The sequence below is a fragment of the Drosophila mojavensis genome, unplaced genomic scaffold (genome assembly GCF_018153725.1).
Source record: "Drosophila mojavensis isolate 15081-1352.22 unplaced genomic scaffold, ASM1815372v1 contig_19, whole genome shotgun sequence".
Classification (NCBI taxonomy): Eukaryota; Metazoa; Arthropoda; class Insecta; order Diptera; family Drosophilidae; genus Drosophila; species Drosophila mojavensis.
In genome coordinates, this window is record NW_025318726.1 from 4,074,735 (window position 1) to 4,218,913 (window position 144,179).

At 40.3% G+C, this 144,179-nt stretch overlaps 16 protein-coding genes across 18 annotated transcripts in view; 9 read left to right on the forward strand and 7 right to left on the reverse strand.

Annotated features, from left to right (window-relative positions):
* The first annotated feature begins 17,883 nt into the window (after positions 1–17,883).
* On the forward strand, positions 17,884–71,391 carry LOC6572135 (putative uncharacterized protein DDB_G0271606). Of its 3 annotated transcripts, XM_032733521.2 has the most exons (5): positions 17,900–18,778; positions 18,853–18,984; positions 64,271–64,921; positions 68,675–68,809; positions 69,422–71,391. In XM_032733521.2, the coding sequence occupies exons 1-5, from the start codon at positions 18,208–18,210 to the stop codon at positions 70,834–70,836; spliced, it is 2,904 nt and encodes a 967-aa protein (XP_032589412.1). In that variant the 5' UTR covers positions 17,900–18,207; the 3' UTR covers positions 70,837–71,391. The 3 variants fall into 3 exon arrangements, with proteins under 3 accessions (XP_001998287.3, XP_032589412.1, XP_032589413.1); XM_001998251.4 differs by having other exon boundaries at positions 17,884–18,778; positions 68,675–71,391; XM_032733522.2 differs by lacking the exons at positions 17,900–18,778; positions 18,853–18,984 and adding an exon at positions 56,262–56,868 and having other exon boundaries at positions 68,675–71,391.
* Positions 71,392–95,462: 24,071 nt separating this feature from the next.
* Positions 95,463–97,037, forward strand: LOC6572134. Its single transcript, XM_001998250.4, has 2 exons — positions 95,463–96,822; positions 96,910–97,037. The coding sequence occupies exons 1-2, from the start codon at positions 95,632–95,634 to the stop codon at positions 97,009–97,011; spliced, it is 1,293 nt and encodes a 430-aa protein (XP_001998286.2). The 5' UTR covers positions 95,463–95,631; the 3' UTR covers positions 97,012–97,037.
* A 6,265-nt stretch (positions 97,038–103,302) lies between these two features.
* Positions 103,303–104,121, forward strand: LOC6572133. Its single transcript, XM_001998249.4, has one exon. It carries the CDS (start codon positions 103,507–103,509, stop codon positions 104,119–104,121), a length of 615 nt encoding a protein of 204 aa, XP_001998285.1. The 5' UTR covers positions 103,303–103,506.
* Positions 104,122–104,264: 143 nt separating this feature from the next.
* LOC6572132 lies at positions 104,265–104,876 on the forward strand. Its single transcript, XM_001998248.3, has one exon. It carries the CDS (start codon positions 104,265–104,267, stop codon positions 104,874–104,876), a length of 612 nt encoding a protein of 203 aa, XP_001998284.3.
* A 3,204-nt stretch (positions 104,877–108,080) lies between these two features.
* Positions 108,081–110,486, reverse strand: LOC26527690 (protein TAPT1 homolog). The gene is made up of 3 exons (XM_015166226.3): positions 110,227–110,486; positions 109,567–110,171; positions 108,081–109,500 (listed from the first exon to the last, which is right to left on the reverse strand). Exons 1-3 carry the CDS (start codon positions 110,414–110,416, stop codon positions 108,313–108,315), a joined length of 1,983 nt encoding a protein of 660 aa, XP_015021712.1. The 5' UTR covers positions 110,417–110,486; the 3' UTR covers positions 108,081–108,312.
* A 434-nt stretch (positions 110,487–110,920) lies between these two features.
* LOC6572131 (nuclear cap-binding protein subunit 2) lies at positions 110,921–111,592 on the forward strand. Its single transcript, XM_001998247.4, has 3 exons — positions 110,921–110,979; positions 111,041–111,258; positions 111,331–111,592. Exons 1-3 carry the CDS (start codon positions 110,932–110,934, stop codon positions 111,527–111,529), a joined length of 465 nt encoding a protein of 154 aa, XP_001998283.1. The 5' UTR covers positions 110,921–110,931; the 3' UTR covers positions 111,530–111,592.
* Positions 111,575–112,530, reverse strand: LOC6572130 (peroxiredoxin-5, mitochondrial). The gene is made up of 3 exons (XM_001998246.3): positions 112,406–112,530; positions 112,076–112,210; positions 111,575–112,010 (listed from the first exon to the last, which is right to left on the reverse strand). Exons 1-3 carry the CDS (start codon positions 112,493–112,495, stop codon positions 111,681–111,683), a joined length of 555 nt encoding a protein of 184 aa, XP_001998282.2. The 5' UTR covers positions 112,496–112,530; the 3' UTR covers positions 111,575–111,680.
* A 100-nt stretch (positions 112,531–112,630) lies between these two features.
* On the reverse strand, positions 112,631–113,239 carry LOC6572129 (ubiquitin-like protein 4A). Its single transcript, XM_001998245.4, has 2 exons — positions 113,081–113,239; positions 112,631–113,019 (listed from the first exon to the last, which is right to left on the reverse strand). Exons 1-2 carry the CDS (start codon positions 113,126–113,128, stop codon positions 112,690–112,692), a joined length of 378 nt encoding a protein of 125 aa, XP_001998281.1. The 5' UTR covers positions 113,129–113,239; the 3' UTR covers positions 112,631–112,689.
* A 531-nt stretch (positions 113,240–113,770) lies between these two features.
* LOC122756892 (serine-rich adhesin for platelets-like) lies at positions 113,771–118,038 on the forward strand (the record flags this gene model as incomplete). The annotated part of the gene is made up of 4 exons (XM_044007709.1): positions 113,771–114,213; positions 115,165–115,643; positions 116,467–116,644; positions 117,818–118,038. Coding segments are annotated over exons 2-4 (684 nt in total), but the record flags the coding sequence as incomplete, so codon positions are not given.
* LOC6572127 (serine/threonine-protein phosphatase 2A 56 kDa regulatory subunit gamma isoform) lies at positions 118,037–123,111 on the forward strand. The gene is given in 10 exon segments (XM_032728151.2): positions 118,037–118,103; positions 118,105–118,167; positions 118,170–118,977; positions 119,084–119,545; positions 119,731–119,927; positions 119,983–120,317; positions 120,409–120,639; positions 120,711–121,103; positions 121,189–121,444; positions 122,559–123,111. Coding segments are annotated over 10 exon segments (2,955 nt in total). The 5' UTR covers positions 118,037–118,040; the 3' UTR covers positions 122,706–123,111.
* Positions 123,112–124,989: 1,878 nt separating this feature from the next.
* LOC6572126 (importin-13) lies at positions 124,990–128,996 on the reverse strand. Its single transcript, XM_001998242.4, has 9 exons — positions 128,676–128,996; positions 128,434–128,601; positions 128,047–128,375; positions 127,301–127,979; positions 126,642–127,241; positions 126,375–126,572; positions 126,182–126,319; positions 125,561–126,120; positions 124,990–125,496 (listed from the first exon to the last, which is right to left on the reverse strand). Exons 1-9 carry the CDS (start codon positions 128,838–128,840, stop codon positions 125,403–125,405), a joined length of 2,931 nt encoding a protein of 976 aa, XP_001998278.1. The 5' UTR covers positions 128,841–128,996; the 3' UTR covers positions 124,990–125,402.
* Positions 128,997–130,222: 1,226 nt separating this feature from the next.
* LOC6572125 (actin-related protein 5) lies at positions 130,223–132,335 on the forward strand. Its single transcript, XM_001998241.4, has one exon. It carries the CDS (start codon positions 130,315–130,317, stop codon positions 132,286–132,288), a length of 1,974 nt encoding a protein of 657 aa, XP_001998277.1. The 5' UTR covers positions 130,223–130,314; the 3' UTR covers positions 132,289–132,335.
* On the reverse strand, positions 132,263–133,171 carry LOC6572124 (proteasome assembly chaperone 2). Its single transcript, XM_001998240.4, has one exon. The coding sequence runs from the start codon at positions 133,107–133,109 to the stop codon at positions 132,330–132,332; it is 780 nt and encodes a 259-aa protein (XP_001998276.2). The 5' UTR covers positions 133,110–133,171; the 3' UTR covers positions 132,263–132,329.
* Positions 133,172–133,221: 50 nt separating this feature from the next.
* On the forward strand, positions 133,222–135,538 carry LOC6572123 (mediator of RNA polymerase II transcription subunit 17). Its single transcript, XM_001998239.4, has 4 exons — positions 133,222–133,376; positions 133,436–134,174; positions 134,230–135,261; positions 135,315–135,538. The coding sequence occupies exons 1-4, from the start codon at positions 133,288–133,290 to the stop codon at positions 135,396–135,398; spliced, it is 1,944 nt and encodes a 647-aa protein (XP_001998275.1). The 5' UTR covers positions 133,222–133,287; the 3' UTR covers positions 135,399–135,538.
* Positions 135,512–138,813, reverse strand: LOC6572122. Its single transcript, XM_044007710.1, has 3 exons — positions 138,795–138,813; positions 135,709–136,049; positions 135,512–135,655 (listed from the first exon to the last, which is right to left on the reverse strand). The coding sequence occupies exons 1-3, from the start codon at positions 138,811–138,813 to the stop codon at positions 135,512–135,514; spliced, it is 504 nt and encodes a 167-aa protein (XP_043863645.1).
* An 842-nt stretch (positions 138,814–139,655) lies between these two features.
* LOC6572121 (single-stranded DNA-binding protein 3) overlaps positions 139,656–144,179 on the reverse strand; it is a 6,673-nt gene continuing 2,149 nt past the window's right edge. Inside the window, exon 2 of the mRNA XM_001998237.4 lies at positions 139,656–143,650. Coding sequence (XP_001998273.3) covers positions 141,669–143,021 — 1,353 coding nt within the window. The 5' untranslated portion in view covers positions 143,022–143,650 and the 3' untranslated portion in view covers positions 139,656–141,668. The remainder of the gene's footprint in view (positions 143,651–144,179) is intronic.

The window sequence follows — 144,179 nt, forward strand, 5'->3', positions numbered from 1 at the left end:
CTGTGCTTTGGGCCCAGTTCGCTCTCTCGCATTGGCAATGGCAGCTCGCGCCGTGACCTCAGCAGCTCCGCTCACTTGGCCAGTTCATTTTGCAAGGCATAAATTATTTGATTTGATTGAGTCGGAAAATGAGCTCGCAAAGTGCCCAAAGCTAACTTTGCTTGAGTGCCAACCACTTGGCCACGTACCCACTCCAGGGTTGGGCAAGGCAAGGCTAGCTCTGACTCAATGCAGCGCTCATACATGTATGGAGAATGTGAAATTGACAGCGCTGAACTCTAGCTGCCAGTGCAAATTAGCAGTAAACCAAGCTGATGTAGCCAACGATAGCAATTAAGCTGAACAAATTTTAAATGTTGCTTGGATAGATATATATGCGATTTAAATCAAAATATCGATAAAAATAGATTTGAGCAAACTTTAAACATTTTCAAATATATATATATATATCTAATATAAAACTTTTGCTTTATATCTATTAATGATACACATATTATTCTGATTACCAAGCACTAGATAATCTACCCCCTCCTTTCTGAAGATTTGTGAAACACTGATGTGACAGGGCTACTCTAATTTATGAAAACAGTGAGTCAAATGAAGATATGATGATCACACTACTTTGAACAATTGAATCATCAGAATATATATAGTCCATTAGATTTAAATATTATTATAGCTTAAGGTATAAAAGCACTGTCAATAAAGAACAGCTTAAACTATTTTTAAATACAGTAGAATACGATTATAACGACTCTGCTTATAGCGTCTGTCTCTTATAGCGACGAAAATTCTGGTCCCCAGACAAACTTTTATGAGCAAACTTATACGGTTATAGCGCCTTCCGGGTAGAACGACGGTCCTTTGAGTGGCGTTATAACCGGATGCTGTTGTATATGCAACATTAAAAATATAGATAAGAGAACAAAACAGTTAAGATTTAAAATACAAATTCAATGAATTTGAATGTATATTAATTCACTAATTAAGGAGCTTTTTGAATATTGAAAACTTTTTTCTTTCAGAATGATAACATATTGATTATAAAACTCCCTTTTTAAAATAATCGTATACATCATGTATTCTTTTAATTAAAAATTACAGAAAAAGATGAAAAATATGCAATAAAACACCTTTCACTTTCAATTACAATAATATCGATCAATTTTTCACATAAATAATAAATAATAAGGTTAAGCTTGATTAATGTCTGATAGATATTTTGATTGTCACAGCTTATATCGTAAGCTACGCAATTTACACAATATATCCACATAATCCTTTGTGCTAGGTTATGCATAGCAACTTTTCGTGCAGCCCTCGCACGCAGTATGTGGTTGTTCGCCTGTTGATTTTCCAGCGAGCACATGTGGAGGAAATTAAGCAATTTTTGAAATGTGTGCAAACGCAAAATGATTTACATATTTTCCAAAATACAACACACACACACACACACACGCACATACACAAATAAGCACCGACTCCTGTTGCTTTCGTTTTCGATTACGCGACACTCTGGCCAAGTTTTATTGGCCGCACTGACAAGTCAACACAAAGTCAGGCAGGGAACTAATTTGTGGCCGAGAGATTAAAATGCAAATGCGAAACGGTTCAAGCAGTCGCCCGACTGCCCGACGACAGTTTGAAGTGGACAAAAATTTAGAAATAATGGACTATTAATTTATGGCCAGCAAGCAGCAGCAGCAGCAGCAGCAGCCGAAGTGAGTGAGAGACCCGTTGCCATTTGGGCATTTGGCCATTTGGGCACTTGGCCAAGGCACGCAAGAAGGCGAGAGGAGGAGACCTTTTCAGTTATCGATAAATGTTAGTCGCATATTTATGGCCTTTTCATTAATTGACTAATTGCAGCCAGCCAGAACGGGGAGCTGCCTAAACTGCGCCACGCCACTTAAGGCACCCAACTAACAATAACAAGCGACGCCTCACCTCACCCGACTCTGCTCTGCCTAATTTCTCTATTAATTTTATTTAACATGAACAAAAGGTCGCCAATTCGTCATGGGCTCCGAAATCTGTAACGAATTTCGAGGTGAAATTCGAGCGAGCTTCCCAGCTCCGAGCTCCCAATTCGTTCAGAGCCATAACTATGTGGATTTGCGGATGATGCCAACAGAAAACTGAAGTCAAATTAAATTAATTCATTTTGCATAATGAAATTAAACACAGATCGGCTCAGAGCAGCGCCTTAAGTGGTGCGCGCTGTTCGATAAATTCGATCGCTCTGGTTCATAAATAGTGCGATAAGACGCTGCGGCCCGTTTGATATTCTTTTTTCATTTCAACTGTATGGTACGAATAAAAATAGGAAACAATAAAAGCAAATATCATTAGTGAGCGATAATACAGTAGTAAAAACTAGGGATATTAAATAACTAAACGGCTAAATAAACTAAATATTTATGAAAGTCAACAATTGCTGAAGAACGGAACTTTTAGATTATTTAAACATGGGTCAGGACAAACCTAAATGAATCGAATTTAGAGACTCCCTTACCAACAATTTAATTAGAAAAAGCACAATTAACCATCGCTGGGATTGCACCCTCTGAATGCTGTATACCCTAGACAAGTATTAATGTAATACTTACCTAATTTGCTGATTAGCCTATAAGATAAGTGAAGAATGCTAAAAGAACATTTTGCCATAAAGTTTTTATTTGTTTTGCACATGTATATTCGTATTTGTAGTTTAAAAATCTTTTGCTCTTTTAATTATTATTTCTTTCACTGTTTAAGATTTTAAAATAATTTTTCTCCTTACTTCTCACTTTTTTTTTATTATTTGATCATAATTACTATTTAGATACCTTGCAAAATTATTTATTTTTTATTTTACCTACCCATATTATATATCTTGTCAACTATACGGCTTCTAGTAACTGTTTGGCGGCACCCGTATTTAAATAACTCTATAAACTATATTAAATAAAATAAAAATATTAATTATTAGTAAAGTCAGTATATAAGTATATCGGAATGTAAATTAAAAGTGATAGATTTTGTTTTTGTTTTCTCAAGCAGTTCTAAATCAATTTTATGTAACATATTCGACGATGATGATCCCAGGCAATAGTTGCACAGCTCCCACAAGTATATGGAGTGAATGAAGTATTCATTCATGAGAACAGGGCATCAAAGTGTGAACATTTCTTGTTGCTTGTCTCTTAAACTCAACTGTGGCCGAGCTGGGCAACTGGGCAGGTGGTCCTCGCCGTTTGATTTGCATGGCCGAGAGCAACAGCAACAACGGAAAAACATCAACACGCAAGTGTCAACAAATCTTTACGAGCCAACAAAATGCCTGGCCTTAACTTGTTAGCCGGCTACAGCTGAGGTTGGAGCCGAGGTAGGGGCTGTGGCTGGGTCTAAACGTTGACAAATCGTTTGGAAACTCAATACTTTTGTAATGCAAAAAAGAAAAGCCCATTTTGGTCTACGCACAAGAAAAACAACGCAGCGCAACACAAAAAGCGACAATGTAACACACAAAAGACTTACAAGATAAATGCTTACAATTTTATTGCCAAACAAGTTGACGTCTTGTCGCCAGTTGTCGAATGTCGAATGCCGAATGCCGAATGTCGAATGTCGAATGTCGAGTGTTGCTATTTCTCTACTTATATTTTTTATTTTTGTTTTTCTGTTTCTTGGTTGCTTTGAGTCTGGCCGGCAGGCATGCAGCCATTTGTTTAAAAAACTTCATCCCTGTCGGCAAATTGAGCATTGATTAATGCCAAACGATTTCGAGTCCGAAAAATTGCAAAAACTTAATTACCATAAGATTGTCACAGCTGGCGCCGCTGGAGAGCGACTCGAGTCGCAGTCTTTCGAAAATCGCGTGACATTTCATAAGCTCCGAGTGATTTAATAATGTGCCCGCGCCTCGCCATGTCACCACGTCAATTTCGGTCCACAAACGATCGGCTGCTTTATGAAGTGCTATCAATTGCCTATCAAATGGCCGCGATTCCTTGGCCGTTCTGGCCGCTCTAGCCGCTCAAGCCGCTCATTTGTAAGTGCCATCAAAATGCTAATTGAAATGGCTGCACAGCCTTTCATCTTCCGCCGCCGCTGCACCAGAAAAACCAAACAAGCTGCTGATAATTCCACAAGTTGTAAGTAATTTAGTAGCCGTAACCATAGCCGGAGCCACTGCTGCTGCTGCTGCTGCTGCTGCCTGAGCTGAGCCGGCGGCAACTCTTCAAAGCTATCGCCCAACTGTAAACTGTCAAATCTAATAACTGCATTTAACAAAGGAATAGTAGTGCTTAAATTGAATTCTTACTCGACGGCTGCTGCCGGCAACTTAACGATGCAAAGCACTCCAGATCAAGATTTGCATTTAAATTGCTCGGCTACTGCTGCGGCAAGCGCTGAAGATCTTTAGGTTTGACAAAAGATCGATCCACTTTTACCCACTATTTCATCCAATTAATTAAAAGACCGTGGCTGGGTTATTAAAAACCAATTTCTATCACACACACACACACACACACATGCTCGTGTATATGTGTGCAACTGATCAGCAGCCTCGCAATAGCTAATGAAGATATCAGCGCAGGTGCTGACAAACAAAAGACTTAGGTGACGAACTTGCTTTGCATCATAATAGAGACGACGAGCAGAAACGTAGGCGCCTTTCCAGTCAATCAAATCAAAGTAATTCCCAACAATTTTGAATAGTGCTTCTGCCATTATCTTTAACAAAGTCGCCAGACAAAGGCCAAACTCAAATGTTAATGGCTCTGCCATGCAGCATTTATGGCCAACACTTTCTGAAAAACAAAACAGAACAGAACCAAGTAAGGTGTTTTATAGCTAACAGCACTTACGTTAAAATGCTGAGAGAATAGTCTATATAGTATACCATATATAGTAAATGAATACGATAAGCAGCACTGGCAGCACTCTTTCGTTCCTAATTGATATATTCAATAACATATAATCTCAAACATTCACATCAATAGATAATAACTAAGCTTTGCGCATCACACATATTTCTATATAAGCAATATGCTTTGGTAACCATCACCATAAACTGCTGATAATACATAACTATTTTTGTTTTCGATTTCAAATAGTGATCATCTGTATAAGCTTCAAAAGTTAACATCTCTCTGCATGTGAACTCAATTAGACTCTTAAAGTGCAGATCTTAGCAACGTATTTTCCAATTGAAAAGTCTACATGGAAATCTCATTGGCTTGTCTTATTAGTCCTACAAATCCTATGAATCGACTATGTCGAAGTGTTTTATTAAGAGATCAAGCTAAGTCTTATCACTTTAAATTTGCGTTGCGTTTCTCGTTTATGCCTTCCATTATAGCTGCGCGTATCAACGAGTTCCCGGTGTTGCTTAATTATTTTGAGCTTTTTCTTACTCAATTGTCTTTGACCAAGTCCCCTTTTTCTTCTCCTCTGAAAACATCTAGTTCTGATCGCCTATTCTTGTTCATCGAAAGAATAGCGACTCTATGCGAAAGACATAAATAGCCGTCTCGCTCTCACTCAGCGACACCCGGGACCACGTTCAGCAACCGCTATAGTTGTCTCTCTCTTAGTGATCAATCGATTAGTTTGAGCTGCCAGTCTTTCTCAACACTACTGCATCAGGAAATCCCATTGCAACTTTAACAACAGCGTAATATCGCACCGATACGACACGACCATACTGACGCTTACACGTCCCTGTGTAATTAGTTTATCATAATATCATTTCGACACATATATATTTTTCATATTTAATATTTCTTTAAATTATTCATATTTGCTATGTGAGTCATCTAGATATAAAGATATAGCCAGATGGGTTTATGGAATATGGACAACCTTGTATTTGAAATTATTATTTTTATTATAGTTATTAATATCTATTACTTTTACCCCAGCCGATCTCCATCTTAATGGTCTTATTTAGTCTAGGTCTAAGTCTCTATTGTCTTATTAGCGATTCATAGATCTTTGGGTATGCAAATCTTTCCTCATCTCATAATGCCCATTGACTGTCTGTGAGTGAGGTGAGGTGACGAACGTGGTCAAATACGCAATGAAAATCTGATCTGTCAAGCTCTGGTAACTTGAGCTCCGTCCCAAACTCAAGCGCATCTTCCACAACAGCCAGAGCCGTACGAAACGCAGCTCGAACGAAAGAGTGCAACATTTTATAGCTTTGAGGCACGTGCATGCAATTTTCATTCATACATTATTCATTCATAATGTGCTTTGGGTTAAGAGGAGTTCTGCAACCTAGACAACTGCCACAACTGCTGCAACGACTGCAACAACTGCAACGACAACAACAACAACAACGACAACCACTCGAATGGCATATGAGAGACAGCCAGAGCCATTCACATGTGGACTGTCTGCTTGGATGTTTCTTTGCCTTTGACTTGAGCTCTCTCTGGCTGAAATAGAAAAGCAGAAAAATAATTGCCAATTTCAAGTCAATTGCCTATTTACCCTGCTTATAGTTAATAGAGAAATCGCTGAAGCAATCACACGGAGCCTCTCTCTCTCTCTCTCTCTCTCTCTCTCTCTCTCTCTCTCTCTCTATGGGACTGTGTGTAAACTATGGATATATGATGGGGTTTTCATTTGCATAGACCCTGGCAATTGAGTTAATGCTGAAATTTTCCTAAATTGGCCCTTGGCTTGGGTTCTCTGATGCTGTTTGCATCTCCTCCTATATGACACCAAAATCATGCAACTGCTGAAAAACAGATTCAGAGCCAGTCTTAAGGTGGTAACTCAATTTATTTATTCAAATTGCTGTACAAAAACAAAATATTTAACTCAACAAGGCAATCGCAATGGGCAGAGCTCAACTAGTAGATACTCTGTTTATTATATAACATTTTTCAAAAATTCGAATCTAGAAATCACTGGAGATAATTTTGGCAATTTAGTTAGATAATTAGCTACATGATCAGCTTAGTAAAAACTTTAAAAACAAAATTTCAGAATTTCTTACTTGAGCTCTGATCACGGTGTTAAATGATTTTCTTTATCTCTGTCAGTGTACAGCTTTATAATCTTAGAGCTTAAAAGTCTAATGTGGTGACATCCTCTGATAGCGAATTAAATTTCAAAATAATTAATTAATAAATATTTTATACAAAACTTTATTGATATTAGAAATTAAAGTTAATAATGAAATCTAAGAAACATTCTACGGTCATATAACGAGTCCTAGATTCAAACTCACGGCCTCTAACTTCAAAGAGAAATATCACTTTCTATGTACTCAAAAGCTGTATTATAATAATTATATAACTTTGTGCAGCCGTTATCCCATTTTAACTTACTATCTTTTAAATAACATGACTGAAATCCATTTGCTATTAAAAATGTATTAAAAATATAAACTTATGTAAAATACTAACTAGTTACATTTGAAGAGAAGCTGAGGCTGAAGAGTTGATCAAGCGTAATTCTTAAACTGACCATTCAAAATCTGCTTTAAAACATATTAAACACTCCATTGTCTTCTTCAGTAGCACCTGAAAGCGCAGTGATTTGAGCCAAAACATGTAATACATATTTACTTATTTGCCACATTCATACGGACAAGCTACAGATAAGAGAAAATTTCTAATTTCGTTTATGCAAACCGACCGACAGACGGAAGCCAAATTCTCTTTTCAGTTTGTGAACGGGATCAGCACAAAAGCCTTAATTCATTTGTAGTTTTTTTTTTTTATTTTTTTTTTGCAAGATATGCAGACTTCACTCTATTTAACACGCCTCAAAAGGCGGTCTATTTATATCATATAAAATATATATGTATGTTCATCACACATCTATAGATGAAATCATGTAAGACCAGATTATTTACTTTCGCAAATCAGATTATGGTTATGGAAGAGAATAAGTAATGCTTCAATAATAGAGGTTAAACCATATACGACACATATTTTCTATAGCTGGAAGAAGATTCTACTTATGAAGATTCTACTTATAACGCCATCGTTAGCGCAAACCTCGATAATTCATGACTTACATATAATATCATATTCATTACAAATCATGATCATAAAATCTGTAAACTCCATTTGCACATCCAAAATCTCACAGGAAGTGCGCAACTTGACGCCAGAGTCTTTGCATTCGCATAACAGAGACATTTACAAAGCGACAGAACTCGAAGGTAAATGCTGCTCCGAGCTGGTCTGACGTAGCCTGGTCTGGCCTGGTCTGATGAGGCCCGGCTGCAGGTCCATGATTTATTTGACATAGTTTTGTTGTACTCGGGGCGTTGCATTAATTGAAATTGCAAATGCAGTCTGACAGAAGGGAAATAAATTGATAGAAGTATTATGCAGCTCTCGCATTTTGGGTGGAAATATTTCGCTTGGCCCATAAAACAAATTTATGGCCAAGAAAAGGGCTGGGCTCTCAAAATGCACGCATGTCAAAACAAAAGGGAGGCGCGTCGCCGAGCGGCGTTTATTAATTGAGGAATTATAAAATGTTCAAGCGGTGGCATATGAACAATGCCATAAAGATCTCCAAGATCAAAGCGATACACGATAATCGGGAGTAACCGAATATATTCGACTTGTGTGGCTGTCATATCAAAGGCCCATAAAACACCATAAAGAAAGGCCAGCCCTAAGAAAGTGCTCAATAAAGATATGTCCGAGTCGTATACGAAATGCGACTTGCCGGCCTCAAGAACTAATTTGAATAAAATCAATGAAACTTTGTCTGATAAAATGTGCAGAGATCTTTTATGGAGCGCGTTATCATAAATCAGCCGAGTACGCCAAATAAACTCCATATGGCATAAGGTATTTAGTGCCTAGGCACAGGTATGTAAATATCCACCAGATGCCGATATTCGATGATGATGCATGCGCCCTCAAAAGCTGCTGGCCAATACAAGTCTCGAAAATTTATGGCATCTTTAACGCATGGCATATCTGTCTGTCCAGGTGGGGGTCGGGTCACTCTAAGCTGGGCGGGAGAGAGCTGCTGCTTGTCTAGCTTGCCTAGGGCACTGCCCCTCGCAAGGCCCACATTAAATGCCGCTCAATTAAAAACGCAAAGAGTTTGTTAACAAGGCCAAGACTGACAAACTAAATATAGCCAAGGCATCCTGGACAACAAGTCTGCTAAACAACAACAACAACAGTCAAGAGCAATGCCAATGAGTGCCTGTTGAATGAATGAATGGGTTGAGTGACTAAATGTGAGTGAGTGACAGGCAAATGGCAGCCACAGGAGCTGATTTACATCAGTTGTAGCTACCTCTCTCTCTTTCTCTCTATCTCTCTCCTCTCAACATTAGCTTAATACTCTGTTCCCAACTCTTCTTTTATGAAATTGTACGTAAGAGACCGATTAAGACGTACCCGAAGCCATATAGCATATATATATTTCTGATGAAAGTAGCCCGGTGTAAAAGGCACCGTAAGCTCGTAAGCCTCAATATTCTTATATTAGACCTTTCAAGTCCATCGATGATACTACTGAAACTATTGATTTGCGATAGATCGTTGGATTTTGTTTGATCTTATATTCGATCAGATTGCATAGCATATCTAATATTAACAAGGAATTGTGTCTAAGTTTATAATACCTATTAATACATATTATCCTCTTACTATGTTGCCCATTGTGGGCGCTTATAACTAAAATAGCTAAGACGACTTTCTCTTAGTCATAGAATACGCCAAGCATCCCATAAATCATTTATATAATGCCTGAGTATTACCTATTTGTATGTTTATACAAAAAGACATTATTTGTGTTAGCAATTGTTATTGTTGTAGCTGTGCTTTGTGTGAATGAGCAATTACAGTTAATGCCAAAGTACAAATGGCAAATCGATGTGTTTGCTGCCGTGGGTGTAAAGTGTAATTAATTTGCTTGAGTGTGCCAAGAGCTTTCGTTTCGCGCAGTGTATGGTGAGGAGGGGAGGAGACGGGCACTTGAACTAATTTACAAGTTTCCTTATATAAGCATTTTGTGAATGAAGTCAAGTCTGTGTAGAGAACAATTCGAACAATAGAATATCTGTATGCGTGTGTCTGAATATATGTATGTATGTGTGAGTGTATTTATGCATATGATTAAAATCCAATTGGTGTGTGAGAAAATTGCCATTTCTTGTGGGCGTTAGCAGCTGCCTTTGTCAGAGGGAGACGGCAACGGAATTCATTCACAAAAGCCTAGTCAAGCGTCTAATGCTGGGCATGATCCACACCCACACACACACACGACAGGCAGCCATGGCGTTGTTTAAAGTGGAGCGCAGCCTGCCCTCATTCTCTCTCACTCACTCTCTCTCTCTCTCGCACGATGTGTTTTTTATTCAGATTTTCCTGCGCACAGCTGCAACATTTTGCAATTCAATTTGCAGTTAATCTTGGCCCAGCTGCATATGCAGCAGCGGCGGCAGCAGCCGCAGCCGCAGCAGCAGCAGAACTCGCCGTAACAGAGCCACACAACAAATTTATCAATGAAGCCACCCACATGGGCAGCGCTGCCTGCGCAGACGCCAGCTGCGACGTCTGCTTGGCGCGTAGGTGAGGACGCCTTGGCTGGTGGGCGGTCGCAGAGCAGCCAAGCAAACGAAAGCTTTTCAAAAGTTGTATCAGCTTAAAAAGCTTTCGGCTGCTTGCAAAGCTTTCGTTGGGTGTTATTTTTAGCTGCAGTGCTTTGCATGTGTGTATTTGTGTTTGACTAGAAAGCTCACAAGGATACTTCGCAGCAGCCTTTGACGAAAGTTTTTATGAATGCAGCAAGTGACGCAAGTTCAGCAGAGGCAGAGGCAGAGCCGGCAGCAGAAGCAGTGCACTGGCTGAAAGTCTGAGATCAGCTGCTATTTCTGTGCACTAATGTGCGTGTGTGTGTGTGTGTGTGGGCTGCGACGCCATGACTAAAAGCCTACTTAGAAATAGAAAGACCAACACACACGCAAACTTGGCACGAGCTGCAGTTGATTGCAAGCTGCAACTATCGTGCTAACCCTTGAGTGTGTGTGTGTGTGCATATGTGTGTGTCTAGCTAGAAGCTCAGTCTTTTTAGACTTGGGCAGGCAGAGAAAAGCATTTGAAAACAAACAAAATCACATTGCGGGGGTTGCTGTAGCCAATGTGTGAAACAGAGACAGCTAGCTGATCGCAGGCATATTCTCTCCTTATATACACGTGTGTGTGTGTGTGTGTGTGTGTGTACAATTGCCCACACAGTCAACACTTGGGCGACAGTCAACTGTCTAAGTAAGGCGATGATCGGCCCACGATGCGCCGTTGGCGTCGCCGTCGCAGCTGCGAGTGCTGCGGCTGTGACTGCGGCTGCGGCGGCTGCTGCTGCTGCTGCTGATCAAAAATTACTGAAACTGCGGCAAACAGTTTTTCAGTCACAGTTGAAACGCAAAAACGCAACCGGAAGGAAATTATCGGCTAAATAGTTAAAAATCTCATTTCGCGCTCTCTCGATTTACGCGCCAAGCACATGAGATCGTTAAGCAGCGTTCTCCATCCGAATTGCGTGTTTCAAATCAAAATTGCATCATCTCGCAACAGCAACAACAAAAGCAACAACAACAACAACAACAACAACAGCAGCTGCTGCTGCTGCCGCATCTTTAGCTGCTTATCGCTATCTCGCGTTTGCCTCGTCGCGTAATCGCAGTAGCCGGCGCGCATCCTTTGACTAGCTGCCCGGCCCGCCTTATCGCTGCCTGGCCATCTCTTGTAGTAGTCAACTACGTGAAGACCAAGTCGGAGCGGAGATCGAGTCGTCGTCTCAGTCGGAGTTGGAGTCGCGCGCCTCGTAATTAATTACAAACGCAGTCGCAAGATCGCTCGCAACTTTTTCCTTTGCAACTAGCGGCGCTCTCTGCCTCTCTCGCTCTCTATCTCGCTCTCACTCCGGTTTGCCGCTGAAAACTTCTTATTTACGCGCTATATCTTGATTCCAGCCACAGCCCGAGACTCGATTCTGTTGTGCCTCGCGTGCACCATCGACGACATCTGATTGCCTTTTTATGGCGGGTAAGTAGCTTGGCCCAGCACACTTCTCTCGCAGGGGTCTGCTATTGCCCAGGCTTAGCTGACATCCAAACAAGTCTATTAATGGGACAATAGTCACAGCCACACAGACAGGCAGACAGACTGATAGCCATGTGGAAGTCTTCCTTTGTGACTCTTTATGCCAATTTCATTTGGCGGATTATATATGATCTATGCGGCATTTTAATGGTAATACTTATGGGGTGATTCGATGAGGCTAATGCACAAACTATTCACATAATACTCTTAATATAATGATAAAAAATAATTCGAAATAAAACAGAAAATAACTGCTCAATAAAATATAAATTAAATAAGAAATAAGTGAACAATTTTATATATGTATATTATATATATTTGAATATGCATTTATATTTATTTGCATGTTAAATAAAAGTATAGTGGGATAATTTTTAATAAGAGAAGGACTCTACATTCTGTTAATTATATATTTGTAGTAATTTAAGAATATTTCTCTTATAAATACAACTATTTAATTGATTGTTTATGTTTAAAAACTCTTAGATTCGCATAGAGAAGCAGCTCAGTTAAGATGTTAAGGGAAGATGCGAAGTAGAATATGGATCTCAAACAATCTCTAGCATTCACTTTAATCACTTCACAAGAGAGATACAAAATCATCTTCGGCTTACTCACTAATATTTACATAAGTGGGAATATCAGATACTCGCACATCACGCCGTTATTTTTGTTAGCTTATTTCACTGTGAGTGCTTGAGTTATCCAAGTAGCAGCAAATGGAAGTAATTCCACATTTTAAGCAAAGGCTGACCACGAATATGCATACCCTATATGCCAGCTGCTTAATATGTCTGTTAAGCCAATAGCAGAGCTAAATATTTTGCAATTACAGCTGCCGCATTTAACAAGTAGTTATAAAGTGTAGCTCATTAAATATAATCGTATGACGGTGTAACAAATTAATTAGCTTGGCAAAACTTCGCACGCGTGTTTCTGTGCGAGTGCGCGAGCGTGCGTGTGTGTGGGTATGTATGTATGTAAGGCCCCCGCAATTGGCGCAGACAGAGATTGGCCAAATGCCAAATGTCGAGCTTGGCTCGTAGCATATGTGGTGCGTGGAGTTAAAGGTCAAAACTGCAATAGCACGAGGAGCACGAGGAGCACGAGGAGCACGAGGAGCAGGCGTTGAAAAGTGAGGCTAATTAAAACATATATTTTCGCTTCGGCTGACAATTATGTCAAGCATTAGCTAAACTCTGTTTGCAGCCAGCTGCAGCGGACCATTCAGAGTAGAAGTAGAAAAAATATATATAAATACGTATGTCTGTGTGTGTGTGTGTTTAAATGCTTCGACAAATATCAAAGTTGAGGCACGCGGCGAAAGCACGCTCCCTGCTCAATGAAGCAGCTGCCTGAAGTTGAAAGTTTAAGCAACTTTCCGTGTGACGTCACGCGAGCTTTTGTTCATTGATGACTGCATTTCATTCATCCCAGACACTTGTTCGATTCATGGCATTATTTGCCGCCATTTTGGGGCAACACTAGTTGCGCATCTGCCGCCTCCTGCTCAAGCTCCAGCTCCAGCTCCTGCTCCTGCTCCTGCTCTAGCTCTGGGTTCGGCTCGCTCTCCCAGTCAGCTCAAGCAGTGGCTGTCATAGCAACACATGCTCACACATACACTCACATACACACACAGCAGCAGGACCAACCCACACACGTGCCAGGCAGGCAGCAACCGCAAAGGGCAAAGTGCTATCCACAAGTACAGCATCATATATATATGTGTGTGTGTGTGCGTGTGGGCCTGCAAATTCTATCGCAGCTTTTCGTTGGCTCAAAAGCCAAGCAGAATGCGTGCATGCCTCTGTTTTGCTGTGTCTACAAATACATTAAATTAATTCGGCTTATAACAATAAATACAAATGTGGACTTAAATCAAATAGAAGAGAGCAATCTAGCTACAAGAATCCGCTCAGTTTGGAAAATTAGCTAGAGTTAGTTTCTCTTTCTATACTGATAAAAGATAATTTGCAAGTCTTCAGAAACATTCCATAAATATTCACATTTTTTTACTAAATCAATCCATAAAATGTAGATTATCAACTGCATATCACAGGGCATCAACTAGTCCATCACTCAACTAAAACTACATCTCATTTGCGGCGGGCCATCGGAACGTTTCCATGCCAATGCTGCAGCGGGGCTTTAAGTAGCTTTAAGCGCGGACTCTGGCGGGTTGGCGGCAGCTCCGCGACATTCCGGCTTGAGCTACTCATAGACTGGCATAGCCTATTAATAACGCATGCTGTAGAACTTTCCAGGGTATTCGTCGTACATTTATCTCTTCTGGAACATTGTTCTCTGGGAGTACGCTCTCAATTATCGTGAAAGTGTGGGCGTTTAATCGCATCTATTAGCAGCATGGGCAGGCACAGTTTTGCTATGCCCGCCCACTCGCCCACTCGTTGGCTTCAAGGAGTTCGACTGAAATTCCTTTGAAAAGGAAAACAAAATATTTGGCCACGCCCACAGTAACATTTAGCTAGTTAGTCAGTCCGTCTGTCCGTCAGTCAGTCAATCTGGCAGTCATGAATTAACATGTTCAAATTCCAGCGCAATATTTATTTCTGCTGTTATCCATAATGCTTGGACAATATTCCGCTGCTTTGTCCCTGCTTCACCCTCCCCCTCTTCTGATTGTTGCGATATGATATGTTGTAGTTGTTGTTGTTGCTGTTGTTGTTGCTGTAGCTACTTGTCGTTGTTTTCGTTTTGGGCGCCTCATATCTCATTCTCGTTTCCATTCGCATTCTCGCCGCGTTTTGATTGATGCTCAACTTTGACCTTTAAATGTCAAATAGGATGTGGGTTCTTTTTATTTCTTCTACTCCCTTTTATTCTTTTTTGGCATTGCCTGCAACTCTAATTGCTTGTTGCTGCTGCCGTTGCTATAGTTGTTGCTATCTCTCTCACCCACTCTCTCTTACTCTCTCTGGCTTTAGTTGTGGGTGGGAGAGTTTGCTTTAGTTCACATTTTAAGCGCTTGCCTTTCGCGGAATTACGGACTTAGCTAAAGGGCAGCTGCTAAATGTCAAAATATTCGACAAAATATAAAAGGTGGGCAGCTCTCATGCATAGCATTTGTTTGGCATTTGATTCAGGTGTAGCAAAACGATAATCAAACATGTTTCATTCACTTCGTTTCGAAATTTACAATTTTTCAGCCCATTTATTATATTTTATTTTTAATGACTCAAACAATAAACGGAGTTCATAATTCATCCGTTACTGCACGAGGACACCAACCAGTTGCTTATTTGCGTACAGCTAATTTGAAATATTAGTCATACGCCCCATGGGCCGATAAGACAAATGCTACACAAATACGTCATGCATTGGCATAATTGGCAACTATCAGTTAATGTTTCAAGTAGCTGGAAAAGTGAAAGCAATTGTCAATAGTTAAACTAGTTAAACAAATGACGCGATTTGTATATATTTTTCGTAATATATGTGTTGCCTAATCTATAGTAGTATCAGAAAGAGAGAGAGAGAGGGAGAGAGAGAGAGCGAGAGAGAGAGAGCCTATCGCTAGCTCAATTAATTAGCTCCGAGTCCAATGCGTTGACAATTTGTGTTGGGCCTCTTTATATTCTGCTACTCTCTCCCTCCCTCTCTCTTTCTCTCTCTCTCTCTCTCTCTCTCTCTCACTCTCGCTCGCCCACACGGCTGCTAGCAAGACAGGAGCTGCCGCCGCGTTGCCTATTGCAACAACAAATAGGAAATGCCGGTTTCTCACTCACATCGCAAACTTTTCCTCCTACACACACACACACACAGAGAGAGAGAGAGAGAGAGCGAGCAGAAGGAGAGCTGCTCGATTCGCCATTGAGCATTAAAGAAAATACAAAGCTTTATATGTGATAATATGACGATACAAAGCAACAATTACACTGATACAAATTTTACTCATATTTTGCTGCTGCTGTTGTTGTTGTTGTTGTTGTTGTTGTACTGCTCTCGTTGATGACGAGACGCAAACACTTTTCGGGCATTTCGTTTCGTTTGCCGATGTTGGCGCCGACGCAGCCGATTTGCCGCTTCTGCAGCTGTTGTTGTTGCTGCTGCTGATACGACTTTTCACCGTTGTCGACTTTTCCATTTTCATTTTCAATTTCCACTGCTCGCGCGCGTCAGTAGCGCATTGACGGCTCAGCAGCTCGTCTCGGCTGCTTTCCATTTCACTTTGCCACCCGCGACGCGCCGTCAACGAACGAGAAAATTCAAATTCAAATTGCCTACGCAAAAAATCACAGATTTGCATATCGCATATAACAAACAATATATAATATATTAAACAAACTTCAGTGCCGAAAATTTTGTGCGTTTACTTAAATAAGAAAAAAGAGCAAGGAAAAAGAAAAACAAAATCATAATGTAACTTCCGTCGGCACTTCCAGAAATCGAGAGACAGTTTTTAGACGAAATATTTATCATCGGTTTTTTTACAACATTTTGATGACCAATTTTATAGAGTTTATGAAATATTTATGTAAATTTAGTGAAACTATTATTGCGGCTCAATTAAAATTTTTGACCTCTTTTATGTACAACATGAATAGAGAAATTTAAATTAGTGCAAAAACACGAAATCATGCTGCAGATCAGACTTTGACAAGTTTCAAGAGGAAGGTAACTATAAATTACAGATGATGTTCCTATAATATGTAGAATAAAACAATCGGAAAAGCCGAACAGGTGGCATGAAAAATAATCGTGTTTTCTTGTGACTGGATATGAAAATATATGCATCAGGATTAAAGATCTTAAAAGACTTAACTATACGGAATACGAGAAACATATATAGAATGCATTTTGCGTAATATATATACATATATATACCTCTTAATATATATTCACAATATTCACGAATATTTGTAAAAAGAATGAAAAATAAGTAAATAAATATATATTATTTTGAAAAACCTGCCTTGAATAATTTTAAATTTTTATTGGGGTATATTAATAATGTTACTATATTTTGGTAATCAATTATATAGGTCATTTGGAATATTGGATGTAGTTATTCCGACTCAATACAGCTTATTGATCTCTTTTATCCACTGCATAATAAAGAAATATAACTTTAAATTATGCTAAGAATTATACTGTTATAAATTGCAAGAAAATATATATATTAAATGAATTTGGCATTTTCTCTCAAATATAATTGAATTGCTAATATTGAAAAATACTATAATATGATTATTACAATTGTATCTCTTCTCTAGTGGATCAGTTCAAATTTTTGAAATGGTGTTAGAGATTAAGTTTTGAGAAAAACTTGTAATGTATATAAGTCATACAATATTTAATAGATATTCAATAGAGCATGTAAGGAAAAAGCCATGTAATGCATGGATATAAAAAATATACGCATGAAAACATATACTATGGAAAAGGAGCTATAGATGATATATATTCCGCACATATGCATATAATATACATTTAACAATTATTATGTATATAATTGTGTGTTATTTAATTGATTATGAGTGTAATGAAGTGAGTCTTGAGAATATAATGATTAAACTTAAACAATTTTCACACACACCGACGACTTCAACTTTTTTAATCACCTATGGTTACTTCTTTACTCTCCCAGTGTTCTTCTTCTTGAACTGGTGTTGCCACCCTGTTGAGATTGTGTAACCAGGGTGTGACACCGACAAAGCTTCTCATGAAACTTTACATGCATATAACATATGTTTAATAATATAGTATATAAATATTATAAATATATTATGTAAATATCATTTTTGAATAATTTTATATTTTATTTGCCATTTCAGATCTCAGCAAAAGCTAATCAATTATTTAAAGAAATTCCTTTTGGGAAAATATCTAACTAAAGACTGATTTGACAACAAAAAAATCAATTCAATCAAGTGGAAAACAAGTGTGAAAACCCTATAGAAAAATCTAAATCAAAGTGTGAATATTAGTTGAGCTGGAATTAAAAATTAAAAGTGAATGTTTAGTAAACAAATGGAGTCAGCTGTGCTCTTGGTGCATTTTATTTTTTGTTTTCCGTTCGGTTTTCGTTTCGTCCTCGATCCACCTTCAGTTTCATTCATCTCGTTTCGCTCCTCGCTCGTTGCAAACGCGCTCGCTCCCGAAAATGTTGCTGACAATGAGGCGACAGAATGAAGTGATAAGCAGCCAGCAGCATTCCACGACGACAGCCCCAGCCACGCCCTCGCCGCCCACGGCCAGTCAATCAGCCACGCCCGGCTTGAGCCTGGTGCCCACTAGTCCAGCCGCGACGCAGGACTCCCTGAACACGCCCACCACGCCCCTCAGCCGCAATCCGCTGCAGTCCTTTGCTGCACCACCCGCACCGCCGCCCATTGCAGTGCCCGCCTCGGCGCCCGCCTTCGGCTACTACAATAGCACCACCAGCTCAGCTGCGACCAGCTCGCCCGCGCCCACTTACCTGCACCACGCGCCGACTCCTGCTGGCAAGGACTCCGCCGGCCATTCCGTGGAGCTTGACGAGTACGTGGATATTCTGCAAGTGCAACAGTTGCTGCTTGACTCTTCCGCGGCTGCGGCAGCGGCTGCCCTCCCGCCCCCCGACAACCAGCAGCAGCAGCAGCAGCAATTGCACCAGCAGGAGCAGCAGCTCGCTAAGCCGCGACCGCGCATCAATTTGCAGAAGGCATCGGAATATGCCGCTCAATTAGCGCAGGGTAAGTGAAACCACTCAGTGGCCGGTGGAGCATAGGCACTGATGCCCCTCCCGCTCTTCTTCTTTCTTGCGCAGCTGAGACATCCTCGCCTGCCTCGCGCCGCGTTCTCCTCGACTATCCGAGCCCCTACTTATACGGCAATCACTATCACCACACGCCGCCAAGCGAGGACCTCGTGGCCCTTTGGTTTGGTAGCAATGGAACAGGTGAGTCCTCCACCAATCCCCTCCTTAACGAATAACTAAGCCTGCAGTCATATTTGAAGCTGATCAGATGCAGCGAGGGGAGTTTAAGTCGAATTGTTCTATACTCTAGCAAATGTGAAATGTGTAAAGAATTCCATTCAGTAAGCGAAGAGAAAGAATTGCAGAAATTGTATATATGTACAATAAATATAAATACATATGTATATATTCATTTAACCTACAATCTATATTTGTGTTTGAAAGCGTTCCAAAATGTGCTCCAACTTTAATAACCCAAGCCCATACAAAAAGAGAATAAAGGGTATAAAAATGTTATGAAAATCTATTCATCAGTCAGAAGTGGGCGTGGCATAGTCTATGAAGTATTCGTATACATATGTACATGGATTAAAGTATTTCAAATGTGCAAACCTAGCTCTTATTCAGATATAACTATTTTTTGTAGAGTATATTCAGAAGAGTATGTTTATCCCGTCTCTCTCTCTCGCTCTCTCTTTGTCGCTCCTTCAATGATGCATTCGCCTGTATTATTGCATAATTTGCTGTCGCTCTGGCAAGCCGCTCGCTCATGTCCCTCAAAACTATCGCAGCGAGCTATAAATCGCCAAAAAAAAAAAAATAAAATAAAATAATCTATGAACGAGCTGACAGCTAAAGCTGTTCCCCTCTCACACTGGAGACTCAATCCCCATCCTCCTCCTCCACTGTCTCTGTCTCTGTCTCTGTGTAATAGCTCAATAAATATACATTTTTGGCGCACTTTGATGCAGTTCGCTCGCAATTTGTGGGGACGGCGCTTGGCCTAAGGCGCCACGCGACGTTTGCGTCTCATAGAGTCGACAACTCTTTTGAAACGTTGCCAAAAACTTGAAATTGAATTTGGCCAAATGATGCAGCGCCCTTTCGGCTTGTTTTTCTTTTCCCCCAATTATTGCTCAGGGAATAAAGAGAGTGTATTAATTTCCTGCAGCTTTACTCTAATCGCACCTTCTTGTAAATTTTCATTTTAAGATCGTTTCCAAACAAATTGAAATTATATGTTGCCCGCGGATATACTCTCTGCTGATCAAATTTGGACAGCGAACGGGCATTGTGCAGTCTGTTACGCCCAATTGCAACATTGCTACTCTGTTTGCCTTCTACCATGGCAATGGGCAACAGGTGTTGACTTGGTTGCGGACATGGCCCGCTCCCTGCCCCCGACATCCAAGCGAATTGCGAATGCATGCGACGTCGCCATCGTCACACGTTCCATCGATTATTCGTCTGGCTTGGGTTCGCTCTGCCAAAACATAGCCCCAGCGCCAAGACCACCCAAAGTGTGTCAATGTTTGGCACCGACATTGCGCGCTTCTTATCGTGGAAAGATCCACAAAAAGATCTTTACATAGAGCAGTAGAAGCACGGCTAATTCGAATAAGACTATTCATACTATAAATTGGCATTCATTTCATTGAAACTACATGAGACTACAATGACAATGAAATTCAAGAAGTGTGGTATAAAATGAGATGATACAAAAGATGCGAATATAGACTGGTGTGAGTTATCTGGTGGAGTGAAAGTGTTAAGAGACCTAAGACTGTGGACGAGTGGAAGGATTTCACGACGAAAGTATAGAAGTTGGGTGGTTTGTGTTCTCTTTTATCAAGGCGAGTCTTGGATTACGGATCATTTAGTTTTAAGTCTACTATAATGTATTCATTCTTGGCAATAGGAAAACCAAAGAAACGTCTTATAATGTGAGTTAAGGAGATGCTGTTTAACAAAAAGAAGACTCAAATATCGATTTAAGTTATTTGACTACATCCAATCTTTGAAAGAATTTTAATATATATCAAAGCAAATTCTCTTTAAATTGTAAATCTAAATATCAAATATTAAGCAATATATAAATTAATTAAAAATATGTGAACATGTGCTCGTCCAATTGCAAATCTTGAAAATTTAGTAACATTGATACTCTGTCTCTATATTCGTATATGTCTTGGAGCTAATGACATTGGTTAACAGAGCAAAATTTCTCCATGCAGCAAGACTTAAGTTTCAATTTGCTGCTCCAAAAAAAAAAAACAATTCATATCAAGATTGTGATTAAACTGATACTGCGTCTGGTTAGAATTGTGATTGCGATTTCAATGAAGCCGAACCCCCTTTGAGAACGACCAAGCGAACGAGCAGCAGACCAAACGCAGTTTCAAGTACTCGGATTCCCAAGATGCACGCAAATTGTCTTAATTAATTAATATCGTAAATAAGCGACGGCGTTTAAGTGCCGAAGCATAGCAAAAAAAAAAGGAAAAACAAGAAAAAATCATAACAATAAAAATATCAAATAAAATCTCTCTCATGGCAAAGTTAATTAGCCAGGAAATGACCCCGGCTGACCGATCAGCAAGAACAGCAGCAGCAGCAATTGCAACTACAGTAGCCACACAGCTGAGTGACCCTAATCGACAGGAAGCTGACTCAATCTGAGCGACAGACAGAGAGACCTACGGACAGACAGACAGCAGCACTGAGAGACAGGCCATGGCCACAGTGTTTGCACATTCAGCTGCACTTCACTTGCAATCAATATTCATAAATCTCTCTCTCTCTCTCGCTCTCTCGCTCTCTATCTATCTCTACAAAGGTATACCAATTAATAACGTGACCCGTTTTGTATATGCTGTGCACTCCATATACATATATATGGACTGTGTGTATATATATTTACATATATTTATATGAAAATCAAGCTGGGTGATCGTTTCCAATGAAAATCACACACAAAGCCTTTCAGCGTTTGTCAACGACGTTGGCACCGCGGCAACAACAGCAACAACAGCAGCAACAGCGACTGGCAGCAACACGATGCTGCAGTCAAGAAAACTGCAAGAAAACGCGAGTGCCTCAGGCAGCTGGGAGCGACTACAAAATACCCTGTAAACCGAAGTTAAAAGTAGAGCTTTATTTTAAGAAGGCCAAATTCTTAAAAAAAAAATATTTTTGACACTATGACTGAAGAAGCAGACAATTTATAAAATAATTTTAAAATGTAAAACTTTTCAGGTATACGAACTAATTCAAGGTTTTACTTTGATTAATTACTAAAGGATAAGCTGAATTAATTAATTACACAAATTAAGTTATGAATTTATGTATAGTACTATTTTTTTTTTTTTTTTTTTTTTTTTTTTTTTTTGACTATCATAAATGGATGCCTCTGATTTATTCTCGATTTATATCGAAAATGTAAAGACATCGATCGATAACTTTTCGTGATTTTCGAGCATTCATACTACCCTCGCTTAGCCCCCTTGATATATACGGTATAATTAAGGCGACAATCGAGACTGTGGCAACCTTTGCGCCTTGTGCAACGGAAATCGCTGACATGGACCACACCATGGGCACAGCTCCCAGCTTCGACGACTGCCAGCTCGCTGCCTCCCGGCCAGTGAGGCTTGCCTAATGTTTAATTAAGGTGATTGCAGTGCGGTCACCTGGACCTTGTTGCTGGTGGTGGTGGTGGTGCTGGTGTTGGTGGTGCTGCTGCAGTTGTTTGCTGACAACAACAGCTCACGAATGATCACCAAATTGGTTTGTAAGGATTTCTAAGCGTGCTGCGCCTCGCCATGTCAAACACTTTGGGCCAAAGGACACGCTGCCACGCCCCACTCAGCTGCCGCGCTGATTGCCGTCGCTTTAATGAAGATTAATTGCAATCAGTGCGCCAGTTGAGCGGCGATTAATTGCAGAGCGCGAACGCGACTTGCCAAATGGAAATGAGCTAAGGAAACTGCGCAGACTTCCTTTCAGCATGCTTGATGATGTGTATTGGCCATGGCTTTGCCTTTGGCTGTGTCTGCGACTGCGACTGTGGCTGGCACTGTGCCTGTGATTGAGGCCTGAGCTGTGGTTCACAAGTTCACGATTTGCGGGCAACTTAATTGCCATTTGAATGGGCAAATGTGCCATTCAGCATTCAGTACTTTGTTGGTGGCACAATCCAGCTGATGAATTGCAGGCGCAGAGACAGAGACAGAACAGAGATAGAGATAGAGACAGACTGAAGGAACCGCACAACTGCCACAGTTCGTCATAGCGAGAACCACCACAAAGCAGCAGCTGCACCACCACCACCAACAGCTACTTTAATGAACCTGAAGAGCTTATCAATTTGATCAGCTATGCGAAGTGAATCGAACGAGATTAACATCATTCTTAATGGGATCGAAAAGTGTGCCATGAATGGATTTAATAGACGAATTCAAAAAATATTATATTTATGATATCAAACATGACTTAAGAGAATTAATGGATATAATATGCGAGCTCAAATCTAATATAATTTATGTAAAATATAATCTAAATGAAGTACTCTCTATCCAATGTTGCCAACGTCAGGGGTATGAGTGAAAACAGGCAACGCTAACACAAAAACCAGCTCTTAAACAGAAAATTACCATACCTATTTGCCATATTCCGATCAATTTTTGTCCTTTCGAACATCGATAAATACTTATCGTGGTTCCGGGTTTTTAACTATGGAACAACTTTGGAATTATAAAATAGTATAGACTATGATTTTAATATTATAAAAAAATATCCTAATATTATTTCATTTCAATTGACCTATTTTTCTTATATTAAATATTTTATCAGTTTTATTTAATTTCAATTTTTTTATTTTATTCAATTTTTCGTTTTCATATTCTTCCAAATGTTATATACATTGTCGATCTGGACAAAGAGTTGAGTCAAACTGGATCAAAGCAAAGTCGCCATGTACCGTAGAGCATATCCTACAGGCAAAACGATATGACATGCATTTAAATTTAATATTCGTCTATAATCGACGAGCTTATCTTTTCCCGATAGTTCATTTGACTTTCATGTTATCGATAAAAATCGACAATTTGATTTTCTACTTTAAGCATTGTTCGAATGTAACAATAAATGAAAGCACTTTATTTAAACTGAAGATTCCTCTGATAAATACGTGAATATTTGGTATATTGACACCTCACTAAAATTCGAGGTAAAACCTGTTTCAAATACTAGACCTTTGGGTGATACAGATAAGATTCCATAGTACTGCTCAGAAAATTCTATTACAAAAGTCAATTTAAAGGAAACGGCTTTCCACAATTCATATCCCATAGTACACCCCATAAACGTGCCTCTCTGTGGGTATTGAGTATATATTGTACATTGCTTGTTTATGTACGCTTTAAAGTAGTGAAAGTGAAGCACTCATATTTCTTATATTTAGATATACTTTGTATTTAATTTTAGATTGACAAAAATTGCATTCACATCTTCACACACATGTGCACAAAATATTTAGTAGTTTCTTATGCGTATTATATCTTGTATTTCTGTATATTGTCACCTGTTTGCATAACATTTAAATTGGCGCCAGCCTCGAAGCCAGACTCCGTCTGCGGTTCAGTCCAATTGAATAAAATCAAAAACTTGGATCAAAAACCGCAACACGTGGGCAGCTTTTTTCTGTGGTTTAACTTAAGTTATAATTTGTGGCTCGCTTTAACGGCTTTCAAAGTGAATGCGTCGTCGGCATCATGCAGCTAAAAATAGAGGCACAGCTCAGGTGCCCAAAAGCTGCCATGAAATAGAGCCGTAATACGAGTAGCCATCGATCTACGCACATATTCCTATACATACATATATACATAAATGTACATATATGTATGTCCGTGGGTGTAGATATGAACCTTGTCATATTCGGACACAATTTGACTAACTTTAGAGGAGAAACTCTCTCGCTTAAAGGAAGATTATAATTTTGAACGAGAGCTGAGAAAAGATTACATGAGAAAAACATATATACATATATGATATATATACATATATAATTGATAGACTAGATAAATGATATAGTTCACCCAGGAGAAATGAACAACTATTTAGTAATATATCTGGTTTCAAAGCATCCTATAATAAGATCTATAGCTCTAAGCCTTACATCTATATCGCATATAGTATATATAGTGCCTAACCGTTTCACTTTTTTTGTTGAATGGTTCGAGTTTGAATGGAAGACATCTATGAATGGTTGCAGCTCTTGCTTTTTAGCTACTTGCGATTAAGATCAGCTCAGAGTTTTGCCCACGCTTTAGCTATAACCTGTTGGCGCCGCCGTTTGTTAGAAGTCGACAGCGACCCACGCAGCAGATAAATAAAATTTATATACAATATATTTATTAAGCAAAACAAACTGAGGAACAAATCTGAAAACCACAAAACAATCATTAAAGCCATGCAGCGCATAAACTACATTTGAAATCTTTTGGATTCCCAACCGCAAATCTATTATGCTAGCTGAGATCGGAACATGGAAGCACAGATACAGATATGGGTCCATAGCCGCAGCCTCGCTTCTATCTGTATCTATATTTATATCTGTATCTGCATCTGTATCTGTACCGGAGTTGATTTCATTCATGACTCGCAGCTCCATTCATAAGCTGCGCATTTCTAGTTTAAGGTAAGCCACCGAGCAACACCTACCTCCAGCTCCAGCTGCCAACTGCCAACTGCAACTGCAACTGCATATTATTTATACATATATGCATGTACACATATATGTGCACAGACTTGCATTTATTTTTTGGGGTCACATGTTGGCGTGTGTTGCAAATTAAATTTGCAAATTATAGGCTGTCCGCAGCGGGTTTCCGGTACAACAACATCCAATAAAAAACAAAAACAGAAACAGAAACGCAATCCAGTGCAGAGACATTGCTCTTTCTCTCATTCAGGACGCTTCAAATGTGTGGCAAGGCAAACAAACCAAAACTTAAGCTGGGCCTAGAGTCGAGCTTCGAGCTACACTTTATCACTCGCTTGGACAAGCTCAATGGATATTCATACAGAGCAAAGCTCATATATATGTATATATGCGCCATATATATACTGAACTATTTGAACTGTCATGCCACCAAACGGAGCTGTTGCTCCGTTCGCAGTTGGACTCGTTGCCACAATCAACTCTCGTCTCGCCTGACATTTGAGTTTTGAGGCGAAATGTCAGTCAGCGCTCAAAAAGTTTGTTCGCTTCACTCTTCCAGTGCTTCACTGTAGAGCGCTCGACCAACTCAACTTCGTGGCCTGCTGAGCTCTTTTGCCACTAAGATGCTGTACAAAGTATGACAAATGTGATATTTAGCAACTGTTGGGGGAATCGTCGTATACCCTAGAAAAGCGCTAAACTTGAGAGGATAAAATGCCTTTGACAGATTCCCAAACATTAGCTTAAACAATCAATTTCTCCCGTATCTCCCATGTGATCACATACCTATTATCAACATATCTTTCGATCGATCTATCCATCTAACCTGAATGTATCTCTATTAATATGATCGACAATATATCAAATATGATTGCTAAACATATAAACAAACTAAATATGGAATTTTTTCCTTTATAGTTAAAAAAAAAACAAAATTTGTGGAAACCTTTACAAATCAAGTTAGAGATGAATGAGACCACATAGATACTATATAGAGACTATATGAATAGTGACAATATAGTTAAAATTAAAATATAATCAAGTTATAAATATTTTTCAATCAATTCAGAAAATATTTCAAATAATAATAGTTGATGAATGAATATAAATATAAATTAATATATATATATAGAAATATAAATATTTACTTACCATAGAATTTTAATAGCACTTCTCTGACAGTTACAAACCAAATGCGGTTGCTCATGGGACCCTAGACCTCATCAAGAGTATATGAAAGAGGGGCAGTCAGCCAGTTCACTAGATTTCCAACTAAATTTGGTAGTCAAATAATTTACATCAACTTTATGCGGTTTATTGTTTTCCTTGTTGTTGTTGTTGCGTGATTCGAAGTTTTTTTTGTCGAATTTTTTTGTTTTTGTTTTTGTTTTTTTTTTTTTTTTTTTGAGTTCGAGTTAGTTTTGTGGGTGGGCGTAACGCGCGCGCAGCTTTCGACCCACTCAGTTGGCGTTTGCCTTGTTTGGTGCCGCTTTGGAGGAATCGCCGCCGAGGCAGTTGCTCAAATTTGATTGGTGGTCAAATCAGTTGGCCCGAGTTTCAAGTGCGTTTCCCTCGGCTGGCCACTTGACATATTTCAATGAAGCAGTCGCAGCAGCAGCCAATACGAAAATAGAGACAAATGAACAAGTGTGCGCGGCTAGGGAGTGCCCGACTGCTAGATGCCCAGCACCGATCGCTGGCATTTCAACTAGAAATACAAGCACCGAATAGAATCTACACTGCATTCGCATTTGAGGGGGACTAGAGCTAATATGCTAAATGCAAACCAATCGAATCTCACTTGATTTGCATCTCCTAGAGGGTAACATGAGTATATAGAGACGGCGTTAGGGACTCATAAAGAGAGTCCAACAAATTACACGCATATTTTCTAATGAGCCGCGCAGATCGCCATGGTTCGCAGCGACTCGGCTCATTCGGAACGGACCAAAGATTTCCACTGCGGCCAACAGCAAGAACATTCATTTCCATCTGTCTATCTGTCTAAGATTTATGCTTGGTTTCCCTTGAAGCATCTTGACAGAAAAATCGCTATATGCATATGGCCACATGAAGGGAGGGGGCACTCGGCCGATTTTGGAGCAAGTGCCAATGGCGTTTGCCAAGTTTTTCTTTCTGCTTTAGATATCGTTAGCACAAAGTCAAACAATGTGTTTTCTTTCCTTCTCGTTTTCTTTGCTGTCAATTTTGAAAGATGCGACGATTTGTGACTAAGGCGCACAGAAAGCAGCCTAATTAGCGCGGCTAATGGGATAAGTGCTCTCAAGTCATATGAATACAAAGAATCGGAAGAGCTTATCAGTTTCACTGAAATTTGTCTTTTCGCAACTCAAACTTTGCCGTTCAGCTCTAACCTGAAACACACCTGGAAATATTGAACACTTGCCAATATATGAGAAAATAAATTGTTATAGTTCATAAATACATTAATAGATTCGCACACAGATATTGTAGAAGTTAGAAGTATGTATTTACATTTCGAATGTGTTGACAGAACTTACCTGAGGGTTCCACGTTCAATTCTAACCTCAATTATATTGAACGGAATACAAACCCTAAATAAAAGAAAATTGTTAAGAAATATTTATTAGTAAAAATCATTTTTAACAATACCTGATCAAGTAAAAAGCCGCACACACACATTCACATCCATTATCCAGTCTTGTTGTGCTCCACCACACAAATACATTCGCAAGATATGCATCAAAATTAATAAAAGGAGAAAAACGAAACGCGGCCTTCTCCACTTCACAGCGATTCACTTTACACACTTTTTAATCAATTTAGCACAATGTTTAACACTATTTTATGACTTTTTCAATAATTCTTTTTTCGCACTCGACAAATTGATGCTTCACCGACTGACTGAGCATATTTAATGATTTGACAAAAAGGCTTTATTAGAGCTTGCCAGATCTCTGATGGCGTTGCCAGCCTTCAGGATATTTTATAACTCTTCGTTAAGAATTTATGGTCACACCATATGTGATTATTTTTTAACGATGCAAGAATATACATATGATATAGAAACTCATCAAGCGGAATATACAGTTATTCAAAGCATTGCAATAGTAACAAATACCTTGACTAATTGCAGTAGATTAGGGTGACCATATTGGCGGCGACAAGAGCTGCCAAATGAATTACAGATATCATCTCAGGCGCTGCCAGCTCATATTTTCGCAGCTGTCCATTGTGAATTATGCGTATAGTAACTGAAATTAGTCTAAAGTAAATTTATTTATTTTATTATATAATATTTATATTAATATAAATAAATTGTAGTTAATTAAAGAAGACAATTAGGCAAATCAGCAATAGCTAAATAAAAGCTATACTTTTAACTCGAATTGAGTAATTCCAATTGGAAAGTGCCAATTGGCAGTTAAGTGCAGTGTGAGCATATCTAAGCAACAAGACTTTGTCATTTAACGACTGGGCGGGAGCCTTTCCATTCAGTGAAAAGAAATGAAGAAAAGCTCAAGGAAAAGTCGCTGTGTTTACTGGCTAAGTGCATAAAGAAAAATCGCTGCTCCATTGCCTAAATGTGCTGCACGCAATCAAAATGCATTTATTAAGCATTCGTTAAGCAAACAATCGCATTCGGCTGTGCATTAACAAAAGCCGTTTGCCACATCCACAAACACACACATACACATGCACATGCACATGCACATGCACGCAGCACATCCTCTAAGCACACACACATGCACATGGCCAACATCAACAATTGCAATCAGGCCACTAAATCGCAACGACTTCCAACTTGAAAACTCTCCCAGTCGTACGACGACGACAGCAGACAACAAAACTACACAAAGCTACTTTACTTTGGCAGCGGCCCCCGCAAAGTTGATACAGGAAAGAAAAACACAAAAAAATAAAACTAAAAAATAAAAAATAAAAAAAGAGCCGAAAAAAGAGCAGTTGCTACAACTGTGAGGTTTTCTAAGCCGACACGCGTTGACTTTGGCTACACGACGCGAACCACGCCAAGCCCCCTCCCCCCTCTCCAACTGCTGCGCTTGTTGCTCTGCCGTAGAAGCTGCTGCGACTTCCTCGGACCTCTCGCTCGCACTTGGCGACACTGCATTTGAACAGTGGAACAAATTTGCAGCTGATTTATGTAAATCTCCGTTGTTTTCTTTACTTTTTCGGTTCCAATCAACGCGCCGTTGTATTTGTTGTTTCGTGCTGCTCCTGCAGCTCCTTGTGCGCTGTTCAGCTTCTACGCTGGCGGCGGGTGGGGGGCGTAGCACATTGTCCCGTTATTTGGCCCATAAGCCAGCGCCTTAAGCGCTACAAAACTGCAATTCATTCAGTGCTACGAAATTTTCGTTATGAATGAAGCTGCCCACGCGCAAGTTCCGAAAAAAAAAAAAAAACAGACGCTGCAGTCGACGCTGGCTGTGACAGCAGCAGCAGCAGCGGATGTTGTTGCAGCGACAGCAGTTGCTGCTGTTGTTGTTCTTGTTGTTGCCTTGTTTCTTTTTGCTGCTGCTGCTGCTGCTGCTGCTGCTGCAACCCATTCATTAAACGCTTTTCGTTTTGTACAAAGCGCAGGCGCAGCGCTTGCTGCAATTTTGTCACTTTTCATGCCAAAAATCGAGCAGAGACGCTGACGTCGACGTCTGCGTCCACCCGACGTCAGCATCGATGTTAGCGTCGCGTCGTGACAAGCGAGAGGCACGCAGAAACAAGTTAATGCGAGCTACTCGTGAGTGCGCCACTAAATACCCTGTAATTCTAGCACGTAGATTTGTAGTCAAATGGTGGAATATAATTATATTATTATTCTAATATTTATAGTTATCCAACAAAGTCAGATGTCATATTCACCAAGCCAAACGTGAAGAACCAATTATCGATACTGATCAGATAGGAAACTTATCGAAACCTATCAGATTTCTCCTTTCTCTTTGTCTTCTTTTCTGTCCTTATTTTTTACTCAGCTCTATTCCTTGCTTCTCCATCTCGCACTCATCTGTTCACTTCGTGGCCTCCTTCTCTCCACACCAATCAGTATGCCCAGCCTAATCTCGCTTTCCATGTGTACAGGGTATGTAGGAAAATAAAGTCAGTTATGGTTTTCTGCTGTTGGCCAATATTCAAATGCAATTTATGTCATCGTCGCGGCTTTTATATGCACATATGACGTCAGCCTGACCATGGCTGTGGTTCAGTGGTGCAGTGGTTGAGTGGCTGCAATCGTTATTCGCTGTTTACCAGCTATAAACTTGTAATGCCCGCCAGCTGTGTGAGAATTCGGCTCAAGCCAGCGCCTTGACAGCCGCCTGAAAGCCAAGCCGAATGCCAACAACAAACAGCCAAAGACATTGTCGGAATCAACTTAACAACAATCAATGTACGTGTAAAGCATTCCATAATTAAGTTGGCACTCAAATGTTTACGTGCAGATAGATATGTGTGGGTCGTAAGAACTCTCCTCAGAGCTCAATACACTATTCATTTTAGACATGGGCAAGAACTGAGCAAGACTAAGAGATACAAGCAAATGGGTATCAAAAAACGTTTATTTTTTCGGCTTTTATTTGAATGAAACTAAGTTATGAAATAGGTGGGGGGGGGGTAAGTGGCGTGTCAGCCGCATAGCTTTTTCAGAGTCGATAATACGAAATGAACCGCCAAACCAACTGCAGCTTTGTTAACCTATTTTTTAAACACTGAACCCATTTTCAATTGATTTATTATATGTATGTAACAGGCAGAGAGAGGATGTCAATATGGATACATAATTCCTTTCGCAACAAAATCATTAAAGATTCAATGATTGTTTTCTCGTTAACGAACTCTTCGTTCGACATTTTTTGCCTTAAATTCATATACACTATTATGTTTTAGCTTCAAGAAATCCCTTTTGAATTGTTCAAATAATTTCCCCGTAAATAGAGTAGTAGGTCTCGATCAATGTGATTTTCTAAGCTATAAACACACAATGTGAATAGTCCAAATACTTGATCACCCTCTATAGCCAGTTAAGATTCTCATGCTCTGAAATTCCCAAAGAGATCAAAAGGTAAACGGAAAGACATAATATTTAAGTTTTAATGCGTTCGATCGTACAATTTAACGAGCTGAAAAATATTAGAACTCTTTCACTGGCGAACAATGACAGCCGTTGACAATCTCTGAAATATGATATTGAGCCGTGGAAAGGCCGAGGGAAGTAAACAAATGTTGCCTGGCTAGATTGCTGATTGCCTGCTGGTCTTTGTCCGCACAGTGCCATTGGCCCAATGCAGCTTTCGACTGGCTAAACAAAAGCTGGGCGAGCGGGAGATAACCAAAAATTCATTCATGACGAAGATTTCGAAATGTTTTCGTTGAATGCATCAAACGACGTCGAGGCATTTGACAGTTAATTTGTTAGCATTCACTGAAAGTGTGGCGTTCCGGTTTTCCAGCATCTTCCTCCTCGACATCGAGCGGAGATGCTAATGCGGTTCCGGTGTGCGTGGCTAATGGAGACGAGCATCTTAGCCATGGCCATCAATTTGCATTTGCTGCCCACGTTCGCATCGCGTGTGCCCTTTTGGCACCTGGCACCAGGTGATCTCTGCTCCACTCGACTCGACTAGACTCGATTCAGTCATTGATTCACTCATTCATTCATGATTTCATCATGCGGCGCGCAGCGTGGGCGAATTTACTATTTCATTCATGAAAACTTATCAGACCAGCGCGTGCCCTGCCGTGCCCTGCCCTGCCCTGCCCAGCAGCTGTAATCGAATACCCTCAGCCCGATCGTTGATTTTATTAGCTACAGCTACAGCAGTAAGAGTGACGAGACGATATGCCAATCGTTCGATCTTCTAGGTGGATAAATCAAATCAAATCAGAAGAGCCAGTGAGCGCATGGGCAGCGAAGAAAGTGGAAGAAGATCACCAGGAATGCGTTTGCTAGCCATGTCAATGGGCAAGACCAGCTGCTTCCCATTGCGACAGCAGATCGCTGATTCGCTCAACTTTTTTTTTAAATTTTCTTGCGGCTTCTGCTCTGCGCATCGCTTAATTTTAGCAACATTTAACCCAATTCTCTTTTTTTCCGCTTTTTTTGGTTTGCTAATGAAGTGTCAACAACAAATTGAATGTCTAACATTTGTTGCATGTCGCCAACAGTAACAACAACAAGTGCAGCAACAGCAACTGTTGCAGCGGCGACAACAACATTTGTGTCTGTGTCTTTGTTTAATGCTTTAAATAAATAAATGCAAATGCAAAATGCAAAAGTCAACAACGAAAGTTGGCCAAAACAAAACCAAATCAAAAGTAAATGAGCTCTAGTCGGGGAGTGTTCGACTTGAAGATACCCTAAGCACGGCGACGAGCTGCTATTGGCATTTAAATTTAGCGAAATTTGAAATATTCCAAATATACGTATTCATAATGGGAATATGCGTATGAAATTTAGCAACATTCAGCTATTATAGAATTCCAACCCCACATGGATGTTTGTATTTTTATCGGTGGTGTTTTAGAGGGAAATACATTTAAAATTTTGTTTCTCCAGCTTTTGTAGTTTGCTACAGCCAGTTTCCCAGATCAAGAGCACACGCATCTTTTTGCCTCTGAGTAGAAAGTAGAGTCGGAAATTATGAACCGTAAATACCTACGCAGCAGAATGAGACAGGCTTAGGTTTAGGCCCTTATCTATATTGACTGTTGAATTTAATTTAATTCAACATGAATTTAAGAACTGAATTTTTTAATTTTTTTGAAGAAATAAAACTAAGCTTTCAATAAACTAATCCAATCTCAACTATACAATTCTCCATGCTTCATTTCATGAATCTACAGAGTCAAATTAAGTTTTAGGATTCGACCTAATCAAAAGAAGGAAGATACAGTTTTATAAATATATATAAACATATGTGTAACAATTATTATGCGTGTTTGTTATTATTAATAGGATATTAATATAGGAAAAATAATTTTATTATAATGAGTATTTAAAATATAATGATTCAACTTAAACTAGCTTAAAGCACTGTCACTGCTTTAAACCCTCAGCGTATATTTCTTCACTCTATCAATGCTCTTCGTAAAACTGTCTTCCTCGTGAACTGGCGTTGCCATAATGTTGTTCAGCATGTCAGGCAATTTTACATACATAATGATATATATGATATATAAACTATATGCCATAATATTTATAAACTATATATGTTTATATTTATACAGTTTATACAAACTTTAGCTATATACTACTTGAGTCATTAGAAACATACGGAATGGAGCGAATTACTGAATTTTCTTGCGTCACATATATTTTGGAATAATTTCACAATTTGTAGTGCTATTTTTTTTTTTCAATTCTGCAAATTAGATCGGATATACCTTCAGCTTATCCGTCCGGTTTATATATATATATATGTATATATATATATGTTTGTTTTATCGTTTATGTCTATGTCTTATCTGATTGATCTTATCTATACTATATACTAAATATGTATATCTAATAAGTATTTGCTTATGCCTGATCTAAATGTCACTACGATATGCTGCAGAGTGTACGATAATTAAATATATGCCATTAAGTAGACGACACGTAGGCCCAGTCAACTGCCCCGCTACTGTCCCTGCCCCTGGGCAGAGTTTCATTCATTGGCGGCAGCTCAGTTGCGGTTATTGTTGTTGTTGTTATTGTTGTTGCTGTTGTTGCTGTTGCAATCGCTGAACATCGCTCGCCAAGTGTGTCGCACGGCGCAGTTTTGAAAGCTGGCGGTCAATTTGCATAAAACGGCCGCCGTTTTGTGAATGAAAATGGTTTTTTTTTTTTTTTTGTATTTATTTATTTTTATTTTGGCCAAGCAACAACAACAGCAACAACAAGAACAACAAATTAAAGCGGCAACTGCAATAAATTGTTGAATTTTATTATGCTGCCGCGTAGATATAGATACAGGGTGCTGTCGCTGCTGCTGCGCCGCGCTGCGCTGCTTTGGCTGCTGCTTCGGCTAACAACTACCTACGCACTGACCGCAGCCCACACGCCACGTATCTGAGAGATACGCAGCTCGGCAGCAGAGTCTGTCCAAACAGCTTGTTGCGGCTAATTCGATTTCTGCATTGCCAAACGCTTTGCCAGCTCCAAAGCTGCCGATTGTCTTCTGCCACGCCAACACTCTGCAGATACAAAGATACACAGATACATTTGGAGTCAGCTTCGCTCCACTCCACTCCGCTCTACTCTGCTGCTGCTTGCTGTTTTCCATTGATGATTTCTGCTCTGGCTGCCGCCTCTCTGACATTTGCCTTGTCCGTGTCAGCTGCCTGTTCCGTTGATTCATTCATTCATTTGAGTTTTTATTCCTACCTCTTCCCCCTCCCCCTCCCCTGCCTCGTCCCCCTCTTCTACCCATTCACTATTCACTATTCATATTAATTGCTTGACTCTGCCAAGCCGTGAATGTGATAATAAATTATTACAGCAAAAGACGTTTACCAGGTGGGCGTCCATTACATAAAACACAAATAAAAAGAAAATTAAAAGAGAAACAAAAATTAGATACTTCGATTTATAGCCCGAGATCGTAGCTTAACTGCTCGGCCGCCTTATGACCCGGTCAAGTACTCGTTTCTCTGATTGGCTGTCTGTCCAACGTCTTGTTATTCCATTTCCTGTCTCCATAGCTCCATTGAAACTGCGTCTCGAATCAGCCATCTAAAGCAACCGAACGACCTGCCCACTAGATTGGCTAACTCATAAATAGACAAAAGCCATTCATCATCACTGTATTAAGTCAGCGATTAGCATTGAATTCATAATTGCAATTACTTATTTATGTTAAGCTGGCAAATTAGCTTTTACTAAAAGCTTTGTACGAAAGAATATCAGATGCAAAACCTATGAATGGAGTAAATAATACGACTCTATGCTAGTATTGGAAATAAATTTCTTATATTTCATATTTAAAACAAGTAAGAAGACTCTAGTCGAGACTGCTCGACTAGGAGATACCCTGAACCCTCTAATCTGATATTCTAATCACTCTGCGCTTCTTTTCGGCACACATACATACACACACAAGTATTAGAATGCGCTCTGCTAACTGCGCAGTAAGCAGCGACTGCGCTTGTGCTGCGCTGCAGTGTGGGCAACATTATAAGGATTTATTTGTTGAATATTTAAATTTCTAGACGTACAATCTTAATGAAACTTTCAGAACATAATCATAATATTCAAATGTATGTACATTCCAAAGCACAAGTCTCTAGTACTTGAAATACGCCTTTTACAAAGGTGAGGGTGAGGGGGTGGATATAGGAGTGGGGGGTAAATTACAACAAAAATCGAAATTATATAAAATATATATAAGTCTACATATAAAATTTGGAAGCTCTAGCTCTAAAGGTGTAGGAGGCATAATTAAATAACTAGCTTTCGATAAGGTTTTTGATCGATAATAAATTATCGGGAGTAGTTATCGATATAAAAAGAAAAACTTGATATGCGCGTGATATACACGGACCTAGGAAAAAAAATTTCAAGCCTCTAGCTCTTATATCTTCTGAAATCGACGCGTTCATACATACGGACGGACGGACGGACGGACGGACGGACGGACAGACAGACGGACAGGGCCAAATCGACTTAGCTCGTCGCCCTGATCAAGAATACATATACTTTGTGGGGTCTGCCACGCCTCCTTCTGCCTGTTACATACTTTTAACAAAACCATTATACCCTGATTTCCCATTTTCAATGGGTTCAGGGTATAAAAATTGAATATATCGACCCGTTGGTCGGTGGATATATGACGATGTTTGCCGATGTTGAGGTCTAGCTTAGACTATGAGCTCAATAAAAATTATATGTATATAATATCATTTATACAGACTATAATATTTATAATCGAGAAAATAAATTATGTTTATTTATTTTATTTTTATTTTTATTTCCAGATTTTTGTAGATAGTTATGTATATTTAACTAGAAATATAAATCGTGAAATAAAAGATGAAATGAACAGCAAACAAATATATTTTTTCATATGAGAAAAAAAATAATCAATAAAAATAATAATAAATAAAGAAATTTAAAGTGTGCATGGAAATATATGGGAAATGAGTATTGATCTTTTACATTCGTAAATACGTTAGTTAAAATATCTTGTACTAATTTATAACTTCAAGATAAAGAACAAATTTTCGGTACCATTTATGCATTGAGCTTTTGATATTTTTATTACTGTAGACTAACTTTTAGTGCTCACGTTGCAGTGATAGAGATAGAGATAGGTATACCACGAAATGTTGTGCAGTCTTTAGAGAAAAGTCATAACGCAGGGTATTAATATAGTAATAAAGCTGGTATTATATGATATTTATGGGCTCTGCAGCTCGAATCTAGATCACACAGAGGCAGATATGAATCGTTAGCTCATTTATTGACCCGATCGAGACTGAACACATTGTTGCCTATGGAATTATGAACATGTTTTGGCTCTAGAGAGGCGAGCGACATAGTTTATGGCCCCGTCGAGCCTCAAATGCACAGCGAAAACTGAAAACTGAAAAGCAAAAACCAAAAAGCGAAAAGATTCCACCCGAAAAACAACAACAAACAACAAAATTATGACAACCAGAATGAAAATTTATATGGGAAGCCATAAAGAAGGCGACGCATAAATAACGTGCAACCGCGCAGCCACTGGGGCATGCAACCTGCAGATCGTCGCACGCGCAACTAATTAAATTAAAGGCGATCGTCGCGTTTTCGTATACGTATTTTCTGGGTCCGTTATTTAATTGAGGTGGGCGTACCCGTTGTATGTGCCAGTGCGTCTTAGTGTGTGTGTATGTGTGTGAAATTTATGAGCAATAATTCAGAATACATTTCAAGTGCGAACTGTTCCCACACTTAATGCGGCTAGACTAATCAAATGATCGACACTAAACTGAACGAAACGATACTGAACGAAACATCTGTATATCTATATATCGATATGCATACATTTATTCGAGAAATCGATAGTTTTGACACTATGCTAGGAAACGTACCACTAAAAACCTTTAAAACAAATAAGAAAATTTGACTTATTAAAATTCTGCTATAATATAGACAACAAACAATGAAGAAGCCAATCAAATTTATAGATTTTGGTTTTAGATAAATACTTGACTTTATTTATGTTTATCTATCCCATTGTCCTCTGCTGCTAAAGATAGGAAATTCAGATTCGATTGTTGATCTCAAGTGAAGCTCACTCCCAACAAAATCCACATTATCAATTAGCTTTTTTTCAAGTTATGTCATTAAGCATATATTTCTTTTCTCCAAAAATGTCTTTTTACTATTTTTATTCCGGCACTAACTTAGTGTTAACCACTTGCTTAGTGTCAAGTGCAGCCCACTTGAGTAACCGATTTGGCAAACGTGGTCGCGTGGATGCTTCGACGAGCAACGCCTCCATTCCCAGTGATCTACACTGAGAGATCAAGAGATCGCTCTCGGATCTGTTTTTATGGAGCGTGAGTGGGGCTCGGCTTTAGTTGAGTGACCCCACCTGACCATGTGTAGGACAAAGTGGCACGCGACCGGCTCGCATCGGCGGCAGCACCATCCTCTGCCACCTACACTCACACACACACGCACGCACACCCATACTCATGTAGTGTTTGAGAAATTCTTCTCTGCTTTGCATCGACAAGTGTAGGGGACGCTTTTGTTGACGTCGCGTCGTCGCGTCTGGTCGCGAATATTGCGGGGGATGTTTGTTGTGCTTGCGTTTATTTTGCTTGCTTTTTTCTCACATATGCCCACACGCACACACAGACACACACACACACGCTGCCAGAAGGCCCGCCGGCCGGCATGTTCTCCACCCACCTATGCCGCCAAAATGTCGGTCAACTGCCTGAACGTAAGTTCAAGGGCAGCGCAAACCTTTTCACAAACATTTCAGAATGTTTTGTTTTTTTTTTCGCTCTGGCTGGGCGTTTGCTGGCACGCGCCTTGTTGCCGCATTGGCCCACGTATTAGCCATATTTATACCTCTCTCTCTCTCCCTTGCTCTGCTCTGCCAAGCGTAACTTGCACTTTTCTGCGTGTCATTTGTCGCCCATCGCACTGGACGTGGTCGTACTTTGGTCGTGTGCCGGCTCAAATAAATCAAGAACAGGCTCCATGCTCCATGCTCCATGCTCCATGCTGCTGATGCACGCCTATCGCATCCGGTTCGCCCCAGCTCAATTCTTATTTTTCATACTCGATCACGAAGTGCGTCACACCTCCCCCTCGCTCTACCTCTCTTGTTAGGCCGTGAACAAGTATTATGCAGTCGGCATCATTCTCACTCACTTACTATATCTATATAATATTTTTTTTTGGCTTAGGCATGGACTCAATCAAGCCATTTTATAGGCCTTTTATGCTTCTTTTTTTTACTTTTCATTTAATTTTTTTTTTATTTTTTTTTTTTTTTTTTTTTTTTTTTTTTTTTTTTTTTTTTTTTTTTGTGCTGTGCAAATCGACGCATGGCGCATTGTTGGGGCCCCATGTCAAAGAAGCCTGGCCAACAACATGGCAGTCAACAAATTTACGACATAATAATTTACATTTATCTGCTGCAACGAGGCAGCCACAATGCAACAACAGCAGCAACAACAACAACAACATGTAAAAACTGTATCGCAATATTTGTGCGTATAATTTTTTTTAGTTTTATGCCACACATAAAAAAAATCATATTTATTCTAGTCGAATATTCTGTGCACTTTACGAATAAAATATTGCATTAATTATAAAAAAAAAAAATACAAATATTGATAATATATAATATAATATTAATAAATTTTCATATTTTAATAATAAATATAAGATATAAGAAATAAATATTAATTTAAAATATTATAATTAGACATAATAATAATAGTTTATTTTGTTATTATACAAATTAAATTTATACTATACATTTTTAATTATATTTAATTAATATTAATTATTATAAAATATAATTATATATGTTATATAAATATGAGTAAAATATTTTATTAATAATTTGTATAAAATATCTCTAATGACGTTTTATATAATAAAATAATAAAAACATAATAATACATATATAATATCCTTATAATTATATAAAGCATAATAATATATATAATATACATATAATTATATAAATACAATATTTATTTAATTTTCTCATATTAAATTTCGTAGTTTTCAGCAATTTTTTGTGTTGGTTGTTATATATTGATTTTAATATTTATAACATTATTTAATGTTCCATTACCATTTTCTTAAAATATTTATAGCTTAATTTTATGATAATCTGAAAATGTTGTTTTTATTATTGCAGTCTACAAAATTGTGAACTTAGGTTTCACTATATTTCATATTGAATACTGGCTATAACAACAGTAAGAATCTGTATTCTAATTCAACAAAGCATTTAGAGCTAAGCCACTTCCCATCATAACCATATATATATTTTCATCTAATGCAAATCAAAGTTTTACGATTTGACAGAAGATCAACCAATTGACTGCCATATATAGGAAAGTTTTTATTGCCAACATTTTAGAGGCAGCTTTTCGAGATCTCTGTTGCAAATCAGCAATATATATTCAATAAGCTTAGTATTGAGAACGAAGTTGGTCTAGCCAGTTGCTCAGCTACATTTCGAATATGTATATATGTATATATATACTCATTAAAGTTATTGATACTAGTTAATAAAAAGAGGAAATACTGTGATTAGAGCTAGTGAACTTGGTCAATTCTTGTCGGTCAACTGCATCACATAGCGAGAGTACACTGTGGCATATGCACTTCATTAAGACTCAGCGCCATGTTGTTTAATAAGTTACCTTTGCGATATGTCGCCGTCAGACGGCGCAGACGTCGCCTCTTTATCAGTTTATTACTTGGCAAACTTTTCATTTTAATATCATTTCGCATTTGCGCAATACAATCGCCTTAATGCCGTTGTTGTTGTTGCTGCATTTGCTGTTTTTTTGTTGTTGTTGTTGTTGTTGTTGTTGTTGTTGTTGTTGTTGTTGCTGCAGTTGAGCGACTTTTAATTTTGAACGCCTTCGTGGCGAGACCTGAACAAATCGGGTTGGTTGGCTGCTTGACTGACTGCTGCGATGATAAATGTGCACCGGTTTTGAAGGCGTCACAGCAATGCGACAAGCGAACCGAAGTCCCATTGCAGCAAGTCAAAGTCAAGGGGAAAGAGAGATGCAAGTGCGAGAGAGAGAGAGAGAGAGAGAGCGAGAGAGCTCACAGTCAAGGCAAAGTTAAAAGGGAGACAAATCAAACAAAGAGACCGGGAGAGTGAGAGAGAGAGAGAGAGAGCTCCTAGGCAACTTTCACTCGCTCTTTCGCTATTATTGTGTTGAGTAGCAAAAATCGATGGAGCTAAAAATTGCCGGTTGCTGGGCTGATGTCTAACGCTGCTTGCGTAAACTTCCCGGTAAATTTTTATGAATGAATGCAAAAATCATAGCATACTTAAGAGCGCGCCTGCGTTGCCACCCCGGCTGCGGGCACTCGTCTATGTGTGTGTGAGTGTGTTGTTGTGTGTGTGTGTGTGTGCTGTGACGAAAGCGAAGCGTCCTTGACTGCGACAACAGGTGTAATTTTTTCTAATAGCTGCTTTTTGTTGTCTGTGACGCAGGCAAAGCCATGAAAATGATGCCCATAAATTTTCATTAGCTTCATGCAAGCCGATATTTGTAGTAACTAGGTAACTAAAAATAAAACCAGCTACAAATGTAACAATTGCCCATAGAATTGCGAACAGCACGATGTTATTCATAGCCACACAATATATTTCTCAGAACCTTACGCAAGAAGCTGAGCTAACAGAGCCTCGACAAATTGAATGAATGAAATCTATTATTGGTCTTGAATCAACTGGCTTGAAGACTAGTTAAGGTATGGTAATAAAATAAATAATAACGAAAAATAAAACAAAAATTGCACATAATAAAAACTAACTCTTTGCCTAAAATAAGCATTCGAGAAAAATAATCCACATGAATCGTTTCATATTGCCGGAATTACAAGTCAAAGCCACTTAAATCATAAAAATTATTTAAAATACTTTCATTTATTTTTTTATTTCCTAACTTAATGTACTTGCAAACTTTTTTTCCAATAAAAAATTAAGGTACAAAATAATGTAATTGATTTTAATTTAATGATATTTACATTAACCAAATAAAAAAAATGAATAAATAAATAAATAAAAACAATTAATAAAAATAAAAATGACTGACTATATAAAACATAAATATTTAATAAATATATTATTAAGAATATATAAATTATCTTTTAAAATATATACAAAAAATAATGAAATAAATAAGTAAAACCTATTTGTAAATCGGACATTTTAATATAAATATTTACATAATGTGATGATGATATAATGAGAATGCTAAAAATTAAAAAAACAGTAAAAATAAATTATTACTATTTGTTTATGTATTGCTCAAATATACAAGTAATATTAAACGTATTGATTATAATAAAAAAAAAAATATAAATTAATAATATATGTATTATAATATTATATATATATATATATATATTGATCCAGATTCTTGGCAATTCTTGTTTTCGAGTACAGTTTTCTTTTTTATATACATACATACATATGTACATGTGTGTACGAAAAGAGTTCGTAACTGAGATCCCCCGCCAGACATTTGCATGGCGAATTCAGTTATAAATAGTCAGCGACACGTTGCTGGTGATGATTACGCAGTCCCATGAAATCGTTAACTTGTTTTTGTTTTTGTTTTGTTTTGTGGCTGGGCAGCAAATGTTGCCATTTTTGGTGCGGCCAAGCGACCCAAGCGAAACTGCAATTAAGCACAAATCACAAAGTTTATCCAAAATTGGTTAAGACTTGAGTAACGAACAAGAGAATAGCAACAACAACAACAACAACTGCCACAATGACTGTCAAAAGGGAGAAACAAGAGAAACAGCATTGATGTGCCCCAAAATTTGTGATGCCTACTTTTGACCAAATATGGCTGAACGATCGTCGGTCGCATCGGTCGATTTTTTGGTTTCTCGAAGTTTTTTGGGTATTGTATAATATAATACTTGTATAGCTGGTCCCCATGCTCATTCAGAAAAAAGCTTTTTGTCTCTTGACCCGTTTTTCTTCTTCTTAATATTTGCTTCTCTTCTTTTGTTGTTGCCATTAAGCCACACGAATTTATTGTTTTTATATTTACTCGCTCGCTGCCAAAGCAAATAAAATGATTCGATTTTTATGGATTTAAGCACTTGACATTTCATTTCATTTCGTGACATGTGACTAACTTAACTTAAGCATTAAGATCGAGCTAAAATAAGAATAAATTCCCATTTCTAAAAATCAAAAAAATAAAATTATTTACAATTTATTTTAGGTCAAATTATTAAAAATAATTTCTTCTTTTTTTTAGACATTATTAAAACAAAGTATTATTGTATTGAACAGGAATTATATTCAATATCAATTTTAAATTTATTTCTAATAAACTTATTAGGAAGGAATGGATTATTAAATAATAATATGTGTGTAACTTAAATTTATTATTTATTTAAAAAAAATTTATTTATTTATTTATTTTATTTTATTTTATTTTATTTATTTTATTTTTTATTTTTTATTTATTTATTTTTTTTTTTTTTTTTAATTCTCTTAGCTTCACTTCTCGTTGGCTAATTTTAGCACAAATACTATCTGAAAGACTTCAGAAAAAGATTTTCGCTTAATATCAAATGCATTAAAGTTGATTAATTTGATCGCATTATAAAACTGTTCTCCAACGTGTTCAACATTAATTTGCCGTGCGTCTCGGACAACATTTTGAAGTGCCAAAATGTCTGGAATGGGAAATGCAAAAGAAAATTCGTGTTTTTACTAACGAAAATTACAAAAAAAATGTACTTAAAGAAATATTTTGCTTATTTTCTTTTTGCAGCAACCAAAACTATTTGAAGTTATTTTTGCCACTTGGCCTGACAGGCGTCTGTGTCATTGTTCCATGTGTGGCTTGTTGATGTTGTAGTGGCTGTTGCTGTTGGTGTTGTTGTTGTTGTTGTTGCTGTTGGTTTTGTTGAAGTGTGGCTGAAAAGTGTTCGCCTGTCGCTTGCATTATGCATCCAGCGAACAATGTAGGCGTATTTTGATTATGATAAACTGGCGAATTATGTTGTCACTTTGCATTTTTCATATAGAATGAAATTATATTTTATATGCAATGCAATGTGACTTTATATTCCTCCTGCTGCTGCTGCTGCTGCTTCTTCTTGTTATACAAGTTGTTGTTGTTGTTGCTGGTGTTGTTGGTGTGATTGTCGCGTCGACTCTTGAAAATATTTACATGTCGCGGCATTTGAAGGGATTTAAGTCGCCCCCAAAAAACCCACCCGACTCCCTGTCAGTCCGCAACTTGTGCTATGAAAAATGACAGCAACTAGTGAATCGGAGAACTGTATTAGCCGAAGGCGAAGGGGGCGAGTGTGAAGGAAACGGCTCGAACACCCGAAAAAAAGAATCGAGTTGACTTTTTGCGCTGCCATTTGTTTGGCTTAGCCACGTCAACGGGTAAAAAACAAAAATAAAACAGAAAGCCCGAAAAAACAAAAAACAAATAATAGACACAAGATATTTTGTGTATCTGAGCAAAAATCTGTGCGCGCCTGACTAAATTTAAAACATGCCGAGCTATTTATAATGTTTCACGTAACGAATATTAGCTCTTGATTATAAACAAAATGTTTTTTTCCAAAAACGAGAAAACAAAAAACAGAAAACAACAAATAAATAATCGGAAAATATTTAACGCCCGCTGACGCCTCAAGTTCAGCTGAAAGATTCGCAAATACGCAAACAACAACAATGACGTAGTAGTAGTCGCTGCTGTTCTTAGAGACACGAAAACCCCGCCCACACACGGCGAGAGAAAACAAATAAACACATTCTAACTATAGTGCTCAGTCTGGAGCGTCTAAAATTAGACCAGGGGGTGTATATAGTATTCGCAATTATCGGGGCACGTCATGGATTTTTAGCTGAATTCAGTTTTTCTTTTATTCAGTCTTCAGGCTCTATAAATAGCGCTCAGCCAAATGGGCCACTAAATCAATAAAAACAGAACAGAAATCAAAAGTCTAACAGCGCGTGACACACTTAGGATCGGCCGAAGATGCAGCTAGATACAGATACAGATACAGATACAGATACAGATATAGATTTAGATATACATAGATATCATGATAGAGATGGAGATACATTTATTGCCGCGCAAGCATTGCTGCGAACATAAAAATTACAAGCTATATCAGACTGCAGATAGTTCGACGTGGCACATACCAACAAATTAATGGCAACAACGCGGCGCAAACACGACACAGATTTGTTTTCGGCTGCTGGCCTGGCCTATTGTCAAATGAAAAGCATTAGCCAGCCAGCCAGCCATATGGAACACGGAAAATTAATGATGTAACTTGGCGCAGCGGAAGTGTGTCATGGATCTTAAGTAGAAGAAGATGCCTTCAAATGTTTCGGAGCGCTCATTAGCCGGGCCTTTCGCGTTGTCTTTAATCAAATGATATACACACATAGCCGAATATCTATAGGTATTATGCATATACATAGACATACTTATGTATATATACATTTGACTATATTTAGCCTGTCACACACACACACATGCACACGAGCGTATGGTAAACCGATTGACGCACAATGTGATTGTGTGTGACGCTAACATGCTTATCAATAACCCCCCTCCCCCTGACTGCACTGTTCCAACTCCCTACTTCACAACCAACCTGTGACGCGCTTTGCCAACTGTTGAGCGATAAGAACTAACATGCAGATAGCCCCCTGAATGAAATTGCCAAATCATTGTCAAAAATCGAACATCAAATGTCACAGCAGCCATCCGCAAGGCTGATCAGCCATGGAAATAGATTATTGATTCATCAAATATAATGAAAGCACATTAAGGCCAACGATTTCCTAAACGAGAATCCGCATTCTATATGCAAGTAGTTGAAGTAGTATTCGTAGCAGTATTTGCAGTAGTATTTGTTGAACGAAAAAGTTGCGCTTTCATTTCATTTGTCACAATTTCTAATTATATCAGATGAAGTACAGAGAGAGAAATCTTGAATAAAGGAGATTAAATACACTTGCCATAAATATATGGAACCGCTTATAAAATTGAAAACCTCAATTGAAATCATAAATCTGTATGGTTAGATAATAATAAATAGATAAATCCCCATATATGAATAATTTGTATCAAATTGATATATTGACATATATATAAAAGTAATATATACATATGATATATATAAAGTAATTTTAAAATAATAAATATAATTTAAATATACATATGATTACATGATATCTTCCAGTAAGTAATAAACAATGAATATTATTTTCATTACTATTTATAAATCCATATATGTATAATTATTATCAAATACATTGCGCATATTTCAGCATGAACTTTAAATAATCGCAATAATTTATATTAAATGCAGAAGGAGTACCGACGGTTCCTTGTTATCTTCAAACTACATTCAAGTTCTCACCCCAAAACTGTTAAATTATTTCATAGCTTGCACAAGTTTAGTGCTAATCTATTAGCACACTAGATCAAAGTTCTGATGCTGCGTGCCTAGGGGGAGAGAAGAAAAACACAGATTCGCTCACACGGACAAGATTTTCGGTGCTATAAACTATAAACGGCATTTAGTGGGATTAACTTTTTGTGGCCGTCGTTGTCATATAAATATCTACACATTTCTGTGTGCGCCTCGTAAATAAAGTCATTAAAGTGGAATCCAAAGCATGCCAGGAAATCGAGAGACGAATTCAAAGAGCAGAAGCTGAGAAATGCATCTATATTTGCAGTCGGGCATCAACAGCGCCTGTCACTCTGCAACTCGCGCACAAATGCTTGCTCAGCTCTTGCCCAATCATCATTGGCATCCGCTATTTATAGTAGAGCGGGCACCGCAAGGCTTTGCACGTCATCCATTAAGAGTGCCCAAAAATTACCTTGACCGAGGCGCAAGGCGATGCCCAAATAGAACACTAAACTCTATAAATAGCTGGCCCAATCAGCACACACACACACACGCAATCACACACACACACATGTTAATCCGTCCGTCCGCTCGTCTATCCGCCATACGTGAGCATCTAAAGCGAGACGAGCTGATTAAGCGCCCATAGAATTTATGTACTTGACGTGAAAAATTCTATTTGTAATTATTTTGCCATTTGCACGAGGCGCTTTTCACGTCACAACCTGCCCAACTATAAACAGATGGATCCTAAACAAAGAATCACTAATTGTTTACTAAATCTCTGAGAGAGTGAGAGGGACTGAAAGAGAGAGAGCTCTACAGGCAGCGAGAGAGACAAAAAGCGCGTGGGTCAGCGTAATTCCAATTTAGGCATGATGCCGCCCTCAGATTTTAGCCAGGTTCTACATTGGCACACGCTCTCAAAAACGCACTGACCAGCTGATTAGCGGTCAGAAATAGCAGCTAACCTAGAGCAACATTAATTCTTAATGCCTTTCGATACGTTATTCTTTTATGAATAGTATTAATATACTAAAATCATACTAAAAAATGTATCTAATTTTGTATTTAGTTCTGAAAGTTTACCTTAATATGATTTTTATTATAAGAATTAAAGTAATAATAATAATCACTTTACTGTCGTGAAAGAGGATTAAAATATGAATTTCAATATCTAATAAGAGATAGAGGTAAAGGACTCTTCCATAATCAAATAGATATGAAGTTAAGCTCTTTGAAACTGTTTTTTAACATTTTTGTTTTGTTTTCTTTCGTTATAATTATATAACATTATGCTTCAGGCAGCTGCATTTAATTCAATGAATTTTTCTTATGCAATACATTTATACAATACACTATAATATATAAAATATTATATTAGAAACAATTTATTTATATATCAAATACTTAGCTTTTAACGTATTTACATTCACTTTATGGTTAGTAGAGTGACTATGCATCCCATGAACAGATATCTGAGGGTATTAGATCTTCGCTAACCCCAATTTAAGATTTCTCTCTTGTTTCATTGGTTTATAGCAGCAGCTGCTGTTTTTTGTTTCATGTACGTAGGCAAAAATTGAAAAGCTGAAAGAAAAATTGAAATGAGATAATTATGATTATTTCGCGTGTGTTTTTCCTCTAAACATGTTCATCAAGAACTTTTTATATTTAGTGGAATGAGGCACGCGTTTTATATTTAGATGATTGCCATGGCCTCACAAATACAAACAGACAGAGGAAGAGTGTGAGAGAGAGAGAGAGAGAGAGAGAGAGTGCGAGGGCTGCTAAATGGACTGAGCATTCAAGGGGCATAGAAATCGGGCACTTGTCACTGATTTTCTGGCGAGTTATTTTGGCGCAATTCGTTGACCCACTTTCACCAGCTTGGTCTTATGCCTATTTGGGCATGCTGGCGCACACACACATGCATTTGGCCAAATTGAATTTATGAATATTCATATTTTTATACAGCGACAACAATAAAAGTTTGCAATTAGACGGAGAGTCAGCAATAACAACAGCTGCCGGCCTGTGGGAGGCGATAAATACTTTGGCCAGACAGATTGGCTCAGCTTTCGAATCGAGAGACCGGAAAGTAATAAAATAATATAGAAAAGCAAATGTTGGCACACCACATCTTATCCGATTAGCTTTCCCATTCCCATTATAGACAGTTACATTCAGAAATCCAAGTCGATAAAAAACTTATCTATTTTTAAACTCTTTAACGAAGTGAAAATATTACCTGTATGAAATTTTGTATAAATACCAAAAGGTGTCTTCGCCCAATTAATTGTCAATATTGCTTAGAAATCGTGAAGCCCTCCATATATCTGGCATTGTAGAAGAATTGGAGAAATCTATATACATACATATATTTCGCTATAAAAATTATACATTAAATAGTTGATTAACCGGCTAAGGTCTGGAATTGAAGTTTACGAAATATAAAAGTAGCAACATTTACAGTTAGGATAATGTTGAGCGACTCACCTTATGCAACAGTCAAGAAAAATTCAATTTTGAAATACACTTAACTGTTATCACATACATACTCATACATACATGTGATAAACATTGCAAGTTGATGCAAGTCTGATATCGAGTAGAAAAGAATTTCCTACAATATCAAGTATACGCAAAGATGTCAATAAATTGCTATAATTATAGTTGAAAAATTGGCTAGCTTGGCTTTCTGTGGCCTTCAACCAGGCGTCTACGCCAATATATATTATTATGCCCTTGAAAATAGGGTAGAAAAACAAAGTGTCACCGACCACACATATTATATATAGTGCACATATAAATACATACATATGTACATGCGTGCTCTCAGTAATGCTCAACGATCTGGTCCATTGCGTACATACTCTTCGTCATTCTCTGACCACAGATGAACTGAAGAAGAACTCGACATTTTACATACGTTCGGGTTATCGATAAGTATTCCGTTTTCATGAAATCGATTAATATCGATCAAACTTGGGTTAGATATTGTTATATTGTATTTTTGCAGCTTTTAGACTCTTCTATTTGTCTTGGATATATTTCGCCTACTCGAAGGCATCTTCCAGTCGGATATTCTTCCTCTTGAGCACTCTTACTTATTTTCAAATGTTTTGAACATTTTTAATTTGCAAATTTATGATCTGTTTTATTTATGTTTATTATTGTGTCGCTGAAATAAGCATATAGAATCAGAGATAGGTATATGGACTTCATAAAAGCGCATCACTAAACAGTTTTTGCATTAAATATAAAATGGCTAATTGGCGTAAATTTTAATATATTCTTTATAACGCTTATTCATATTTAATAAATATTTTCTGATTAGCTGTTCTTTAGCATTGTTTTGTTGGCCATAATTTATTTTGGCTATTAAATTAATTAGTATATCAATTTTAACAGACTTTTAGTTTAAAAACAAATATTATAAACCAAAAATATATGTAAAATTGTTTGGTAAGAATTTATGATGATTCTCACCTTTTCGATTTGATTTCTCTAGGTATCGCTCCAGTTCGACCAATGGAAATTTTTCTATAATTTGAGTGTTTAAATTTTTAATTTGTGTCCGAGTTGTTATTGGTGTTGCTCTTCTCGTTGTTGTTGTTTATATTGTTGTTGTTGCTCTATTTTCTGTTGACTGGAGCAATTTACGGCAACATGCCAAGCCATAAAGCATATTATGATGCCCATAAATTATCCAATATAATATAATATATAAGTTTAACACACCATTTTTTTGATATTTATGAATTTTACACAAATAATAAAAATGAGTGCATAAAAAATATATAAATATATACAGACGGGTGTATATATGTGAGTGCAGACTTACAATACATGAAAATCAGGCATTATCAAAACAGATATATGTAAATATACATATGTATATACAGAGGTGTATTTGTGTGTACATAAATTTATTCACACCTCGATGGAGCGACTCGAAAACTCGCTGAATGACAACGCCCACTGGCCAATGGTTTATAGCCGGATTGCTTATGGCTATATGGCCCATATAGCCTCTCCAATTTGAGCGATAGAAAATGAAGTTGACTTGCGTAATGCGCAGCTGGCAGTGGAGCAAACAAAATGCCTTACAATCGAAATCAGAGGCCATCAGTCGAGTGGAATGGGTCGGCGAGGGGGCCGGGGTTGGGGGAAACCTTAACAAAGCGCCCATTGGCGGCAAAGAAACAATTGCCAAGAGGGCAGACTCAGCCAATAATATCAAGTGGCTAACACGCAAATGGTATCTTAAAGATTTAAAATCGTGCGACCGAGATAGCTGCCAGCTGCTGCTGCCTCAGCTGCTGCTGCTGCTGCTAGCAGTGCAATCGAAGCTAAAGTATGCGACAGTCAATACGCTTTTAATTGCAGCCTACACGAGCGACTCGAGACGCTCGCTGCCCTAACAAGACTCTCAGCCTGGCCACCATTTATGGCAATGCGGACCTTGCTCGACGTATCTTTGGAGAACGTGTTCAGATAGAGAGAGAGAGGGAGATGGAGAGAGACGACAGAGAGAGAGAGAGAGAGAGAGAGAGAGAGTGAGCGATAGAGGGGGGATAAGAAACATGACAGTTTGGCATTGGCGTTCACTTTGTCCCTCTCTATCTGTATACCTCACTGTCTCTGTCTCTGTCTCTGTCTCTGTCGCACTATTTGTTTTGTTTGGATCTTTTGAGGCGCGTGCCATGTGTCATGCAACTCGCGACTCGCGACTCGAGACTTGCGACTATCTAACGCCTCTGCCTCATCAACAGCGAACGTAGACGCCGTCTCCCCACTGACCCACGCACAAGCAGTACTAGCAGCCCCACCACCAGCAGCAGCAGCAGCAACAACAACAACAACAACAATCCAACAAAGTTCTCAACTAGAGATAACACGACATAGAAAGCCCACACGACACACACAATTGGCATATGAGCAGATATACAAACATGCGAGCATATATAAGTATGTATGCATGTATGAGGTTATTCCACACAATGCTGCGCCTATGACTAGAAACCCTAGATTCAAAGAAATTCTGAACTCAGCTCAAAGTATATCATATGCGATTCTTACAGTTGGAGTAGAAAACTGGTAATATTTTACTTGTTAAACAAAAATTCAAGTTTTATTATTTGGCTTTTAAATTTATTTTTATGTGTACAATAAATATTATATTATTAGCAAGCTGTTGTAAGCAAATTTGAATGATATAGAATAATACACTCTTTTAATACTCTTTTCATTTCAATTAATAGTATAAGTAAGTTAAATTCATGCAGTAGTAGGAAAAAATTTAAATTTATAAATGTAATATAAATTTAAATTACAAATTAATGAAATTAATTAAAAATTAAAAATTTCGAAAGTTCAGCTAAAAATAGTTAAGATTATATCTAAATATGTTTAACATCTTCTGCTGCAATTTAATGAAATCTCAAATAAAATATATTTAACATACAGTTTTAAACAATATTCATTCCCGTACACACATACATATAAACTGTACTCGAGTAAACATCAATAATTTCTATGTCAGTTCAGACCAATTCGCAAATATTTACTCGGTATCTGCATCTTTTGTTATTGTTTACAGCCTGCACATTCCATATTGCTAGGATTGATCATCTCCGAGGCGAAATAGCCCCCACTCAGGTCGTGTGAAAATGATATATTGATATAGTTTTCTATTTATAGGCGATGCCTTTAGCTATTTCTGTGAGTTCGCGCGAATTCGAGTCTATTTATAAATCATATGCAAACAGATGAGTGCAACTGCACTTGCTGTAAGACTGGGCCTTCTCCCAATTCGACTGCTTCTAACTGACTGAACTCTGCTGTACAGTTCTATCTAGTGATATGTACTTTTATTTTCTGCCATGGCAAACTTCAATTAGTTTGCTAATGCGACGACAACAACAACAACAAAAACAACAACAACTGCATCGGCAAGCTGGGCATAAATGAATGTTAGCAAATTTATGAATGTTTATTAGGCGCTGGGTGCGCTGCCAATTGAGGAAGAGGTGCAGCCAACAGCCAACAGCCAACAGCCTCCAAGTGGCAGCTCCAAGCTCCAATCTCAGACGGGAAGCTCACGTTTGCTTTGATTTGCGCCTGTGCGATCATTTTATTCATGTCCATCTTTGGCTTTTCATCATCGTCAGCAATCGGTACGCAGATTGACAATCGCTGAAACATCAGCTAAATTACTTTATTGTGCTGCAGTCAACGCGTTGATACCCTGCAGACATTCGCTACTCAAATGAAGGCTATTTGATAGAGCATATAGCATATAGCTATATTGTAATTTTGAATATGCCAAAGTAAACCAAAAAGTATTTTTCACTAGCTATGATTACAAATGAACGAATATATGACGAGTCATCTAGAAAAAGCTACAATAAAGAATGAAAAATAAAAATAAAATAAAAGAATAAAAATAATATTGTTTACTGGCGAAAATTACCCACAGAATGTAACATTTATGAAATATGTAATTAATGTATTATATTTTATTATTTACCTAATTAAATTAATTTATTTTTTGTTTAATATCTTAACCCATTGGAATATATAAAGATGTGCCAAATTAGTACTGAAACTACATAATACATCTAGTTCGATTATAGAGCCTTGTTTCAAAGACTTCAATCATAATCAGGCAATCAATCAATCAAGATCCCTGCCAAATCTAACAATCGAGAAATGATTCGTATATGCACAAGCCCTAGTTGAGATTCTACTGCATGATTACATCACAACTTTAAGATCCTTGCAGGGTATCTGCCACTGCTTCGCTCACAACATAGCCTCTCAATACTCTTTACAGGGTATTCGCCAGCTGCGATCGTAAGCATGTTGTGTTTACATATTTATTTTATCTCTTAGGGGTTGCTCGCGTGCGCGAATCTGAAATGCAGTTTTCGTGGGCGTTGTCTTCTTCTTCTTCCTCTTGTAGTTGTTGCGTGGGAGGGACTGAGACTGGGGCGGCCCGGGGGGAAAAGCCTCCCGAAAGCCATTACCCCGATAAACGAGCCACTTGCAGCTCGAATTGTGGTGCACAGTTGTTTATGGCCAGGCCCGGTAGCTGATGGATTGCAGCCTCTATTTATGGCCAAGTTGAAGGCGACGACGTCATAAAGCGCTTCTGTCTGTGTGTCCGTCTGTCCGCCTGCCCGTCTATCCGCCTGCCCGTCTATCCGCCTGCCCGTCTGCCTGTCGGTCGGTCTGCCTGTGAATGGCTACGGTATTTTTGGGCCACTGGCGTAATGAGTTTTCATTTTCACTAGACAAGCTGCGCGCTCTGAGGTCCACAGGTGGCATGCCGCCCCACACACCCCTCGGCCACGCCCCTCGCTGCCAAATAAACAAATACGCGTAGTGCACATCATGTGAACGCGTTTAAAAATAGTGCTCGACTTGCCTTTGTTTTGTTGGCTTCGCTCTGCATTCTCGCCAGCCCAAAAAACTTTCACAAATGAGGCAAAGTTCTATTTTTGGTGTATATATCGGTTCGTATCTCTCTCAATCCCTATCTCTATCTCTATCTGTAGCTGTAGCTGTATCTGTATCTGTATCGATGTATCTGGTCAGATAACGGCACGTAATTCCGCGCCGTCTGTTAGAAAACTTTGCCGACGTAAAAAACTTTTGCCAATTGTACTGCGTTTATTTTTAGGTCATGGCGTTCTGCTCTTGACTCCACAAAAGCAAAACACAAAGAACTGAGCAACACTTTCTGGCTATGTGTTTCGGTTGAGTTTAGCCGGCCGGTTAAATTGCTTTGGGTCATGGTCATGGGGCTAGCCCCATTTGCACTCCCAGGCGCAATCGCACTGAGCAGTCCATATCAAAGCTCGAACACAACTCGCCAGCAAGTTGCCTTTTCCCAGTTTCCAAACAGCTGTTCAATATATTTGAAGAGACTGGGAAGGGCAGATTCTCTGCAGTTTCTCTGAATGGAGGACAGCAGGAGGCGTGGCCTCGCCTTTAAAGTGTATATATTCCAAACAACAATGTTAATATATTAATATTTATCGATAATTTTCAAAAAGTAAATGAGAATAATATGGGATAGCTTCCAGAGCATTCCCACATTAGCTTTGCTGCAAATTATCGATAACGATTTCAACTTTCATGAATTCGACTTAAATAGGATCTTAAACCTCTTTTGTCTGATATAAATAATAATAATAAAAGAGACCTTAAACCTCTTTTGCCTGATATAAATAATAATAATAAAAGAGATATCTCAAATATACCTAAATATGTGAATTTGAGGCTGTGCAGTGTATCTTAAAGTCGTTCACTCCCCACTTAATCGCGTCTGCTAGTTTTCTTTCCTTTTCTCTCTTTCTCTTTTGATAATTTGTTTATTTTTCGGTTTTGCAACACTGCGGAATGCGCTGAGCTTTAGTTGTTGTTGTTGTTGCTTTTGTTAATGTGCAACCTTGTCCTTAGAGCATGAAAATGTTTTAATTTTCTTTTTCTTTTGGTTTTTGTTTACTGTCCCCGTCGAAGGAAAATGTGCGAGATGAAATATTTTTGGCAAACGTCTGTCAATGGGCAAAGGCGGAAAATTGTGTGTTGCATGGAAATTTTGACGTGATCTGCCCCATTGCATAAACAAAATGAAAATGCGGAACTATTTAACTGGGGTAGTACGAATGCTAGACATACAATATTTCAAATAGAGTAAATAATACATCTTGAAGAATTTCGGATATTTTAAATAGCAATAAAACATAATTTTATAATTCAATTATATATATTTTTCTATATATAATAGAATATTATTATACATTTTCCATAGCATAAATTTGTTTATTTACTTATTATTTACAGGAAACTCTATTAAATCATTTTATGATATTATAGTTTCCCCAGGCTATAAAAAAATATTTAATGTATTTTTATTTACTTCATTCTCGAGATCAAAGTCTAATTTATTTTAATATTAAATTTGATATATAATGCAAATATGTATCACAAAAATATATAATAGGTATTTCTTGCCAAATCACCATAATACTTTAATTTGTCACTCTCATTTCAGCTTACTAAAGTTACAGCATTATACTACTTGATTAAATGTATTTTCCTCTTGGGTCAACAATTTCTAGAATCTATCAAAATTTTGCTATATAGTTTATTTTCCGTTTCTATACGCCCCGTGTTTAATATTGCAATTCCTTGACCCACCCAATCGCAAATATCTCAACTTCCGGCTGCGCTCACCCTGACCCAGGCACCCAGCTATAGATGTAGAGATTTTCGGAAACGATCTAAACAAATCCGGCGGATCGTTGCAAACTGTCCATAAATGGTCAAGTGAATCATTTGTTTAAATTTTGTTGATGTTTTATTTATTATTATTTTTTTTTTTTTTTTTGGCGGTGACTCCTTCATTGTGTTTACGTAGATTGAAAAGTTAATGGGCCGCAGTCGGGCTAAATGAGCGAGCGTTGATGACGTATTTTGGGAAATCATAACACTACACGCGTAGATTCTCACAGACACACTTGCACACATGCACACACAGCGATAGAGAGAACTTCGAATTGGGGTACCTGTTGTCTAACTTTTACCTCAGTGCCCCTTTGCTCGAAAGAGAGCAGCGCTGAGAGATCGGTGAAGAAAACTCACCACAGCTCTGTCGCGCGCACACACACACTCACACACACTGAGCGCGATTGCCAAACAGGCCTGGCAAACTGTTGATTGGCTGCTCTGCGCGTGCGCCGCGAAAATGGCTGCAACCGTAGGGAGGCAACGAGCGACATGATTGGATACGCTAGCCGACCGGCCGCTAGTGAGCGCGTTGGTGTGTGTGTGTGTGTGTGTGTGCGTGTGCTGTGACGCGCGAGTTCCCCATGTAGCGGCGCTCAGCGAACTCAACACGTCTCCGATTCGATATCGAATTTGACGCCGTTTAGCTTTGAGGCGCGTGCCAGCTGCTGCCAAGTAGGGGCAATGCCTCTGTGCATTGTGTGTGCCCGTCCCTCTCTCGCTCGCTCACTCATCACACACTCACTCACTCTCTCGCACGCGCTCGCTCTTGCGCTAGCTGTGCCGCTATGCCGATGTTGAGTTTCATTCATAAAAACCAAAAGAGGGCACATCTCGTGCCTCAGTTGTGTTCGAACAAGCAAACGCGACGGTTTGAAAGCTCAACAGCAAGCAGAGAGAAAATTCTAATAAGATAATCTGAAGCGGCAACAACATGCATAGATATACAAATACATAAATCCAACTCAACAAAACATACCAAAACAAATTATAAAATATTGTGCAAACAAGTGTCATTGAAATACGTTAACTAAATCAATTTACTTGCGAATCAGCCCAGCTGAGAGAGTGAAAGGATATTTTGCTGCTAATAAGGCGTCTGTCTGATGAATCTAAAGCTGTGCGCCGGCAACCCAGTGTAACGTATTGTAACGTACGCAAAAACAAAAGCAAACGCAAAAGCAAACGCCAAAGCCAAAGCCAAATACAATTACAGTCAATGCTAACTAAAGGCACTTACCCAAAAAAATGTTAACTTAGGCATTCGTAGAATTTTTATTGATTTTACGTAGCCAGCGAGCAACATTTTTCGTGAACAGTCTGTGAAGAGTGCAGAGTGTGTGTGAGTGTGCCTGTGTGTGTGTTTTCGTGTGTGTGAGGCAGCAGTCCATAGGATTGCGCTAAGCTAAAGGGAAAGCAACCTTTGAATTCTTCAGCACGTGCCATTGCGATCCAGGTGAATAACTAATTAGTGCATAACTAAGTTAGGAAATAACACTCAATGTTCCAATTGGGAAATTGATAACAAGTGTATATACGTCTTATATTTTATTTGATTTTATACGTCAGTTTTTATGTATTTCATCAGAATTTTGTATTGGTCGAACCGGAAGTCGTAAGATAAAAAAAAAAATAAGCTTGTCAAATTTTAAATTCGTGCAATAATTTGTATCCTATTTTTTGTGGAAAATTTCTAGTCAAATTATGTGAATTTGTTTAATCTTTTTGCATGATTCGAAAAAAAAAAAAAACGAACGAAGTAAATGTTTTTCAATACGGTAAAGGAAGATTGTGTCGAGTCTCTTGAAGATTTATGATATTTCGTTTAGAATCCGTGAGTCAGTTATAGCTGTCCATATTTTATGGCCAGTTCGTTAATTATTACATATAACTAGAAAGTCTATTTTTAAGCTTATATAAATTAAGCATTTACGTTTTTAGTTTTACACAACTTTTCACTAGGCTTCGCATAGGAATTCATCAAATAAATAAATGCGTGTGTGTGTGTGATTCTTTTTTTCAAGCTTCTGGGTTAGTTTATGTGCTTCACAATCAATTTCATTTAAATGTTGTGTGTTTTATTTATGCAGCAAGATAATCAGAGAAAAAAGCGCTAAATCAAGATTCAATAATTTTAGAAAGAAGTGGAATATCTTGTTCCTTCATCAATTAGTATCTTTTTAACAATAAATATTGTCATACGGCATGATAATAATACAATGTGGCTAAACCTTATAAGAAACTACACAATACTGAATAATGTATATTTATTAGATATTAATATATTTATTTAAACATAGTAAAAATATGAGAAAATCAATAGTAAAATGAATTTTCATTTAATATGAATGTATATCAGAAATTAATAAATAGTAACGTATACATATTTATTGTTTCGTATACATTTATTATCTATATATACACATAATACAAAATTATATTGAGACTCGCAATAGATTTTCATTACATTCATATAGCCATTGAAAGGATTTACATGTCAAATATTTGTTTAGCTAGAGGCAGCTGAGAACATCCGTAACTAAATTTTCCGCTGAGGATATATTTCTGGGCACATATCGTTAATGTCTACGCGCTCGCTGTCTCTCTCTCTCTCTCTCTCCCTCTTTCTCTCTCCCTCTCTTTCTCGGTGTGTGGATGATCTTTAGCCATGTGAAACTAGCAACTATTGCAATTTTGTTAGATTCTCGCCATGCGAATGATGCATAAATTCATTTAACGCATAATAAACATTTCTGCACGTTATTAAATATAATAAAAACCAGATAGAAAAGAAATCCACTCACACACACCTGACGCGGCTACAAAATCTGGCTGCAACTGCAACTATGTATGCGTTTCTATATATGTATATAGTCAAAGTCATATATCTCAGTGTGTAGTTGTATCTGTATCTGTGTCCCGTTGCAGCTTTGTATCTGTGTCTGTGTCTGTGTCTCATTGCGTCTTGCGCATCAGCTGTTTATTTAGCTGCAGTTTTTGTAATTAAATTATTGTCATTGCACTTTGCGCATAATTTGAGAAGCGCGAGCAACAACAACAGCAACAGCAACAGCAACAACACCAACAGCAGCAGCAACAAATACGGCGTATTTTTGTTTACAATTTAATGGCACATCTCGGCGGCTGCGTGGACAGCGCGCCAAAAGCGTTAAGAGGGAGCCCGCTAACTCGGCCCAAAGCAGCGACAGCAGCCAGACGTGAAAAGCCAAGAAGGAACACGAAACGAAACAGCAACAAAAACGAAAACGCGCTGAAAAGAAAAGTGTGTATAAAAAGAAAAACAATTAGCAAAATGATTTACACGCAGCCTCCCATGTCCAGCGACAACAACAACAACAACAGCAACAACAACAACAACATTTGCTGACTTTGTCGAAAATTAATTTTTCAATTTTCCCAGTTTTCATTTTGTGCATTTCACAAACAATTTTTCATTTAGCCTTTTTGTTTCTTTCGTTCTTTGTTGTTGTTTTCTTTTTTTTTTTTATGTGTATTTAACCAAATAATTATGACATCAAAACAAAATACCGACGGCTGCTCGAAGAGTCGCTTAGCACTCTCGCCGTGGCTGCGAATGGCTCTTTGACACCGCCAACAAAGAGCCATCAGCTACCAGCCATCAGCAGCCAGCAGTGGCCAGTGGTGCTGCGGTGCGGTGGTGCTGTGGTGCTGCCTCTGGCTGGGGGGCTGCCAAGCCAAACAAGCGAAAAGGCGACGCCCGCCCAGCTAAGTGCCCACTAAAATAATTTTCAAATTTTATAAAAATACACATACATGTCTTTACATGTGTGTATACCTTGTAAAACAACGACGCATTAGAGCTGTGCGCAGCCGAAACTAAAAGAAGAAGCTCGCCGTCCATTCATAATATATTTTTTTACTCGGTTCTCCGTGCATAGAGTTTGATGCACTGATGAAGAAACTTGTATTATGTTATTTACTTAGCTCCTATTAAGATATTGTTATTAATATATATTATACGAGTCTACTAACTAATATTTTATTGAAGTAATTATTCATTGAAACAAAGTAGTAAAATTTTATTCCTTGATGATTAACTAGTATACAAATATTTAATTTGATTTTATTATTTTATTTTATTTGATTTTATACTTTTTATTAATTTTTTGTTCGTATATTAATTCTTATTAAATTTAATTATATAATAGTTTTATTAAATTTTTATTTAATAGTTTTATTTTTGGAATTATTGCTAATATAATATTCGTAAACTAAGCAAGCTTTTCATATTTTATTGATTAATTCATATTCAATATGATTTATATATATTATAATATAATATTTTTATTTTTTTAATTATTATTCTCTAGTATAAATTACTGTTGGCTGTTTGCATAAATTATTTTGTTGGCTTTATATTTATCAGGAACAAGAAATAATATTTTTCAATTCATATTTAAAATATTAGTAAGAATTATATTAAAATTGTATTTAATTTTCAATTTTCATAAGTATAATAATATTCAATTTTCAATTTCTACAAGCTCATCAATTTATTTTAACAATCTGAAAGCTTCTTCGCTTCACCTTATGATTTATTTAATTTTTCAAGTGAATGTATAATATTAATATTCATATATGGCTGAAATGCTGTAGAGGGTAAAACAATGTCGAGCTGTTGTTGCTGTTTGATATTGTTGCTGCTAGTGCCTAGTGCCTGCGGCTGTTTATTTTCATTAATTGTTCTCATGAGGAAACACAGCAGCAACAACACCAGCAACAACATCTACAACAACAACTACAACAACAACACCATGCCCAGTCGAAGCTGTTGGCATGAAAAGTGTGACAAAGTGTTACGCATGCAAAGACGGCGTCGGCAAAAGATACATTTTCCATGTTGCAGTTGTTGTTGCTGGTGTTGTTGTTGTTGTTGTTGTTGTTGGTGCACTGCTTAACTTGTTGGCTGGCTGACTGGCTGAGTTGTCCAGCTGCTGTCCAGTTGTCCAGTTGTCCGTGGCAGGCTGTCCGAGACGCAGCCGCAGCAGCAGCCGCAGCCGAAGCCGAAGCTGCCCGCTGCGTGAATGATGGACTTTGTCTTTGTCTCCTGCATCTGCCAGCTCGCTGATATGGCAGAGAGTTGTTGCAGCAACTGTTGCATGCGAGCTGCATGTTTGTATCTATGCCCGCTGCCAGATACTTTTACTGCACGTCTTTTGCATTTTGACTAATGACGCCGCCTCTCAAGGCGTTTCTCCAATTTCTTTTTATGTTAATAACCAGCAACAGCAACAACAACGGCAGCCACAACAACAATAATAACAACTGTAATTCTTGTTGCTGTTAATTGCTCGACCTTTGGGCATTTGCTCGGATGCTTTTTGCCCAAGGTTAGCTCAAGATATCGAATCTCACGCAGCTCTTTATGCAAATCTCTGTCCATCTGTCCATCTGTCCATCTGTCATTGCATAATGACAACAACATCAACAACAACAACCATATAATAATAGCTCTGTACATACAATAATAACCCAAAGACAACAGATTGCATTATTTTTGGAGCCGCTAAGTAGCCAAGTCGATAAGGTCGCCACCTAATCCTCAATGAGGCCTCCATAAATACCTAAAAATAACAATAAAGCTCAGCTCGCACCGAAGATGCATTGAAGCTGTTCGCAGTTGCCGTTGTTGTTGTTGTTGTTGCTGCTGTTGTCTTTGTCTTCGTGTCTCGCTGCGGGTCAGCTTCGAGCTCGGGCTCCACTTGCCGAGCTAAACAAATTGGCGCCCATCTATCGAATTGTTAACACTCGAAGAGCAGAACCCCAAATGAAACTGCGCCACCAGTCAGACACACACACACACACACACACATGCACACACGCACAGATAGCAACAACAACAGCAACCGGTTTGGCAAAACTTAATTAAAATAATATCAACATAACAATTTTTATTTTGTTTTTGTTGTATAGATTTTTTTCTTCTTAGCTTTTTGCCTTTCTTTCTTCCTCATCGGAGTCGCAGCTCGAAGCTGTGTGCCAATATTCATTCATGGCAAAAATCTTGAGCACTCGCCTCGACTCGATCCGTCCAAGACGCCCGAGACGGCGACTACTATGCCCAAATGCTATGCAAAATTATGCAGAGTGAAAGAAACGGGCGACAGACTCACACAAGATTTACTACACATATAAAGATTAGGTGTGCTTAGTACAGTGGGCGCCCACTAGGCGGGCAGCTCAACTGGCTGAGCCCATTTTGAAATAGATCAACTGCATAATATTCTAGAACACAATATAGAATTGTTAGCAGAGAACCAATATACCCGTTTGGCAAGGTATGCACATTACGATTGTGCAAGCATTTGATATACTAGACCTTCACTAACTCATGCCGTATCATATGGATGAGCAAAGGCTACTCATATCTGATAGAGTAGCCTCTTTAAAAGAGATCAGAGATGGTTCAATGGATAGTATATGATATAATATGAAATAATATGCATATTTGTGCTTGTATAAATCTGAATTGTTATCATAAACAAATGAATCCATATAGTCATGTGCTTCTATCTGTTGGAATGATTCTACACATTCTTCAATATGTCTTTTACTTTAATCTCAACATATATTTGTATATCTAGATATCAAATTTATACCAAATCGACAACAGTTTGTCTCCATATCTCTGCTGGGATAGTTAATATATATGTTTATAGAGTATTTTAAAACTATATATACCCGACTATATTATCTGTGCTGCATAATCAATGAGGCTGGCACTATTAGCTCCAGCTAGACTCCAGCTGGAGTACATTCATCGAGCACACTCTCGATTCTCTCTCCCTGTGGTGTAACTTAGGCAATGCTCACTGTAGTAGGCCAACTTAAAATGTAAATGTCTGCGGCACGAACAGCCGCAACAACGGCCTGAACGTTCGCAGCTTTGCTTTTTTCTCCCTCTCCCTCTCTCCCACTCGCTCTCCTTCTCAGTCTTTTTTTTAAGGGAGTGTCAATTGTTAGCCAAGTTATTAAGCGCACAAGAAGAGGCTGATGCCGTAGCTGGCCAAGATCAGAGCTCAGATTGAGCAGAGCCAGCAGAGAGAAGAAAACCCAAGCCAAACGAAAAAGAAACAGTTCGAGCTGTGAATGATTCATGTGCTACTCGCATTCAGATACAAATCTTTGATCGACTGTAAAAATTATTGACTGCGCCGCATAATTTTATGAATGAATGGAACAACAAACAGCAACAGCAACAGCAACAGAGACACAGCACGCGCTGTGCCTTAGCTATATCTCTATCTTTGTAAGTGCGTGTGTGTGTGTTTGTCTTTGTTCAATGTAATTTCAGTGGTCCGCCGCTCGCTCGATCGCCGCTTGTCTCGTCTCGAGTGCACTTTGCCACGGAAATTATGCGTGAAATCAAATGTAAATAAGAAAAGCAAAAGTGCCAAAACAGCAAAACCAGCTGGAGACGAGCTGAGCGAAGATGCTGCAGTCGAATGTCTGTCTGTCTGTCTGTGTGTGTGTGTGTGTGTGTGTGTGTGTTTGTGGAGGGTTTTGCTGCTGGCCAACTGCTGGCACGGTAGTTATTTTGGCGCATAGCTGGCTGTCAACACGAGTGCACTTGTAATGCAAATCAACGCGGTCAAGTCGAACGACGACGACGACGACGACGGCGACGAGGCAAGACGCACTCGAGGATGACGCCACAGTTGCGGGCGACGTGGATCTTGGGCATCGCGGAGATCGCGGAGATCTCGGCGTGGACAGAGTCAAATCAGCGCCGTTTGCCAAATTATAAGCCAAGTTTATGGCATATGGCCGGCATTTAATTACGCATTGCGCAACTGCAGTGCGCCTCTCTGTGCTTCTCTCCATGCTCGAGTGGGCTTTGCGGGGCATTGCGTAAGGTCAACGCTTGACCCAATGCGCGGCCATCGGTGACCCACTTGGATCGGAGGTGTGCAGCTGTGGGAAAGCCGCATGTTCTACTTCTCACTGAGTCCACTTAAGAGCTTAATCGATATTAATTTAATTGCTTAGCTCGAGTGTGAGCCGCCAACTGCGCTCGCTCGGACTCGGACTCAGACTCGGACTCGGACTGAAAGTGGTGCGTGGGCGCAGTCGCAGCCCCCAGTCCGAGAGTCTTGACAAGATGCCACGCATGACACGAAATTTGTGGCGAATTAAACTGTTTGTGGCTCATAAATTGCGGTAAACGGCTGCGTGTTATGCAATTGAACAGCTGTCATGGCAAATCAATTAAAAATTGTCTCAAAATATGCCCCAAAAAGAGAACAACAACAGCCCGCCCGCCCGATTGGCGGTGTCAGCACCACCCGCTGCGGCAGACTTCAGTTTATTTCTTCCCATTCCGTTATCCGGCAGCAAGTCAGAGCGGGCTAAGGCAGGCGACAAGTTGCATTTGGCACTGCTCGATCTATGAGCCTAATTAGGCCCCAGCGGTGCGAACTGCCATTAATCCACCGAATCGGTAATTGTTGTCGATTCGCAGATTTGCCAATGCAGAGATATGCAGAGCCGCATTCATGTGTCTATTAGCAAATCTTTATACGCCATCAATACCCTACTCTGATTATACATCAGGTACTCTCCTTGGCCCAAGCCAATGCCACAGTGTAAAATAATATAATAGTATAGTATTTTCTATATGCAATTTATACGATATATAATAAATTCTAAACATATATTTTTATTTATTTTAAGAATTGTCTTCTATTGATTACAAAAATATAAAATATATGTATATTGTATTCTTCATTTAAATATTTTAGTACTCCACGTTTATTATAAAATGTACTAATCATATATATCTCGCTCTCTTTCTCCCTCTCTCTCGGTCTGTGCAGGCGGCGTAGCCCCTGGAACTCCATCAGCGGCCATGATCATGGAAGGGCTTGAAACCCTGGTGGCGCCCACGCATCACGCATTCCTGCTCACCGAAACGGCCGCCGCGGCCCACTTCAATGTGCTGAGCTTTGACACGTGCCTGTTCAAGACCAGCACGGCGCAGAGCGGCAGCCCCTCGGCTGCCAGTTACCTGGGCGCCGCGCAGTTCGGCGCGGCCAGCAGCTCCTCCGCGGCTGCCAGCAGCAGCGGTGGCCAGACTCTGCTGCACTACACGACAGCGGTCAGTCACAATCACAACAACAATAGCAACAGCAACAACAACAGCAACAGCAACAACAACAACTCGGTGCTGCGCGCACGCAATCAAACAGCCACGCCCACACAGGGCGGCAGTCCAGGCAGCGTGGCAGCCCAGCCAAGTGCAGGCAGCGCAGCAGCCGCCAGCAGCGGCCGCAGCTCCGCCTCGCACCTCAGCCTGCTGAACACCAGCCAGCAGAGTCCCGTCACAGCCAGCGAGCACGGCGTGGCCGTGGAGGCCAAACAGCTCATCGAGGCTCTGCCCGGCGATCTCAATACACCGGTGACCACGTCGAGCGACATTCCGTCGTTCTTTGGCCCATCCACAGTGGTTGAACCACCGCCAATAACCGGTGAGTGTAGAAAAAACTCAAGCAAAAATCAGACAGCTGGGAAGTCCCAGACTTTAACTATAAACACGATATTACATAGTAAATAATTGTAATAAAATTATAAAAAATAAATACGATTAGACTGAGAGATAACTAATTAACCAATCCAGCTTAGTCTGTATACTAAATTCAATACAAGTGGCTGAGAGCTTAGTCCAACTGGAAGGGTCAATTGATTATATGATTATGATTATGATATCCCTTCATGAGATATTTCAGCGTCTGGACTGATTAGCTTAGAGCTGAATATATACAGACACAGAAAAAGAAAGAAAATAATAATAATAATAATAAATCAATATAAAATAATATAAAATAATAAAACTGTCTTTAGCATGCGCGTTATGCGAATCAAGAGCAAATTATAAATATTAAATTATTGATTGGGTTTTCAACTGAAATAGTTATAGGTTACGATCAATATAGAAATATTTAGGTTTTCTATATTTTCGGTTTATTTTTGTATAATTATAAAATTTCGATTTACATAGAAAGCTCAAGCAAAAAGTATTGAGCGAATAAAATATATATGAAAGGTATATCAAATATTACCCACAACTTCTGCTCTCATATATGTTTCCTATAAAGCCCATAGGAACTTATCAAACTGAATTTCCCGCACGCACGACGAACTCCTTCACATAGCCAACAATGCTTGTGTGTGAGTGTTAGGGTATATCACCGAAAGGCAGATAATATGAGCGTACTTCTGCTTGGAGTTTCTTTATCTGAGCGCTGCTAATGGATGCAGCTGCCACATGCTGCAGTTGCAGTTGCAGTTGCAGTCTGCGCGGACTCTAAATATACAACTAATCCGTTGTCAAGCTTAAGCCGCTACATAAATCAGCCTCAGTCGAGGCCAGAAAGCATGCCAGCTCGCTCTCTCTCTCTCTCTCTCTCTCCCTGTCTCACTCTCACCTCAACACTCATTCAGCAGAAAAGCTGAAAAGGCAAAACAAGTTCAAAATCAAAAAACAAACATTCAAAAATTTCAAGTACCAATTTTATTGAAATTTTCGACTTGTTTCTTTTTTGTTTTTTTTCTTTTTTTTTTGCAGCTTTGTGATTTCTTTTATTAATTATGGGCCGTGTTAAGAGTCAGTGAAGAGCTTGACATAAATAAGCAAATATGGACAGATCAGATATATATATAAAATCATTTATTTATACACATTTCTCTCTCTCTCTCTCCCTCTTTATCTTTCTCTCTGTCTGTGGGCATTTAATGAAGACCTTTCAATAAAATTAGTCGTCAAACAAAATATATTTGTTATTAATTGCAAATAAATTCAATTGCATTCAGATCGGGAGAGTGTGCGAATGAGAGATCTCGCTCTCCCTTTCTCTCTCTCTCTCTCTCTCTCTCTGTATTCTAAGACTGCACAATAAAACAACACTTAATTAATCAACCAGACAACAACTACAACAACAACAGCAGCTACAACAACTATAATAATAATAATACACAATAGCAACAACAAGGCAACAACAATGGCACATGTATTAAACATTTCCGTTCAGTGTCAATGTTTCGAGCGCAATTTACTCGGCTCGAGATACGACGCCAGAGTCCAGAGACGATATCAACGCCATACATACATATGTACGTATGTATGTATGTGTGTGTGTGCTATAGCGCTAAGCATGACATATGCACAAATGAAACAAGAAGAAGAAGAAGCAGCAGCAGCAGCAGAAAGAAACACACTTCTAATTGAATTAAGGCAAAGCAAATAAAGTATACTAGATTTTCCGAGCACTATCAAAAACAATTGAGTTTAATTGCTCGCGTCATATTTATTTTGTCTCCCGCCGCGGACAGAGATCAACTGCAGGAAAAGTGTCGGCCAGGCTCAGATTTTTCGGCTAGGAGCAATTGAAAATGCATAAAATCTGAAAGTATATATATATATATATGAATATGAATATTGTGTATATAGCTATAGCATGTGCAATATATTCAAGTAGCAGCAACATTCTAAAACAAAACCCGAAACGCACTCATAAATTTGGCGCAGTCGCCTGACAAGCGGCCCACGCAGCAAACAAATTGTCAGCGGAAAATAAAAAATAAAATAAAATGTATATCGGGCAGATGGAAAAGAGCGAGAATCCAACAGCATAAGAAACCATGCAACAAACGAGCGAGAGGGGTGGGGGAGGGGGAGGGGGGCTGTATTTCTAGCGTATTTTCATTTCTAGTTGGCTGCCGGACAATGATAAAGCAGCTTTTAATCGCTAAACTTGGCAGCAGCCACAGGCATTACTTATGGCCAACTGGATGAGTTATGCATGTGGCATGTGGCATGCGGCATGTAGCAAGTGCAATGGGCGCAACAAATAAACCAATTGCCATTGTCTGCTGTCTCTGAAAATTGCGTTTGCCACTGCCAAATAAACTCAACATTAATTATGCCCGCAATAAATGGCAGATGACTAAGACACTAAATACATATACATACATATGCATATGCATCAGTGTGTGTGTGTGGGTATGTAAAATGATTCTGTGAATTGAAGCGCATGCCCCGCTCGAAGCTTTGGCCGAGATTGATGTCGCAGCACATTAGGCGCAATGCAACTCAATCAATACGTTAAGCCAACGGCTGTGGCATTAATGACCATGACAATGATCATCATCATCATCATCATCATCATCAACGGGATGCACGTACAAAAACAACCAACAGAGCGCAAAAGGCGTCCAGCAAAAGCCACTCCGAACGGGCCGAGCTGCGAGCCCAGCGGTAGCCGCGTAATTAGTCTTCTGGCCGACACTTTTGCCTGGCTAGAGATGGGCGCGTGACACGACGGCCCCCCAGCTGCCCAATGAGTCACTCTAATCTACTGCATAGAGCAAAACACAAATACATAGATCGTCTATACATGTAAATATATAAAAAATGTAGATTAATCTATATGTGAATACAAATAAATAATTATATAAAAATATAAAATATAATATAAACATACATAATGATTGCATTGCCTGTTACTCCCCAGAGTTTCTAGTTGCTTACATTTTCTGCTAAAGTCAACTGCAGGATGTATAACAATGAATAATTCCAATACAAATAAAATAGAATAGATAGCATAATAGAATAGAATGATTGTATAGTCAAGACTAATTGCTTTTCCTACCGTACTCCAATTCGATTCTGACGAATCGGCACACTTCCAATTAGAGTTGCTTACCGTTCGCCCTGTTATATACGTTGTTCCAATTGGAATGTCTATCACCAGCATAGATAGTCATTAGGAAATGATATTAAAACTTTTCCCAAATTTTGTATATATTTAAATCAACTGTACTCCCTTTCATTGATATATCGTTTATGTCGTGCACTGCTGCTCTTGCTCGCTCTGTCATCGCTAGCTGCAACTTTGCCAGCTTCGGCGGCAACGATGAGCGATGATGCGACCTCCCGTGTCGTTCGATTTCCGCGAAATCAAAGCGCGCCCAGCTGCAGCAGCAGCCCATATAACACTAACTTCAATGCCAGGGCCGTTCGAGCGAACTGTGATTGATATCGAGCCGAGCCAGAGCCAGAAACGAGAGAGCGAGGCAACAACAACAACAACAACAAAATACAAAAAAAAAAGTAAAGCACTGCCAGCATTGCTATCGAGGGTTTAGGCCAAGCTTAGATAATATCGTCAAGAGCTAGAAACAGCCAACTAAAGTTATAAAAATCCTTTTGCACCTCATTGCAGGCTCCATTGCATCCGAGGATCTGTCGCTGGAGCCGCAGGTGGTGTCCGCTGCCAGCCCCGTGTTGTCCTCCTGCAGCCCGCTGAAGGAGGAGCGCAGCACGCCGCCCGCCCTCTCCATTGTCAAGGAAGAATCAAGTAATAATAGTTGTAACATGTACCCACTACACAACAACAACAGCCACCACACATCTGCAACAACAACATCAACAACAGCAACAACAACATCCGACACAGCAACAACAAAGCAAACGGCGAGCGACGCCAGCAACACTGAAAGCGCTCGCTCGCCCGCAGCAACAACCACAGCTGCGGCTGGCAATAGCAGCAGCAGCAACAGCAACACACACTCACAACAACAACAACAGCAGCAACAGCTGCAGCACAACAACAACAATAGCCACTGTCAACACAGTCACCAACAACAGCAACAACAACAACAACAACAACATCAGCAGCAGCATATGAGCTCGCCACAACACCAACAACAATACCAACTACAACAACAACAACACCAAATACTACACCAACAACAACAGCAACAGCAACAGTTGCCACACCATCATCATCATCATCATCACCATCACCACAATCACCATCAACACCAACAACAGCAACAGCAACACCAGCAACACCAACAGCAGCAACACCAACAACACCAACAACAGCAACACTACCAACAGCAGCATGCACTACAACAACAACAACTGCCTGGCAAAATCTCATACCGTGCCGTTTTCACCACGACAGGCAACACCAACAACAACAGCATGAGCGCAGCCCAGCAGCTGCAGCATCAGCAGCAGCAGCAGCAACACCAGCAGCAGCAGCAGCAACACCAACAGCAATTGGCCTCCCCGCAGCTGAGTGTGCTGCCCGGGCAGATGTCGCCGCCGTCGAACAGCTTGGGCAACAGCTGGGGCCTGCCCAGTCCGGACAAGTCGCTCTTCCAGCCGCCCATGTTCAGTCTGCCCGCCCACTACGCCCTGCAGCAGCAGCAGCAACAGCAGCAGCACCAGCAGCAACAGGCAACCGCTGCCACGCCATCGCCCTACGACGATGGACGCGCTGCCGTGACTGCGGCTCAGCACGCCGAGCTGTTGGGCCTCAGCATGGACTGCACGCCCCTGAAGCAGGCCTCGATCTACACCGGCGGCACCGTGTCGACCGCCAACTTTGCGGGCCTCGCCGAGCTGCACAGCAGCCACGAGCAGCTGCAGCAGCAGCAGCAGCAGTACGCCGTTCGCTCCCAGCTGTCCGTGGGCACGCCCAAGTACCAGTGGCTGGACACGCCCGCTGACTACGTGGCGGCCGCTGCAGTTGTCCAGCAGCAGCAGCAGCAGCAGCAGCAACAGCAGCAGCAGCAACAGCAGACCCTGGTGCTGCCTGGACCCACGTCCTCGGCTAGCTCGAGCAACGCAGCGCTCGGCGTGCTCATACCCAAGCAGGAGACCTACACGGACATGCAGCCCAGCTCGAACGGCACAGGCTACTCCAGCGCCTCGGCTGCTGCGGCTGCCGCAGCCGCTGCTGCCGTCCAGCTGGCCGAGTACAGTCCGTCCACCAGCAAGGGCCACGAGATACTGTCGCAGGTCTACCAGCAGAGCAGTGTGCCGCTGAAGCTGGTGCCCGTCAAGCCCCGCAAGTACCCCAACCGGCCCAGCAAGACGCCCGTGCACGAGCGGCCGTACGCGTGCCCCGTGGAGAACTGCGACAGGCGCTTCTCGCGCTCGGACGAGCTCACCCGCCACATCCGCATACACACGGGCCAGAAGCCATTCCAGTGCCGCATCTGCATGCGCAGCTTCAGCCGCAGCGACCACCTGACCACCCACATCCGCACCCACACCGGCGAGAAGCCCTTCAGCTGCGACATCTGCGGCCGCAAGTTCGCCCGCTCCGACGAGAAGAAGCGCCACGCCAAGGTGCACCTGAAGCAGCGCATCAAGAAGGAGTCCAAGCTGAGTCGCGAGCAGCACCAGCACCAGCAGCAGCAGCAGCAGCAACAGCAACAGCAGGCCGCAGCCGCCGCCGCCGCAGCAGCCGCCCAGCAGCAGCAACTGCAGCAGCAGCAGCAGCACCACCAGCAGCAGCAGTACCAACACCACCACCTGCTGCACGCCGCCGATCTGGCCAACGTGGCTTCCAGTGCGACCAGCATGTAGGCCACAGAGAACTCAACGTCTTCGATTGATTTCAGCAGCGGGCGCCGCCGGCCGACGGACTACGAGGAGCTGGGCATCGATCTCAGCCTGGCCATAGACATCGACGAGAGCCCCGAGTCCTTCGAGCTCGCCCTGACGCCCGACTACGAGACGCTGTCGCCGCTGACCCGCTCGCTGGACTTCAACTATGTGATGGTTAGCCCGGGCTCCAGCGAGCTCCTGCTGTGCAGCCAGGACTCCTGCAGCCAGGGCCTTTAAGCTCCAACTGAATACAATAAAAGTTCAATATATTTCGACTACCAATCTCAAGCAGGAATCAATCGCTGATGCTGAATTTAAGCAACAAAAAAAAAAAAAAAAAAAAAAAAAAAACAAACAAATCTGACAAAAATAGCAAACAGAGATAAAATTAGCTAAATAATTACAAAAGTTGTAGCCGTAATTTCTGGGTTGTGCTAGCAGCAAAATCTACGCAAGACATATATGTTAAACATAGCCTAAATATAATCTTAAAAACTAAACTCAATCGTCATATGGCAGACACACTAAACAAAACAATAACAAAAACAAAAACAGAAAACAATAACAACAACAAAAACAAAAGCATAGTTACTAACCCAAACAAAGTGTTAAAACTAAACAGAAGAAGAAGAAACAAAAAATGGAAAGAAAATGCAAAAAAAAAAAAAAATAATAATAATGTTTACAAATATTTAACTTATGTCTCTAATACTGTGATCTCATGTGTAATAATTATTAATTTTAATTTCCTATAACTAAAAAAAAAAAAAAAAATAAAATAAAACAATTAATTTTTAATACAATTATAATCCCCTTCAACTTTGCATAGCTAATGTTCATTTAAAACTTAAAAAAAAAAGGAAAAAAAAGCAAAAACAAATTCTAACACGAGAAACTAATTTATTGCAGTTAAGCATTTTAAAGTATCTTATTAACTTATTTAGCATCTTAGTGTTTAAGTTTAACACACACGCACACACACACACACACACACACACACACTGACACACATCGATAACAAAAAGAAAATAAAAACATAAACTTTAGCATATCATTTTTTGTATTAAGCTAAGAGATTAAAAAAAAAAAAAAGAAGAAGAAAAACAAGAATACAGCCATTTTTGTGCATGTCATAAGTTACTGCAGGTCATAAGGAATTCAATTGAATGTGTGTTAGATAAGGACAACAACAACAAATTAACTTGTGCAACAAATTACAATTAATTCTATAAATTATTGTTTCAAATGAAAGAAAGCAAAACTAATCTAGCTTAAAACTTAACGAAAATTGCATTGTGAATCGCGTGTTGAAAATGCCTCTTGTACTTCCTTAATTGATTCGAAATCAACGGCAACAATAATTTAAATCTAATTCTAATTCTAATTTAAATCGAAGAGAAATCAGCAAATGAAATCATTTTCAAATATATATATATTATATATATTCTAGTTTTTAGTTTGAAATTGCTCTAAGTCTAAGTTGAAACCTTTTTTATAATTAAAAAACAATACACAAAACACATTTTCGTTTATTTCTTTCGTTTGCCCACGTTTATCATTTTCAGTATCGCATACATATTGAATATATGCATATGTACACATTTACATACACAGAGCACATATATATTTATATGCGTCAATCACCTAGCCTTAAGAGAAACCAGGTAAAGTTAGAAACTACATGGAACTCGAGTGCCACATAAGCAACGATAGCTGAATAACGAATGGAACGAATGGTTTGAGCTACATATTTTACTCTACAGTGAAGTACGCCTAACTGAAACGAGCATATTTCGCATAGCCGCTGACATGAGACACAAAGCCTAGTCTTAAGCTGGGGACCGAGCACAACCGCAAGTTCCCGAATATTTAGATGATAAGAGATTTGGTAACTCACGCTGCTTCGCAGGGTGCATATCCAGTAAACGCTAAGGAAATACCATTTTGAATGTCTTAAATGTACAAAACTGATGGAAAAGTAAAACAGGTCGCAAAGAGCCTTCAACAAAATATAAAATATAAATTTAAATTTTGAAATGTATGAAACGTATGTGCCATCAAAAAAAAAAAAAAATTGAAACAAAACAAAAATGAAATTTGAGCTGAACAATTTTTAAAAAAAGAAGCTGAAAAAAAAAATAATCAAAAATATTTGTCACACAAAAAAAAAAATATATATATATATAAATGAGAAAAAAATGAATTGAATTAAATCTGAAATTAAAAACGTTGTGATTTATATTGTTTATTCAATGCATGGTTCAATGTCAAAATATTTAATTCTCGTGTATTCAAAAAACTAAAACGAAAAGTGCTAAAAAGATTACTATATATATATAAGTGTATATATGTATGTCTCACATTATAATGTAATATGTACATACATACTTACATAAAAAAGCAAAAAAAAAATAAGTTAAATGAATTATTTATGGATGTTGCTTATGGACAGTTTTTCTTCCATACATATAAACAAATTATATAGATTGGATAGAATTCAGAATTTGGAGTATTTGGATAAATGTATTTATTGATGCATTCTTAGCTAGTCGAAAACTATTTGTAGCTAAACGAGAAACGAATGAATATTGCAAATATATTTAATTAAATTAGTTACAAATGCTCAAAGTCAAGCAGATTAGTAAACAATACAACCGAAATGGCATAGATTGTAATTTCGATTTTTATATAGATGTTGCATTGCGAATGTTTTTATGTGTGCGTTACCTACATATAGTAAACTAGAGCTAACTAAGATCGTATTATGTACTCTACTACTATGTTATTCCACTCGGCTTGCATCCAGTATTAATGTTTCATTCTCAATGTCCTCAGTGTGTCACTTTAGTAGTTAGGAGACGATGCGAGTACAAGTACATTTCAAGACTTACAATAAGATCTCTCAATTCTCATCTCTAATTTTAAAGACTGTCCCTGCGTTAATCTTAAGCATTCCGAATCAGAACTTTGAGAGTTTAGTTCGAACTATCTACATACATATACATATACATATACAAATACATGTATATATTGTATGTATGTGTATAGGATAGTCCTTCAATACTATGTACGACATATACACACATACGTATATATCAATTTCACTCGAACTTGTAGCTGTATAAGTTTTTTGCTATCAACGACTCTTGTACGATGTACATATAGATATATATACATATATAACTATGTGTGTATATATATACTATATCGATATATATTCCTAGAGCTAAGTTTATATTTTGTGTCAGTATATTCTACCATACCAACTAAACAAATACATACATATATACCACATACATATGTATATGAATACACAAAACGATAATAACAATATGCTAATTTGGCAACAAACAACTTTTTGAACAAATAAAACCGAGGAAATTCAGATTCAGATGTGTCTTTCACTATGGCCATATAAATTACAGCAGCATACATTTCAATCAGGCATATCTCTATGCCATATAAAGCACTGTCCATATTGCAGGTATGAGCAACGAAATGCAGAGCGCTAATAAAAGCCCGCAATAAAATTGAAAATAATAGCCAAAGTCGAGCTGAAGACGACGACGACAGCGACGGCGACGGCAACGGCGACGGCGACGTCGAGCAGAGAGACCAGATCGACGATATATGCCGGCACTCAAAACTAATGAAATGTTCCAAACTCTAAAACGATGCGCTCCTCCACTCGGTGGCAGCCACACGCGCTCGAAAGTCGCCCGACTAGCGAACCCAGCCGGGCGGCTAGCGACTGCTGTCCCTGTCTGAGCCGCCCGCACCGCCTCTACCGGCCGTGCCGTGCAGCGACTGCGCAGCCGGCAGCCGCTAGCGACAGCGACAGGCGCATGTCGGGCCTGAAATTCTTCAGTTTTGCCTAAGACAAGCAGCCGATGCGACGCGACGCAACGCGACGTTAGCCGACCAAAGTTATGAGCGCAATTCTATCGTAAAAATGCCCGAGAAAAGAAAGCGACTTCAACCCGACCCCATTCCCAATACCCTTACCAAACTTAATGTCCATATAACAGATATTATAAATATGATTTATCTTTCATGATTTATATTTCAAATGAATCTTTTTATTTTTGAATTCCGAAGCCAAATATGTATTAGTATAATTATTATTATTTTGTTTTTTTTTTTTTTTCATATATTATTGTAAAGGATTTATAAGCAAGTCTCATAAAAAATATATATATTAATCAGAATAATATATTTTGACATTATTGGTATATATTACTTTATTTTATTAATTATATTGTTTATCAATATAATAATAATATTGATGATCAAATTTCCCCATATCAGCCCATTTTATTCTATTCATTAACCTCGGGGTTTTCTATTTCTTTGATTTTTCCCCCAAATAATTAAGTCATATTATATACCATGTCATATCTCTAAGTAAATATCTAAGCAGAAAAGGCCTAGTTCCTAGTCTAAACTCTTTAATTATTGTAAGATACCATTCAAAAAAAAAAAAAAAAAAAAAAAAAAAAAAAACTGTAATTACAACAAAGAGTGAAATAAATTGAATTGAAAATATTCTATTCATCTAATATTTATATTTTTGCCTTCAAGTAGAGTTTTTCTGATTTCCCTATACAAGTGCAATGATATATTTTATTATACAAACGCATAAACTTATTACATTTAATTACCTATTTTATTTCTCAAAGCAAATGATGTAAGATCTGTTGAGTACATTCATAGACGGCTTTCCCATTTCGTTTAGCCTCGCTTCTTATGAAAACGTCAGCATGCACTGGGCTAGAGTATTGAAATGCAAAATGCTTTCACGGCAGCTTCCTCGGCCTGGTCAAGCCTAGCCCCGTCCTGGCCTGGCCTGCCACAGTTAAGGTTTGCCTTTGCTTCAAACTAGAAATTCTCGTCTGCGCAGCAATCATCGCTGGGCGGGCATCGGGAGGAGGAGGAGGAGCAGGAGGAGGAGCTGCAGCTGTAGATGTAGCTGTAGCTGCAGCTTCACATTTAGCTTCAGTTTCAGCTACAGCTGGAGCAGTTTTTGTGATTTGTGTGCTTGCGGTACAATTTGAGCCGCGAGCTGTGGCTACCAATGGCCAGTTAGCCAAGTTTGGCCCGCTTATGACAGGCGCAAACAAAATTATTTGAGTCGGCCGCAGCTGTAGCTGTAATCCTTGGCGCTGGACTCGAACAGGTGATGAACTACCCATTCGCAGCCCGGGCATCGGTGCAACGTCGCCTTAAGTGCGCCAACTGGAGTTGTTTAGGTGTCGCTGTCACGATGGCAGGCCGCAGATATCGCAGGTTGTCAAATTGATTTCGATTTCGATTCGATAAGCGGCGACAATTTCCAACTTGTCGTTCGGTAGCGCCAATATACGACCGTCCCGTGGGATCTCTTATCGCAGCCAAATTTCGATCGAAAATACTTTCCAGCATTTAACTGCGCAGCCCCCAGCCAAAGAGTCTGGGCTAGAGTCTTGGCCTGGCCCCAGCCACAAAATGTCATGCGGGCAATCTCTGCTGGCCCTGGCTTAATATCTTCGGCTAACAGCTAATGAGTAGCCGTTAGTGATTTATTTTGTAAATGAATGGAATTGCTGGCAGTTAGCAGCCCAGCTTGGCTTTGCATGCCACATGCAACACGAGACACAATTGCATTTTCCACTGCCAAATGCGAAGCAACAATACCAACAGCACGATTTTCCAAAAATAAAACTAATGAAAAACTCGGAGTGTTTGCTGTAAATCATATTTGAAACTGTTCCTTCGCATTTCCATAAATCTTGCAAAGTCAATTGAAATTAAATACTCTTACATATGCTTACTATATTATATCTGAAGAATAAATACATATATTCACTTGTGGCTAGTTTTATTTTACTATACATTATCCTATTACATTTTGGTATATAGATCACTTGAATCTACAGCTAAATCCTAAATGAGAATGAAATGTAATTATTCGTATTACGAACACTGGGATCAGCCCAGATAGAAGTAAAGCCAGTTCGGCTCAAATCTTGATCCACGTATTAGAAATGTATCTAAAATCTGTGGAGTAGCTGAGCGAAAATGAGATGAACGAAGAATGCTCAGTCGGAAGCCGAATCGCAATTAATAATGGGCCATATCGCACCACGTATGACACTTGACTAATTGAATGGCTCTGATATATTATGCCAAGATCAGCGAAAGTTATGGCCGACGACCTCAGCGACACTGAAAAAGTGCACGAATGCCAAGAGCGCTCCAGCTCAGAGCCAGCGGAGGGGCTGCCTAATCAAAACTAATTCATCATGCGCACTGCCAATGCATTAGCCCAACTCTGGCTCCACATCCAGAGCCAGCTCCAGCATCGCTCCAGGTCTGACTTCGTCTCTGAATGCTGTCCAGACTGCGTATCTATGGCCGCATATTTCATGGCCGAGCATCGAGCGCAGAGTCTGTCGTCGCACAGAAGCATTTCATGGCCATAAAGAAACTAGATCAACTTAATTCATTTTCGGTTTTATTTTTTAGTTGGCTATGCAGAGACGATAGACGATAGACGAGAACCAGGAGGCGGGAGGCGGGAGCAGGGGCCGATGAGTCGGGCGAGGGAGAGGTGATTGGCAGGTAATTGAGAGGGGACTGGAAGCTGCTCGATCTGGCGACATTGCGGAAGCGTGCCACTTTGTCAAGGTATTGTGCCGCGGGCGTTTGGCGACCAAAGGCGCCGCTGCCACAGCCACAGCCACAGCCACAACCACAGGCACAGCCACAGCCACAGTCCCAGCCAAAGCCAATGGACACTGGCCAACTGGCCAACTGGCCAACTGGTCGCTCTTCGGGCTTAGTCGAGAGTCTTGGAATGCCTGATAGATGCACAGGCTGGCATTGGTAGCCGCGCGCTTATCAGTGTTTGTAATTAGCGTATTTGCATTAAAAATAGCAATAATTTCCCATAAAGAAGCCCAACATCGATACAGCCGATACGCTGGAGAGTGTCTCGCTCACTCTCCACATAATTACAGGAAGTGCTGCAGAATTAAAACTGAAACATTAAATAGATAGCGTCAGGGAGTCTGCGACGGGGACTCGAGAATCTGCATAGAATGGAGATGGCAGATGACAAATGGCAGAAGAGAGATGCGACTTGAGAGATGCAAGATGTGAACGTGAACGTATCGTGACACGGAAAAGTTCAGCTTGATAAATACGTATACGTATATTTGTATATATGTGTACATATGCGAAAGTCTATTTATGATTATTATAATGATCATTTAAATCTATAACTACTCTATACATTTTCCATTCACACAATCTCTTAATATCGAAGAGGAGTTCAATTGATAGATGGATTGAAGTATGTTACGATACTAAATGTATCGGCATATATATGTATGTATATATGACCCATCTATAAGTATGCAGCAATATATATATATATATATTTATATATATATATATATATATATACACACATTTCTTCTATCTATATCTATATTATTCTATCTATATAACAGTATATTTAACAGAAAATAATTCAAATTTTCATTCATATTTTATTTAATTCATTTTATATTTTTTATTTATTAGTATCATTTTGCATTATCATTGAATTATATAATTGGTATAACCGTTACATTTATTTTGATTATTTATTTCTGGTATTATGTTATTTATTAGGAAATCGCCTCAATTATTTTATTTTCCTCTCAAATTGAAAATTATTTAACCAATTTTGTGATATATACAAATATCGTATATATTATATTTATATATTTACAAATATTTATACTGTGATAGATATTCATAGATATTTTATGCTCATTTCGCCAATTCGAGTTCGTGTTCAGAGCTATAAGCTAATCACGCACCCATCTCTAATTTGCAGCCATCAATTAGTTTGTCCCGGCGGCAATTAACGACTCGTGGCTAGCGCCACCTAGCGTTGGGCTGCTGCAATTAACCAGGACAATTTATGGCAGCAAACTTTCCAATATTTTGTCACAACTCTGTGCATTCCTTGCTCTCTGGCCTGGGATCTGTGAGATCCACAGAGGCTTTGTGGAGTTCCATATCTGCGATATTTTGCAATTAATCTCAGAATCTCTTCGCAGCAATTATGCGCTCTAATTAATGGTCTTTTAAACAAACTTGGCAACGCGCTTTGCGCACATTTGAACCAATTATCTAGGAGAGGCCTCCGAGTCAGCCTCGCCCCCATTGAGCGAGGCGTGCATTCATTGATTCACAATTAATGTTGATTATCAAGATCCCCAAACGAATACGCCCCAATTTGCAAAGCCAAAGATTCGCTCAGGTGCAGACTCTCGAATCGATCTACGATCTACAATCTACAATCTACGGTCTAAGATCGACGATCGACGGACAAAAGACGACGGACGACGGACGACGGACGATTAGGCGTTTCTCTTCTCTTTGCAACTCTTCTTTTCTTGTCTTGCTTTTGTTTTTTCGGCTGCTCGATCACAAATTCAGTAGCCGTTTTGACTGCCTAATGATGGCCCCATCGTGGGGCCAATGAATTATTACGCTAACCACCAGCCATGTTAGCACAATTGGCCTACAAGTCTATTATTATTTATGCAAAGGCTGCCAACGGTTGATCGCCCCGTTCAGCGGATCTGTTGTCGATCGTTGCCGTTAACTGAACTACGCGGTCATCAATCTTGAAATTATTGCCGCCACATTGGGCGACCGTGTTGCCAATATATTTGCATCTGCATCTGCGTCTGGCTGGCCAGGCTGGCCAGGCTGGACGCCTTCCTCTGCTCAGCCACGACTGAGTGGCAGTGGACGCGAGCTCTAAGCCGATCGGGAATGTGGGGCTGCTTAAATTAAAATAAAAACATAAAAATAAAACATATTTAAGCGCTAGACTTCTGTACACAGCACAGCCAAATAGAAGGCAACGGCACAGCTCGCACTCAGATCCACTGGGAGCTGGACTTTTAGGCAAGCTCTGGGCTTAAGTGGAAGATTGCCTTCTCAAACTGACAGCTTCTTCCTCTGATGTCCTAAGCGACTCAGCCTGCAGCTGACCAAGTACACAACTCAACTTGATAGAAACTCGAATACTTTTTAGTGATTCATGAATCGAAAGATTTCAAGCTCCAAATGAAATAGGCTTCGGAGAAACGGGGAATTCAGCTGTACATAAAGTCAGCCTTAATGAATAAGGAAAGAAAATATAGTTTTGAGAAAATTTCTGCTCAAGAGAAGTTTTCAATAGGAAATAAATGCGAAAGCCCTATTTGAATGCATTAAAAATACGCATTGTGAGAAAATAGCATTATAATTTATAATATCATCTATTAATTTTACTATAAAAACTACATGGGGAAAATGGTTCAATAGATAAGTTAGTAGAATAATCGTATATCAAAATATGATATACATACGGTTACGATTGGATATAATAAAACAAAAGTTTCTGTAATTCAAGCTCAATAAAGTAGAAATTTCATACTCGATCCGAATTCGTATTCATTTGGAATTTTAAAGCCGTTCATATCAAAAGCAATCCAGTTTTATTTTATTTTCATCAATAAACCTTCTTTGAGTAAATATTTTAATACGGCTATAACAATTTTTGAGCCAAGCTATATAATTTTTAGTGATAGAGTCGAGCCAAATGAACAACATTTAAATTAGTAAAATAAACTTGGTTACGGAGTCAATGCAAATTTTCCCAACAAATTGAGCTCAGCATCCCTCTTCACATTACAACTTTAACAGATAAAATTTGCTTTTATATTTATATATATATAAATACGAGTTAATTATAATTTAAACAAATTAATATTTTCGAATATTTTACATAAATTATGGTGAAGCCATGCTCCTCTGTAAGATTTGTTGGACTTGATAAATATCTATTGATAGTTGATAGTAACGCTGTAAAAACCATCAACAATAGCGACATTTATTTTAGATTAGGTCGATGGATTATTTATAAAATTTATCAAATGCAGCTCTATTTGGTCTATCAATTTAATATAAAGCTAAATAAAAAACATTTTCTCCAATAGCCAAACATCGATCAAATAGCTTTGCAGTTCTCCCACTAGGAGTCCAACATGGATTAGACTTATATTATTAATTGAGTATTGATTGATATTGTACTTGATCCCAATCAAGCTCGATGACAATTGGTTTATTGTAGATTCCGAATCTAAGGCATATTAATCTTCTCAAATGATATCGATCCACAGGCGAATTTCGGACTGATTAACCAACTATGTATGTATGTATGTATGTATTGCACAATGGACTGGCTGGCGGCTGGCTTCTGGTCACGTGTCCCGTTCGTATTTGTGGAGTTCCTTTCGGGGACTTGGCTCAGCCTTGAATTGTGGCGTGTTGAAATTAATTAATGGCTGGTTCAATTAAAATTGCGACATGCCGTTGAACAGAAATTTTTGTTTAACGCCAAAAATGTTGCAGGCAGCACTGCCTACTCAGCCCCGATGCCATGTACAACTTGTAGCTACAACTTGCGTGCCTCGTTGCTGATGAGCAGCAACAGCAACAACAGCAGCAGCAACATGTGTTGCCCAGTGCTAATCTGCGTCGACTTGGACTCGAGGAGCTCTTTCAGCATTTGTGGAGCTGTGTGTCCTGCGGGCAGCCGGTGTAAAATCAATTTAGATTTGCTTTGGCTACTGCTGCGGCTGGTGCTGGTGCTGGTGCAGCTCATCCTCCCCCCTGACGACCCACTTCACGGACTGAACAACTCACGTCCTTGGCTATTTCTGGCGAAAATGGAAAATTGCTGTTCAATTATTTGTTGGCCCTTGTAAATTTCCATGCCAGGTGACAAGAATTGTAATAACTTGGTTAAGCTCAACCGAGCCGCCAACAGTTGCCGATGTTACTTTAAATGTTCCTTCTGCTGCCGTTGCTGGTTGGGAGTTGCTGCACTTATCTGCCATTTAGGCAGAAATTTATTTAAGCTCTTGGCCGGAAAACCAATTAGTTAGTCGTGCGGGGCCACACGCAGCCAGAGACATCGGAATTAGCATTTCTTTACAAATTTCCCAACGGTATTTAATGTAAAGCACGCAGATAAGCGAACTGCTGCCGACATGCAGCAGACATGTGCATCGGCATACCAAAATAAAGACTAAGGGAATAAGTCGAGGTAATTATCACAACATATGAAAACAAAACGCAGTCAGGCACAAATTAGCATTTAAATTGCCTCTGCCAGCTTATGTATTTATACGTTTCGTTAGTTTTCCCCCACTGATAAGCAGCCGAAAATGGTGCACTTATTGACAACTTTAACGAGCAAGGGACTAAAACAAAACCCGAGAATCGATAATCGAGAGACGAGACGGGAAACTCAAATCGAAGCGTTTATAAATGCTTTTGGGTCAAAGCTACACGAAAAGAAAATAAAAACGAAAAATCAATTAACACAGTTTGGAAATTCCTTTGTCTCGGCCTGATCCACAGATGCGGGATGTTGGGCACATAAACGCGATTGATGGACTACCTAAAGAGCTCGCTGCCCCGCCAGGTGCCACCCACACTACGCAGGCCACAGACCCACAGATTTTCTTGACGAGCTGCTGACAAATTCATCAATTTACCGATTTTCCAATTAAGCGCTACGCTGAGCAAGTGGGGCAGGAAAATGCTAATGCTTGCTTTGTCTGCGAATGTCACAGCTCACTCGAATTTAAATTGTATTTGAAAACAAATTAGTTAATGCATAAAATATAAACATAATCTAAGCTTGTGTTCGTGTGTGTATGTATGTGTATGTGTGTGTGTGTGTGCGTGTGATCAAAATGTGCAAGCTGAACTTGAACAGACGTCGAGCGCTGACAGCATAAAAATTTTTATGCGCATTCCACGACAACATCAACCAAAACCAACTGCCACAGCAACAACAACAACAACAACAACAACAACAGCAACAAATATGGACAGGAAAAAATAAAAACAAAGATCAAAACATGACAATAAAAATCAGGACTCTAAAAACGGGTCGCCTGGCGGGTCGTCGCGCTGCGTCTCCAACACGGGCATTGTGCCGGTTTTAACGCCAAAAGTGTGACATATAATTTTCAAAATGACAAGCAACAACAACAGTAACAGCAACAGCAACAACAACAACGATTCCTGGCCATAACAACAACTCAGCGACGAGAATGTCACCAAACGAAAGACACGCAACCCGTAAGAGGGCCCTCACTACTGATCAGCTCTGTAGCTAGCAGAGAGAGTGAGAAAGAGAGAGAGAGAGGGGGGATTCTGGGCATCTGGGTTTGGCATTCGACGGCCAGACATTGAGTTCTGACCATTTACTTTACGACTGCCGTGTGCCGTTTTTGTGTTCCTTTAATTCTTCTGCTCCTCTTTTGCGTCTCATTTACAAATTTCACTGCCGGCCGAAGAGAATGAACCAAGAAGAGGTTCAGTCGGCATCAGCTCGGGGTAGGCTCAGCAATAGACGAAACTAAAGTCCCACTAAACCACCAGTATGCATATATAAAGCATTTATGATCGATATCAAGTAAAAGCTTACAATTAATGGTTTTCTAGACGCTATTCGATTTGTATAGAGATCAGCCAATTAGCTGCAGAAATTATACGGTTTTTATGTGTAGTATTCAATGCAATCAGAAAGGTATAATTATTAGATTATAACAGTATTAGCCAATGTACATATTTACGAACAATTCAAATCACTTTAACACACACTTCTTTTCCTTTCGCATGTCTGCTTTATTACCTTTCCTTTAGTGCTTTTTCGCACAGGAATAGGACTCTTTTCCCAGGGATTTCTTCAATGTAATCGATACATCGCTTATAGTGAAGAACAAAGCAGCGATTCATCGTTGAAATATTAAGAGAACTTTAAGTTAATTTACCGTTGCAAATATACATTTCTTGAAAATATACATTTATGTAAAAATCATCTTGGGTTCTGTTTCCTGTTTTAATGACTCTTCCCCCAAAATTATGTAGAGCATTAATACGTATTGAATGAAGACATCCCAAGCGCGCATCGTGAAGTCCAATTACAGTTACACATTATTGATGTCTTTTATTCTACTTTTTAAATGTAAGTGTAAATGTAAGTTATTTGAAATATATAACCATATCAAATTCTTATCTAACTCACTGTAATCATCTTAAGAGCCGTTTGTGCTCAGCTAAAAAGATTCTATTTTGGACTTCCATAGGAGTTCTTATTTAAGATCGTTAAGCAAGGCAGATACCTCGTTTCCTCCGATCATGTTGCTGCCAAAACTTTGATTTCGAGCTGCAGATAAAGCACACGTTTATTTCCCCAACGGAAATGGAAAATGGGTACGGCTCATGAGCCGTGGCTCAGTCATGGATCTGTGTGGTTCTCTCCCTACTAGAAGCCCTAAGGCACTAGGCCCCAACAACAACTTTGTCAGCCACGTCCCCAAAATGCCGAAATGCATTTGCTGCGCTCTGCCTGCCCAGACAAGAGGATGAGTGGAGACTGTGGACTGTGGACTGAAACTAAAGTTGTGTTTGGGGAGACGTAACTGGATTCCAGGCAGCGGCGAGGCAGAGCCAGCAGCAAGCATGGGCTCCAAGGCGACTGGAGCTCTGGTTTTGTCGAGCTGGTAAATGGGTAAATGGCGACTTGCGTTTGACTGGATTTCCAATTTTAATTGAAATTACTTTGAATGAGCTTGTGAAATATATGCGCTAGACAAATGTCGAATGCGTTTCGAAAATTAATTAAAAAATACAAGATATTGAGCCAAATGCTGACTGGCCAACTGTCTGCCCCATGTGGAGTGCGTATGCGTATGCGTATGCGCCTGTGCATGTGTGTGTGTGTGTGTGTGTGTGTGTGTAAGTGTCAACGTTGGCCGAGATTATTTACATTTACACCTGCTTTGGGGCGTTGTCGTCGATCGTGTATGCAGCGCTCCACTAATGATGCGGCCTGTTGAGCTTGACATTTGGCCAGGTGTCGAGACCACCAGCCGTGTGCCGCAGCTCTTGTCGTAGCCGTTGATGGTTATCAGTCAGTCGGCGCGTCGCTCTGCTAGCGGCTGACGGCTGGCTGTACCGTTGCAGCAATTAACGAGATCCGTAGATGGGCAGGCCCTGCGCTCGATGGCTATCGCCAAAAAGCGATTAATGCAAATGCCGATGCGATATAACTCACAATTATCGAAAAGTGTTAAAAAGGCTTTGATTGTTTCTCTCGGGGCTCGATAAACGGCGCAGATTACAGAGCAGCGAACAAGATGCCTCGACTCCGGCTCGATAAGACGTCGAATAGCTGAAATATTAATTTGTTTACACTTGACTAAAACGAAGAAGAAGAAGAAGAATTAAGATGGGAAAATCAAGACAATGACTAAAAATTAACGCATGCATTAAGAGTCTGACGGGCGGAGCGAGACGGATTCATATGCAGAGACAGTTGGGCCAAACGGAAGTGCCGCATTAATCTTTGAATTACAATTTGTCAAAGCAACGCAGGGCCCCATTCATGGATCGCCAGCGATTGTTTGAATGAAAATTGAAAAAGCTACGACGAAAAGTATTTGCCACAAGCCCCAGCCAAAGCTACGAGCTGAACAACAATGTCCATTGTCCACTTGCTTGTTTCTAAATAGAAGTAAATTAATAACATAAGTACCTAATCCAATCAATCAAACTGTAAAATCACACAGCGTCCATAGAGACCGAGGCAAAGCCAATCCAAAAGGTAAGCCAGCTACAACTACAACAACAGCAACAACAACGGCGACGGCAACGGCAACAGCAACAACAACCACATGCAGCTGGAGTGGCTGTCTCTGTGACTGACTGACTACAAGATAAAAACATCAACAGCAACAACGGCCGCAACAGCAACAACAACAACAACAAAAACAACAGCAGCAATACAAAAGCCTTAACGTAAAGTTTTACTTGTAACAAAAATCGGATATGCCCATCCCTAAAAAACTGAGCACAGAGAGAAAGAGAGAGAGAGAGAGAGAGAGATGAAGAGTGAAATAAAAATAAAAAATATTAAATCGACAAGAGCAAAAAAGACGAATTGTTGATTTTATGTGCTCTACACATATAAAAAGCATTTTCACTTCCTCGTTGAGTTCGAGAAAATAGGACAAAATAGGCAAAGAAAATATTATAATTAAATGTTGAAATTAACTAACATACAAAATAAACTTTAGAGTTATCATATATTATTTATAATTTATTGTTGTTATTATTGAAGGATCAGCTAAATTATTTTATCTTAGGAGATTTCAGCATTTGTTATTTCCTCAATTTACGTTTTAGATTGGGAATTGGTATTATGAATTATAATCAAACCTTTTTTTAAACTTTATTCAAAATTAAACGTGTTTAATGTTGTGGCTCCTTAAAATCGGACTCATGATATTAATAAAGATTATATTCAAGAAAAATATTTTCTTTAGATTTGAAGTTTTTAAGATATAGAACCAAAGCGCAGCTTTGCTATTATAAGATATCAAAAGATTTTATTTTTAATTTTTCCTCGAAAGCTCTGTTGCTTAATATATGCTTATATTTAGTAATTTATTTGAAACTTTTGACCGTTATATAAAATTGTTTGACAAATAATTAATGTTTTTTATTTCCACAATCCTTGTTTCCCTTCTGATTCCCTTCTATTATTCCATTTGTCTTCATTTGATTTCTAAAGAGTATTCAAAGATTCGCATCTATTTGGGCAGCTCGTATATTTTGGTTCTAGTTGCCTATGTGTTTTCATCTTCTATGGGCACGTTGAGTTGACTTGAGTTGAGTTGATGCTGTCGCCCGGCGACATTGCGGAACTGGAACCAGCGATAGTTGATCGTCCGTAGCTGTCGCACTCGCAGTCGCTGTCGCTGTCTCTGTCAGTCTGTCTGTCAGTCTGTCTGTCTGGTGTCCGTTGTCTGTTGCCGTGGCTGGATTCTAAGCCGCAGTCTGTTAGCCTCCACTGGCAGCAGTCCAGTTTTCAGCCTCATCTGTGGCAGCTTCGCATTCGCATTCGCATTCGCAATCTCGCCGGGCCCTGCTCTCTGACAATCCTTAATTTTTATTATTATTATTTTTGTTTTCGGTTCCTTCATCTTTCTTCTTTTTGCCGGCTCCGTCTCCCAGACGCTCTGTGGCTCTTTTATGAATATGAATGGCTTAGCACGCGCCTTTTAAGCCACCAGCTGAGATGACTTGTGGCTTTTCAATTTCTTGTCTTGCTCTTGTTGTTGTTGTTGTTGTTGCTGTTGTTGCTGTTGCTGCTGGCCCCGTCGCGTGTTGCTCTTTTACTTGTTGCCCCTTGTCGTTCGTATTGATCATTTGATTTTCAGCATTTTAGTCTTTTCTTTTCTTTTCGTTTCCAACTCTTTTATTTTTTGTGAATTATTGAGTACTTGACGGGCTGAGTCCGCTCCTCTGTTTGTAGTGACTGTGCAATTTCTTTTCGCTCAATTGTGGTACTTAGCACACCACTTGAGATGCCTTTGTTTTAGAAAGTATCTAACGGATAGACGCCCGCTACGTATGGCCTAGTCGGTGCATTAAGGATCAGAGTGGCTGCATATATTCAATGTCGATTCAGACTGTGTCTTCCCGTAATATTGTGCCGTAATATTGATATTGATTAAATGGGTTTTCGAACCAACATTGAGTAACGCCCAAAAATACAAATGCCTACGATATTATGTACTTGCATGTGCAGGGTATTCGTTAGTTCGGCTGCTGCTGTTGTCGCCAGGCAATTGCCTTTGACAATTTGTTGTGAGATGTGCGCCGGAAATGAGTAATCAAGATTATGCGATATTAGCAAAAATAGATTTGATTTTGGGGGCGCTTTCAATGATTGATGAGGTTAGACAGCAGCAACGGCCATCAGACGAACAACATCGTGATCGTCATATCTCGTGTGAATGAAGGCTTACGGAACAGTTAACAACTACAAGACAGACAGATGCCTGGTAGGAGGCGAGAAGCTAGCAAAGAGACTGGGACAGAGAGAGAGACAGAGAGAGGGAGAGTGGCTTTTACCAAGCTCATTCAGCTGGAGATTCTTACTTTTTTGCTATGTGGGTGTAAAGGCAATAGACAAAACTTACTCAGACAGTAGCCAATGAAAGTGAGATCACATCTATAGGATACTTACAAAGAGAGAGAGAGAGAGAGAGAGAGAGAGAAATCAATGAATTGAATTGCTGCATGCAAAATTAGCTTGGCTTCTGCAGGAAATCTTCAAAATGTGAATGATCACCACGAAGTGAGATATCCATGTCTCGTAAGATCCACATTTAGATATCATACTCGATAGACAGAAGTCTGTCCCAGCTGGCGATCTGCTATAACTCACTTTGCATTAAGATTAACGGCGATCAGGTCCCCATAAGTCATGCGAGGCTAGTTGGGTAGCTGCTCGACTGTGGACAGATCAGCGCGCATAAAACTTAAATCGAAATCGAAATCAAAGCCCACTGAGCTCGATCGTTGCTTAGCTACCACGATTACGAGTCGCTCACCAAGTGAAATTCGAGCAAGGGGCCGTAACTCCCGTAAGACTTCCACTCGCTCGCAGTCTGTCACGAATTTGGAGTGCAATTAAAGCGTAAGTTATGAACGATGCGCCTCGAAAAAAGGTGAAATGCAAGCCAAGAGCGCATAAGCCGGCGATTTATGATGCATCGATAGCCCAGTAACAGCAACTTGGCACACTTAAGTGGAGCCGTTGCTCGGCTCCGATATCATTTACCCATGCGTATCGTTTTTCCAACTCGCAGCTACGGTGCCGAGTGGCAGCCCAGCTGGGCAGCCCAACGCAAATGAACTTAATCAAGTAATGACCGGGCTGATGAGGCGCAGCCACATTTCTTTTGGCCAGCATTGGGTAACATGAGTAATACCCAGATACAGATCAGTAGCTAGACAATAAAACCAAACCAAGCCAGCGCCCGACCGAGCCCGATGCTCGAGCCTCGAGTCACCTTGCCATTAAAACGCAACCGCATCTCGGCCGGCCCTTCTAATTGGCGCGACTTCTACTTCTAAACTGCTGAAGGAGAGTAAAAACCGACTCGATGGCTCGAAGTGGGGCATAAAACCAACGTTTTATGTAATGTGTTCATTAGACTAGCCTAGCCCAGTCCACTCGGAGCTGGCGACTCGACTGGCTGACTGACTGGCTGGCTGACTGGCTGACTGGTTGATCGCCGTCTCGCTTTGAATAATTGATCCAATAACACAGCGTGCCGTTGATTTTTACAATCTGGCGATAAAGTTTACTATCGCTGATCGATATTATCGCAAAATTGTTATTAATTGTCGACGACGCCGCCGTCGCCAGGCCCATGGGGCCTTTTGTCTTCAGGAATTTCCAAAGTGTTTTCTTTTGTCTATCATTTACATATCAAAATCGATTTTATTGATAGCTGTGGCATTTTTCTGGTATTCTGGTATTCTGGTATTCGGTATCTCGTATTTTATTCCATCGGCCCCAGCTCCATCATCTTCCGCAGCCGCACAGTTTACGATTGCTCGCTGACAAAGGTCTGACAGCACTCGTAAAACCGCCGACTATTATCAAAATGTTACCTGCTGAACCGTGTTGGGTATATATCGCCGAACTATCACATGCATTTTAGTGCCTATGCCTAGACATCATGCTCATGAGTCCGACTAGGAAACGGCCAAGGCCTGTTGCCCATGGAATCATACAGAAACTGCTGCAGCTCTTCCATTTCGTCTCTGATATGGGCCAGAGAACTTTTAAAACTTCTCAAATAGAAAACTTTAACAATCATATATATTAATTTTATTTTACATAACTTAAATATGCAGTTCAGCACTTCCCATTGAGCAAATATGTTTATGTATGTATACCCTGTACACATGGCAAATGGAGGTTTATGATATATTATCTTTTGGAGAATGTGTGTAATTATCAAAATGAGGTGAGCCAGGTCCAATAGGGTTATGTAGCTCTGAATATTTCTTGTGACGCATAACCGCGAAGGATGCGGCTTTATCCTAGCCAGGCTCTCCCGACCTTCTTTATTGCTTTATATTGGTTTTTTTCTGTATTGGATATGCATAATCTTTACATAAATATATGCTATATATTTTTATTCATTAAGTGGGACGCCTGTTTATTATTTTTATTATCATCCTTAATCTTTACTAATGAACGTATACCATTAATAATTAGGTCGAATTTCAATTCCTATTAAATGTCAATGCTACAGCAAGGCTACTCTAAAAGTATTATATAGATCATGTATAGATATGGCCAGTGTTTTTCCACTAATTTTCAACAATTACAGGGTATACATGTAGTCGAGTCAGGTATTTTACTAGATACGCCTCGCCTGGAATTTGTTACAATTTGATTGTGGCTTTAGGTGTAAATGGCAATTAGCATGACGGGCGGACGTGGTGCCGGTGGAGCCAGTGGAGTCAGTGGTGCTGGTGGAGTCAGTGGTGCTGGTGGTGCTGACTCGTGGTAAGTTGCTCGATTGTGAACCATTCGCTGTTGTCGCAACTTTGTCACCAGGCTCAAGGCCTGTTGGTCGATCTATCCGTCCGTCCATTCGGCGGTCCGTCCGTTCTGTCCATTGACATGACAGGCGACATAAATGCCACACACGCTTCGCTATTGGCGTCTCTGTTGGCTGTCCTCTTTGGTGTTCGCAATCATAAAACCACAGAGCGATGCGCTTGCAGTGTTGCTCGCGTTGTTGTTGTTGTTGTTGTTGCTGCTGCTGCTGTTGTTGCTGATGCCATAAACTAGCTAAGTAAATGCTTGATCATTAGCTCAGCTACAAAATGTTTGCAATTCGCATTCTCAATACAATTTGCGGCCATCATCCTGGCTGAGAGGACGCAAGCTGGGCTTAGCTTTTGCTCTCCGATAATACGTGTTTTATATGCCACAAATTGGGCGCATAAATCAACGCTAACGAGCGCACACTGTCCGCATGGGCTTGCGCCTGTGGCGGGACAGCCCCACGTAACGCTACTGTTGCCCAAACAGACCAAAACAAAATGGCCGCGATTCTACGTGATTGATAAAATGGCGTGTCCAATCCAATATGCGTGAAGCGAATCTGTCGTCGTGAAAGCGTGAAGTCTGACGACCTCGACGACATTACGATTTCAAAAACATTCCGTTTACTTAAAAAAAAATATAAAAAAAAAAAAATATATATATATATATATATATATATATATATATATATATATATATATATATATATATATATATACATATATATGTATATATATTCCATTTCACTTTATCTCGATTTGCACAAAATTTACAATGAGAAAGAGAAAGACCTTAAATAATATGAATTTAAATAGTGTTAAACTTGTTTAATTTATATTTGTTTAAATTTGAATTTAATATTTTCTTAATTTCTTCCGTTTATTTATTATTTTAGGATCAACTTTAACTGCAGTTCTGTTCCCCGGCTACTTTTCATTATGGTATGAAATAAATATTGAAAGTAACTCGCTAAAATAGTAGAGGGAAGTTTATTTATATATTTTAATTAGTATATTTAGAACTAGTAAAAATATTGATTTGGTCTTAAAATACTTTTCCACTTTCTTATAACGCGGAAAATGTAGATATTCTTTCAATCAATAATAAACTTAGCTTTATACCACCATTTGTAGAGATGATCTTCAATTTTCATAGAAGACGTGAATATTATTACGGATCTTTGCAGTTAATTTCCCAAACATTAAGTAAACAAATTTGTTAATTACTTTATTTATATAAAGATCAACATTAATCAACTTTGGTACAGTTGGTATATATAAAATTAATTAACTTTCACCTTATTTGCCAGTTGGGCTCTTCAGTAGTTTAGTTTAATATCTGCAAGCATCTAGATACTCTTTCAGTACGAGCTGAGCCTTAATTTGAATATAAGAAATTTATCTGATTCTTTTCTAGGCAGAAAACTCATCTGCCGAATGCTGCAATTGCAAACAGTAAATTTAAATTTCTGAAACAAAAAACAATCAAAAGTAGAGTCGGACTTGCATTGACTTAGTTCCGAATATCATTAGCTCGTTGCATGCCGGGCTGGGAATTCGTACCCCCTGCAATGATTGGGGCAGTTGAACAAATTTAAATAACTTTGTCTCCAAATTCGTGAGCTTCGAGGCAAGCCAGCCCTGCTGGGCTGCCCCTAATGAGGCGCGGCAATGTTTTCATTTGGAGCTCGATTGGCGCCTAGCTGGTTCGCTTTTAGTGCGCCCCCAGGCAGGAGGCCAGCGTGCGGCCCGCACTTGCCACATGCCCGGGCCCAGGCCGTGTGGAGTGCGTCTAGTGTCGCGGTGCGTTTTTTGGACAAGCGCTGGGGCCGCGTCTGCTAATGAGCCGCTCAGTTGATTTTGGCTCTTATTTATGGCACCTCGCTGCTCATATCTCTCTGCTTTGTTTCCAAAACATTTTGCTGTTGCATCAATTAAGAGAAGCTCCCACTCCCCGGCTACCGAAGCGGCAAACAAGTTTGAAGCCAACTTCAGCTGCGACGGCGACTGCGACGGCGACTGCGACGGCGACTGCGACTTCAACTGCGACGGCGACTCGTTAAATGTCAGCCGGAAAAACGGTTTGCGGCAAAACGAAATGAAACGGAATGAAGAAAAATCACATACGTGAAAATTGAAATGTTTTATTAATATTTCCCACAGCTCTGACGCAGGTTAATTAAAGATTTATTTTTCTGCTTTTATTTTCGTCTTTGCTGCCGTGACAGCTCGGACACTTGCAATGGAAATGCGCAAGTGAGCCTTTAGCCAAGTTAAAAGCCAAAGCCGGACGACAAGGCACAGAACTGTCGCTATCAAATCGCACTTTTCCACTAATGGGGGAAAACGGTTATTCAGTCTGTGGAAGAGAATAAATATGCATGCAGGCAGCTGACAGCTAAATAAATTAATATCGTGAGCTCAGCCACACACAGGCACTCACACACACACACACACACAAAGACGTCTCTCACACAGAGACTTCAATTTAGAAACTTTTCATCTGATATTGCTTTATCTCTGGCAATTTACTCAAATTAGAAAACCATAATTTTTATCACAGTAATAATTTTCATTCTAACTCAAAATATTTTTGAAATTTAAATGACAAAGTCTCTACTAAGCATATGGTAAAACATAAAAATACTTATTTATCACTGAGAATTTTAATTTAATTATTGTATTTGCTGAAGACTTGAGACAAGATTTGAATCAAACTTGGAATCGAGCACACAGAAATTAGATGGATTTAATAGGAATCTATAAGCATTTATAAATACTCACCAAATAGATTGAAAGTTAAAACAAATTTGGATTTTTTATTTATATATGTAAAATGTTTAAAATATTAATAATACATAAAAAAATATATAAAAGAATTGACAGCTATATATATTTTTGCCTTTGCTTGCCTGCATCGCTTAGCCATGTCTGAAAGGTTTTGGACAAAACGCGTTTTGTAGATTTGGCCCATTCAAACATTTATTGCCTTGTCGGGTGAGCCAAAAAGACGGCAGAAATACTTAACTATAAATACAAACACATATTTATATATATAATAGGAAATATAAATACATACATGTATGTATGTATATGTGCATACAGCAACGCTTTTGGGGCGTTTACATTTGGGCCGAAAACTCGTTTCGGGAATGTGGTGCAGTTGTATTTTCGCTTAAATATTTCCATTAGCCAAAATACGCCCCATTTGGCCAGAGTTCGGATCTATCTTGAGTGTGGCTAACCGGCTAGCTGGCATAGCCCGGATCGAATCGAAGTCAATTCTCCACCTGTTGCCTGATAATGCTTGATGGACGACAGAAGGAAGATGGAAGAAGAGCGCTTTCTTATTAGCGGCTCATTAACGCTGACAAATCACGCCTTTCGTTTGCCACGCCCCGCAAATGACACAGCCGACCGCAATGGCAGCTCGTTAGGAGCCGCCGATTACGCAGCCAACCTTCAATTTTCGTGATTCAGGCCGAGCTAACGCGATCTCAGGTGAGCGGCAATTATTTGCACGCAAATAAACAATTCAAAACATCTTTGGGGCGTTTATCACTGGCCTCTTGGCGTTTAATTTTACGGCTTTATTAGCAGCAGGCAGCAGGCAGCAGGCAACAGGCAACAACCAACTGGCCTGTTCGGCCTATTCAGCCTGGTCTGGTAATTTGATGGCCCCCAGGGCAGGCAACAAGTGCAGGCCATTCAAGCTGAGCTACTGTCTTCGATGATTTGATTTAAGAGGCCCCGCATGCCAGCGCAGCCCCAACTCCTGCTGCTGCTGATTATTGCCTGAATGGAGCCTGCTTGGGGGAGCCCAAGTGTCAGCTGCAACCGCATCGAGCAAAAAGCCCGTCTAACTTCAGTCTGATCAAGGCTTAAGAGGTAAGCCTGTATTTATATTTGTTTGTATGCACATACACACACACATATGTATATTTACGCATGTATCTCTAGTATTCATTCAAGTATGTGTGTATACTTTGTAATTGTCGTATACATATGTACATAACATACATACATATATCCATTGACATTTATATGCATATATCTGGTATATTATTACATATATACATATGTTTGTATGTACACATATAGTTGCATACATACACAAGAGCAAGTGCAAGTGCATTTATTTATATGATATTAAATATTTTTAATTATTCCAGCAAGAATGCAAGTTTTTGCCCTCATGTCAAGTAGGGAGTTAGACGTCAACCGTCCCGGAATGGCCTGAGGCCCATGGGATCAGCCCTACACTGATTATACCCTGAACCCATTGAAAATGGGAAATCAGGGTATAATGAGCGTATAATGTGTAACAGGCAGAAGGAATCATCGCAGACCCCATAAAGTATATATATTCTTGATCAGGACGACGAGCTGAGTCGATATAGCCCTATCCGTCTGTCCGTCCGTCCGTATGAGTGCGTCGATCTCAGAAGTTATAAGAGCTAGAGAGCTAGAGAGCTAGAGAAAATTTGGCATGCATACTCGTGTATACCATAGGCAGTACAAGTTTGCTTTATTTGTTCGATAACTCATCCGATAACTTTTTTATCGAGAATAATCGCAAAATCGACATTGTTTTCTCAGCCTAATTTGAACACTTTTCGACCTGGAGACTTCAAATTTGCGTTATATATAAAGTTAATAGATACAAATATTTTGTAATTTACAGTTTTTGGATACCACGCCCCTTTCGCCCCCAATTTGTAAAAAACGCATTTCAAGTACTAGAGACTTGTGCTTTAAAATGTACACACATATTTACCATATGATTACACTCTGAAAGTTTCATTAAGATCGTATGTCTACAAAACAAATTATTCAACAAATAAATTCTCATAATATTGCCCACACTGCAGCGCAGCCCAGGCGCAGTCGCTGCTTACTGCGCAGTTAGCAGAGCGCAGGCTTATGAGTGGATGCATGTGTATGTATGTGTGCATAAAAGTGCAGAATGATTAGAATATCAGCTTAGAGGGTTCAGGGTATCTCCTAGTCGAGCAGTCTCGACTAGAGCCTTCTTACTTGTTTTATTATTTGTTTATTCTGTATATCATATCGAATGCTATCGCAGCATGCATTGAAAAATCTAAAATCCAAACACTTGAATCCCAAATGAGCAACTTAATTACATACATATCTACATATATAGCATACTCCAACACCACATCCAGTGCGCCTCTTGAGTACAGTACAGTGATATAGAGGATAAAGCAGCTCCGTCCACCCACAATGAGCAGCTCCACCTTGACCGCTCCGGCGTCCCCAAAGTCGGTGGAGGTCAAATACAAGCGCGTGCGCAAGGACGCAAATGTGGCGCTGTTCGGTGTGCTGGAGAAGTTCAGCGTGGCCGAGCAGGTGACAGTGCGACGCAGCTCCAGGCAGCTGCCCAAGGCGCTGGTGGCCGTGTGGCGCGAGATGTACAAGTGCCTCGACTTCGAGGAGTTCCAGAAGCAGTTGCCGGGCGACGCACTGAAGCAGTTTGTGCGCAAGATGCGCCGCCACTTCTTCAGCGTGCGCTTCAACTGCGACCAGCTGCAGGGGCAGCTCAACTTGCTGGAGCGCAGCGGCATCCAGGAGCTGCCGGGCGTGCACGAGTGCGTGGTCAAATGGGATAGCAGCAAGGGCGACTGCTTCGCCAAGTGGCCGCTCCACTCGCTGCCCAAGCTGCTGCCCCATTTGCATCGGCTCGAGCTCCACATGCCCCTCCAGTGGGGGTTCTTCGAGCAGTTCGGCCGGCTCAAGTGGCTCGCACTGCACGAGGACGTCTCCACTGAGGCGCTCGCCGCCATCTGGCTGGGCTGCGGCCGCTTGAAGTGCCTGCAGATCCTGGGGCGTGGCACTACCGACGTCACCGGCATTTCGAAGAGCGCCAAGCTGCAGGAGCTGACGCTGCCCGTGGTGGCCGTCAAGGAGGACTCCGCTTCGGAGATATTCCAACTACCCCACTTGAAGTTCCTCGAGCTGCTGCAGCAGGACGCCCCGGCCGAGACGACACTCCAGGTCATGTCCCTGGTGCTGAATCGCCGCACAATGGACATTAAAACCTTGCAGATCAATGGCAGCCGCCTGGGCCCTGTCGACTGGCTGCACGGCCTGGAGCTGCAGCGCTGTCCTCGCCTGGATGGCCTGATGCTGATCGACTGCCAGTTCGCAGGCCTGGATGTCACCACCCTGGGCAGCTGGCCCCGGCTGTGCTATGCGGCTTTCTGCCACTGCCCGGATCTGACCGACAAGCAGGTGAAGGACTTCGTCCACGGCAGCCCGATGCTCACCCAGCTCTACCTGATTGGCTGCACGCAGCTGACGACCAAGGTGCTCTTTGATCTCTTCAACATGCGGTGCATCCAGCGCCTGGGCACTCCGACACTGGGACTCTATCTGCAGGAGGGTGAGCTGCTCCACAAGGAGTTCAAACTGAATGTAAGTGGCATCGCTTATCCTCTGACATATATTTTCACTTAGAGTCTTTCTTTCTTCTTCCTTCTTCCTGCTTTCTCCTGGGCGCAGTTCACCATGCAGACGACGCTCGAGCTGCTGGACACGCCCCTCGACGACAGCCACATGCCGAACTTGCAGTTCATCTTTCTCCAGGCCGAATCCGACCAATAAATGCTTAAGCCATTTGAGCCACCGACCATCCCGATCTTTGCTTTCACTGCTCAGCCTCGGCGCCCAGTCCAGCTGCTAATTGGCCGCCCGCCATGTGGCGATTTGTCTATAAGCGGCCACACGACTCCACGCAATGCGCCACGCAATGTGGCTCCATCTACGTCTCTGACTCCGACAAACACGCAACACGATTTTCAACAGCAAAATTTGTCATGGCAACTTCATCGCTTTCGGGCGGCCGTTTTGTCATCGCGGCCAGCAACGTGGAATGCTGACAAATTTGTGAACATGCCACAGTTTACAGCTGGCTGTGTGTGTGTGTGTGTGTGTGTGTGTGTGTGTGTGGCCCACCCATTGTTATAATTATTGGGCGCCCATGTACAAGTGACAATTCAACTTTGACTGGCATTTGTGGAGCACAGTGTGCAACAAGCTGCATGCAACATGTGTTCCAAAAACCTCTTGCGGCAAGTCAAACAGCTGCTGCCCAGCTCTGCTCGGAGCGACCAGCTGCCAGCCCAACTAAGCAGCCAACAGGTGGGCCAGACACTTGGCCACTTTAAGATACTTCAACGAACTTCAGAGTAATAGTTTGGCAAAAAATTTATATCAATTGAAACCAATCTTTATACATCTTCACATTAGAGAAGGTAACTTACAAATAGTATTATTATCTAATTTATAGTTGTTCCTCGCCTCCATTTCAAATTAGCATTTGAACCTATTCACTAGGCTTTAGCAGACTGTTCTAGCTTATCAGAAATCGAGGTTATATCCCTAACTAGGCCTCTTTAATCTTGGCCTACCTCTGTTGAGCTGATAGTAATATCGCAGCGTCGAATCCAGCATCCAGATAGGTACATATTTCCTGATAGAGCTTAATCCTAACAGAGCCTCACATAATCGATAGTTCAATAAAACTTTTCTTCAAATGAAAATAGCTTGATAATGTGGAAGATCTAGAATTATCGAAGCTAATCTAAGTATATCGAGATATGTATAGGCCTATATAGGTAACCATCAGCTGTAGGTTGTTAGGAACATAGCTGCAGCTATATATAAGTACAGTGTATGAAGAAATACTACACATTGAAAAGAAAAATCGTTAGATTTAGCCTTTTATTAGATTCATGATTAGGTTCCTAATAAAAAATTAAATTAAAGTAAAGATGAGCTAAGAAACTTTACATAAAATACTTCGAATTGAAAACAATTTAAGTCAATTTGATTGTAGACCTAAGCGTGAGCTGACTTAGTATTTAAAATATATTGAAGAAATTGTCGTAAATCAAATCAGAAGTATCAGAAATATTCAACGAGCTGGTAGAATTCGTATCCAGAATAATATTTTGCTCTTCAAATAATTTAAGCAGCGAGCGCCTATTGCTACTATCATGAGCCCAGATTTCAATATATATATGTAAAATATTTGCCAAATTACACAACAATCGACCCAAAAGTTAGTGGACTTTATGTAAAAAATACTTTAATTAAAGGCTAGTTAATAATGTATGTGCAATTGCCAATTGACATAAGCGTAAGGAATTTTTCAGTTATTGCTTCTTAAATTTAAAATATAAACAAGTAAGAAAGCTCTAGTCGAGACTGCTCGACTACGAGATCCCCTGAACCCTTGGAGCAATAGATATTTCAATAATTTTTCGCGTCTTTCAGCTTACACAAGAAACACGCACACACACACACACGCACGTACGCACACACAAACATACATACACACACACGAACACACACACACACGCATACACACACACATACACACACACACACACGCATACACACACACATACACACACAAGCACCCACGCATAAACACGCATGGGCTGCAGTGTGCGCTTACTATGAGAACTTAATTGTTTAATAATTTTTTTATGGACGTACGATCTTCATGAAACTTTCAGATTATGATTATAACATGGATATGCATGTAATTGCCAATGCACAAGTCTCTAGTATTTGAAATACGCTTTTTACAAAAGTGAGGGTGAGGGGATAAATTTAAGGGTGGGGGGTAAATTTTAACAAAAATCGAAATTGTATAAATTGCATATAAGCATACATTAAAAATTTGGAGACTCTATCAGTAAAGGTGTAGAAGATATAATTTTATAACTGGTTTTCGATAAGGTTTTTTATCGATAAAAAAAGATCGGGATGAGTTATCGATTTTTAATGATAAACTTGATATGCGCGCTGTAATTACGGACATTTTAAAAAAAAATTGAAGTCTCTAGCTCTTATATCTTCAGAAATCGACGCGCTCAAACATACGGACAGACGGACAGACGGACAGACGGACAGACAGACAGACGGACAGGGCCAAATCGACTCAGCTCGTCACCCTGATCAAGAATATATATACTTTGTGGGGTCTGCCACGCCTCCTTCTGCCTGTTACATACATTTCAACAAAACCATTATACCCTGATTTCCCATTTTCAATGGGTTCAGGGTATAAAAAGTCAGTTCAGTATAAGTAATGGCATTAGATTAACAACTCTTAATTTTTGATACCTGTCTTAATTTGGATTTCATAGATCCTTGCATTCTTTTAGCTGGAAGAAATAAGCTGTGAGCCACTGTACATGTAAAATCGTTCTTACTGATTTATTTAAAATAATTGGCCAACATTTAAAAATCCTTAATTTCATTGATTTCGTATTAAGCTGCAGACATGGACTTACATACATATGCATGCAGATAGTACATAGATACAGCTTGACATCTAGAATAGATTTTAAATCGACAGCTCTCATGCCAAGAGCGTATAACATTCACATAGAGATTTGTGTCGATTGGGATATTCCACTTCGGAAGGAGAGGCTAAGAGATTTCTCCTTATAAACATACATACATACATACATATATGTATATAGATTTTATTGGTAGTCGCTCATTGCGCCTTACTGCCCTACTACATGCTCGGCCCACACACTTTGCCCCTCGGTGCATCGATGCATCGGTGCAGTGGCAACTGCCTCGCCGTCGAGGTTGCCTGTGCACTAATTCGTTTTCACACTTTTCATGCGCGAGACAGGCTTGGAGTAGCCGAAGGGGCCGATGGCTGTAGCTAGCGCCTAATTTCATAGACCGATCGCATATCGGTCTTTATGTCTACGCCCCTCCGTTCCCGGCAGCCGGCGGTGCCAGCTCACTAATATTTATATTTGCCCTGCATTTCTTTTGCACGATGCAAGCGATTTGATAAGCAAATGGAAATGCAGCTCCAACTGGGCCAATGCAGGCCGCATCCAGATGGAGGCAGCGGTGCGGGCAGGGGACAGGCGGCAGCGGTGTCTACGGCGGCGGCGGTGGCGGCGAAAGGTGCGAATAAATAATTTTCAGTAGCCAGCACTCGACGACCCACTGCTGGAGCTGGAGCTGGAGCTGGAGACCAAGTCTCCGACTCTGAATGGACACCGGGGCCAGACAAATATTTTATTGCAAATTTGCTGATATTGAACGACAGGCGGCCACTGCGGCAGTTGCCCGCCTGTTTTGCATATTAAATTTATTTTATTGAATATAGACAACGATATGGACAGATAAACGAGCATGGACTCAAAAAGTATTCGGATTCGAAGAAAGTCGCGAGGAAACTGAGCTGTGGTAACAATAGCGATAGACAATTGCACTGAGTTATCGCATATCGATGCTAAATAATAATGATGAGCTGTACTGCATACTTATCAAGCTCATGTGAAATTTTAATGAACTTGTAATTTAATCTTATTTTTTCAAATTATTTAAGTTAATGCATACAATTCCAATAAGAAAAGGAAAAAGGAAAAATGTGGAATACATATATGTATGTATATTTAAACCTGTGTGTGTACGTATGTGTGCATAATGCTGAAAAGGCCTTGCAGGTTTATTATTTATTTATAATTTATTATTATTATTTATTTATAATTTTTGATTGTATAACATTTTTAATATAATTCAAACTTTTTTTTTTTAATATAGTTTTATTTTGTATTTTATTTCTATGCTAGATTATGAATGATGTATGTATATGCATATATAAACAGATAGTCTCAGCACTTTAGAGGCCGCCCTCGTTGCGCATTTAGATTACTGACGTTTTATTGCTTACTGCTCTCTCCCACTCTCTCCTCCTGTCGCTCTCCTCCACACTGCGGCCATGTAATTGCTATGACGCCATGCTAGGAGCCCAACGGGCGATGAATTATTAATTGCCGTTGATTTGCATTGAGATTTCTTGGCCCGAGTGGTTCATTATATGGGAGCCGCACTGTTGGCCAAAATGATTGCAGTCCGTGAAATTGCAAGCCAAGTGTAAACATAATAATCAACGGGCATTATATGTCGATATACATACATGTGTATGTATGTATGTATGTATGTGTATATGGCGATCAGCAAATGCGCTTTGCAAAATGGCCGCCGGACAACGCGCGGCCCCCAATTGACACCTGAGCGTTCGCCGTTTTTGCTGTTGCTGTTGTTGGTGGATGCTGACGGTGGTGCTAGTGGTGTAGTAGTGCAGTGGTGCAGCTGTAATTGTTATTTATGCACTTGCATTTCACTGTAATGGCATGTGGCCCGCCTAACCCCTTGGTGGTGGGCGTAACTGGAGCGTTTTGGTAGCCCGGACGATTACATAAGAGTTTTTAACACTCTTAATTGCAACAGCCGCCAAAGCTGAGCCACATTCCACATTAATACACATTACACGCAAGTGCATACGCCCCCTTTAAGGACTGGCCAACGTGTGCCACACTGTGTACACAAAACGATGACAAATCAAAAAAACAATTATCATAAAAAGAGAGTGTGAGAGAGAGGGGGAGAGCGTGAGTGGAAGAATCAACTATAAGGGCACACGTGCTTAAGTCCGACTTGGAGCATAGAAGATGGCTGGCTAGTGATGGTAAATCTAGTTCAATTGTTGAATTGCGAGCCATGCACTTTGTTCACGAGCTCAGTCTCAACAGCGATACAAAGCGATACATCGAAATGAGTCAGTCTTGAGCGATAAGGTATTCAGTTATTCATAATCGATAGCTGGAACTCCTTCTGCATGAACGACATGAGGGGTTCATTTTAAAGAGCCGTTCAAAAGAACTTGCGCAGAACGTTGCGACACAGCTCTAATTGTGACTCTGACGATCGGGATGAGGATGAGGATGACGTTGGCAATGGGCTGAGTTGACTACTGTGTTGCTGCTGCTGCTGCTTGGCGGTGTTGATCCCTGGAATTCGTCTTGGGCAAAGGCAAAGGTTGCAAACGCCGAACGGCTTTTGTGCTGCTCGCAACCACTTAACTTGCTTAAGCGCTGTTTGCTTGTCAAAATTGCAGCATCCGCAGCAGCAACGGCAGCCACAGCCACAGCCACAGCCACAGCCGCAGCCGCCGCCACCGCAAATAATAACAGCCACAGCAACAACAACACCAAAATACACGTCTCTCTTGGCAAGATGACGCAGTCAGAATGGCTCTTCAGCTGTAGCCAAATGAATTAACCCTTTTACTTTGCACACATCCAACGGCTAAACAGTGCCTGCCAGCCACAACAACACCAATAACAGCCACAACAAACACAACAACAACGGCAGCCGATTTGTTATATTCCTGCAGCTACTGTCGTTGCACGGTTGTTGTTGCTTTTGCCATGAGTGTGGGTTCAGTGTTTTTGGCCATCGACATGCACCAGCGCGAAAATGTTAAGAGCTCATTGACGTCGAGCATTTTTTATTATTTATTTCTTAAAATAATTTAATTTAGTTAACTTATTTATTTATGGAGGAAAACGAAATCATTTTGTTTTATATTCCATCCGATAGTTAATTCTACAAATAACAGAAGAGCTTGCTGAGATGGCAGCACTGGCAGCAGTGACATTCTAATTGGCAACGACACTGCCAGAGGAAAGTGCAATCGATAACAATCGAGGAGTATCTATGTAATGCTTCAGCTAAATGTGTTCTAACATTTTCGCAACGTTTTCTGGTGTGTATTTAAATGCAAATGCTTACCGCTTGCCACTCGAGCTGGCGGAGCGATGGAGAATTGCGCGTAAATTCGTTGCGGTCTTGTGTGTCATCAACATAATCGCCGTCAACGGGCCGTCAACAACATCAAACTGGCAGCAAAACGTTGCTACTGTTTCCACCAGCAGCAACAACAGCAACATCAGTAGCAGCAACAGTCCGACAAGGACCAGCAACTGCAACAACAACACGAACCACAACATTGGCAACGGGGCAACTCTGAAGTGGTTTTTTTATGATGAGCGAGAAGCACTTTCAACTGCCTTAGCCTCAGTTGGAGCCAACAAAAGCGTGTCAAACATACTGTACTAAAACTGTCAGACGAGAATTACACAAAAACACATAAGCACACGTATATACGCATGTATGTATATATGCACACATATAGCTGTCTTCGTCTACGGCGTGTGTGTGTGTGTGTGCATTTGTGGCGTATTCTAGAGTGTAAAAGATCGAGCCATAATGCGGGCGGTTCTATTTCAGTTCTACACCATCGAGACCATATTTAACCTGGCGCTCATGTTCCTTCACATAAACGGCTTTCTCTCGCAGCCCCTGGATGTACTCACACTCCAAAGGCGGGTGTCTCACTTTTTCTACTGTGCCTGCTTCTACGCCTTTACGGTGCTGATCGTCTTCGCGAGCATCGACAACTGCACCGGGCACCGGCTCTCCCTGTGCGAGGAGGTCGTGCGCAATGTGATCGGCTTTTTGATGTACGTGATCATTTCACTGATGACACTGGAGGATGCGGAGCGGGACCTCAACGTGCTGCGCATCAATATCCATGAAGCATTGGGCGTGGAGAAACCAGTGCATCCATTCTTCTTCTACATGCGATACCAGGCGGCTGCCTCTCTGGCCTGCGGCGTGATGTACTTGCTGCACGCCACCATTGCCATCGACGTGCTCCTGTCCAACGAAAGCGGCTTCTACGAATACGACGACGCCGACGACGATGAAGGCAGCGACTATATACCCGCGCGCATCTACTTCATGAGCGAGTGGGTGCAGTCGAAGCTGGAGCAGTACGAGTGGTTCCAGAGCTTCAGCCGCAGTGCTACGATCCGTGTGTAACGGACGAGTCCTAGAAATCATCGAAGTCAACATCCATGACAAAGCTGCCAGACAGAAAGAGACAACAAAATATTTACAACAGGCTAAGCACATTTATAATTACATATATTCAGAGTATATATAATATAATATTTCCCCACAAAATGCGTGCGGTGCTCTTCCTCTTTAACACACTCGAGTTCGCGCAGAATGCTGTGATCGCGTTCTGCCACATTGAGGTGTTCTTCTCGTATCCGCTGGGTCCAGCGGCATGGACGCGTTTCGCCTATTACCTCTGCACAATCATGTTCTACGTGTATACAATTCTCACCGTCTTCGCCAGCATCAACGTTTGTACTATAAGCCCCATTTCCCTGGTCAAAGAGATCATCCGCAACGTAATCGGATTCATGCTGTATGTGACGCTATCATTGATCATAATGCATAAGGCTGAGCAGGATTTGAGCTTATGGGAGCCATCGGATGACTATGAGGGTCTCGGCCAGTTGCCAATGGATACGTTCAGGAAGTATATGCGAACGCAGTCTATAACCGCTCTCTGCTGCGCCATTACCTACCTGATGCATGCCACCATTATCATTGACATTTACTTGTCCGACGAGGACATCGATTATGCGTTTGACGACTCCGATGACAGCGATTCGGACGGATATGTCGCCATTCATATATACTTCTTGGGCGACGTGGTTCAGAGGAATCTTGAGCAATACGCCTGGTTCCAGGAGTTCGAAAGCGGCATTGTCAGGCAGTTTTAAGGAAGAGCTGCTGCACCTACCAAACGTCTAGTATTCCATGCCGACTGTATGGTTTAATTAATAAATAATAGCCAACATTTGTCCTCAAAAGTATGCTACAAAAATGCACCTGCAATCGCTACAAATAACTGTTAATTAACTATGGCAAGTATCAACTCGGCTAGCAGTTATTTTAGAATGTAAAACATCGCCTGTAGCTAACAGTCACTGGTTAGAGTATTCAGTAGTAACAGTTATATACAGCGTTAGGAAGATTTCAGCGAACTTAAGATCGCCTTTAGCTAGCAGTTTATGTTAAAAGACTCTTTAGATTGGCGCTGTTAAGCAGCAGTGATCTCGTTAAAATGTTACATACTTCTACAATTGCAATAACTTGTTTTCTGTTAGTATTAAAATGAAAATTAGATATGTATAATGTATCTACCTACCTAATCTACCTACTCTGTTAAGTCATAAAAAGTAATCAAAATATGAAAAATCATTTTTCATGTTATCATAAGCTGAAATATTATACATTTCCAATGCTCAGTTCAGTTATTCGAGTGTCTATGACGTCAGTGACGCAACAGTTTTATTCCTTGCCAAACACCCAAAACGTGACGCCAATCTGCCACACAGATAACCTGCCCAACTGGCTGCCAGCTGGCTGGCTGGCTGACTGGATTGCAGGGCGCCTGCGTCGTCTCCCAGTACAGTACAGGCAAAAATCAATAAATTATGGGCTAAGGCCAGTCAAGAGCAAGGCAAAACATTGGCCCTGCCCTAAGAAACTTTTCCACGCTGGGCGCTTTTCGGTGGCTTCACCCAACTTCTACTGACGCTGGCCCCGGCCTCCTTTCCCTTTTTTTATTCACTCCTTCATTCATTCATGAAACTCAGTGCGTTTACTCTCCGCTTCGCTCAAGGCTATATTTATCGCATGCCAGCCAGCCGGCCGGAAATTGCTTTGGGAGACACTTTTCACAGCACTCGAGGAAAACTTTTCTGCATATAAACTGCAAAATATATCCAATATTATGTATGGGGAACTTAAGAGTTGTTTGATTGGAAAACTCTTTAATAGGCTTAGAATATGCTGAAATCACAATTTAAATTATCTAAAACGAAAATATAAAGTTTACATATAAGAATTATCTATAATATTTTAACAAAATTAAAAAATAAATTTATTATATTATATGAATACAAGCAATACTGTTGTCTAATTTTTGTACAATATATAATTACAAATATTACAATTTTATCGAGAACCGGCTTTAAAATTAAGAACAACATAGACATAGTTTTTAATATACGTAAAATCTCTGTATTGACTTAATTAATTTTGGTTGCACAGCAAATTACTTTAATTAATAAATGATTCTCGTACAAAGGTCATAAATGTAGCCTCCATTAAATACATATACATACGTAAATGAGAAAATCGATAAAGATGCCAAACGCGTCCTTGAAAAGTAGGAGGTGGGCCACAAAATGAGTTTTGGCCAAAGCCATTCATGAAATGCTTTCGGCGTTGGCTTTTCATGAATGAAAGGAAACCCCAGACGAATTCGACGTTCGAAATAGGGGAAATAGCGCGAACCGACTGACATGCGCGCTGAACGCATACAAGCATACTACATATGTATATGCACATATGTATTTGAGGGCAGTGTGAGATGGAGCTGGAAAGCTACCCCGAACAGCAGCTCTGACGTAACTGCGCTCAAGGTCAGCGTAGAATTTCATTCATAAAAATGAAACGCCCAACGGCGCGTTGCGTGTATAGCGGTAAATTGAATGTAAATGTAACAGTACACATGTGTGCGAGTAAGAGCGGGTGAGTGTGTGTGCATGTGCGTGTGTGTGTTTCTGTGTACACGCGCGTGCAAGCCTCAGGGGCCGCGGAGCAGGACGCTGCGCCACTTTTAGCTAACGGTAAAAGCGCGCTATTTGTAGCTTGTTGATTTTTCTACGCGTGTAAACACGATGCCAGCGAATAAAGCCATTTTCATTCATGAAATGCCATTCAGCATTGACAGGGCACCCCCTCGGCAACCCCTTCACCCCCTCTATCGACCCTTGTTGAGTACACATCTTACTTAACTTCACCCGCAGCTTTAGCTAAATGAGTAAGCGCCCTGCCAGGGTGCACTGACTCATGGTTGCCACACAGCCAGTTGCCGGACCATGGAAATCGTTCCAGCATTGTAAGCAATGGCCGGCGAGATTGGGCAGCCCACACAAATAGGCAACGAATGGCTAAAGGTTAACCTAATAGTCGAGCAAGTTGACAGCCATTTCCGGTTAAATTGTGAGAGTGTGCGACCTATAATTGATGGCAGCTTTCCGAGTAAAATCAACAATATTCAAATATTGAATAGTCATATAAATTGAATATGACTGTGTAACTATTTACAAATTGAGGGCGAATGGGGCGTGGTATCCAAAATCTGTAAATTACAAAATATTTGTATTCATCATATGTATATACACAGTAAATCTGAAGTCTCCAGGTCTAATAGTATTCTAATGAGGCTGAAAAAACAAAAACAATTTTTCGATTATTCTCGATAAAAAAGTTATCGGATGATTTATCGAAAAAATAAAGCAAACTCGTACTGCGTATGGCACACACGAGTATGCATGCCAAATTTGAGCTCTCTGGCTCTTATAACTTCTGAGATCGACGCACTCATACGGACAGACGGACAGGGCTATATCGAATCAGTTCGTCGCGCTGATCAAGAATATATATACTTTGTGGACTCTGCCACGCCTCCTTCTGCCCGTTAAATACTTTTTCACAAAACCATTATACCCTGATTTCCCATTTTCAATGGGTTCAGGGTATAAAAAATTCGAACAAATATTTAATCAGTGCCTAAAAAGTATGCTAGATTATATTAAATTTCGACTACAATTAACAGTGCAATTAAGTCTGTTAACTATCAGCTCAGTCCAGCTGCAAATTGTCTTACAGTCACCGCGAGCTGTTACATTTGAAAACAAAATCATGCCACTGCAGCGCACTGTCAAAAGACTGAACAAGTTACCTTTAATGTTAACTAACAGCTCTGTCTGTTAATCAATCATTGACATCCGCTGATGTTAATGTAAGCTAACAGCAAACGACAGAGCTGGAAATTTGTCCACATATAAAAACGCAGCCCTGGTTAGCGGGTTACTATTCAAATTTGAATTGAAATAGAAATACAATTGAAACCTGATAGATAATTTCGTCTATTTTTCTTTGCTACTGCATGAATTAAAATAATCACACTTAAAGTGAAAAGAACGCTTAGGCCTATAGAGAACATAGTCAGCTTAACTGATAACATACATGCATATATAAATTCATTTTACTTAGGCATACATACACATAATCCAATTTCCCATCCCGATTTACAGCAGACACACGCAAAATACAAATTTATAATTAACTAATCAGTTAAAGCTACGTTGCGTTGTTGCCAGAAACTGGAGTAGTTAGCTTCTCGTTGAGACTCTGAACGCCCATAAATGGCTCCGACTCGGAGCGCTTGTGGGTCCGTTTGGGCAACCCCTTGGCGCGGTCTAGGTGAGCACTGACACTGGCCACAGCCCCAACGGCATCGCTGAGCTGCATTAGGTCCGGCTCGCTCCGTGCCAGCTCCTCATCCTGATAGACTTCCTGATTATTGGCATTGGAGTTGGCATTCGTCACCTGCTCATTGAGGCAGACATCATCCAGGTCAACGTCGCTGTTGGAGAACAGCGCAGTGGCACCCAGCTCCAGCGAATTGGTCACATCCAACTCCTGTTCGCAGGACCCCTTCATGGGTGTGGAGGTCGAGGTGGCACGCGAGAAATTCAGACCTGGCTCCAAAGGCAAAGTGGCCGCACTTGTTGGCTTGAAGGAAGACCCGTTGTTGACACTGCTGTTGACATTGTTGTTGTTGAGCAATTGCACATTGGAGGTGGGAAAGCCAGCAGGCGTTGCTCCAATCACGGGCACATTAGTCATGCTGCTGGGCGTGGAAGTGTTCCTTTCCGTCTGATGCTCCTTCATCAGCTTGCACGCCTTCCCCAGAGCACAGATAGTCAGGCAAATGCGTAGACCCAGGGCGAATAGGTAGGCGAGGAGAAAGAGCAGCCACGCAGCCAAATTGTGGAAGGACACCGCCGTATAGATGGCCTTGATGAGTACCACAGCCAGCGGGAATGGTATGAAGCCCATGCGACGTGCCACCAGGTCCGAGTGATCAGAGAAGGCGTGCTTCTGGCGCGTCTGCGTCATGTCGTAAGCCAAGCTCGTCGTGTACTCCCGATAGATGCTCTCGGGCAGCTCGTTGAATCGCGTGATGAACGCGTGCTTCACCCAGTCGATAAGTATTTCGGTGAAGAGCACGGCAAAGCAGTCGGGCAACATGACGCAGAACTGGGTGATGCTCCAGTCGAACTCCTTCATCGTCTGTATCATCACAATGAACAGCAGCACACTTAAGTGGAAGCGTTCGCGCACATCGCTGCAGGTCAACTGAAAGAGGTTGTTCTTATCGAACTTCTTGAATACCGATCCCTTGAGCTCCACGAAATTATTCGATATCATAATGGTGAGCAGACCCTTGTTGTTCGAATTAACGGCTACATTTAGACAGGTTGCCTGCAAGAGTGATAGAACTGCTTTTTAGGAATAAAGCATAAAGTAAATTTTCGAATTTCGATTAACCTGAAACATGATGAGTCCGCTGTGCAGGAACACATAAATAAGAGTAAAGAGAATATGCGTTAGCACTCCGAAGTGCTCACGTTTTGAGTTCTTTGGCTCCGTAGCCGTCCAGAAGAGCGCATCAATCGTGTCCTGACCAAAGGCGGAGAGCAAACGATCGCCCACCTCGAGCATATTGTAGAATATATACAACTTGATTATTGACTGGGATTTGATGATGTGATAGACGCGATTCGTGTCCACGAGCAGCATTATCAATGTCACCGTTATCCAAATGGTGCCCTTGAGCAAATCACAAATCTCTGCGGGAGATAGCAGTCGCTGACCGCCGCCACGCATTCGAAAAATCCGGGCAACAGTCCGTGTCAGCAGTGACCACACGGCAAGTAAAAATCTGACCGGCAGAAATGTGTGAATATAAAGGAAGGAATCAGCGCATTGCATAATCCCGTAAACCATAAAGCGCTCCAGATCTCGTGGAATGCGCATGAAACTGTAAATTTTTTGCCGGCGTGCAGAATACCTCTCTTCGTCATGCTCTAACATATAGCCGCGTGTCATTTCCACTTTGAAGAAGTCATAAAATGTGCTAGTCTCTGAGCCAGCTGTGAGAGAAACCATTCAGATAGAATCATAGATTCTACGATTAGTCATATTTACCGTTAAAGAGGCGGTGCTGAGTACCCGTTGTTGCAACGCCAACGTCATCCGCAGCTGTTGGCGATTTGACCTTTGGCAGTTTGTGGGCTTCTTCGGCCGGCAGTACCTCAATGTGACTGATGTTCCCGCTGACATCACCCCGATAGCGGAGTTGCCTTTTAATGCCGATATTCGTATGAGAAGTATGCATTTAATACCTTTTTCTGTTTTGTCAGCTTGGCAGCCGATTATAGTTTGTTTTGCTACGCTGTTTCTTATGCGAGTGTGCCCACAACAACTAAAGACAAAAAGTGAGTGTACGTAGCCCTGGTTGCGCATATTTATAGAGCAGTGTGTGCATATAAAAGTTACTTTCGAGAAAGTTCAACATTTGTTTGATTTTCTGGACCTCGCGTCATGGTAAATATTTTACTTTATTTACTTTGATTACCACCAGTATTTTGCTTTCTTCAATACCTTTAAAGGAGCACTTTTAGAATTAATTGTATTGGTCTTTTAGTTGGCCGAAGAAGGTGAATTTTGTTTTGCTACGCTGTTTCTTATGAGGGCAGTGTGACCATTCAATGGAAAATTATATTTGCTTTGTAGCATAAGGCTACTCCATCATTATCAATTCAAGTGTGTACACACTGACATTACTTTTAAGCAAAAAAAAACTTAACAATTTATGTTTGCATTGTTTTATTAGTCGAATTGAAAAATAATATGAGTGCGTCTATAGATTTGAGCTCATATCGTGATCAACACTTCAAGGTAAGTACGACTTCAATGATACGTTGATTCAAAATTTATCATTTTGATCACACTTTTTCAGGGCTCACGGTCGGAACAGGAGCGGTCGTTGCGCGACTCCAGTACACTCTATGTAGGCAACTTATCATTTTACACAACCGAGGAGCAAATACACGAGCTCTTCTCGCGCTGCGGCGATGTGCGCATTATTGTGATGGGCTTGGACAAGTATAAAAAGACACCGTGTGGATTCTGCTTTGTGGAATATTACACGCGAGCTGAAGCAGAAGCTGCCATGAGGTCACTTCCAATAAACAACAATAACAAAATTTAACAAAATTACTAAAATTGCAAAGTTACTATGCATTACAGATTCGTGAATGGTACGCGACTGGACGATCGACTGATTCGTGTGGACTGGGACGCGGGATTCGTAGAGGGCCGGCAATATGGACGCGGCAAAACCGGCGGACAGGTTCGAGACGAATATAGAACAGATTACGATGCAGGACGAGGCGGCTATGGCAAGCTGCTCTCCCAGAAGATTGCACCCAACACCGACAACCGTTAGAGATAAAATTAACACCTTAATCCAACTAGATATTAAACAAAATCATTCATTACGCATAGTTCATCTAATTGCATTTTTTTTAAATCTCTATATAGCTGTTTAGTAATTGAAAACATGATATTTCGGCACTATTATTATTGTGTGATTCATTTTACTTCTTGCCAATGTTGTTGGCCAGCGAGCAGCTGAGGCCAGTGCCATCGGGTTCGATGTTTAGCTCTTTAACCTCGCCGTTCTCTACGACCATAGAGTAACGCTTGGATCGCACACCGCCCAAGGGAGGAAGATCGATATTCACATCCAATGCGGATGCAAAGAGGCCAGCAGGATCCGCTAGCATACGTACTTTGCCAGTTGCTCCGTGTTCCTTGCCCCAGGCGGACATCACAAACGGATCGTTGACAGAGACGCAAACAATTTCATCCACGCCCTGTTCGGCTTTAAGAGAGTCTGCTCCACTTACGTAGCCCGGCAAATGAGTCTGTGGACAATTAATTATTTCATAATACTCTCAATCGATAATCTTTTTGTGCTCTGAAAACTTACTTTGGAACAACCTGGCGTAAATGCACCGGGCACACCGAAAAAGATCACTTTTTTGCCATTCGTTAGCTCGCCGGTGTTTATCTTATTCGCTGGAGAGTCCTCGAAGAGGTCTACGGACGGGACTTTATCTCCAACCTGAAGCACACATATGCAAACATACAAACACATTAACGGTAATAGAACTGATGTAACCTTGATATAGTGCACTTTGTGACATCTCTGCCGCCGCAATCAATATTTATGAGGGCCCTCTACTTATGCTTATGTAATTTTTACATTTTAAAAATTGTGTGCGAATTCATTTCGAATAATGACAAGCGCTCTGCCTACCTTAACCATAGCTCCAAGGGTTCTAGAAAAAGATCGCACGTTCGGCTTCGTAGAGTTAACAACTCGGCTAAGAAAATTGCACGCCTGCATTTCTGACACTCACTCAATTGCCAATGCAAAGCATAGAGTTGCCACGCTGTTCGAAATTAAAGTCGAATCGGGTATGACAAGTTATTCAAATCAACTGTCATAATTTTTTACTACAATGCTCGGGAAACAATTAAATAAAATTAAGTAAAATATGTATTCTTCTCAGCGTCAATATGTTGATAGATTTATCAGATTTATAAGCAATTATCAGCGAAACGTTCCAAATCGTCCAAACTCTGTTCCTTCAATTTTGCCTCGAAATCTGTCATGAATTCGTTGGTCAGCCGTTCCGCTTGAGCTTCCGTATAGTATTTGCGAAATGCACGATGAATGCAGTCCCGTAATCCAGGTTTCATCACGACAAGAATAAGTTTAGTGCCCTCTTTGATGTTTGGATAGGATGCAATTGTCTGGTCATTATTTAATGGTCGACCAAGCAAAAGGAGTTTCTGATTTGTGGCGGGAATTTGTAGAGCGACATCTATTTTTTCTTTCAACTCCTGAATCGTGGACGTCGGCGACACCTGGCCAATGAGAGAAATACATTTCAACATTTCTTAGCATATAAAGGAAATAAAAACCTACCTCAAGTGTGCAATCTTTGCCCTTAAGCACTTTAATTATTATTTTCATGACGGTTGTTGTGTGTGTCAACTTTTTACAAGTTATTTATTTTATAAACAAAAAATCGCATTTAAGAGTTGCCATCTGCAATTTAGTGATGCAAGCCTCTTCCGATATTTATGATACTTCAAATATTCTTATCTACATCGATAAAATGTAATTCATTGCCAATTTAGAAGTAGGCCAACAAGTGTCATCAAATAAAATAAATGACGCTTCCTCTCTTTAATATGAATCACTATATTAGTTTTTATTTTCGTGCATGTGATTGATCATTAATTAAACTCCTAATAGGTTTTAGAATTCGGCATAAATTTGATTACATAATTAATTCAATTTAGTAGTCAAATTAAAAAAATATATATGAAATTTATAAACTCCAAATTAATCGATCAATCAAATCGATATTTAACTGATAATTGTTAAGTTTAAAAAAAATTTAATTACATTTTATCGAGTGCAAATTAATCTTTTTATGATTTAAAGCACAAATATTAATAGCTACTTATTAATGTATACAATAAAATTGTCACTATAAAAATAAGCAATCTTGGGTCAGCAATCAATTGTTGCAATATCGATGTATAATAATTTATGTATCGATAAGACTGGCTTGGAGAAATATTAACATCGATACTAAAAAATATAACATCTTGGTCTATCTGGCAGCACTAGTTCTATTTGCCAGCGACGTTGCGTGAACAAAATATTTCACAAAAATAATAATTTATAATTTAACTAGCCCCTGATGTGAAGTGTGCTTGATAAAAAGGTTAACCAAAAATCAGAGTGATGATAATGCGCCGTGATTTCTGTGCGTCAGTCTTGTAAAATTCGCAATCGGAGAATGAAAATTATGGCACAAAAGTGAAGCGCAAAAAATTCACATAGAAATATCCCAGCCTCGAGAGCTTGAGTGAATAAACGAGAAAACAGTGCAATTGCGATTGTGAGTGTATGTGTATGTGTGTGAGAGTGTGTTAGAATTCACATTTTACGTAAAAACATTAACAGGAATACATCTTTAATCAGCAAAATATTTAATGTTAAATCGCAGTAGAGGCAAATGGAATAAGATCTTGCAGCTTCTAGCGGTAAATAGACGGCCCCCTTACTGTTAAACCAGCCCAAAACGCTACCCCATTTGACATTCACACATACAGTTTAATTTTTTTTCTATTTTTTTTTTTTTTTTTTTTTTTTTTTTTTATTCATATCTATTATTGTTTGGCTTGACTTTTTGCTGCAACTATTAATTATGCACAGTACACTTTCATTTCATTTCTCATTCTCTCTGTTTCGCCCATGTTACGAGGGCAGCTGTAGCCCTCCTCCTTGCTCTTTCAAAGTTGACATACGAATTGCTGATGTATTTTTTTTATACGTATGTATAGTCAGTGGGTCTAAACAATATATTTGTGTGCAGCGCATTGAACGGCCCAGCAACAACAAGCCGCTCAGTCACCGCGACTCCCCCCTAAGAATATCAACAAACGTTGTTGTCCACATACACATACGCACACACACTTGACTTTCGCATTGGCCTGGGATGAATTCTGAGTCTGGCAACTCTAATCGACGGCCATTGCTTCGCAACTTGTTGCTTGCTGTCGCATTGCGTCTGTGTGCTTTGATGTTTTGTTATTTATTTTCGGATTGCAATTTTACGGAAGTGCCGAAAGTCAAATATTCTCTTATGAGCAATTCCTTTGCACCTTGTAACTAAAATAATCCCAATTAGTATTTATACTCAGAGCATATGCATACACAGATACATATATCAACGTATTTGTATCGAAACCGATTGAGTGCAACTTCTTGAATGTGTTTAGAACCGTTTAGAACCGGATTCGGCTTGGTATTGATGTGTGACAACTTTGTCTCTTACTAGTAGCGCTTTTCATTCTACCCCGCAGAATACTATGTGTGTTTGCGTGTGCGTGTATTGGATGACCGTAAAGTTTTCTGCATGTTGTTGTTGTCATTTTTTGTCTAACATTATTTACGTTATTGCCATGTTAATTTTCTTCTCAACATGTCCACAGCGGTGGAGCTTGAATTATCAAATACAAATCAATTAAGAGAACAAAAAGAAAAAGCAATAGAAATTTAAAACGAGTATTTTAAAAACTCTTAATTCTGTTGTTTGCGGCCACAGCTGTTGTTGTTAGTGTTGTTAAACGTCAATTCAGTAGAAGCAGTACAATCCGGCAGCAGCAGATAAGTCTGAGAGCGTATTATGGATAACGAAGCGTTAGAAGCAGCAACAAAAACCACGACAGCAGCAGCGGCAACAGCGGCGGCGGCGGTGTCATCAGCGTCAGCGATAGAGGCGACAGCGCCCTCCAAAAGCGAGACGGCCACAACAACAACAAATAACAACAACACTATTAAAGTCACAACCGCCTCTAACGGTATCAAAGAGAATAACAGTAGCTTTAGTACAACAGCAACAACTCCAGCAACAGCAACAACCCCGATTATTGTGACCAGCGGAATCGTTGCTACTCCCGTCAAAAGCGAGGTGAGTAATAAATGTTGTTCGATATAATGTATCTACATACATATGTACATAATATATGTGCACAATTCGTTGTCAAACATTTGTCACTTTTAGTTAATAATATTTGCATATTTCAATATTAGAAAGAAATCATAAATCAGAATTCCAGCCTATAAATCTCATATGATATTGACTAACTATTTCTATACAACTGAATATGCAAATGATTATTAGTAATACTGCAACACAACAAATTTCCAATGTCCCGACGCGAATATAGCATGTTTAATGATTGACGTCAATCATAGAACGATCTATGTGTTAGTCTCGTCGTGCCTCCATATAGTGTATAACTTCCTTCTGGCCCCAACCTAAGCGCACTAATGCATATCTAATCTTATCACCGCCGATGTGTGCCCATATGCCCAATCGATTCCAATTAGACTCTTAGTTTTTGCCTTCGAATCAGAAATTTATGTAGAAATTCACCAACACTAAACACATACACGCATATATATATATATATATATGTGTGTGTATGTATGTGTAGAGAGTGCACACTTACCTGTTGGCATTACTAAAAACAAGACTAACAACCCACAGGCGACAGCTCAACTTAGGCGGCAAGGATTTGCACAGAACAAGGTAATGGGAAAGGTGTTGCGCGAAGGGAACTGAATTTAAATGTTTGCAAGTGTTATTTGCTTTTCTTTTTGATTGGTCTTCTTCTTTCTTTTTCTTTTTGTTTCGCTCTGTTGCTTCACTTTCCCCTGCCCTACGCTCCCACCATCTGGAAATATGTAGTTCTGTTTTGGCTGACCATGAATTTGCTCGATATTTGCAGGCTAACAAGACAGACAAGGACAGCACGCCGCCCCGTGATGCACCGCCACTCACTCCTCTCACAAAGGGCTTGAACCTAACCGGCACTCCACTGGTGCGCAAGGAGAAGCGACAGAGCAGCACCCGTTATAATGTGTCCAAGAACTGCGAATTAACGCCGCTAAGCACGCTGAATGAAAGTAAGTACACTACAGCATATGCACGTGCATGCATACATACACAGCTATTCGAATATGTGCATGTATGTGTGAGCGTATTTACACTTGTAATTGTGATGTATGATTTGCGTATTCCGCACAGCTGTCGAATAGCAGTTGTTTGTCGGTATTTTTTATTGCGCTATTATTTATTAAGCAAGTTCGTAAAGGTCAAGTGAGCGATGTTCATTTTGACGGGTTGCTCAACACTTCACCACACTCACACACACACACTATCATAAGCACATAGTTCTAGTTGTGCATGTGTTAGTTGCGCCCGCCGCCTCATTTTCGCCAGTTGCCTTGCGCGCCGTTTACGCTCTCCCATCGCATCCCTCTAATTCCGTTCAGGCGCTCTCTTTCTCTCGCTCTCTCCCCGCGCTCTCTAATTACAACGCAATGAGTTTTTAACCTTTTTTCTGCGATTACTGCTTATCTTGACAATTATTCAAACGTTCACTATTGGCGTTCGATTCGTTGTCTCTTTGGCAGTTTGGCCACTGTTGTTGTCGCCGTCACTTTCTCGCGCGCTCTCTTCCTGCCACTTATTGTGTCTCTTTCGCTATGGCTCTCTTTGGCTCATCCTGTGCTCGCCCACGGGAAATGTTATCGATTTTTCTGCCTGCGTGCCCTTAACGAATTGCCCTGCAGTCAACACGGTTCTCTGGCAGCTCTGCATTAAAATTTTTTAAGTAAACGGGTTTGATTGTTGCACATCAGTTGTGTTTAGCGAAGATTTTCCGTTATAGGACGTCCAGCACTGGGACATTTATAATAATAATTATACACCAAATAGAAAGCTAAAATTCTAGACATTGCAAAAACCGGTAGCGTTTCCAATACAAATTCGTAAGTGATGAAGAAATATAGAAAATACATACCTATACATACATACACACAAATATATGTACTTGTATACATATTGGATATGTCCATATATTATAGTATAGCCTGTATTGCAGTAGTGGCTGACATTGCATAGGTGTCTCTAAATCTAAGTCTATAATTTCTCGCTTGAGACTGCCTAAACAGCAATTACTTCATTTTTTTTTTCTTTTCATCAACTTTTCGCGGTTTGCATTTCATTTCGTTATCATTTACCCGCACATGCATACATAAAAAATCATAATCTATATATTGCAATTCCATTTACAGGTGCTATAAACATAAATTGCGCAAACAAAAGAAAAACCATTAGAAAAATTAACTTGAATAGTGTCGCCTTTTTCCTACTCACCATCGTTCCTGTCTGTTGTTGTTGGTTGTTTGTTTGTTTGTTCGTTCAATGTTTTGATTGTTATTCAGGAGTCGCTCAATTAGCAAATGCGCGTATTAAGCCAAAGTGCGCCGCCATTAAACCAAGTGCGGCTCTAATGAAATGGTCATCGGTGCTATGTTGTTGACGGGCAACCAGCTGAACGGCACCTCCAAACAGCAGCAACCGACTGCCAACAACAACACAAGCAACGCAACAGCAGCAGCAGCAGCAGCAGCAGCGGTCGCAGTAAAGCAGGAGCCGCCACAACAACATCAGCAGCAGGCAACAGAGACAGTTGCTGCTGGCTACTATGCACTGGGCGGTATACGCATTCCCAAGTCGCCTTCGTTCCACAGCGGATTAGATCAGCTGGCTGACGACGAGGATCAGCAGCAGCAGCAACCGTCGACGGAGCAGGGCAGCAAATTCAAGTTCAGCAGCGTGGAAGAGTTGAAGGCCAAGTTCGAGTTGCAGGCACGCAAGATGCCACTGTCGCCGCCAGAGGCAACTGCCAACACAACCACCGCAACCACCAACGCCTCATCGTCACCCTCATCCTCGTCGACTAGCTCGAACTCATCGGCTTCTGCGCTGTCGTCGCTGTCGCAGGCTGGCTCGTCCTCTCTGGCCTCGGCTGCTGCGAGCTTGACAGCCTCAACCTCGTCGGCGGTTACTTACGGTGGTGGAGCGAACTCTGCGGCCGCAGCGTTAATAGCCTCCTCCTCGCCCTTTGGCTCGCAGTCCTCAACGTCCTCATTGTCGCTGTCGTCGGCGGCGACAAATGTAGCGGGAGCAACGACAACAGCAGCAGCAACAGCAACAACAACAACAGCAACATCAACCGCAGCAGCAGCTGCTGCTCCGGCTGCAACATCTTTAATGTTTAAGCAAGAACCCAGCACCACCGCAGGTGGCAGCAGTGGCAGCTCTTTGGTGTCCACCTTGGCGCAGCACTTCTCGGCAGCAAGCTCAGCGGGCTCGCTGCTCAGCACCGCAACAGCCGCTGCCTCGGCGGCCACATCCCCAGCCAGTTCGTCCAGCAACAAGGTTTGCAGCCATTGAACACAAGCACACTCAGACACACACACAGACAAGAGAGACAAATGTTGTACACATAATGAAAGAACTTCCTCTGCTCTACTCATTTCATAAATCAAAATCACGCAACCCACTCTCAAACATCATTCAACAGTCACCCGTGAGCGCCGCCGCGGCCATTAAGAACATATTGAATGCCACGAAAAGTGTGGGCAACAGCAACAGCAGCAGCACAAGCGGCAGCAGCAGCGAAGGAACAGTGGCGACTGACGAGCCGGTGCGCTCGACAGTGGCACAGAATCTGGTCGGTGGCATTAGCATTTCCCTGGGCATTGGCCAGCGCAATGGCAGTAATAGTGCAGCGACTGTGGCATTGGTATCGACCTCATCAACTGTGTCCTCGTCGTCATCATCGGCAACGTCTGTCTCGGTGCTGCGTCAGAATGGCGATGTCATTGGCCACACTCTGTCGTCGCCGTCGCAGACGCTGCAGCAGCTGACTGGAAGTCCAGGACGTGCACGCGATCGGAATCTGTTTCATTCGCCGCCCAACGCATCAACTGCGCTGGCTTTGCCGCCACTGCGAGGTTCCTATTGGTTACGCTCCTCCTACCTTAGCTTCCATTTAAGAAACAATTTGTTTTTAGTTTAGCTTGCTTTTGTCAGTTGTTTTTGTTGTTTCGTTCGCCTTTGTTTCAATTCCGTAGCGCTTTACTATACCTCCTCCAAATACAGAGACTAACAAATCCCCTTTGATTATTTGCGTCCATAGAAACCCCTGCGCAGGAACGGGAGGAGCTGTTCTTGCAGAAGCTACGACAATGTTGCACTCTGTTCGACTTCTCCGAGCCGCTAAGCGATCTAAAATGGAAGGAGGTGAAGCGAGCCGCCCTGCACGAGATGGTGGAGTATCTATCCAATCAGAATGGCGTTATTACAGAGAATATATATCCGGAGGCCATCAACATGGTAAGGGAACATGTTAAGAAAAATATCAACGTCTAACTGTATTCGTTGCGTTTAGTTTTCCGTAAATCTATTTCGAACCCTACCGCCTTCGTCGAATCCAAATGGCGCTGAGTTTGACCCAGAAGAGGATGAGCCTACACTGGAATCATCCTGGCCACATTTGCAATTGGTCTATGAACTATTTTTGCGTTTTTTGGAATCGCCCGATTTCCAGCCAAATATTGCGAAACGTTATATTGATCATCAATTTGTATTACAATTGTTGGATTTATTCGATTCGGAGGATCCCCGTGAACGTGATTTCCTTAAGACTGTTTTACACCGCATCTATGGCAAGTTCTTGGGATTGAGGGCATTTATTAGAAAGCAGATCAACAATGTGTTTTACAGGTAAATATTACATTTATTTCCTTTTTTTAATTATTTATCAAAGTATGTGCAAGAAGATACAAGCGAATCAATTCAAACCAATCGTTGACAGATTTATCTATGAAACGGAGCATCATAATGGCATTGCCGAGCTGCTGGAAATCTTGGGCAGCATCATTAACGGGTTCGCTTTGCCGCTCAAGGAGGAGCACAAACAATTTTTACTTAAGGTATTGCTGCCGTTGCACAAAGCCAAAAGTCTCTCCGTCTACCATCCGCAGCTGACCTATTGCGTGGTGCAGTTCCTTGAGAAGGATCCCAGTTTATCGGAGGCGGTTATCAAGTAAGCATTTCTTCATTTTCATTTCTTTGTATTACAACTAAATTTAACTCTTTGCCGAATACTATTTGCAGAAGTCTTTTAAAGTTTTGGCCGAAAACTCACAGTCCCAAGGAGGTGATGTTTTTGAACGAGGTGGAGGAGTTGCTCGATGTCATTGAGCCTGCTGAATTTCAGAAGGTGATGGTACCGCTCTTTCGGCAGATAGCTAAGTGCGTCTCCTCGCCGCATTTCCAAGTGGCTGAGCGCGCACTTTATTATTGGAACAATGAGTACATTATGTCTCTGATAGCGGACAACTCTCAGACCATTCTGCCCATCATGTTTCCAGCGCTTAATCGTAACTCCAAGACCCACTGGAATAAGACTATTCACGGCCTCATTTACAATGCACTCAAATTGTTCATGGAGATGAATCAACGGCTATTCGATGAGTGCAGCAAGAACTACAAGCAGGAGAAGCAGCTGTAAGAAAAAGAAGAAAGCTTTTGGACTTATACCTTATGTATATAATACATATATATATATATATATATATTTTTATCAATGCAGCGAGCGGGAAAAGCTTACGCAACGCGAGGAGCTGTGGCAACAAGTGGAAAACCTTGCCAAAACCAATCCGGAATGGACGAAGGCGCGCCGCTACGAGGTTGACGGCCTGCCAACGTCCGATAGTCAAATACTATACGATCAATACAATGAGAATTGTGATCTAACCTACGAAAAGAATGAGCAACAGCCCAGGCAGCAGTTGCAAACGCAGTCGCAGACGTCACTAAAGCAACAGCCAAACCAGGAGCCCAGAGAGGTGAGACAAGCTCTAGCCACACTCACCACACTACACAACTACTAACTGAACGCGATCACACTCGTGTATGTGTATGTGTATGTGAGAGCATATGTGTGTGTTTGATTGTGTGCCTGCGCAACAACCAGCCAGCTTATCCTTCAACCACCTGTCACTAATGCTAAGAACGAATGAACTAATCACACTCGCTCCAGTTATAAATATATGTTTCTTTATCTTTATCTGTATCTATTAATATATGTACAACCTATTTAATCGTTTTTTACTGCACTATTAATACTAATGCCTACTCGCCCATACCCTCACCTATCTAATTTCCTCAATGAACACTGAAATATCGGACATCTGCAACTGATGGAGCTTGACAATAAAACCACTTAAATACATTTAGGTCAAACACACATATAGTTTGTAACAGCATTAATGGTCGATTTATTATTCATTATCAATAACATATCTAATTATTATAAACGAAATATGCATTTTAGCTAGTGTAATTTTTAGCTGATGTCACAGAAAATTTTTTGGATTATAATAGATCGAAGTATCGAAAGAGTTGCCCATGCAATAAAAATTAACAAAATTAATGGAATTCAATTATTTTTCCTAGGGAAAATTTGTCCTGTAAATATGCCAGTAAACGTATTCGTGAAATCGATAAACTTTCGATGGCAGTTTAAATGAATAGATTTGAATAAAATATCATAAATATCTAAATGCTAAATGAGATAGTGAGAAATGAAAATAATTTTCCAAATTAATGTTAAATCACCTTTCCTACCAATTTCTACTCAATTTAAAGTCCAACTACTGCTTTTATTATATATAGATATGTTTATCTTTAATTATATATTGTATATGAATGTATGTGTGCGAGCATATATGTATATATGTATGTGTGATGTGGTTCTTAAACGTGGTGCCACGGTAAATAATTTTAGCACGCATTCTCTGAGTCACGTCATTCAACTGCACCGGCAACAATAACATCTACAGATATTGTAATCGTTAATCGTTAAATGTAACCGATAATCAGTGTGGGGCTCCGCAGGGGAGCAACATTAAAAAATGCTTTACGTGTGCATTACGCTCTCGCTCTCGCCCTTGCCCACAGATTCGCGGCGAACGGAACAAGGAGAAACCGCTAATACGACGAAAATCCGATCTGCCTTCGGACAGCGGCACCGTGCGCGCTCTCATCGAGCACAAGCGACCCGATGAGTACCTGGCAACGCCGCCCCCAGATGCTAACAACTATTAGGCCTAGCCCCTCGCCCCCACCCCCCACCAAACCCACTCGGGCTGGTCCTCAAGTGCCCGAACGCTGGCGTAGCAAAGGTTCTATTTAGATTAACGCACACGGACATTTATATACAAAGCGAAGCAAGAGCAAAACGAAAATAAAAATATGTATGTCTAATCGAAGATTATAATGATAGGGGTCTGGATGATGCTGGAGATGATATGATAATGATAACGATAATGATAATGATAATGATATGATAATGCTAATGATAACGAGGATGATAATAATAATCGTTTGTATGTTTTGTGAGCGTGTGCAGCACGCACTTCTTTAGAAATATATTATATAAACACTTAAAATAAATCATATTAAATATAAGCATTCAGAGTACCAACCAATAAAGAGTTAAAATCCCAATCAAGATCTAGCTAAATGCTTTCAATGCCGGCCTCCTCAACACTGCATGTGAAAACAAGCAACAAGTTAATAAAATAAACACAACGAAGCTTTACCCTGAATTGTTGTTTTGCATGCAAATATTGACAATTACGAAGCTATATATAATTTCCCGATATTAATATGGATTCATTATGCTCTTACCATTTCAGTGAATACGTCAAAATTTGTACAGTTTTTGAATTGACAATTGCGTAAGAGTCAACCACCTATGATTGAGCATTAGATATCCACACATATATATATATTTATATTTACGAATACAGACTTTACATATGTGTACTACTACTTCGTTATAACTACAATACTCATCCATTGCGATTATCTAGCGGTATACAAACAGTCAAAATTGATATATGTATGTAAATACGTATGTCGATTTATACCCCAGCCAAGTGAGCGGTCTGTAACGACTATAAAAACACTTTCCAACACTAGTCATGGTAATTCTCCTGGTAAATGTAATACTACGTGAATGACTTCAATGTATGATTTAGTTTTTGTTCGTGATGTCCAGATGATCCATATATATGACATAGCCATCACAATTATACAAGAATTAAAGGAGTTTAATATTATTTAAAGCTGAAAATTATACAATATACCGAGCTTATTAAATACTTAAAAACAAAAAACAAAAAATGCTAACGAAAAATTGAGATATAAATATTATCATTATATTTTGCTGACAATATATCAATATAGGAATTATAATTAATTAAATAAACTAGTTTATTACTAGTTTACACTAAATAAAATAAAATAAATCGGTAAACTTATCAAATTTACGTAAGTTATAGAAAATTACAAATTTTCGTTTTATAGCTGAGCTTATAATACTTAATTTATTTGCAATTATATGATAGCGGCAAACAGTTCTATAAAGAAAATTCGGATCAGGATCAGCTCACTTTAGTGCAATATTTTTGACTTTTGTATATCGTTCGGGGTGTCTATATATGTATCACTCATACAAATATACATTATACAACAGCTCGAATAGAGGTAGCTAAGCCTAACGTAATAAATTATAATTATTATACTATATGCGAATACCAATAGCAGCTTAATTATATACTATATATACAAGTATTTGTTAAAAACAAACAAAAGTGGTATGTACATTTATGTGCTTGTTTCTATGAATGTATGTCTATTTTTTTTCCTGTATGCGTGTGTTTAAAAGTGCTATAAATAATGCCCGATCATGCATACATCAAAGTATATGGAGAATACTCTTAACTTCTCTATGATCTAAAAGCCGATGCTCCGTTAAATAAATGTTCATTGATATATGTCTCTTCTTTGTAAGTCTGGAGCATCGCCACTTAATATGGGAGTACTACCAGTTAATTTAAATCATGAATACGCAGTATATATATCGCCTGATCATTATATATCCATTATTTATTAATCTCTGGAAACGTGGCTGACTGCGGACTTGCACGACTGCCAAGGGCAGGTAATTGGTCCAGATTCTGAGTCAAGCAAATTGTAATTATTCTGTCTAGCCGTCGGATTGCAGCAGCTGATCAAATTTTTGCTACCACTTCCAAGTGCTGTACAGGCCAAGTAAATGAAAGGCTTCATCTAGATATAGACACATATATATATATATTATATAGAGATGTATTTACATATTTTTGGCATCATTGATATATATCTATAGTGAAGGTTACAGAACAATAAATGAAAACAATGAAAAAGAAATAAAGCAAAAATTTCTCTAGGTTGGAAAATGGTGAAAAATCAAAGTTTTCAATTTAAGATCCAAACAAAACTCATATTAAGTTATACAGGTCTAAAACAAAAATTTATGGAATTTGTAATAAAAGCCAAGAAGAACGTTAACAAAAGCGTATAATTTTTGTAACAGTATGAATAAAAGTTAATTTCTGTCAAAAATAAAACAGCCTTTTCCAAAACATACATTTGATAAATCAAATCAGGAAAAATAATCATTGCAAAATTTATGAGGGTAGTCTAAGGTCTCAAATAAACAAATTTCCGAGCCTAACAGACGGATAAAAAAAAATTCTTTAAATTAATATATATATTGTTTTAGATCGGAATTTTTTTAGACTACTCTCGAATTTTGCCTGTTCGAGCCAAATATTTGACATCAATAAAAAATTACAACTTAATCGCAAGGAACATTTACAGAGCGTCTTAATTACAATTAATAACTAAATAGAAAAATTAAGATGGGCTATAAAAATATAAGAGTTTTGGCCACGAGGTTCAGAAACATGTTATCTAATTAACTGGGGATTGAATTGCGACGAGGCCGCGCGTCTTAACGGCCAACTCTCCAAGGTGTTGCTGCAGTAATCGTTTGTTGACTTTTATTCTGTTAAATTAATTAAGAAAAAATAATTAGTCTTAGAAGATCAAACTTTTGTTATTCGACCTACTTGATAATGAGTGATACGTAACGTTGCTTTTCAGCCTCGCTAATGAGCTCAGTGGGAAAATTTGGTACGGACATTACATTCTTTAGCCAGACGGCCATTTCAGCTGGATATTTTTTGTTAATGGACAGAAATACATCGGCAAATTTTTCAACTTGCTGTCGCGGTGTCATGTAGCCCACACAAATCATTGCGGTTTGTATGATCTGCTCACCGGAGGCCAGCATCACTTCGGTCATGTGGGCATGATTTCTCGATTGCATTACGAACTGAGTTACAAATTGCGTACTAGCCCGGATGGGTCCATTCTCTGGCAATAACATAGCACGTTGTGCATAATAAATTAGGCGATCGTACGCGATAGTTTTGTCCTCTAACACCTGCGGCACCTTCTTAACAATTTGTGTCAAACAGGAGAAAAACATTTCCATGGTGTCAGAGATATTCGAGAAGTTTTGCTGGGGCGTGTTCTCAAAGAGTTTGAAACTATGCTGGATAAACTCCAACAGCAGCTGCTGCATCATCGGTTTGCAGTTCTCCTCCCAGAAAAAGATGACAATGGCCTGAAAAAATGGGAATATATACGAAATCCTTATGTATTACTGATGTACTGTAGACGCTAACCGTTTTCGATATCTCCAAGGTGGGTGCACAGCAGCGAGTTTGAAAGCTTGCAACAATAAAATAGCATAAGTCCTGCAACATTGGCTTGAAGCTGCTTCTCAAATTAACTATGGCATGTTTCAAGGCGCTGCAGGCAGCCTGTGGAAATATGGTTTTAATCAATTGCAACATAATATAGAAGCTGGATAGGCACCTCTAGCACATCTATTTCCTCCACCCACACTTCGGCGATTCGTCGAAATATTGGCATTGTCTTTTCCATAACTAAGAGTACTGGCTGCACATTGTGCGCATTTTTGAGCTCATCATCCAAATCTGTGTTAAGTGACGAAAATAACGTGGATATCATGTTGAGGCGAAAAATAGTCCGTATGCGCGCTGCTGGAGTTGTCTACATATTATGAAAAACGATTCAAATAGTATATTAATGGAAAATAGTATGTTATTGTCATATGCTTACGCTGCCCGCCTGGCAAATGCTCTGCAGTTCTTCGAAACAGGGACTGACTATGATATCCAGGTATTTGGGTATCTGTTCCGGTGGCAACAAACTCATCAACTTTCCAATGCTAAACATTAAACGCACTGAGTCTGAATTTTTCATGCGACCTGTTACGAGCGTAGCTTGACAAGCATCGAGCAGTGGTTCAGCATACGGTTTCAATTGCATTTGACAATCGCGGCACAGCTCCTTGAGGCCCAGCGTAGCCTGTGCCGACATCGTAGAGTTGAGACCCCGAACTAGCAGATCTATAGCCGGTGGTATATAAGACGGATTATCCATTAACCAAGAGCAATAGGACCCAATCGTCTCGAGCGCAGTGCCCAAAAGTTTCTCGTTAAGCTTCTCATACGGGATCTCTGAGAGCACGCGCATTAGCTTGGGTATCTGTCGAGACTCCTCACCACCAAAGTGCTCGGCCACCGATTGAAACGAATATATGCAAGCCTCGAGCTTTGTCCAGTGGGTGGGATGTGTTTGTAGCTCGACAATGGCCTCGTCTAACATAGCTGCTAATATTTCTAATATATAATCGCCCAATACGTCATAGCAATACATCTGCAGACGATATTAAATATAAGTATATGCGATATATTAGTAGTAGATTCGATGCTTACAAACGTATCGGATATATCCTGGCGATAGCAGCGAAAGCATTCCAGATCGTCCGAGTTCCATTTATCAATGGAGCTCTCGTCGGGCTGCTCGGACTTACGAACCAGCACGGTGGTCAAGTGTGCGTATAGGGGTTTTATATGCTCCCAACATTTGTGCTTCTGCTCATCGGGCATGGCAAGGACATCGCCCTGCAGCATATACCAAAAGGCCAATGCCATAGTGCTGCATGATTCTTCAACGGGATAAATTCCCGGCTTGTCTGTACATTGCAATATCTCATGTACCATGCGACTCCATATTGCAGATAGCTCTGGATCTGTGGTCGTAATGCCGCTCAGGAATAGCCCCGAGTGTCGCTCTACAGCGGCCACAAACAGCATGTAGATGTGCACAATGATGTCCTCATTGTCGTTGTCGCGCTTCCATTCCACTTGTGTAATGTCGCATAATGAGTCTAAGAACATCTTGATCAGCACTGCCGCCGTCTTCGGATAGTTGTGGCAATCGGGCTGAACTATAATGCTGACCATTGCGCTGAGGCAAGTTTCCGCGAGCTCGTTCTCGTCGGCGGACATGCAGCCAACGCCCGAGCGAATGCATGGCCAGTAACACTTCTGCACCACCTCAAGCAGCACGGCACAGATACTAACGCAACCTTCAATACAGTAGCCAATATTTCTACAATAGATTTACCCGTGGATGAGTATTCATATACATGCTCAAGATTAAAAAAGTTAATTCTTACCTTATCCACACGTTTACGCACTTCACCGCCCGCGTCATATTGCTGTAAGCTTCGGTGTCCCACTCATTCCCCATTTGCTGCTTCAGAAAGGTTTCAATCGTTTGCAGCACGAGCGGAACACGCTTTCCAATCTCGCCTCGCAACGTAACTCTCTTTACGGAGGTGTGAATCACCTGTGCCTCCTCGGGTATCCCCAGCAGCACTTCCAACATAATCCATAGTTGAGCGTCGGCACTAACATTCGGCATACGTTGACTTTGGAACGTCTCAATTACTTCTTCAATGGCGCACGGCCACTCCTCGAGCATGTGCACGATATAGGCGCTCAACTATGAGGGAAAAGTTGCTATACAAATTATAAATATAATATACAAAATCTGACCTTACCGATAGACATAGCCGGTTAAGCACTAATTTAGGGCCAGCGGCGAATTGCACAATTGTCTCCAAGATCTTTTGCTTTAATTCTTCACGATTTTCGGGCGGCACTTCGTGCCAATATTTCATTAACTTCGAGTGTAATGTTATTGCGCCGAAAAATTGCACTTCTTGACTCTGTTGTGGTTAAAGCAAAATTGATTTTCTTCAGGTGTTCAATTAGATACTCTATCCCCCACCACCCCATTTACCTTGCCCAACTGCATGAGCTGCCAGGCGAACTGCCAGGCCTGTGGGCTGGCCTCGGCCTTCGTCAGCCATTCGTGTGTAATTGCCTGGTCCTGCGAGTTGGATCGGTAAAAGACAACCACTGCCTCCTCCAGGCGAGCAATATCAATTGTTTCCACGTTTTCCATACTCAGCTATTTCAACTAGATTCAAATGGATTCCTGTATAGCCCAAGTCCCAGCAATTCAGCAACAGGACTCGGCTTTTTCAATTATTTCTATTTTGCAAAAATGAGCTCCCTACGCCTAGAGGTGGCCAATAATTTTAATGCATTCACAATATCGATAAGTCAAATTGAACATTCGAAATCTAGACGATAATGAGTAGAATTTACAGGCAATTTGCACATATCGATTACTTACTGCCCGGTCGATTTAAACTTCTCGGCTTTTTTCCGGTCCCTGTAAGTCTTAGCAGTAAAGGAAGCAGTAAAAGTAATATAAGATTTAATAGTTAACGTCTTGTTAAGATTGGACTCTCGGATCTTTAATTTCATTCTCTTTATTCGCAATAATGACTTCACGCTCAAGGGCGTAAAACGATCTACAACGATTGAAAAGCTCCGTTCGTAAAGTTAAGTAAAACGATAATTTGCATCTATCGATTATTTACCGGTCAATTGAGAACATGTAGACTGCGTGATTAATAATCACAGCTCCTGAAAGGAAAACAAAAGGAAAAAACGTTCAATTCTGAAAAATTTAATTAGTAACAGTAATATAATTTTCCGCTTTATTAAAATTCATTTTCTATATAGGATTTACTCTCTCGATCTGCAAAGAGAATGAGCTGGAATTAGCAAACAAACTTTTCATATATAAGTTGAGATCTTTCTTTCTATCATTAAGCAAATGAAAATATAGGAAAATTATACTGGCTTTACCCATTTAATACAGAACACGATGGAAGTTTTAAGCTATTAAAGAAATAAAATAAATCATCCATCATTCTGCTTGTAAAAACACAGCTCCACATGTTTAAAGTCCAAATCCAAATTGCAGTATCATTCAAATTCGAAATGAATGTATGCAAGAAGTCAGAATTTAAAATAATTTAAGTTTACAATTGATCGTTTCCGAGAAATTTTTCTAAATGTGTTTCTACTCTTAATTTTTGTATTCTTAATGATGGCTAATGGCTTAGCTTACTCAATTGCGCTAAAGACTTGGTCTACTCACCATCGTTGCTATATTAAAAAAAAGAATTTTTAAAAGCAGGTTCCACTTTCCCAAATGTAAAACTTAGATATATAATTGTCAAAAGTGTGAAAGTACTTTTATTCTGATGTGGCAGTATCCTCAATGTAATATTTGCAATGGGCCTAGATTCTCAAAGGTTTTAATGGATATATACCTAATAGAATTAAAGACTTCGCAAAAATTGTTAAGAGATATTTGCTTAAAATTATTGAAAACTCTCGACTTAATTCCGTTTTTGGCCACTAGAGATTTATGGCAACGGTTTTGTTTCAGAGTTGCCACTTGGTCTTGCAGTGCTGTAAAACGTCAAGACAATATTGTTTAGAACACTTACAGTCCGCATGGAATGTAAACAAAGTCGCTGTAAACAGAATTCGCATATTAATAAAGAGAATGAGTTAAGATGGCCGTCTCCAAGCGCTCGCTGATAATCGACAACGGATCGTATGAATGCCGGGTTGGATGGAATAATAGCAAGAAACCTGATCTGCGATTTCGCAATGTTCTGACCAAGCCACGAAAGGATCGCAAAAAGGATTGCAACCAGATGCCAGACTCCTCTGCAGCTCCGGCAACCCCTGTAGACGAACTGAAAGCAAACGCCGAGATCCAAATTGGGAATGATATAACCAACATTGAAGCAGTGCGAGCCCATCTCAAATCGCCATTCGAGCGCAATGTAATCACCAACTGGAATCATCAAGAGCACATCTTTGACTACATCTTCAGCAAAATGGGCTTTGATGGTGAGACGAGCATCGGCTATCCCATTGTCTTAACCGAAGCGCTAGCCAATCCCAATCCAAGTCGCCGCCAAATGAGCGAGCTGCTCTTCGAGTGCTACAGCGTGCCGGCGGTCTCATATGGCATCGATGCACTCTACAGCTGGCACCACCACCAACAGCAACATAAGAATGTTGTGGATGCACTTATTATATCCTTTGGATATAGCACGACACACGTGATTCCCGTGCTGGGAGGCAAGATGCAGCTGCAGCACGTTCGTCGCCTTAACGTGGGCGGATTCCACATAAATAATTATTTGTTTCGGCTGATGCAAATGAAGTACCCAGTGCACCTGAATGCCATCTCGAGTCGCATCGAGAAACTCGTCCACGAGCACTGCCACATTGCGCAGGACTACAAAGAGGAGCTGATGAAGTGGGCGCAATTAGATTACTATGAGGCGCACGTTATGAAGATTCAATTGCCCTACAACCAAGTCACGGCGACCAATGCACTGCTCACAGCAGAGCAGAAGCAGGAGAAGCGCCGCGAGCTAGCGCTGCGACTGTTGGACATTAAGAATCGTCGGGAGCGTGAGAAGCTGCAGGAGGATGAGGATTACCTGCAGGTGCTACGCAAGCTAAGGCAGCTCTACGAGCAACAGAAACTGCAGAAGTTTGAACGGGCACTGCAGCAGCAGCAAATCGCCAATCTGGAGGAGCTGGACAAGCTGTTGGGCACGATAACAGCGCGCATTAAACGTGTCAAGGAACGAGCCACTGCCCAACCGAAGCCAAGTAAGCAGCAAGATAAGCTGGACAAGCTGCCAAAGCCGCCAGAGGGCGTGCCGCAAGCGCAGTGGCTGGCGGATCTGCGGGAAAAGCGAGATCAGTTGCAGCAACGTAAGCAGGCACGACATCAGCAGCGACAGGAGCAGGCCAAGCGGCACACGCATGCTGCGCAGGAACGCATGAGGATTATCTCGACGCTGGCTCGCAGCGAGAAACGGCGCAAGGCAAACGGCGGGGATGAGGAGGACGATGGCTTCGGCATGAATGACAACGACTGGGATGTGTACAAACGAATCAATCGCTACAACGACGACAGCGACTCGGATGCAGAGAATGAACAGATGCTCGAGTACGAGAAGATCTTGCAGCATTACGACGCCAACTTCGACGATGGCAGCAACAATGCTGCCATGCAGGCCCTGATTGCAGCCGAGAACTATCAGCTCCATTTCGGAGTTGAAGCTATCCGGGTGCCAGAGATTCTCTTTCAGCCGAGCATGATTGGATGCACGGAGGCTGGCCTCGCCGAGCTGATTGCCTTTGTGCTGAAGCTCTTCACGGGCGAGGAGCAGCAACGCCTGGTTGATCACGTCTACCTAACGGGCAGCTGCGCCCAGTTTCGTGGATTAAAGGAACGATTGGCTAAGGAATTGCTCGAGCTGCGTCCCTTTCAATCTAGCTTTGCCATCTATGAGTCTAATGAGCCCATGTTAGGCGCCTGGTTGGGCGCCTGCCTCCAGGCGAACGGCAAGAGATTTAGTGAGACTTTGACCACTCGACAGCTTTACCAGGAGCACGGCGGCGAGTACTTTAAGGAGCACAGTGCGAGCAATCTCTTCTATCCTACACCAAAAGATTAAATTTTATTATTTAAGACGTCCAAGTAAATGACATTTAATAACTAAAATAGTAGCTCAGTTACTTCGTTTCCGAACAACAAATTCCAGGACTTGGGCACAGTTAGCTTAAAGCTGCCGTCGCCGCCATCACGCAACTGCAGAAAGTCCTCACAAAGCTCATTCAGTTCGCGAACAATCAGCGACGCGTCAGTGGAGTTGTCGCCTTCCAGAAGATAGCGGAAGAGCAGCATGACTGGCACCTGTTTCTCCTCAAATGCCCGGAATAACTGCAGGCCATTGCCACCGCCAAAGACGTGCTCGCCGGTGTGCTCCTTCCACTTCACCAGCGATGTGCTTCCCTCCAGCTGTGCGGTGTGGGCGGCCTTAAAGTTGTCACTGGCACGGTAGGCCCAAGGCGACTCATCAATAAAGCGTCGCTCGAAGCCAAAGCTTCCACTCAATATCACAACACGACGCGCTGCTTGAAGCATTTCCACTAAATTGGTTTGGAAATTTTTAGTGTGTCGCGCAATGAGCGGTGTGCGAAATTGTATGACCAGTAGCTTATCTTCGGCAGATTCATACAGCTCACAGGATGACACCAGCTCATTTGGTTCATGCTGGTATGCGGATGGCCCATAGACCGGGATCAAAGCTGAATGAGACAGGTTTCCTATACGCTTTAGCTTTTTCGATGCAATCAACAGGTCGCAGGCTAATTGGGCTGCGTTGCCCACACAGATGCTGGGTATGATCACGGTGTAATTGGCCACGTCTAACGATTTGGCTTTGTTTTTAAGATACAGCATATTGCTGAAGTTGATTTGTTCCGTTTGATCCATAATATTGAAATTCAACTAAAATATGAAAGTAATGTTGCTGTGTTGTGAAACGACAGAATATGCCGTCAAATATCGATAGGTTTCTTAACTATCGCAATCAGAGCAGCCCTGATTGTTTGCTATTTGTGTTTCTTTTTTGTGCAAATGCCCGGCTCTTGAAGACTTAGCGGATGAAAACATGTCCAACTCGGTTAATATATCCGTAGAGACGACGTGCGAGAACCAAATACGAGAGATCACTTACGATGGCGTTGAGATGTACCAAGCGTGAGCTACTGAAAGAAACAAAATCGCATATATTTTTTTCTCAACAAGTTGCTTCATAGGCCGCCGACGCTTTCAGAGAGTCTTGCAAAGTGCGCGGCACGCATAGACTTCAGCAAAACGTCGTTGGATGATCTAAAGAAAGAGGAGAAGTCAGCTGCTGCGGCAACAGACGATGATAAGGATGCCAATCAATTTCAGGAAAGCCTCTGGCCCTGGGATTCAGTGCGCAACAAGCTGAAGGATGCGTATACTGAAATCTGTGTGCTATCCGATGTAATATCAATTGCCAAGGATAAGCGTTACCTAGTACTGGATCCACTGCTGGAGAATGGTGATGATACAAAGCCCATTGTGCAAGTGTACAGTCGGAAAAAGGCCCTTTCGCAGGCTGCTCAGGTGCTGTTGAGCGGGGCCGAGCGGCTACGCAATGCCCACAGTGAGCAGCGTAGTCGCAACGTATCCGACTTTCACATTGAGCTACTGCGTCTGCGACAAAACTGGCGCTTGAAGAAGGTCTCCAATGGTGCGATCATTGGCGATCTAAGCTATCGCACAGCGGGCTCCAAATTCGGCATGAGCGGCACTTTTGAGGTGACCAAAGCGGAGGAAGTTCTGGACGACGAGGGTGCCGGTAGCAATACAAATGCTTCCTCCGGCACGAGCAGCAGCACAACCAACAATGGAATGCAGCTGAAGGCAAGCTCGGCGTTGCGCGTAATTGTGCCCGCCGAGCTGCAGGGCGTGGCATACATTAAGGTCATCACACAAAAGGATCAGGAAGATCTTTGCACGGCACAGGTAAGTAGTACTTACTTTTGTCCAATATAATACTTACCCCGAACATATATCCCAGGTAAATCTAATGGGCCATGGACCCAATATAACTGCCCAGGTGGGAGTTTGGCAAAAAACACTGGAGTTCGCACAAAATGTGCTGTTTTGCAAGGAACTGTTTGCCCAGCTAGCGCGCGAGGCAATTCAGCTGCAGGCGCCCATACCCCATGTAGTCATTGGCAATCAGATTCGAGCCACATTGCTGCCCAATATTCAATTAATCATCTCACTATGCCACTCGACTAGCTTCGACTCGAACCAGCCGGCGCCAATTAACGATCACGATCATGTGTTGGAGCACTCGCTGCATCAGCTCTTGCGGGAGGTGCACTTTAAGAACTCGCATCATCCATTTCCACATCCGGCCAGCGCACCGTTGGGACCCAGCAAGAAGCGCATGATTGCGGGGCCAACAGCAGCGGATCGGGAATCACTATTGGAAATGACCAAGACGCAGACAATATTAGAGCAAATTATTGCACAGGCGCAGCACATCTTCATGCGCAAGCGCACTCAATATGTACTGGATACGCTGGCACGCGACGTGAAGGATCCGCAAATCGTCTCGCATTGGAATGCCATGAACAGCCCGACAATGTCCTGCGTCAAGATCAACATTGTGACACATGGCTACGATGCCATCGGGCGCACTTCGCTGGTCATACACGTGAAGGAGCGTTCGCTTAAGTGCATTTGCCGTGATGGGCGCGTCATGAAACTGTCGTATGAGCCACAAGAGCTGCGAGATCTCATACTCTGCCAGATTAATTCGCATCAGATCAGCTGCCTGGTGAGCTTGGCCCGCTACATGGCCTGGACAGTGCTCTCAAATAGCAATCACTTGGGCATTGGCAAAGTGGAACCGCTTGGCAATGCGAGTTCTTGTTTGCTGGGCTCGCCCAACAGCGATCGCATGATTGCCGTTCAGATACGCTGCGATCCGCAAATCGATGTCAAGGTCTACATAGCGCGCAGTCCCCGCCAAGACTTCTTTCCCAGTCCCCTGGTGCCGGAGAAGTTCTGGGAGAATCTGGGTGGCAATTTCAAAGAAGTAAGTGAGTGACTTACTGAATTTATGAATGTACTAACATCGTCCCATTACAGGTGCGTTTTGACAAAATCGAAGGAAAGAGTTTTCTGAATAAAATGGAATTCCTGATGGCATCGCTGACCAGCAACACAACATGAAAAGGCGCAGATATTAGTTATCTTATATATTATTTATAATTACTAAAGAAGTTATTTAAGTAAGCTACAGTATGTACAAGTAGTCCAGGCTACTCTCGATTAAAGAACACAGCTCAGCGCTGTATGTTATAAACCGCAAAGCTGTTCAGTGGTTGCGTCTGCTGCTGCTGCTGTTGGTGCTGCAGCTGTGGCTGCGGCTGCGGCTGCAGCATGCTAAATGTGTCCTCTAGGCTAATAACATTGGCGCGATTTGTGCTCTGTGAAATGAACGTATCAGATCTGTAATTTGTCTAAGGGAACATCAACTCACCCATCTCTCGAGATCGCAAAAGCTAATGTCGTATTGCTGATTAGTCGCAGTGAGAAGTGGGCTCAGCATCGATGCCGGCCTTGCCACACGCAAGTACAAGCCACGGTTCGTGGAGAAGAGCACCGGGACACGTCTGGCTGGCGCTGAGCCGGCAATGAAGCCGGCGCCTGTCACTTGTCGATAGGTTAGGCAATTGGGCAGCGCTGTCGTGGACTGGGCATCTGAGTGGACGTCTGGAGCGGCAGCGGCAGCCACGTTGCGGGCACATCCCAGGCAACTGTAAAAACAGGACGCCACTTTGTCGCATTGACTTCGTCCCAAGGGATAGCAGACGATATGCGCTCAATTGTTTGCCTACTCGATATAAAAATGCATATTTATTGATTTTACTGACACGCAGCCGACGTTATCAGCACCAAGTCTGCAAGGATAGTGGTTAACCAATGCAATTAACTCCCTAGCAGATTTGTGTGGGCCAGCTAGCACTCGCTCGGTTGCCACGGCAATCGACTCACACTCAAATTGTAATGCTCACACCAGAATTGGGAACTGAGCTATGAACCAGTTCAAGGTTTCATGTGGAAGCAGTGAGGACTAACGGTATTGCGTGGCCCATCTATCACTCACTGTTTGTTAGTAGGCAGGCAATTTAAAATGTTATATGTGCATATATACACATGTATATAAACGTTACAATATAACAAATTCTGCATGACTGAATGATTAGCAGTAAATGGATTATCTATCGTTCATGAACGACTGAGAACATCCATAGCTCCGTTTTGCCTGAGTAAATCATTCAAATAGTATTAATTTCAATGAACCGTTAAATTTAACTAGTTCTGAACATTGCGACGCAGCTCTGCTCCATATATATGTAAATACTTAATCGGCTTGTGCGTGTCCATGATAATTTCGTCTCTCCCCATATAAATTTAGCGCGCTTTCTATACAATATTATGAATCCAAACAGCGCAACAATTAAGAGATCATTTCATACTGATGAGATATTACCGGCTGGGATTGGTAATATCTCATCAGTATGAAATGATCTCTTAATTGTTCCATAATTAATCTGTACCATATTTTCTTTAAGCGACACTGTAGGGATTGAGGTATGCACATACATATGTACGTGTTAGTAATATTCCATATTTGAAACATATTTTATATATCAAATAATTGAAAAATATATTCAAACGGCATACATTGTATATATTATGAAAAAAATCTAAATAAATGGACGGCTAAAAAGTATAAAATGTATAAAGTCTAAAGTATAAAGAATAAGTAAAATTAAAACAGAATTTAATTGTTTGTATCTCCTACATAATCAGACTGAATAAAATGTATATAAATATGAATAAATATTAATTCATGATAAAAAAGCCAAAAAAAAAAATAATAAAAAAAATGGAAAATTTTTTTTATTTTTTTAGTTATAAACATTATGTTTACTCAGGAACTAAATTTGCATTTTATTAAATTTCGAAGCATTATAAATGTAAGTTTTTAAATTTTAAACAAACTGAGTTTAAATATCTTGAATTATTTATTTCATGTAAATAAAAAAATATATATCAAATTAAATATTAAAATAAAAACATGAAAACTTTATACATATGGGCAATTCTCTAGTGGCGAATGTGTCATTCGTACGTATTTGAGTTTAAAAAAACGAATGCCAAAACATTTTTTTATTTTGACGAATAGTGAATCTTTTAGTACCTGATTTTAGGCAAAAAACCAAGAGGTTCGCAAGCTACAAAAAACGTAAGTCGCGTTTTAAATGAACAGTTCAACCTGACAACAGTTCGCAAAACCTTAATTTATTACGAATAATTTTAAATTATTAGAAATTGGCACATCTTTACAATGTTTTTTATTTGATTCAAAAATATTTTGTAGTTTATTTTTTATTTTTGAGTTTTAATCAGGGTCGACGGTGACGTGTCGAATGAGACAGTTTTTCCACCATATGTATTTTTTTATTTTTATTTTTGTTATTTTTTAGTAAGTGTACATAAATAAAAGCTTTAGAACTGATTTTCAATATATTCAATTTATTAATAAAAATAAAATAGAGAAAATTCGAAGCATCATATTTCATTGCATAGTGTCTCAATATTTAAATTTGATGTGTTAGCAGAACATGCTTTCATTGACTTTGAATGTTTTGGCTGTGGTTGACCTCTCTGGAGAAACGCCGATATGATAATAGCACATCATATTCTTTGTATTAACTATCTAATGATCTTATTTAAAATGATTTATTAATATTTTATGCAATCATTCGAATTTTCTAGTAAGAATTAGAATTTTCTAGTAAGAATCTGATTGATGTAGATTATATATTTTAAAATAAAATTACATTTATAACTTTGAGATTTTTTAAATTGGAAATAAAAATACTTGAAATATACATAGCGACTGCGCTTAGACTGAAAACTATTATTGCATAAACTTCGATTTTCATAGATAGCTTCAATGTCAATGCATAAAACTTTCATAAGGAAATATGGGCAATAGCATAGAATATATATATCCAACACAAATATCTACTTCATAAAAGTGGTAACAAGTAAGAAAGCTCGAGACTGATCGACTACGAAATCCGATGAACCCGTAGAAGAATGGGTATTTCAATTCTTCGCATCTTTCTGCTTACAAAAAACACACACACATAGGCATGCATGCATGATCGTAAGTAATTGAAATACGCCTATAATACAAATTGAAGGTTGAGGGGGTAGGGGTAAATTCCAACAAAAATCGAAATTCTATAAAATCCATATGCATATGTATGACTCATCATTTAAAAATTTGAAAAATCTAGCTTTAAAGGTGTAGGAAATATGATTAAATAACTAATTTTCGATCAGGGTTTTAATCGATAACAAAATATCTGAGAGAAAAACTTGATATGCGTGTGATATACACGGATCTAAGAAAAAATTTCAAGTGTCTAGCTCATATATCTTCTGAGACCGATACGTTCATATATGCGGACGGACGGCCAGACGGTCAGGACTAAATCGACTCATCTCGTCGGCCAGATTAAGAATACTTTGAGGGGTCTGCCACACCTCCTTCTGCCTGTTGCATACTTTTAACAAAACCATTATACCCTGATTTCCCATTGAAAATGAGTTCAAGGTATAACGATGAGGGGAAATTAAGATTTTGTCTTCTATACGTGGCTAAAACGATATTTGAAATCGATCGGACTGGGGTCTGCCAGGCCTTGTTCACCAAATAGGCTCTCACAATAATATAGTTGGATAAATAATAGAATTGGTAGTCAAGTCAGATATTATAGTCGGTGTAAATTTAAATTATTTGAATGAAAATAAACACTCATCTTTACTTTTTACAAATATTGTTTTAAAACTTTATTTCATTTTATATTATATTGTTTTTTCTTTTTTTTTTTTTTTTTTTCTTTTCGTGTTGTGTACTTGTAAATTGTATAATTAACACTAAAATACTTATTTAAACATTATTTTTCTGTTATATGCAATCGAGTTTTTTTTCTGGGATTTTTGCAGCTCTTGCCTTGTTGCTATTTTATAATATATATATATTTGTTGCTGTTTTGTTTACTAATTATATATTCATATAGACCCAGCATATTGAAACGCTTAAAATTAAAGCGTTTGCAGTTAATAAATTTAACTTAGATGCTATTTAAGTGTTGCTGTTCCATCAATTCAATGATAATTCAATATTATCAATATATATAATTCATGATCAATATATATATATATATTTATATATATATATATATATATATATATATATATATATATATATATCTTTCAAATTCCGACACATTAAACATATACATACAATATTTAAAATAGAATTTGTCGAACTCCTGTTTTATAATATTATTTATGAAATTGATTTTGGGATTTGTGTTTATAATGCAAAGAATTTCATTTTGATTCGTTTTTGTTACTTTCTTTTTAGTTTAGTTTATTTAATATTTTACGCTTATGAACTAGGGTTTAACTCTAAATTCTACACTTTTCTTGGGTTTTCCATATGCTTCTGCTTATAAATGTGCATGACATATTTATATATATATAAATATATAAATACTTTATGCAGCCAACATTAACTAACTTTTGTACAGCTTTAATTCTTGTATATGATATTTTGCAAGTAAACTTTTTATTTAAACGTTAGGTTCGCTACATTTATGTTGCCTGTTGCCTTTAAGTAATTTTAATCAATTAATTATTATATATATTATGTATATATATATATATATATATATATTTCTTTTTCGCTGCCTTAATGCCACAATGTCGACATCGTTGAATTTTTTGTTTTTCTTTTGCCTTTTTTAGAAATCGAAACCAATCGAAAAAGTAACCGAAAATATTAGAAATATTGCTCGATTCGCCAGAATTGGCAGTTAAAGGAACTTAATAATATACAATAAAATGACATAATTTAATTTACAGACTGAAGTTTGGCATGGTTAAAGGGGCTTATGGAGAAACTCTTAAAGCAAATTAGAAACCAAAAGGAAATGGAAATTAAAATTGACGACGACGACGACGACAAAGTATGAACTTTACAATTTACAAAATACAGAGAACAAAACACAGAACAAATAAAATCGTGCATTGTGAGAAAAGCACACACACATAGACACATACATACAAATTTGTGTTTATGTGTGTTGAAGGCTCTGCATATCATATCTAATAATGCTAACTATGCTCCTTAATATATTATAAATATTTATATATGTATATATTTTTTTTTTTTGCTACTTCAAATTTGAAGCATTTTCTATTTTTCGTTTTTTTTTTTTCTTTATGATGCGGCTTTAAGACGCGTTTAACAAAAATCTTGTTTGCCATCTCAATTTCTACAATACAATATTATTAAATATTTATATACTTAGTTTATGTATGTATGTATATACATATACATATATATATATATATATATATGTATATATAAGTATATTTAAAAAATCACACAAACAGAAAATGTACATTGATGGTGTAGCTGTTAATATTTCATAATTTCTTTTTTATTTGCATTTTTTTGTAATTTTTTTAATTTTTTTAATTTTTTTTTTTTATTTACTTTTGTTAATATTGCAAAGCGCAAGTAAAATTGTTAAATCGCTAAAAATTAGTAGACAGATCGTGTGTGTGAGTTTGAGTGTGATTGTATATGAGGGGCTACAGTTTTGACTTGTTGCAACTAAACTAATCAGAAGACTTGCTAAATACATTGTAGTTCTTGGATTTAACATTACAATTTAAGTATATTTGCTTTTTGCTGCTGTTGTTTTTGTGGATTTCCGTACTTTAATTTCTTGCCTACCTCTGGCTCTCACCAGGCCCAGCTGTTATCAACGTTGCCAGCTGGACGCATTTGTTTACCGTTTCGAACCGGTTCAACTAGCATTTAAATTTGAATGTGAGTTGGAATATGGTATTTTTAAATTGTTCTTTTTGTTTTGATTCGCTTATTATTAGCCGTTCGGTTTACAATTTTACATATTTGCCTTTTTTTTTCTGAATTTTTTTCGTTCGATTTTTCTTTTTCTAAACTATTACATATAATAATTATTTTAATTTACTTTACTTTATGCTTATGTACCAAGGATTTTCACTACCGTGTGTTTAGAAATTGAGTTCTTTTGCAAAATGAGCGCCACTGGGCACAGTCGGGTTGCCAGATTGGTTGTTGTTGTTGTTGCTGTGGGTGTTGTTGCTGCTGCTGCTGGCGCCGCTTAGCAAATTGGAGGCAGCTGCACCAAGCGCCGCAGCCGCTATGGACGCAGCCGTTGAGCTGCTTGCTGCGCCTCCTCCAGTTCCTCCGTTGCTGTTTGATGCGGCTGCAGCAACGACAGCTGCCACTGCAGCTGCCACATTATTGAGATGTTGCTGATGCTGCTGCTGTTGGTGATGGTGCTGGTGATGATGTTGTTATGGCATAAAGTAGTCCGGATGATCTGTGTCTTTCTCGAATCGCTTGGCCTCCTCGTGCATGCTCTCTTTGATCTTTAGAATGGCCGCCGATTCGGTTTGATCGTTTTCGCCCGGTCCACCAAAGCCGCCCAAGTTATAATCGCCCATGCCGCTTCCGGAGTCTTCGCGCGGCGTACCCGGACCGCCGTTGGCTGGAGAGTTCTTCATGCCATCCAAGCCGGTGCCATCAGGTCCGCCGCCGCCGCCATTAAGTACGGGGCCCATGGAGTTGGGACCGCCACCCATGGGTCCCATGCCACCTGGTCCGCCGCCGCCGCCGCCACCATCAGGGCCTCCGCCCATAGGGAATTCTGGTTTCATTAATGAGTACATGCTATCGCCAGGTCCGCCGACAGGGCCGCCTTGCGTGTTATCTTGCGGCGAGGGCATGATGGGCGTGCCGGGACCAGGCGGGCCGTTCGAGCCGGGTCCGGGTCCGTAATTGCCCGGCGACGATGAAGAGTATGCATTCATGGGTGCTGACGCATTGGGCTGCCATTGAGGCGGTCGTCCGCCGCCGCCGCCCATTCCCATTGGTGGCATGCCGCCGGGTCCGCCTGGCGCCGGGCCTCGCATACCGCCCGGTCCACCGTATCCCATGGGTCCCATGCCGGGGCCACGAGGCGGATTCATGCGCGGATTCATTGGACCCATGCCGCCTCCCGGTCCCGGCCGCGTGGGATCCATGCTATTGGGCATCATGGGCTGTCCGGGTGGGCCGTTGAATTCATTGCCCATGCCCTGCATACGCACGCCCGGTCGTGGTCCGCCTGGATACCGCGGTCCGCCCATAAACGGAGGCTGACCTGGCATCATCTGCGAAGGCGGCGGCTGTGGACTTGAGGCATGCGTTGGCGGCGACGGCCGCATTGTCGTATTAGGGAAAAAGTTGGGACCCATCGGTCCGCCGGGTCCCATTGGTCCGCCATCACCGCCCGGCGGCATCTGGCCGAGTGGACTGGGTGCTGGGCCACCGGCATTGTGAGGTCCACCAGGACCGATGCCATTCACACCATAGCCGGAGCTAACAAAGCCATAGTCATGGAAGGCTTTCGCCTCCGAGCTGTGATCGCATTGATCGCGGCGCTCCGGCGCCGCACAGTACAGATCCCAGAAAACACACCACCAGGTGTGCAGAAATCCCGGTGGTTCACCCAGTGTTATGTTCTTCTCCCATCGGATCTCCGAGAGAAATGTCTGTGCCGCTTTTTGGGCGCCCACGTGCAGCAGATATTCGTACACATAGAGGGCCAATTTCTCTCTGGCCTGCGCATCAGACGGCACGGCGGATGTCTTCGATTTACCGTACATTCTGTTATTCTGTTTTGTTGTTGTTGTTCTTGAACTTTTGTTGCTGTTGTTGTTTTTGTTGTGATGTAAAATAACTCTCTTTCGAGTTTGTTCTACTCCTATCAATGTTGTTGTCGTTCGCTATTGTGCTCCAACTTCCACTTCCACTTCCACTTTATTTAAATTTTGTTTTACTTAGCGTTACTTTTTTGTGAGAGGCTCCTCTGCTGCTTTCAACGGCTGTTGCGCGCTCGTTTCGGTTGCTTTCGCTGCTATTCTATGCTCTTCTTATTTTGCTTATGCCGTGTTGTTGCTGTTTCTGTTCCTATAGTGTGTTGTTGTTGTTGTTGTTATTTTATAATTGGCGCTCAGATCTCGCGCTGCTCACGCAGCCGTTCTCTGCCGCTCTATTGCTTCCACCATTTTTTTATTTTTCTTTATATTTTATTGTTTTTAACGTTTGTTCGAAAGCAGCAGAAATTTAAAAATCACTTTGTGCCTTCTACTTTGGGTTTTACAATAAACTTTTAGCGCGCTACCTTGAATTGCTGCCTCTGCTTGCTGTCGCCACTTCTTCGTTTTACCGTTTATGTTTTCTTTATTTTTTCAGGTATTTTGCCTGATTGTTGCTTCTTCTTCTTGCACAACCACTGAAAGCAGAAAAAAAAATATATAAGCAAAGAGAGCCAAATGAGCGAGTGTGCGAGTATGTGTGTATGGTGTGTTTGCAAAATCTGTATGTGTGAGTGAGAGTACGGCTGCGGCTTGAGCGCGCGTGTGAGAGCGAGGGAGCGCGCGCATTGTCGACAAAACGGCACAAGTGCTACAGTGTTAGCTAAAAAGTGTGTTACACGTGCCAACTGTTAACAGTGCAATAACTGGGGTTTCTATTTCTCAATTAATTTAAATATTGTTAAGTATTGAAATAAAGTCAACCAATGTATTCTATCCAAGCATTTATGTAGTTCGTGACTTTTTAGATTGCTGGTCTTGCTGTGCACTAACTTATTGCACAGACTTTCAATGCGTCGTTCACTCATGTGTGTTCCCCTCTATTTGCTCACCAGGTGAGTGAGTGAGTGATGCTCGGTTTTGTAGGTTGAAAAAGGCAAGGAACAGAACAGCTAGCTGGGCAGCGTAATCTGCTTCTGTTGCCGCGCGCTGACTGTCAAATGCTTA

Coding starts and splice junctions, on each gene's coding strand:
- LOC6572135 (XM_001998251.4), top strand. CDS start 18,208: ATGTTGCTGACAATGAGGCGACAGAATGAAGTGATAAGCAGCCAGCAG. Junction 18,779..18,852: donor TGCCGCTCAATTAGCGCAGG/GTAAGTGAAACC, acceptor TTTCTTGCGCAG/CTGAGACATCCTCGCCTGCC. Junction 18,985..64,270: donor GTTTGGTAGCAATGGAACAG/GTGAGTCCTCCA, acceptor CGGTCTGTGCAG/GCGGCGTAGCCCCTGGAACT.
- LOC6572134 (XM_001998250.4), top strand. CDS start 95,632: ATGAGCAGCTCCACCTTGACCGCTCCGGCGTCCCCAAAGTCGGTGGAG. Junction 96,823..96,909: donor ACAAGGAGTTCAAACTGAAT/GTAAGTGGCATC, acceptor TCCTGGGCGCAG/TTCACCATGCAGACGACGCT.
- LOC6572133 (XM_001998249.4), top strand. CDS start 103,507: ATGCGGGCGGTTCTATTTCAGTTCTACACCATCGAGACCATATTTAAC.
- LOC6572132 (XM_001998248.3), top strand. CDS start 104,265: ATGCGTGCGGTGCTCTTCCTCTTTAACACACTCGAGTTCGCGCAGAAT.
- LOC26527690 (XM_015166226.3), bottom strand. CDS start 110,416: ATGCATACTTCTCATACGAATATCGGCATTAAAAGGCAACTCCGCTAT. Junction 110,172..110,226: donor TCAGCACCGCCTCTTTAACG/GTAAATATGACT, acceptor TTTCTCTCACAG/CTGGCTCAGAGACTAGCACA. Junction 109,501..109,566: donor GCGGACTCATCATGTTTCAG/GTTAATCGAAAT, acceptor TCACTCTTGCAG/GCAACCTGTCTAAATGTAGC.
- LOC6572131 (XM_001998247.4), top strand. CDS start 110,932: ATGAGTGCGTCTATAGATTTGAGCTCATATCGTGATCAACACTTCAAG. Junction 110,980..111,040: donor ATCGTGATCAACACTTCAAG/GTAAGTACGACT, acceptor ACACTTTTTCAG/GGCTCACGGTCGGAACAGGA. Junction 111,259..111,330: donor GAAGCAGAAGCTGCCATGAG/GTCACTTCCAAT, acceptor TATGCATTACAG/ATTCGTGAATGGTACGCGAC.
- LOC6572130 (XM_001998246.3), bottom strand. CDS start 112,495: ATGCAGGCGTGCAATTTTCTTAGCCGAGTTGTTAACTCTACGAAGCCG. Junction 112,211..112,405: donor CCCTTGGAGCTATGGTTAAG/GTAGGCAGAGCG, acceptor TGTGTGCTTCAG/GTTGGAGATAAAGTCCCGTC. Junction 112,011..112,075: donor TTACGCCAGGTTGTTCCAAA/GTAAGTTTTCAG, acceptor AATTGTCCACAG/ACTCATTTGCCGGGCTACGT.
- LOC6572129 (XM_001998245.4), bottom strand. CDS start 113,128: ATGAAAATAATAATTAAAGTGCTTAAGGGCAAAGATTGCACACTTGAG. Junction 113,020..113,080: donor GCAAAGATTGCACACTTGAG/GTAGGTTTTTAT, acceptor CTCATTGGCCAG/GTGTCGCCGACGTCCACGAT.
- LOC6572126 (XM_001998242.4), bottom strand. CDS start 128,840: ATGGAAAACGTGGAAACAATTGATATTGCTCGCCTGGAGGAGGCAGTG. Junction 126,573..126,641: donor GCATTTGCCAGGCGGGCAGC/GTAAGCATATGA, acceptor CATAATATGTAG/ACAACTCCAGCAGCGCGCAT. Junction 126,121..126,181: donor CCTTGGAGATATCGAAAACG/GTTAGCGTCTAC, acceptor CCATTTTTTCAG/GCCATTGTCATCTTTTTCTG.
- LOC6572125 (XM_001998241.4), top strand. CDS start 130,315: ATGGCCGTCTCCAAGCGCTCGCTGATAATCGACAACGGATCGTATGAA.
- LOC6572124 (XM_001998240.4), bottom strand. CDS start 133,109: ATGGATCAAACGGAACAAATCAACTTCAGCAATATGCTGTATCTTAAA.
- LOC6572123 (XM_001998239.4), top strand. CDS start 133,288: ATGTCCAACTCGGTTAATATATCCGTAGAGACGACGTGCGAGAACCAA. Junction 134,175..134,229: donor AAGATCTTTGCACGGCACAG/GTAAGTAGTACT, acceptor CATATATCCCAG/GTAAATCTAATGGGCCATGG. Junction 135,262..135,314: donor TGGGTGGCAATTTCAAAGAA/GTAAGTGAGTGA, acceptor GTCCCATTACAG/GTGCGTTTTGACAAAATCGA.
- LOC6572122 (XM_044007710.1), bottom strand. Junction 135,656..135,708: donor TTTGCGATCTCGAGAGATGG/GTGAGTTGATGT, acceptor TTCATTTCACAG/AGCACAAATCGCGCCAATGT.